Source organism: Symsagittifera roscoffensis, chromosome 9 (assembly GCF_963678635.1).
Source record: "Symsagittifera roscoffensis chromosome 9, txSymRosc1.1, whole genome shotgun sequence".
Classification (NCBI taxonomy): Eukaryota; Metazoa; Xenacoelomorpha; order Acoela; family Convolutidae; genus Symsagittifera; species Symsagittifera roscoffensis.
In genome coordinates this window covers 50,603,342-50,747,520 of record NC_087070.1, presented here as the reverse complement: position 1 = coordinate 50,747,520, position 144,179 = coordinate 50,603,342, and the positions used below count along the sequence as shown (strand labels likewise).

General features: G+C 37.1%; 2 protein-coding genes and 1 long non-coding RNA gene across 5 annotated transcripts; all 3 read left to right on the top strand.

The window, feature by feature from the left end:
- The first annotated feature begins 34,897 nt into the window (after positions 1–34,897).
- Positions 34,898–113,877, top strand: LOC134854459 (coiled-coil and C2 domain-containing protein 2A-like). 2 transcript variants are annotated; one of them, XM_063870715.1, is made up of 33 exons: positions 34,898–35,020; positions 35,099–35,176; positions 35,394–35,634; positions 35,783–36,099; positions 36,712–36,847; positions 37,272–37,412; positions 38,491–38,630; positions 39,240–39,368; positions 40,012–40,227; positions 40,632–40,906; positions 41,329–41,485; positions 41,804–41,959; positions 43,774–43,928; positions 48,090–48,228; positions 49,618–49,768; positions 61,814–61,979; positions 62,556–62,703; positions 63,577–63,795; positions 66,336–66,562; positions 69,178–69,345; positions 71,632–71,650; positions 79,072–79,113; positions 79,599–79,805; positions 82,611–82,742; positions 85,608–85,778; positions 96,081–96,278; positions 96,508–96,597; positions 99,452–99,595; positions 109,437–109,541; positions 110,095–110,223; positions 110,559–110,617; positions 112,907–113,084; positions 113,397–113,877. In XM_063870715.1, the coding sequence occupies exons 1-33, from the start codon at positions 35,000–35,002 to the stop codon at positions 113,601–113,603; spliced, it is 5,061 nt and encodes a 1,686-aa protein (XP_063726785.1). In that variant the 5' UTR covers positions 34,898–34,999; the 3' UTR covers positions 113,604–113,877. The 2 variants fall into 2 exon arrangements, with proteins under 2 accessions (XP_063726785.1, XP_063726786.1); XM_063870716.1 differs by lacking the exon at positions 79,072–79,113.
- Positions 50,003–55,462, top strand: LOC134854460 (uncharacterized). 2 transcript variants are annotated; one of them, XM_063870718.1, is made up of 4 exons: positions 50,003–50,858; positions 53,918–54,225; positions 54,744–54,964; positions 55,223–55,462. In XM_063870718.1, the coding sequence occupies exons 2-4, from the start codon at positions 54,065–54,067 to the stop codon at positions 55,351–55,353; spliced, it is 513 nt and encodes a 170-aa protein (XP_063726788.1). In that variant the 5' UTR covers positions 50,003–50,858; positions 53,918–54,064; the 3' UTR covers positions 55,354–55,462. The 2 variants fall into 2 exon arrangements, with proteins under 2 accessions (XP_063726788.1, XP_063726787.1); XM_063870717.1 differs by having other exon boundaries at positions 53,910–54,225.
- LOC134854461 (uncharacterized) lies at positions 91,658–92,425 on the top strand. Its single transcript, XR_010164406.1, has 3 exons — positions 91,658–91,857; positions 91,938–92,252; positions 92,315–92,425. It is a non-coding gene; the product is annotated as an uncharacterized LOC134854461 (long non-coding RNA).
- Positions 113,878–144,179: the final 30,302 nt, after the last annotated feature.

Below are 144,179 nucleotides of genomic sequence, written 5' to 3'. Positions count from 1 at the left end.
TTGACCATGTTCACTAAAATATTCTTTCTCATTTCTTTTGGATTTGATGGTGTTAACTTCCGTTGCAAAGAGGTTTAATTTTGCTTAAAATTTCTATCCCTCTCCTTTCTGTTAGAGATGTTCTTGTTTTCTTCATGATTTTTATAAACAATTTTCCTTATCTACAATTCTAATATATATACAAATTCCTAATATAAAATCTAATTGGATTTTAACTTTCAAAAAAAATTTCCTCATGTATTAAAAATGAAAACCAGTCGAATTAGTCGAATATATCAGTTTTGAGTCCCGTTGTTCACGTCTTAGGACCCTTCGTTCTAGTCTTGGGATGCTTTAGTATTGTCCGAGGATTTCTAGCTAATCTCCTAAGACCCTTCGCTCAAAAGTTGGGACACTTCGTTACTGTCCCAGGACTTTTATGAACTCTCCTTGGACCTTTTGCTCAAGTGTTGGTACACTCGATGAGGCCCTGGTACATTTTGATACTGTCCTAGTAGACTTATGTACCCTCCTATGACCCTTCGCTCAAAAGTTGGGACACTTCGTTACTGTCCCAGGACTTTTATGAACTCTCCTAGGACCTTTTGCTCAAGTGTTGGTACGCTCGATGACGTCCTGGTACATTTTGGTACTGTCCTAGTACACTTATGTACCCTTCTAGGCCCCTTCACACAAGTGTTTGGACGCTTCGTTACTGTCCCAGGACTTTTTTGAACTCTCCTTTGACCCTTCGCTGAAGAGTTGGGACGTTTCGATGGGGTATTAGTACACTTTGATACTGTCCTAGTAGACTTATGTACCCTCTTATGACCTTTCGCTCGAAAGTTGGGACACTTCGTTACTGTCCCAGGACTTTTATGAACTCTCCTAGGACCATTTGCTCAAGTGATGGTACACTCGATGAGATCCTGGTACACTTTGATACTGTCCTAGTACACTTATGTACCCTCCTAGGCCCATTCACACAAGTGTTTGGACACTTCGTTACTGTCCAAGGACTTTTCTGAACTTTCCTAGGACCCTTCGCTCAGTGTTGGTACACTTCGTTGCTATCCCAGGACTTTTCCGAACTCTTCTAGGACCCTTCGCTCAGGTGTTGGTACACTTCGTTGCTATCCCAGGACTTTTCCGAACTCTTCTAGGACCCTTCGCTCAGGTGTTGGTACACTCAGTTGCTGTCCCAGGACTTTTACGAACTCTCCTAGGACCCTTCGCTGAAGTGTTGGTACACTTCGTTGCTATCCCAAGACCAAGTGTTGGGACACTTAGATCACTATCCCAAGACTGAGTGTTGAGACACTTAGATCACTATCCCGAGACTGCCGGCAAGACTCTTGTACTTCTTCCACCCTTGTAGCTCAAGTGTTTCTTCGCCTGATTGAAGTATTTCCCAGTACCTTATGTCGAGTATTGTCATACCTGATCCACTGTCCCAGTACCAACTCTGGAGCTCTAGTATAAAAAATAATCCCCAAAACCCAACTCTGGTCACCAAAATTTTCTTTACTAAGTCCCCTAAAATTGCCTTCCCTGTTTCAATCCGATGCAAGTCGAAACACGACTTGTTTGTTAGTCTATAACTTTAGCCGATTCGTTAAAATTCTCTGAAATCTGTCCCAAAAAAACAAAAGTTCTGAGAATTCCAAAAACCAGAAAGAAAAGTATACCTAAACTTCATAGGCGACCCAAGCCGTCTTTCGTAAAAAAATGTCTGCTACCTGATTGTCATGCGTTTTTTGTCCCCCCTACTAGCGGTATTATGGAGCATTCTTGTTTTGGATTCCAAAATCTCTCTATTTCCGATCCCCCCGCCCTATCCGACCATGTTACCAACCTTAAATCGATCGTAAATTTGGATCACTTCGCGTTGCAACTCATGTTCTGAGTCTATAGATGGATCTACTAATGTAACTAAATTGACGATATCGATTGTATACATTTTACAATTTTGTACCGCCAACCTCTAACTTAACCAGCCCCCCTTCTAACCTCACCCCTATCTAGTCCCCCCCTCAAGCCGAAAATTACGCTTAAGCGCATTGGGTGCTAAACCTCTCGATAGAAAGTCTGTAAAAGCTGTTTTCACAATGGGCTCAAAACAATGGGTATCCGCGTATCCAATTTTACACTTATTTCCTATAACGTAACGTGGATTTTAACGATACCCGGTTGACTTGTTCTGCTGTGATCTTACTGCTGGCTGGTCACCTGTTGGTTAGTCACACTTTCCCCCTAGTCTGGTCACCTGTTCCAGTCAAGTCTCGCAGTGTTCCGCTGATGTCACAAGCTATCTGAAAGCTTTACAACGCCCCACACTTCGGCACCTGTACAACGTTGCTGATTCGATCGATACGATCGGTCTTATTGGAAAAGAGTGTGGGTATACTATTTTAATTAACAAAAAGGTTTGATCAACCTAATTTGGAAGTCAAAGCCACTGTCTTTTTTGAGGTTTTATCGTTTTTGGCTGCTTTTTCTAATCTTTTTTGGTTTTTTGTTTCGCTTTTCTTCTTTTTACTTGTTTTTTGTCCCCCTAGTTGCTCCCTTTACTCGGTTAGCTAGGCCGCGTTTCGGAAAGCGCACAGGGAAATTTTCTCAATTTTTTTTAAAAAAAGCTAACTCGGTACAACCAGATGGTGGACATGTTCCCGTTGAACCGTACCATCGGTAATCTAGAATGGGCATGTAGCCCGGAGCTGTGTCAAGTGGGTTTCATACCGTAGTCTTGATATCGTAAAAACCCCAGGAGCGCCATAAAAACACTATGTAACACTCGCCTACTCAAGTCACATATATGGTTAAAGAAAACTAGGCCCTATAAACATTCGCTCAAAAATCAGGGACACTATCTCTTGTGTTTTTCTACCTCAAGCGGTCGGAGTCAATTCGGTTCACCTGCGACGTGAAACTAAAACCCGCGTTACAGCTTAAAGGCCACTACTAAAATACCCCCCACACTCTAAAAAATAAGAACGCCCCCATTCTCAGGTCTCAAAATACCCAAAATACGCAAACGCCGTTAAAAACAAGGTCGGAACGTTAGGTATACTTACTCTTTATAAGACAGTGGACCTTTGATCCTTTTCAGATGGATCAACCTAAAAACTAACTCAACATAACAATATGAAACACAATTAGAAAAAATTAAATTTGGTACGCACATATCGACACGACCTCTAGAATTGAGTGACTAAACTATAAAGCAACCCTGGAATTGATTGGGTAATTAAGTTTAACTCGAGAAAAATAAAATAGGCAAGTTTTAACTCAAGAATTTCGAAACTCAAGCATATCATCCCGCATACATACTACAAGTTCTAAAAAAATCAAACGGGTACTTCCAGCTGTAGCTGCGCTAATAGTTAATAGCATGTAAACCCGTTTAGCAGTAATCATGTGGTCGTTTAGGAACCGAAAATACGCTAGCATGATAGTTCAAATGCTTTTGGGACCAGTTTGGAAACACTAAATCTAAATTACAAAAGGGGCCCTTCCGTTTAGTTAAGGTAAGTGCACAAGCTGGATAGGGCCATACCAGCGATATAAAAATGCATATATATCAGCAATGAAGTCATAAATCAGCATTAAATGCATCGTCGTAATGTTAATTTATCTTAGCTGTCCTTCCTCTACAATAGAGCTTATGGAGTTGTCGATAAATTGAAATTTGCGTAGCGATCTGCACCCCCTTATACAAAGTATAGAGCTCCTCAGGAGCGCGAAGCTTATTTTAGTTCTTACGTAGTTTATAGATTCTGGATAGCTTTCTTGTCTTTTTTCACTTAGTTTTTTGGCCAATCGCTGCATTGTCCGCGTGGCTGTTGGAGCAGCGCCACCAGTGCATCCAAAAATTAGCGGAGAGAAGCTACTCTGCTCTACGTTTAAATTTCTTTGCTGATATTTGGAGTTCTTCAGCGTTTCGTGGTTTTTGTATGCATCCTTATGCAGTTTTTGCGATGTTTTGGCATGGGGGTTGAAAATTTTCACATCAAAGAAAGCGCGACTGAATCATGAACCCCAGAGTCCGTTTGCCTTAATGTCAAGTCGTGCCTTATCTTCAGTTGTAGTTGAATTGTTGACAAAGCTTTTGCCTTGCAACGGCTGAAATTTCGGCTCAATCTCGACGTCATGGCAAACCTCGTTCATGAGGTTGGCGAATGTGTCTCTAATTTCATTGTGTCTTATGTGTGTGTAACCACCCTTTGCACAGTGAAGCGCATGTGTCAAGTTAAAATCAGCACCACATGCACATATGAGTGGGATTTTGGTTGGTTCCCATCCGTATCTTAAGTAAATACCATCTCTGAAGTCTGATTTATTCAGGTTGAAGTTGTATCTGCTCAGTGGTAGAGCATTGAGCCAGTTAGAGGCTTCCTTTTCAGAGGACAGGTCGATTGCGTATTTATCTGTTTCATTTAAGGAGTTAGTGAGGTTTGTTTTTTTTTTCGATTCGTTCTATCAGTTTTCAATTTTTTGATTTTCGTACATATTTTTTCTTGCTGTGTTACTGCTGTAATAGGATCTTGAGATTCCAGTACTAGTGATGTTTCCTTAGACCATTCTAGGTAATTTTCATGATCGGATGGCAGCTTGATGTTAAGTCCACCCATTTTAAGGGGTAGGGAAGATATCTCACGGAACTGGGGGTTTAAAGTGTCTTTACCGACTAAGTTAGGTAATAATTGTTCTTTGATAATTTTTTCACATATTTCTAAGTTTTCCATAGTGTTAGGCGTTGTCCTGGCAAGAAATGAAAGCTTTTCTTGAACTCCTTCAGTATAGCAGGCAGAAACGTTTTGAGGGGAGGTTTTGGCGATTTTCGTTAGTTTTTTCAAAATTTTGATTTGCTCATTCTGTTGAAATTCGAGGAACTTTTCACATTCAGATTCTGTTCCTATAACTGAACCAAGCACTCGGGCTCCTGCCTTAATAGTGATTTTTGTATTTGCGAAGATTTTCTGAGCTTCACCGAGTTTTTCATCCTTGACAATGAGTTGGCATTTGGATGCTTTCACGTGGTAGCCAAAAAATTTACCCACTGATACAATTTTATCGAGGACGGTTCGTAGATTGCTTAATTTACCGACTGCGTTTCAGTCGTCTGCGTACCATTTCTGGGTTACATCGTCTACTGATAAAAATTTTATGGGGATATTATGGCTAGACCGTACAGGGCCATTGCTAGTGGATCCCCCTGGGTTGTCCCTTCTTGAGAGTAGATTGTTTTTTTTTTGCTAACGAATAGTTTAGATGGATTGGAGTAGGAGTTCTTAATTGCTGTTAAAAGGGAAGGGCAGGTACTTTTGATTTTTTTTTAATGCCAGCTTTCGGTTTAGCGAGTTGAAAGCGTTTTCGGCATCTATCATTAAAACAGCATCGGCGGAAGTTTTGCTGTATTGATCTCTTAGCGTGTGGATCGCATATTCAATGCCACATTTTTGTCCTAGGCAGAGTTGGTAGTTTGAACCGAGCGACATGAGTTCGTTTTTTTTTTGCATTTAGTTATTGTTCGCCCTATTATCCTACGCATAACTTATCCTATGCCTATGGGTCTTACCCCTGGACTCTTATCTGAAGGTATTAATCTGCATGCGTTTTATGGTTCCAATAGTTCTGGATTTAGTTCTTCTGTGGCCAATTTTTTTGGCAATTTTAGCAATTGTTTTTGAAATTTCAATTAATTGTTGCCCGAAGTGTGTTAAAATACGTCTCCATTCATTTGCATCGAGGCCAGTTGGTCCATGCGATCCGTGCGTTCTCATGGCTGCGTTCTTGATATGTTGACCGTTGATCTGATCAAATATCGATGGATGGAAAGGAATTGTTTCGTTTGAGACTGGTGTAATATAGTTCTCATCAATTGGTTTAGATGGTGGGTGTTTCTCTATGAGAGTCTGTTCTACTGTCTTACCTTTGACAATCTCGTCGAGCGAAAGAACTCCTTTAGATGTGTCTGTTAGTTTTGCAATTGCGCTTGATATTTTTCCAGTATTCATTAGTTTGTTGAACTGTTGTGCTTCAGTTTCAGTTTTTCTTCTACTTCCTTTCAACAAGCGCATTTGCAGCGCATTTCCTTCGTTATATAGTCCATCCAGGTCTCCGTCTTGCCATTGCTTAAGTTGCCTTGCTATTGTTTTTGATAAAGATCCGTCAAATTTGGACTTTGTTTTGCACAGTAATAAGTGTGGAAAATCATTGCTGCGTGCATTGCGAAGGTATTTTCGTTGTTTTCTATTAGGCTGTTCAAAGTTCTATTGAGGATTTTAGTGAAGTTATAACCAACTTTATTTTTTGACAAGATCATAAAGACCGGTTTCCAGTGGACCACTTCGGTGTTTATTTTCCTGGTGGTTTCTATGAGTTCTGGACAGGGGTTTGACCATGGGTCTTGTATTGTTCTAAGTTCTATAGTGGAAGACTCTCCTGAGTTTTGTGAGTATGGGGCAGTGGAAGTGTGCATTTGGGGGAGCGTGGTTGTAGCTAGGGTTGGGGGATTGCATTCATGCTAGTCGTTAGCTGAATGAAATCATGGTGATCACTGCTGCGGGTTAGGCCGCTGCATTTTACATGCATGTAGCCTGGGCATGTGAAGCACCAAACACCTCCGCCTCGCAGGCTGCTTTTACAAATAAGGCAGTGTGTTTGAGTAGCCATTTTAGGAAGGATGGCGGTGTCAAGTTAGCGAGTGAATTTATAGATTAAATTTGCAAGAAAATTTGTAAAGAAAACATTACCGTAGAACGAGAAATGGATGCCATCACGGCAAAACATTTGAGGGGTTAGATTTAGGTTGAGGTTAGGCGAAAAAATAAGTGTATGGGGGTGTACAAATCTATTTATCAAATTAAACAGCACATGATCAGAATATATATTTTGCGGTTTACTTCGGAATTATTACAGTTCTGAATTGTTTTGGGGATGATCAGTGTCTTGGGCTGAAACTTGATAGTGACGACTGTTCTAATTCTTGTGGATGCAGCCTGTTGTCATTGTATCCAGCGACTATTGTTAATGTATTTAGGCGCTTTGGTCTGTATTGTAAAACTGTTTCAAACAGATCATGAAGCGTTGCGCCGCGGTAGGAGTGAATTGTTGATTTTACTAGAGCTGGTTTGATATATTTGGTCCTTGAAGTCCCAATAACTAGTTTCTGTGAGAACTCAGGGATGCTTCTTGCCTGGAATTGCGGCATCAATCTGAAAGACAGACAACTGGGGCGAGAAGGAAGCTCTTTGGGGTGATTTATGAATACTTTCACATAGGGTTAAAAATTGCTGAGGCAAAGGCGATGAAAAAAAAAGAAAAAAAAGGAGTGGTACAACCTGACGTCGACTTGGAGGTCGATTCACCAGCTCACTCCTTCTTGGGTCTAGTATATACGCCAGGGAAACTTCACCCAGATAACCAGAAGAGGAAAACCCAGCGCGCATATAATACGAAAACACACAAGCGGTAAATTTGAACAAAGAACTATTTAATAAGTTTATCACAACAATTGAGCTAATTTTTGTAAATTTCGAAACTCAAGCATATAATCCCGCATACATACTACTGTGACATTCGACCAGAATGGACAAAATGCAATCTCTGCAGATTTCGAATTTTTAGCAGTGAACCTTACGAGTTAATGATTTTGAAGGATAAACGACGTTATTCGGATGATTAGCAGAACGGTGAAGGTCAGGATATTCCCGTATTTTCAAATTTTAAATTTTCGAAGTGATGACGTAATATTTCTGAGAAACGTCAGAAACGGCCATTTTGGCAAGAGAAGCTGAAAAGCAATAGAACAACATTAGTTGCGATAGCAAGAAGAACTAAAATTGTGATAGAAAAACGACAACGAATCACGGAATTGACAGAGAACGTTCCGAGTTGCAACTAATGTGTCGCTACAAAAGTTGCAAGGCCGTTGCGAACAACGGTGAAGGGTGGAAGACAGCCTTCCGGATTACGGAAAAGTCAAGTTTAACGTGCTTGATTCAGTGGATTCAAGAATCCGGAAGGGTTTCGGGACTGAAACTTTTATCCTTTTACATAAACGTTTAGCTTCCTGTCATGTCCTGATTTGAATTTAATTAACAGCTGGATTCATTTTGATAAGGATGAGAAGCTAGGAGTTGGGGGAAAGGGTTGATCTATCTTCGATGGAGATGATGATTTTTATTTACTGAACAAAAACAATAATAATATAATAAATAGTAATAGCCCTGTTTTTCCGGAGTGACCTCGTGGTCTGGGGATACTGAGACCCAGCCATGAGCTCACTATTTCTGCATGTAATCTAGTTAATTTGAGTGTTTTGACCGAAGCCGAAAGCAGTAACGTTTTTGTCGACCCGATGTTAGAAAAGACCACCGAAAAGTACTGGCTTGGCAGAGACGGTGAAAAGCATGTAAAAATCTGTTTAGACGTTAGCCAGTCGTCTTAGGACTTAGTTTTATTTTCCGTCGATATGTATCTTCCGGGTGAATGTTACATATATGTTTTTATGGCGCTCCTGGGTGTTATTCTTTTTTAACATCATGACCGGCAGAACCGTTAACGAGCACTCCGCGCCGAGCGGATGCTCATATTAACGCCCTTAATAGGCCTAAACCGCCGGGGCGGAAGGGTAGTTCGGGACGCGGAAGCCTTCCGGATTACCGTGAATAGCTTTTTAACTTAGTTAAGACCGAAAATTCACGAACCAGGAAGGGTGGGGGGATCGGCCATTCCCTCGTTCCCTGAGAGGTTTGTGACCAAAAACACCTAAACATATATATCAAACCAAACAAAAAAAAGTATAGTACCCAAGAAAAACAAAAAACATAAAAAAATAACCGAAAAAACCAAAAACAGTAAAAAAAGTAAAAAATCAGTAGAAATCATCCCCCCAGACAAGATGTGATCCGACCCCCCCGTTGTTGTTGATAGATATATTGTTGTTACAGGCATTTATATCAGTCAGGATCGTTACAATCAATTTTGTAGCCTGTTTATGAGGCTTGTACTGTAGGGTTATTTGAGCATTTAAGCACGTTAATGATAAATTGCGCTCAATCCGGAAGGGTCAGCTGATTTGCGCTCAATTCGGAAGGGTCTTGGGAGAAGACTGATCCGGCAAGCAGTACAAGGAGCAACAAGAAGGCGCTCAACGACAACAGCAATCGACTGTTGGGTATCGTTAACAAGTTTTGTATCCCTTTTGGTACAAAAAGTAAGATAGTAATCTGTGGGGGGCTCGACAGTGCTGCACTGTAGTGACCCTTCACCGAACTGCGAATATCCGAGTTAAGCACCTTAATTCGGATATTAAACAAACCCGGAGGGGTATAGTATTACTAATATTATTACTAATTTAGTCTATATTAATACTCTTATACCGTTTTTCAGTGAAAAACACAGAAAACAGACCGGTTTTTAGGGTCAAAATAGCGATATTTTGATCCCCCCACAAGTCGCGATTTTTGAGATATCGATAATTTTTGAAGCAAAAAAAAGCGATAAATTAGTGTGTTACATTGTAACTGCACTACTACAATAGATAGAACCGGTTAAGTTTAGTTCGGAAGTGGTTGGAACTAATTTGGAACAAAAAACCAAATTTTCGTGATTTTTGAGAAAACGAAACACTAAAAATTCAGAAAAATTTTTGAAATTTTTGAGTTAGAACAGTAAAAATAGTTGTTCGGACAACGTCCACTAGTGAATCTACAAGTTTTAAAATTCCGCTACCCGAAAGCCTTCCCGGTTGCAGGGAAATCGAACTTAACGTGTTTGATTTGGTGGATTCATCAATCCGGAGGGGTACAGGCAGCATAGTTTTTCGCAAATTTTTTCAACCAAAGCGTTTTAGATCGAGTCTTTTGCATTGAACTAGAAGAGTATAGGCCTTCTGAGCTCGGATCAATAATTTTTAGGTCGAAAGGACCAGATTTGCGGAAAAAGTTAGGCGGAACCTATAAGAGAGAAATTTCTTGACTTTAGAAAAAAGACGTTTTGGCTAATAGCTTTGAAATTACTGGGCATATCCAGTTGATCTTGGTACCAATAGATCCGAAATTAGCTGAGCTTACTGATAGGGACAAAAGTTTTTCGGAAAAATAAGCGTGAAAATTTTTGAGATTGTTTTTAGCAAATTCCTCAATTTGGAAGGGTACACTCTTCACGTTTTATAGATTTCTTTTAGAAAAGCCCTTTTACCCCTACCAAAAGGTAATAGCGGTTGACTAAAGTAACTCTAGGCTGTTCTAGACGAAATGGGAAGGCTAAAGGCACAGAAAAACCTTAATCGAGCCGAAGTTAGGCGAGCGATAAGACCCTTCACCGTTAGCGTGAATTGTCAAATAAGAGGCTTAACTTCAATCCGGAAGGGTCTAGGAAAGCATTACATACCCTTCCCAGTTAATTCAAACAGCATAATAGCATCGCAGAACGTATCCGGAGGGGTATAGGTTGAAAGAAGGAAATCTCCGAAAAGCTACTTTTACAAAACCGGAGGGCTCCCAATCCGGAGGGGTCAAAAGATTTTTTACAAAATCGGAGGGGTCCGAATCCGGAGGGATCTTATAGTTGCTAATTCGGAGGGATCCAAATCCGGAGGAGTCTTATATTAACTAACTCAGAGGGGTCCCAAATCGGAGGGGTCTAGATTTTGTTAGTCCGGAAGGGTCCTATTTGTGCCAATCCGGAGGGGTATTATTTTATTAAAGGACTTAGGTAGACGGAAGAAAGACTAAAGTGAGAGGTATTAGGTTATTAGCGGACAGGCTAGGAATCAGTGACTGCACTGGTAACTTGCCTTTCAATAAGAACCAGACCAAAACAAAGCAGGTCCGAACTCGGATATTCGCGACACTAAGTCTAAACTAAAAAGAGCGTAATTCATTGGTGTGGATTGAAACCCAATACGTTTTTGTGAAAAGTGACTGCCCTGAGTATTTTAGTAGGTCTAGCTCGGGCAGTCCGAAGGCAGATAGGTAACACAGTACTCGGTGGGTGCAATAGGAGCCCACTTGAGAAAATTACTGCCTTCAAAGTTTTGTCTGTTTGTTGCAGCACCAAGCAGGGAAAGCTTTTTCTTTAAAGAAACAAGTTCGACTTTTGTACTGCGACCGACTAAAAGTACAGGACACATACGTTTTTTTTATAGAGATATTCATATTCTGTCATTATATATATTTTTTTGTTTTTGATTTTAAATCAACATAAACTGTGCTTGATTGGGTAGTGAGTACACTATCTTTTAAATTGACTGATAACATCATATTGTGCTAGTTTCCAAATCTTACGACCGATAATCGGTTAGTGTGAATAAATTATATACAAACTGTACTCTGATAACGTACAAGGATTCGTGGTCACTATTTTATAGAAACTTGTGAAATTTATTGTGTTGTGTCATTTTATTGGTAATAAAACTATAAGGTCACTAGCAATCAAATTAAGTGTATAGGCATTAAGAAGTGACAGATAGAGAATGAGTCTAGACAAGTCAAGGATACCTAAACGAGGTAATAGCTCTAGGAAATTCATACCTGAGAAGCAAAGAAAAACGATGACCGATCCTTTTGTGGATTGGATCAAACGAGCCCGGACCGACAAAGGGGAGACGGTTTCAGGCAAAATGGTTGAAACAAGGAGTCAGAAGATCTCAGAAGAGCGAAAAGAACTGTCAGAAGTGGAGGTCAATACGGACCATGCCATGAACGACAACCAGGAAGTACATGGACTGGAAGGGAGGGGCAGAAGGCTGGCGAGTGAATCAACTCCGGTAGAACAAGGCCATGATTTTGCCACTTCCACCGGGACATTGGATCGAGAGGAGATGTCAGAACTGTCCGACATCTCAACTGAAATAGCGACAACTAGAAGATCTCTAACAGACAACACTATGATGGCAGGCGGAACTGAGAAACAAACAACGTCATCATCGTTCTCAGAAAGAATGAGGAACACCTTAGGAAACATCTTTCCATACACCATGGGAGGGGGCGCAGGAAATGAAGGTGAATCCCAGGAGGAGGAGGACGAAGAAGAGCAAGGGGACTTTGGGTCTCAAGTCAGCCTCAATAGTTCGACCCAGGAGAATGAAGCATATGTCGGAAGAGAGACTGGAACCATGGACAAATTTGGTGTGGTGACAACAATAAGCAAAGAGGCAAACACACCGGGCCAGTCGAGAGGCTTCGCGATTATGACAAATTCAGAGCCGCAAACTGGAGAGAGTAGAAACAGAGGGCTAGGCAACGCATTGGCGAATCCTGAGGGGGATAATGAAAAGACGTCGAGGCAGAGAGTCAAGGCCCGGATCTCCACCAGCACGAAGCCACCTGGGACCGACAGGGTTACACCGCCACTAGTGACGCCACTCGTGGATAACGGGGCAGCGTTAGAAGAAGCCTTAAACAACATAGTGGACAGTTTAGGAGAACAAAATGAACAGATGTCCCTAAGAATGAGTGAACTAGAAAGAGCAGTTCACATTGAAAGAGAAAGTCTGCGGGAAGAAATAAACCGCAATAGACAAGAAGTTGGCAGGAGCGAAAAACGCTTGAAAGAAAGAACGGACGAGCATATGGCAAAGAACTTGTCGCGAATGACAAGAGAGGCGGAACAGCGAGAGTTACGCTCAAGAGACGACATGGAGAAGTTAAGAATTCAGCAAGAGCAGTCTCTTGGGACTCTTGACACAAAGATCGACGCGATGATGGAGAGGCGAACTCAGGCTATCATGGATAGGTTGGACGGGCTACTAAGCAGCAAGAGTGGACCAAAAGAAGGAGAACCGAACTCGGGAGGTCCCAGCAGGGAACCGAGGGTGAACTTCAATGAACATCAAAAGAGGAAGACGTATGGATCCACTAGAGGCAGGGGCAGTTCATCAGGCTATGCCACAAGGGGTAATGGAGCATGGGGCCCGAACAGTAGAGCAAGTTCAACGGGGAACAGACAGACCTCCAATGAACGACCAACGCGAGGCACACATGCGACTGGGAGAAGTGATTCCGGTAACAGGGGGCATGCGAGCCCGGGGAGGAGTCATGTGGGCCAAGCGGGAAACACTCGCGGCGATTCGGATTGCAGGGATGCACCGCATACAGAGCCTTTGACGAGGTGTGAGGACACTCAGGCGGGACACTCAAGGGATGCTACGGCAATGGACACAGGATTTGAATCACTAAACAGGTCTTTGGAGACGTTCCTTACAAGGTTATCCAGAACCAATGAACGCAGTGAGAAGTCCAGAAGAGTCTTTAAGAAACCAAGATGCTATAAAGATGAATCTGATGGCTGTAGTGATACCTGGATAGAGGTAATGAAGCTGCATTTCGAGGAAGAGGACTTGTCGGAGAGACAGGAATGCAGTGCGCTCACCGGCAACTTGGAAGGGACAGCCCTGAACTGTGTCATGGCCAAGAAACAGTATCAACGTGACACTGCTGAGAAAATCTTCGAGATCTTGTTAAACCGTTTCGGATCAGGGGTGCAGGGGCACCAAGCGATGATGCGCTTCGAGAAACGGAGGCAACGAGAAGATGAAACGATAGACAAGTTTCTCGATGACTTGGAAATGCTGAGAAGACGCAGCCAACCGGATGAGTCAAACCGAAGGATGAACCTGGCCGTAGCCTCAAAATTCATCGATGGTGTGAAGAATGATGAACTTCGAACGATGCTAGCAACGCATTACACACCACTATCAACAAATGCGCCAACACCAGAGGAGTTGAGGCTCAAGTCAAAAGAGTATCTTTTGTTGAAACCTCCTTCGAGATCTGGATACTACAAGAACAATTATGGCAATTTTAACAACGGACCAGCCAACTAAGGGAACAATTGGTACAAACCGAGGGATGATATGGACAAGAGACGCTCTTGTGCCAATTGCAGTTCGACGGACCATCATGTGTCAGCATGCCCAACTTACAAACAAGGCATGAAAGCAACAGGCTTTAGCCTCGAGGACGAAGATGCGTCAGAATTGGACCATGAGGATTTCATGAGAGGAGTAATTGCAAAATTCGGCCCGAGGTGTTTCTTTTGCAACTTGGAAGGTCATTTCAAATCAGATTGTCCGCAATTCTGGGATGCAGTGGCAGACATCAAGCATCCAAGACATGAAGAAGCTTTGTCAGGAGGGAAAGCCAGCAAGGCTCGCCTTTTGAGTGAAGCGGAGACACGCAGAAAGGATGAACCTCAAGAGCTGGTGGCAAAGAAAATGCAAGCGGTAACAGAGGAGACACGTGAACCGGAACCGGAACCAGCAACTGCGGCTGATGACTTCAAGATTGATTATAGGGCAGCCGCAAGGGATGCTCTAAATAGAGTGCAGCAGGACGAAAGAGATCGAACAAAAAGTGAAACTTGAACTGGAGAATGAGAAACTTCAGGAGCAACTGAATACCTTCGAAGCAACGGAGTTCGAAGAAACTAAAGCACCAAGCAGTTTGAGCATGAAACTTAATGTGATATCCGGTCAGAGGTTCGGCATGGTGCCGCAAGGAAGCAAGATACAGTCGATAATCTCAATGGCTGGACACCAGGTGATCAGAAATCTGAGTGAACCATCCGAGTTCACTTTGATGCATTTGGACACATATGCAGATTATCTGAGGCAGGTGGAGCCACGCACTGAGTCGAGAGCTGTGCGAGCACTACTAACGACGGGTGGCCCTCGCATGAAGAAACTTCATGGACGCTACCTAGAGGTCTATGGGCCGTATCAAGTGATGCTGAACGTGGATGGAATCAGTATCTACACCAGGACTTATGTAACAACAGATGATGACCAAATGGGGCAAATCTATTTGGGTGAAGAGGAACTCAAAATCCGCAGGATAGGCCATGACGCCATGATGGAACAAGACGCAGTACACATTGGGTATGAAGCAAATGTGACCGCACATCTGCTCGACACCAACGGAACAAAAATTGGAGTCACAGGGCTTCTGGACACAGGAGCGGTAGTGAGTGTGATGCCGATAAAAACTTGGGAAAGAATGGTCTTCACGCGGGAAGATCTAATTCCAACGAATCTCCGACTGGCCGCCGCCAATCGAGGAGCTATCTACGTAGCCGGAAGAAAACCAATAACGGTCCTCCACATGGGAGGACGGGATCTTTGGATGAGCTTCCTGGTGGTAGAGAATTTGGACGACGCCGACCAATTCATCTTGGGCAGAGATTTTGTCAGGAATTTTGACGTGATGATTGACTTGAACAACGGTCTGATACGGATTAGAAACCCGGACCGGAAGTATGTTAAGAGACCAATTAATAGGATAATAACAGACGAAAAAAGGTACCAATTTTTTTGGATAGAAAAGTAAAACTACAACCAGGACAAGCTGTGGTGGCAATTTTAGAATGAGAAATTTGAATTCGTTAAGTGATAGTAAGCAGGTTTGCTTAGTACCGAATCCAAATAGTCAGAGTTCGGTGATTTTAGGCCGGAGCTTCTCGGTAACGCGAAACGGACTGTGTGTGAGTGTGTTGTTGAACACACTGGACACCACGGTTTCAATCCAGCGTGGAAAGAAGCTTGGCTACGCTTTGCCGATGAGGACCGACTATGAGGAGACACAAAACTTGAAGGAATATAGTGTGAAAAACGGTCCTTATCATGCCAATAAAGATAAAATTTTAAAGAGGATTAATGAATTAAAATCTATTCATAAATTGTTTTCAATGAAATCCGACACGAACGACGGCTTATCAAGCTGCTCGAATTTCCGGAACGCCCCTCGTCATATGAACTAGAATCTGACAAACCGGTTTTGCCAGAGATAGAACATTTAAAAGGGAAAATAGGTGAGGGAGATTTCAAAAATTGCGGGACCTCCTAAATCGGAACGCTGATGTATTTTCAAAACACAAGGCGGATACCAGTTGCTGCAATTTCGTCGAACACGAAATCGAACTAGAAGAGGGCGCCGTTCCCCATAGGGAAGGCGCAAGGCGAATGACGCCACACAAATCGGAAGCGTGCCGAGCGGAAATAGAAATGTTGCTTGAATACGACATGATAGAACCCTCGAAATCGCCATGGGCTTGCGGGGTAGTAATGGCGAAAAAGAAAGGGGGGCAGCTTAGATTTTGTTGCGACTTTCGTTACTTGAACGCGGTAACGATAAAAGATGCGTACCCGATACCGCGAATAGACGAGAGCCTATCTAAGCTTGGTGATGCCAAGTTCTTCACCACATTGGACTTAGGTTCTGCCTTCTGGCAGGTCCCTCTGCGGAAGAAGGACAGAGAGAAAACCGGATTCGCGTGCGAATTGGGATTGTACCAGTGGAAATGCCCTTCGGCTTGTGCAATGCAGCGGCCACTTTTCAGAGACTGATGGCTCAGGCTTTGACGAGAGTGACCAAGAAGTACGGGAATCTCGTGATGTGTTACGTGGATGACGTAGTCATAGCGACACCGACCCTGGAAGACCACATTGATAGGCTCGATGAGGTCTTTGGATGCATGAAAAGAGCAGGATTGAAGTGCAAACCATCGAAATGTGAAATCCTTAGGGATTCGATTAAGTACCTGGGAGGAATGGTGGATAGGCATGGTGTGAGGCCGGACCCGGAAGCAGTGGAAGCAGTGTTGACATGGAAAGCTCCCAGAACGGACACACAGCTCCTGAGCTTCCTAGGGTTTGCCAATTACTACCGAGAATTCATAAAAGGATATGCGGACAAGGTGTATCCGATGCAGAAGCTGATGCGCAACAAGGGGAATAAGTTCGAATGGAACGATGAGGCACAGGTTGCTTTCGAGAACATAAAGCGGGAACTGTGCGAAGCGCCAGTGCTAGGCATGCCTACAGAAAAGGGCATGTATGTTCTTGACACAGACGCATCGGTAGTGGCCATCTCAGGAATATTGCATCAAGAGCAAGAATGGAACGGAAGAACAGTTCTCCGTCCCATTGCATACGGCAGCAAGGTCTTGAGTGACACAGAGATGAAATATGGCGCACCAAAAGCAGAAATGTTTGCAGTAGTCACCTTCGTGGAAAAGTACCGTGCATACTTGGGGAGCGCTCCATTCAAGTTACGCGTGGACAACAGAGCGTTATCCTGGTTGAAGACCTACTCGATGGATCAGAGTTATATTGGTAGATGGATAGTAAGATTGGATGGCTACCATATGATAATCAAACATAGGATGCGTGATAAACACCAGAATGCTGACAGCCTCAGCAAGAAAACTGAGTTCTATGAAAGATTGGAGCAGAAGCAGGCCAATCAGGCGGAAATAAAGGAGGGATTCTCGTTTCTGGACAAAGAAACTTATGAAGCGCTTCCCTTAACGAGATGGTTGGATAAGTCTGGACATCCAATTCCAGGGCATCCTGAGTTACCTGTAGAGAAAGCAGCCGAGATAAAGATCCTATCCAAGGAGGACCCGGTCCCCTTGGATCTGTTGCTGCGCTCGAATCTGGTCCAGCAAGAACTCTCTCGCATGAACATAAACAACCTCTCATTATTGGATAAAACGGTGCAGGTCACACCGCAAGTGATGCGGATGCTGGGTGGATTGTTAGAAAGAGAAGTGACCAGAGATGACCCCGAGTGGACAGCAGCAGTGGCATCGCTAACAGTCAGTGAGAAGGTGAAGATCATGCCGTCCAGACGACAGCACGCAGAGAACGAGAGGGATTGTAGGACAATAGTTCAGCAACTAGTATCCTCAATACTCCACGAGATTTTAACCAGTACTTCTTAGGGACAGAAGGAACAGGGGAGCAGCAAGCGAAGGAAAACCGTCACCTTTGTAGACCAGGATAAGGAAGGTGAAAACGTAGAACAAAATCTGCTGCAAGACTATTTGTCCGGGGAGACGAATGACGAGAAAAACCAGCGATCACAAGACCAACACCCGGGAATAGAAAGTTTGTCCGGGGAGTCTGAGATAGACGAGAAAATTCCTGATAGAAACAGGACCTAGAGAACAAGGTTTTGTCCGGGGAGTTCAGATGGATGCGGAGAAGGCACTGGAGGAGCGTGCAGTCTCCAGCACAACCTCTTCGACGGATGACGATTCCCGAAACTCGGGAATGGACACCTATTCAGACAGGACCTCGAGCTCGGGATCAGAACTGTCAGAACTAGCGATACACACGCTACTAGTGGAAACTCGGGCAAGGGACCTGGACAGAGAGGTGTACCAGGATCCTGACAGCGATTGCTACCTTATACCAAGCGAAAGAGTCTTTGACAACGCAGCGGATGACTTGGAGACAATAGCGGTATCGAAACGTTCGATAAACCTGTTGCCGCAGAAAGAGGTAGTCAGGACTGATCTTCTGCCGTTCAAACAAGAAACACAGCCGTTGGCGAAGATTGGTTGCGTTAAGATGGAAGAAGACACACACCAGCCCAACGAGCTGAATAGTCAGATGAGGGTCATGAAGAAGTACTTAAAGGCGAGATACATACTCTCGGACCTTATAAGGGCGCAGAGAAATGATCGCATGACAAGCAACCTGAAAAGGTGGATCGAGAATGGTTCTCCGGATAAAGGGGACCTCGAGGAAGATAGTTATCGCATCCTGAGATAATACTTCATGCAGAAGGAAGGGAGGTTATATTTGAACAAGGACGGGATTGTGGCTTGCAAAAGAAGGGAGGAAGACAGAGTCCTATACAAGTATAACGCGATAGTGTTACCGCAACTCTATCAGACAGAACTATTATTCAAGTCACATGATCAGATGGGCCATCAGGGGATCGACAAAGTATATCAGAGGATCCTGAAGCGCTTTGAGTGACCTGGAATGAAAAAGGCATGCGAGAAGTGGGTAACAGCATGTCTGTCATGCCAGCAGGTCAAAGATCCAAGGAAGTTGCGATTTCCTTTACAGTCGATCGAGTCGTCTGAATTCAACGAGGTGGTGCAGATAGATCACCAAAAGATATGCATGACAGACAATGGTTATAATCAGGTGCTGGTCATGATAGATCATTTTACGAAGTATGCAGAGGCCAAGCCCTGCATAACTGCCTCGGAGGAAAAGACATGTGACAACCTGATCAATACGTGGATAGCAAGACATGGTTAAAGTCTAGCAAGACGTGGATGACGTAGTCATAGCGACACCGACCCTGGAAGACCACATTGATAGGCTCGATGAGGTCTTTGGATGCATGAAAAGAGCAGGATTGAAGTGCAAACCATCGAAATGTGAAATCCTTAGGGATTCGATTAAGTACCTGGGAGGAATGGTGGATAGGCATGGTGTGAGGCCGGACCCGGAAGCAGTGGAAGCAGTGTTGACATGGAAAGCTCCCAGAACGGACACACAGCTCCTGAGCTTCCTAGGGTTTGCCAATTACTACCGAGAATTCATAAAAGGATATGCGGACAAGGTGTATCCGATGCAGAAGCTGATGCGCAACAAGGGGAATAAGTTCGAATGGAACGATGAGGCACAGGTTGCTTTCGAGAACATAAAGCGGGAACTGTGCGAAGCGCCAGTGCTAGGCATGCCTACAGAAAAGGGCATGTATGTTCTTGACACAGACGCATCGGTAGTGGCCATCTCAGGAATATTGCATCAAGAGCAAGAATGGAACGGAAGAACAGTTCTCCGTCCCATTGCATACGGCAGCAAGGTCTTGAGTGACACAGAGATGAAATATGGCGCACCAAAAGCAGAAATGTTTGCAGTAGTCGCCTTCGTGGAAAAGTACCGTGCATACTTGGGGAGCGCTCCATTCAAGTTACGCGTGGACAACAGAGCGTTATCCTGGTTGAAGACCTACTCGATGGATCAGAGTTATATTGGTAGATGGATAGTAAGATTGGATGGCTACCATATGATAATCAAACATAGGATGCGTGATAAACACCAGAATGCTGACAGCCTCAGCAAGAAAACTGAGTTCTATGAAAGATTGGAGCAGAAGCAGGCCAATCAGGCGGAAATAAAGGAGGGATTCTCGTTTCTGGACAAAGAAACTTATGAAGCGCTTCCCTTAACGAGATGGTTGGATAAGTCTGGACATCCAATTCCAGGGCATCCTGAGTTACCTGTAGAGAAAGCAGCCGAGATAAAGATCCTATCCAAGGAGGACCCGGTCCCCTTGGATCTGTTGCTGCGCTCGAATCTTTTCCAGCAAGAACTCTCTCGCATGAACAAAAACAACCTCTCATTATTGGATAAAACGGTGCAGGTCACACCGCAAGTGATGCGGATGCTGGGTGGATTGTTAGAAAGAGAAGTGACCAGAGATGACCCCGAGTGGACAGCAGCAGTGGCATCGCTAACAGTCAGTGAGAAGGTGAAGATCATGCCGTCCAGACGACAGCACGCAGAGAACGAGAGGGATTGTAGGACAATAGTTCAGCAACTAGTATCCTCAATACTCCACGAGATTTTAACCAGTACTTCTTAGGGACAGAAGGAACAGGGGAGCAGCAAGCGAAGGAAAACCGTCACCTTTGTAGACCAGGATAAGGAAGGTGAAAACGTAGAACAAAATCTGCTGCAAGACTATTTGTCCGGGGAGACGAATGACGAGAAAAACCAGCGATCACAAGACCAACACCCGGGAATAGAAAGTTTGTCCGGGGAGTCTGAGATAGACGAGAAAATTCCTGATAGAAACAGGACCTAGAGAACAAGGTTTTGTCCGGGGAGTTCAGATGGATGCGGAGAAGGCACTGGAGGAGCGTGCAGTCTCCAGCACAACCTCTTCGACGGATGACGATTCCCGAAACTCGGGAATGGACACCTATTCAGACAGGACCTCGAGCTCGGGATCAGAACTGTCAGAACTAGCGATACACACGCTACTAGTGGAAACTCGGGCAAGGGACCTGGACAGAGAGGTGTACCAGGATCCTGACAGCGATTGCTACCTTATACCAAGCGAAAGAGTCTTTGACAACGCAGCGGATGACTTGGAGACAATAGCGGTATCGAAACGTTCGATAAACCTGTTGCCGCAGAAAGAGGTAGTCAGGACTGATCTTCTGCCGTTCAAACAAGAAACACAGCCGTTGGCGAAGATTGGTTGCGTTAAGATGGAAGAAGACACACACCAGCCCAACGAGCTGAATAGTCAGATGAGGGTCATGAAGAAGTACTTAAAGGCGAGATACATACTCTCGGACCTTATAAGGGCGCAGAGAAATGATCGCATGACAAGCAACCTGAAAAGGTGGATCGAGAATGGTTCTCCGGATAAAGGGGACCTCGAGGAAGATAGTTATCGCATCCTGAGATAATACTTCATGCAGAAGGAAGGGAGGTTATATTTGAACAAGGACGGGATTGTGGCTTGCAAAAGAAGGGAGGAAGACAGAGTCCTATACAAGTATAACGCGATAGTGTTACCGCAACTCTATCAGACAGAACTATTATTCAGGTCACATGATCAGATGGGCCATCAGGGGATCGACAAAGTATATCAGTGGATCCTGAAGCGCTTTGAGTGGCCTGGAATGAAAAAGGCATGCGAGAAGTGGGTAACAGCATGTCTGTCATGCCAGCAGGTCAAAGATCCAAGGAAGTTGCGATTTCCTTTACAGTCGATCGAGTCGTCTGAATTCAACGAGGTGGTGCAGATAGATCACCAAAAGATATGCATGACAGACAATGGTTATAATCAGGTGCTGGTCATGATAGATCATTTTACGAAGTATGCAGAGGCCAAGCCCTGCATAACTGCCTCGGAGGAAAAGACATGTGACAACCTGATCAATACGTGGATAGCAAGACATGGTTTTCCGATGACGTTTCAATCGGATAATGGAACAGCTTTCGTAGGAGAGCTTACGAAAGAGCTTATGAGACGCTCACAGGTCGCTCAGGCTCACTCCACGACATACCACCCTCAGACGAATGGCTTAGTGGAAAGACAGAATAAGACGTTAGTCTCGATGCTGAGAGTATATTGTTCAAGGTACATGACCGATTGGGACAGATACCTTCCACAGGTGATGGGAGCATATAACAGCACGCAACACTCCACCACTGGAGTCAGTCCACACATGATGCTAACTGGACACGAAAAGTCCTTACCCTTAACCTTCTTCTACCCAGAGTATGAGGGAAAGAAAACGTCCCCACAGGTCTACGTGAGGGATGTGATCAGACGCCAACAGGAGTTGAACGATTTGTGTAGACGAAATACTCAGCAAGCACAGGCAAGGCAGAGGAAAAAATTCGACAAGAAAGCAGCTGGTGCAAAGGCTTACTCGGTGGGAGACTACGTATGGGTATTTCAGAACGTTATACCACCGAAAGGGACGAAAAAGCTCCTAAAAAATGGAGGGGACCCTTCATGATTACAGAGGTGCACCAGGAGGGACGCTTTTATAGACTGAGTACTGGCCGAGCCGCCCACTACGAGAACATCAAGCCACGCAATCCATCGACAAAAGACTGGTGTATACCTGCAGACATGGAAGAAGGGGATTATCTAATGATGGATCCTGCTTGTGAGGTAAATGAAAAGGGCACCAGGGAGAAGAACGATGGAAACGAAGTCGTAGAGGAAGGTACGGATACACCGCTGGACCTGGATCCAAACGAGGAGATCGAAGCGGACGATGAAACCTTACCCTACGCAGAGGAAGATTGGCAGGATCCCGAACAGACAGAAGTTCCCAAGAACTTGGAACCGGATCTTCCGTTCACGATACAGACTCGTCAGAAGGACGGGTCGAGACCAAGAAAGAAATACAATCCTTACGGTGACGACTTCGTAGTGGATAGGATAGATCTGAAGAAGATAGTGGAGGAAGTAGTGGGTCTAGAGGAAATAACTGTGTCACAAGACATTGAGATAGTCGATGATCACGACGATGAGTGGGTTGACGACTGGTCGAAACCCGAGGTAGAATTCGACAACGAGCAACAGCAGTCATATGAACAAGACTTGACGAACCTGCGTGTCTTAGAGTGGCTGAATGAAACGACCTCGGATCCTGAGGAGACCAGTGTCACGATTCAAGACGTAGATCGTGAAAGCATGAAATACATCAAGACCGAACGAGAAGATCCTTCCTGGGCTGCCCAGGAAGGACGACTACTCATTCCAGCTTCTAACCTCGACTTGATACCCGGTATGCGATCGATGAATATTTTTGTCCGGGGAGTGGGGGTAGGACTTACCCACACTGAAAACCTGATAATAAAAAAATTGAGAGTAGCAAAAGAAACAGGAGACTTAGAAGCAGAAACAGGCGAAGAACCTAAGAAACCTGACATAGGCAGGGTAGTTGAGTCATATTTTAACTTACCAAATGAATATTCAAGTAACATAATACTAACAGACAGTGATTTTATACTCATAAATAGAACATGCGCGATAGCAGTCACGGCAGACATGAGTTTTAGGACAGCGTTAGCGGCAGATTTTAAGAGAGAATATAAAAACATAGAGTTCCTGTGGAAGCAACGACCAGGAGTAGGGGGCGTAGCAGCCTTACGTCCGGCGGCGTCGCAGATACCGGGAAAATACCTATGCTTCTTGGTAACGAGAGCGACGGAGAAGCAGCACGTGGACCCGGAGAACCTAGTCTTGTCCTTGACGAGGCTGAGGGACTTCCTCGTGGAAATGGACGTGAAGGAGCTCTCGCTTTCAGTGTACGATCCAAACAGAGGAAGACTGCATCCTCGGGAATTGTACGCGCTTGTACACGTGATATTCTCTGATACGAACATACAAGTATATCTACACAAGAAATATTACTTAAGTATAGGCTGAGTGACGTGCGAGAGGGTGTTAGGCCAAAGACTAAGTTGTATGTAATATGTGATATGTCTGTTATATTATGTTATGTTATGTTATGTGTTAAGTTATTAAGATCATGGGTAAGTAGGGGTTAGTGACCATGAACAACTGAATGACAATCTTAGGAATAGATCCAAAGTTTGGACTGTCCAATCTTAGGTCGAATTCCAAAATTTTCGAGACCGATTGATTTTAATAAATTTTAGGATAAAATCTTTTTATCTGGACTGTTTTTAAGTAAATTTTAGCGATATATGTTGAGGTGAGACCGACAAGTGTGATATTTGTGACTTCTTTTCTAGATCCTGATTGATCATTTAATTACTCATTTGAGTCAAAACCTTGGAATCGAATCGAACCAAATCAAACCTGAAGAACAGTATGGACAATTTCAACTTAGATGAATTGATGGACCTGGCAGAGGCACATGTAGGACCGATGATAGATGCGATCTATCGTCGGCTGATCGATCGGGACTTCGCTCTGGAGGACCCAGAGGTAGTCATGTTGCTGACCGTCCTGATCAACATCTTGGGGCATGACAACCGTGGAGACCGCCCCACGGAAGTCCTGTTGATGGCAGCATATGGAGAAAGGGGAGTACTAGACCGCCCGAACATGAGAGTGATGAGGTGGAGAAACGGGGCTCTCTCAGGGAGTGACTTGGCGAATGAGCCTGGACTGGGAAGTTCTAGGAGCTACCAACCAGGTGAGATGCCAATGCCCTCCAAGCCCAAACCTGGGCTGACGAGAATGCATCGGGATATGAACAGCGAGGCGACCTCGTCTGGTTCACCACTGAGAGCAGCTGTGCCACCAAAAAGGGCGAAAGTAGGACAGAATGTTCAGACGAACCAAACCATGCAAGATCTGGATGAGATGAACGATGAACTGAAAAGTACGAAGAAGGAGCTGGACGAGAAAACCAAAAGTATGCTCCAGATGGAGGAAGATCGAGACATGTGGAGAAAGTTGTTTGAAGACTGCAACAAAAAGCAGGGTCAAGAGATTGAGCGCTTGAGGCAGGACTACAAAGAGCGATCGGAACAGATGGCGTTGACAACGGCCGTGGAGAAAGTGATACCTGCAAGGGATATTCCTCGTGGGCAGTCCCCGATGGAGCTCTTGACGCCTCGAGAAATGAGTCAAACAACGGAGACACGGCTCCCAGCAGAGACAAATCGAGTAACAATCCCGGATCCTAGTGACACCTTGGGTGACCCCGTCGTGGAACAGACAGTGAGGAAGCTGATAGAGACAGCTGGACGACTGGTCGCTAACAAGAATGCGCCAGGTTCCGGGGTGACTGCACCCAATGGAACGATTGACGACACGGGCAGAGTACGACTCTCCCAGACCGTGATCAGACAGGGGATAAGTGACGTGACACCACTCATGGGGAGCTCGAGGGCCCCAGAGAGAAGAATACGGAAGATGCCAGCGAAGAAAGTGTCTCGCATAACAGACGTGCAAAAGAATAATCAATTAAAATATAATTTCACGGGAGTTCCGGAGACAGATCCGAGGGCCTGCTTCAATCGAGCGACTTGGAGCCCGGCAGTAAATCTGCAGCAACCACCAATCGGGACATCTCATCTGATACTGGGAGACAGCTTGGTTAGAGTGCTGTCGAATTTGAGAACCTCGTGGGTCACCACGGTGATGGCCTTTGGAGGCGCGACGATAGCCCAGTTATATCGAATGGTGGAGCTGATGAATTCAGGGAGGATCCCCAATGTGATGACCTTAGTTGGGACGAATGACATCTCCAGAGGTTCAGATGAGCAGGAAGCACTATGGGAGTCAATGATGGTGTGTTTGCTTACTACCCTCTGGCAGAAATTCAATTGCGCGGTACTGACCGTTTGCACTGTGCCAATGAATACGAGAAGCCTGACAGCATCGGGAAGAAGGCATAACGAGGCAGTCGTCAGGTGGAATAACATCTTGAGGAACCTCGCAAGTCGTAATGCCGGAAGAATGATCCTCATGGACATCGAACATGAGTTGAGAGCTATGGATCAGGCCAGACTGACCACGGACGGCATCCACTTCGACAGCATCGAAGAACAAGCTTGGTTGAATCGAATCTTCCAAGAGCGGTTGGACGAGCTGGAAGCAGAACTTTTTGACACAGGAGTGCTGAAGGAAGAAGGAACAGTGAGTGACGCGGTGATTACCACTTTTGTGCCTCCTAGCCTGGAAACACGCTTGGGTACGGTCCCGGCCGTCACGAACTACAGGCAACAAATCTCCAGCGAACCAGGTCAAAGGACAGACGTACAGGATCGATTGAGAGAAGCGCCGATGAGGAGGACCATCCATCCTAGGAGAAGGATAGGACCTGTCAACCCAATCGAAGAGACAGCCGGCACGCCTAGATCTGACACTAAATCGGACACTAGATCGGAGACGACAAGTAACAGTGTGGTCAGATATCTCAAACGCGATGAGAGGACTCAAGGACTATGCGCTACACATGTTAGTGTTGGACGAGGTGCTGGGGTTGACAGTGTCCAATTTCAGTCGACAGCTCAAACTGAAACCGGGAATAGACGACGACCATCGAGTGATCGCGGCGATGTCCAATGACTTATGGTTCCGAGCAATGGAAGTGGCAGGTGAAGACACAAGAAGGAAAAATTCACTAACTAGAGACCAGAGCTCACTTGGAGGCGATGGTTCTGAGAACCAAGCCGGAAGCCAACCAGTGGCTACACCTGAACCCTAGAGTAGCGGCATTGGGTGCAGATGCTTTTGAGCAAGGGCCCGTGATGATCACAAAGATACATGTCTACTTGTTGAAGGAGGTGAACCTGGCGGAAAATGCCGGAGAAAAGACCGCTGAATTTGTGAACAGAATGTGTCAGATTACTCTGGAAACCTTCTGGACCCAGGAAGTGAAGGGACAGGAGGGCTTTGAACGGACAGACAGCATGTTGGAAGGGTTGGGAGCCGGATGGACCGCGTCCTTCTTGGCAAAAGTTTACCCGAAAGTCTCGCACTACTTGATAAAAGAATTCCTCCAAGCAGTAGTGGAAGTATCGATAGTGGAACTAATAGCCTTGTTCGTGACATTTGGAGCAGAGAGTTTCGTGAAGGGACCGGCGATACTGCTCACCGATGGAATCCAGAACCTGCGGCTAGACGGACTTCTGACATTGATTGCAATTACCCACGGAAACTTGGGAGGACTGATGAAACTGGCACGTTGTCCAGAGCAGATGAGAAAGAGAGTGAGGAACTTGGATATGAAGAAATCCACGGACTCGTGGAACAAGATAAGAGACCTGAGACACACTCTTATCCAGTATCTCTTACAAAAAAATCGCTTTGGAACGGGAGAAGACGAGACGATTGAAAGAGAGGAAGATGTTAGACGACATGTTGGAGGCATGCCGCTGTTAACCGATCTGAGCTTGGCTATGAGAACCGATCCCTTGGCGCTGATCAGAGGAGTCACGGAGTTCGTGACAGTGATCCATGGACCAGCAGTCACGTTTGCGTTCCCTGACGTTAAAGTGGAAGCATATAGGAGGTCGGTGCTGCACCTGAACCTCATATCGGCAGTGGACGGTAGTACACTGAACTGGTGTGAGCAGCACACATTGCGGGAGCTCATGAGTGAAGACCTGTTATTTGCGAAAATATCGGAGCCAGAGATGACAGTCATCAATTTTGACGATCACTTCCGCGATCGCTTGGGAGAAGTAGAAAGAGGACACATCGAAGTGTTTCCAAAGCTTTGGAATCTGAGACCCTATGATAAAACGAATGGTGAAATAACCAGAGTGCCTCGTCTCACTGCAGCATATCACAAAGTGAGAGAAGAGACGAAGGACTGGGGCGATTACAAGAAGCTGCCGGAGGCAATCCCTGAATTCCCTCTGATAAGAAGGATGTTGCTCGGAGCAGTCTCCGTGGTACAAACTCCTAGATTGAGAGCATTCGAAACCAATGAAAGGAGAATAGGGAATTTCGTGGGAACGATGGATCCATACTTTGTAGGGAGAAATGCCGCCGTGTTACAATACACACGGTTTGCATATACGGATCAAGCAACGAGAAGGCGAATAAGCAACGCCGCGACTCCCAAGCCTGGGAAATTCGACGAGGAATGGACGGGATTATGCTTAGCTCCGATGAGGATGAGAGGCAGGACCGAACTGCCTGAAGCCTCATTAATCCTGAATAGTGTGAAAAAGGAGATGAAAGTGGGAGGAATATTGCAGAGGAGAACCTTCCTAGCACCCTTCGGCTGCGAGGAAATCAAAGTGGTCCATGGAGAAGAAGAAGATAGATCGGCCGGTACATTACTCATTCCGAGATTCCCGGAAGAAGCCGACAATGATGAACAAGGACCCTCGAGCTCGAACAAGGATAAGTCAGAAGGAGGTGACGGACAGGGAGGAAGCCGTCGAACCGAAGAACCCATGCAACAAAATCAAGCTGGTGGGGAAGACGGCAGGGCATCGACAGGAGGAACATCCAGCCTGGATTTCAATATCTTCAGTGATCTTGAGAACAATATATATACGTTGGAAACGACTGAACCAGCGGATGAAGGCATCTCGACACTGGAGCCTCCGTCAGCCTTTATGGAAATGAAACGGAATTTGCCGGAGAGCAGCTCTCCTGGCAATTCAAGAAATAACGACCAAAGAATCCTCATGGAATCACCTAGGAGGAGAAGAATAGAGGCCTCAGCCAGAGAACCTTTCTTGGGGACGCTGCCCGAAGAAGAATGGGAAGTACATCACCGAGACCACGAGAGTAGGACGGGACGCAAATTGGACAGAGTGGCGTTTATGGAAGAAGTCTGGACAGTGGTTCAGAGCTATGGGACCCAGTCCATTCTGAAAACGGGTCTCAACCAACCCTTGATGAGGGAAGTCCTTGACAAGCTTGATGATTGTGAAGGGAGACTGAGTGAGTTGAAGCGAATTCTCCCATCAAGATGACACCGCAGGACGATGAAGGAGAGGTGGTGTATCTGTCAAGAACCAGGAGAGGGACAGTGCGATCAAAATTGGTGATTGAGAAAATCAATGCGATGAAAATGAAGTTAGGCAGCAGAGTGATGCCGAGGAGAGTCGGAAAGACGAAGGTGGATTCAGAGATATCGATGAAAGCTGTTAACTCAGCGAAAAGGAAACGAGTCGAGGAGGTCATGGATTTGGGGCAAGGTGATTATCAACTGCCTGGCACAGATAAAAAGTTAACTGATATAGCGATGGTGCCACCCATTCTCATGGCGGGGATAAAGTCAACAGGTTATAAATCCAAAAGGAGTGACCGCACTCTGACTGGAGCAACCTTAGAAATGGAGATACTCAGCCAATGTGGAGAGAGCAAAATGAAAGACTTTAAGCCATCTCGCATGAATCACGGAAAGGGAAGTGTCAAGGACAACTAATACCAGTGGAATATAACCGACTAACAGTGTCGGAGACTGTGTCGATAGATAAACCCACCGGTGGATACATGGAGATGTTAGAATACCAAAACTCGGCTAGAGGATATATGATGGCCCTGGAAGATGAAAAAGCCATGGAGGGTTATATGAAAACGATGTTGCAAGGCACCGCCCTCAAGCAGAAGGCGTACGGGATTTTAGCGTTGTCTGACATTCAGGCAGAAACGATGGAGCAGTTGGTGAGCCTTCCATGGAAAGCAGTAGTATTACGGTATTTCGAAGAAGAAATGAGGACTACGCCAAAAATACATACTCTCGTGGCAGTACCTTACGTAAGAACAGAGTTACAACTCAGGTTCGCCTGGTGCATGATGGGACTGACTCGCGAAGAATATGATTCAGAAGAAAGTTAGAGGTCAATAGAGGAGAAGGTTTTCCTTATGACGAACCTGAGGGATCTGATAGTCCAAGAGGGAGCAGCAGTAGCGTGTGCGAAGCGGAGAGATGCTCTCTGTTTCATTCGATTTCTGATAGAGCAGATTTCAGTACCTGCATTGAACACTTGTGTTAAGATGTTGAGGGAAGGCGATGAGCGAGCGAAAGCCTTATTCTTGCTAGCACTGCTGGATATGCAGCAAAGTAAACCGATGAGGGTGAACATGAAAGAACCCGAGGAATTAGAACCCATGAGAAAGATAGACGAAATCAGGAGATTCTCAAACAAGGAGCTGAGACTCGCTAAAGAATCTATGGGGGCATTGCCGAAATTCAGTGAATACTGTGGACCGATCAAGAAGAAATCGTATAGCTACGTATCCGGGATCATAGGGATAGCGTACAACCCTTTCCTGAGTGAAGACATACGCGATTGCTTCTTCGATTACGAGCAGGCGGTGTTGCTGAGATTCTGGACGTCCAGAATTGTAACGATTAAGAGCGTTAACAATCCACAGGCCAGATTGGGACTGGTCTTGGAAGAAGAGGTGACTGCACCTTCAGTACCAAAATCCGACAAAAGAGTGGAGTTTGGGTTGGGATTCTCAGATGAATTACTGAGAACGAGTTTGATGGCAGTGTGGGAATTGATGAGGCCATCATGGTGTCCTAGTCCCAACGCTGACTCGATATTGCGAGCGACACAAGACGTGCAGGGGGAACTGAATGCAGAATGTAACCTGCGTGACTTTAACATCATATATAATGTATGATAACGGCCTCTAGGAGCAACGGAGAAGATAAAGTGGAGTTGCCTGGCTGGGGATCAGAAGACTGGGTCAAACCTGGTAGCTGTCTGGCGGAAGTCTGTGGACTGGAGGGTCACGTTTGTGGAGGTCTGGACTGTGTGAAGACCCTGGAGAAACAACACAAGCAATTGACGGTATTGTTTGGAAACGTAGTGATGAAGGCAAGAACAGAAACGGAACTGATAGCAGATTGCCATGGAGGAACCGAGGTGAATCTAGTGACTGCACTAGGATTCTACAGCATGTTTGGTTCTTTAGAGTCACTATTGAATCTAGAACAGAAACATGAGATGGTCACAGCCATCAGTGTAGAGGTATTCCCAGGAGTTCTGCAGACTGAGCAGAAATACATAGGAAAATGGAGGGAAGCAATCGAGACGGAAATGAACATCAGACACAGTGAGACTTATTGTAGACCATCAGGAGCACGATATTTGGTGGGTTCGACATTGGCTCCAATGTGCAAGAGCAGATACCCTGTACATTTCGTGGCTGTGGACGTAAAGAGTACGAGAATCAACTGTCACAGATTACAATGCAGTAGATGAGAATGATGAAGTCCACCGAGTGATGATGGAAGTGGAACCATTACTGGAAGCTTCGGGAAAACGTAATTGGAGGAGCATCATGTTGACACATGACGAGTTTCCTTGCCACTGCTTGCTGCAGACCTGGTGGTATCCCAAGCGTAGTAATCTGATGTTGATCTGCGACTCTGGAGAGCTGCTCTCCTTGGGTTTACCAGATTCATCACGGCCCATAATAATAGTGATAGTGGGAGTTATGATGGCGATACGATGGCTGGAAGCTCATGTGAGAGAAAATAATAGACAGGAGGCACCGACGAGAGAACAGTTGCGGAAATTAGATTGTCTAAAAGATTTAGATCTTTTTGAGACAATGTGCAAAATTCTAAACATTCCGATGGAAGTGAAGAAAATATGGGCAAGAAAACGATTGATGCCATGGTTCAGAGCTAACATGACTGCATGGTTGTACGAATATGCGAAAAAGCATATGTCGAAGCACGGCAGGGTGTACAGTGAATATCAGTTGGACATTGGAGCAGGAGCTTTCAAGCGAGCTCTCGTGACTCATCGGAATGCAGTGACCACCGCTGTGAAAAGAATTTCCCGGACGAGTGAACGTAGTGGAAAGGAGAAGGCAGAGATGTTAAAGGAAGATTTGGAGAGAAACGTGACGTTGTGTCTCCACAACAGCTTCTGCAGGAACAGAGAATCTAACGTGGATCCCCTACCTTGTTGCAAACAGAGGGTAGAAGAGCAGAAGTGTTGGAGGACGGCTTCCAGCAGCGTCAGGATAGCTAACGACGTGTTGCAGGATACGGAGACTGAGAGTGCAGAGTCAGTATCACAGGAGGAAGAAATGGAACATTGACGAATGACCGGAAAACAAGATGCAAAAAGAGATGAAATTAGAAGAATTTAGAAGTTTTAGAACTTCTAAACGACGAAAAAAGAAGAAAACAAAGGAGTGGTGAAGGAAAAATTAAAACTCAGAATTGTTTTATGTGTGTGAAAAAATTCAAGTGAGAAACCAAGCAGCCAAGTTGTAATTGAAAACTGAAACCTTTATTTGAGTTTGATATTGTTGCATTTATAAATTTGCATTTTAATTTTAGTTGAGTGGCTTTAGAGACACTCCCTTACTATTTATTTAGAAAGGCTTGAGTGAAGGAGTGTATTTAAATATTCCAGCCTACATGACTTTTTTTAATCAGCTAGGAGAACTGATCACTTTGTGGTGACATAGAAGGCTTGGGTAATCTCTCGAAGAGGGAGGTTGTGTCATTGTTCTTTCTAACCACAGAGTTCCTTAGTTTTAATATTCAGGACAATAACAAGCAAAATTTCCGAAGGGAAAAAGCATATTAGGATAATTGTAGCTTGTTGGTTGGAATTACACAAACCAACACCTTTTAAATCTAAGAGAAAAAGTTTTAATCGGGACATTGACATTGGAAGTCAGAAAATATGTTTTATCTTAGGTCATATCCTCAATGTGCATATTAATGAAGGAATTTGAAGGCTATAGTGATGTGGTATGATGCCATTTATATTCTGCAGTGAGTCGATGTGACGTGGATAAAAGTAATTTCGTGCATTTTGTAAATTCTGTTCGATGACACTGTATCTATTTTACGAACATTGCGTGATTCAATGAGGACATTGACCGGACTGTCCGGGGAGTATGTGACATTCGACCAGAATGGACAAAATGCAATCTCTGCAGATTTCGAATTTTTAGCAGTGAACCTTCCGAGTTAATGATTTTGAAGGATTAACGACGTTATTCGGATGATTAGCAGAACGGTGAAGGTCAGGATATTCCCGTATTTTAAAATTTTAATTTTTCGAAGTGATGACGTAACATTTCTGAGAAACGTCAGAAACGGCCATTTTGGCAAGAGAAGCTGAAAAGCAACAGAACAACATTAGTTGCGATAGCAAGAAGAACAAAAATTGTGATAGAAAAACGACAACGAATCACGGTATTGATAGAGAACGTTCCGAGTTGCAACTATTGTGTCGCTACAAAAGTTGCAAGGCCGTTGCGAACAACGGTGAAGGGTGGAAGACAGCCTTCCGGATTACGGAAAAGTCAAGTTTAACGAGCTTGATTCAGTGGATTCAGAATCCGGAAGGGTTTCGGCACTGAAACTTTTATCCTTTTACATAAACTTTTAGCTTCCTTTCATGTCCTGATTTGAATTTAATTAACAACTGGATTCATTTTGATAAGGATGAGAAGCTAGGAGTTGGGGGAAAGGGTTGATCCATCTTTGATGGAGATGATGATTTTTATCTACTGAACAAAAACAATAGTAATATAATAAATAGTAATAGCCCTGTTTTTAGGAGTGACCTCGTGGTCTGGGGATACTGAGACCCAGCCATGAGCTCACTATTTCTGCATGTAATCTAGTTAATTTGAGTGTTTTGACCGAAGCCGAAAGCAGTAACGTTTTTGTCGACCCGATGTTAGAAAAGACCACCGAAAAGTACTGGCTTGGCAGAGACGGTGAAAAGCATGTAAAGCTCTGTTTAGACGTTAGCCAGTCGTCTTAGGACTTAGTTTTATTTTCCGTCGATATGTATCTTCCGGGCGAATGTTACATACAAGTTCTAAAAAAAATCAAACGGGTACTTCCAGCTGTAGCTGCGCTAATAGTTAATAGCATGTAAACCCGTTTAGCAGTAATCATGTGGTCGTTTAGGAACCGATAATAGTAGTAGTAGTAGTAGTAGTAAAAGACTTTAATTCCATTGGTGGATACAGGGTTAATATAAATATTGAATGAACTTACGATCGACAATTTTTACAAAAACGTTTGACAAAGAATGTGCATGATCTGTTTATATCAAACAAAGTTGAAGTTTTAAGCAGTAAAAATTTATTCAGTTTTGATTTGAACATTCCCAGGGGCATGTCGAAAGATATAATTTTCAGACGCAGAAGTTCATTGGCAGCACGGGGAGCTCGTACAAAGAAGTTATCGTCAGTTTTCAATTTCCTCGTGTTCGGTATGACGAATAGGCCACTCGTAGCGGAACGCGTAGGAAGCGAGCTGGTTGCACTTTTGCAGTCAACATCAATAACATTGTTATGGAGCTTCCAAAGTAGAAGAATTTCAACTCTAATCAATACATAGCTAATTGGAAGCATATTCAGATTTAGTAGCCCTGAAACATACGATGAACATTTCTTGATCCATCTTAGAACTTTGTACTGGAACAGTTCAAGCTGATGTAATAGTGTCAAAGAAGGGCACCATGCAGGAGCACCGTAAAGTAAGATTGACAGAATGAGAGTATTGTAAAGTAACTTTTTTCGACTGCAGGATACCGAGAAAGGAATATTTCGTTTCAGAAAATAAAACAATCTGGAACATTTTATCAACTTAGTATTCAGATGGGATTTCCAGGAAAGATTGTTGGAGACTATGATACCAAGATCTTTAATTTCATCAACAAATGGTAAGATGTCTGATCCGAGCAAGAATTGGATAGAATCATCATAACCACCAAAGTTCAGAACTTTACATTTGGCAGAATGAAACTGTAAGTGATTGTTAGTTGACCAATTAAAAAGAGAATCGATATCTTTTTGAACTAATGATGGAGCAGATGAGCTATTAATCTTCAGGTCGTCTGCAAATAGATAAAATTCACTATTTAAAATTCAATACGCTAGCATGATAGTTTAAATGCTTTTGGGACCAATTTGGAAGGGGTATTTTGTATTGGCTTTGGTTTGAACGGCTAAAACTGGTAGCTCGAGTATTTCACGATAGTTAGAGATGTACAATTGTTTTCACTGTCCGTCGATTTAAAAACTTTCCGGGCGAAGATTAGGCATCTAATAATCATTAGCTTCTTTCTCTAGCCGTTTGTGGTTACAGTCAAGATTTTTGAATATCCGTTTTTGGACATAGCTCTCCTACTTTTTTTTTAACTTAAGTATCAAATGTGATATTAATTTTGGCACATTCGCAACTCAGTTTCTTACCTTAATTGAAAAATAGTTTAAAGGATATAAATGGAATAGCAGTAGTTCCGTAAAAAAGTTGGTTTTCTTCAGATATAAATATGCCTAGTGACGCGGATCAGGTAAATAGCCCTGTTAGCTTTTAAAATTCTCCGACTTATAGACTGAATATCAATTGGACAATATAAATTTTTTTGCAGGTAACTGACGATGAAATAAGAGATGGAGAAGCTCTGAAAAAGAAATTACAGAAAAAACACTCAAAAACTGTGAAGAAGGCAAGTAAAATTTATACAACAAGTTTTTCTTCTTTCATTCTTGACAATTACGAAGTATATGGCTCTATCGGATTGCTTTAGACTAGTTTTAGTTGAAAGTCTATTGTCTCACTTGAAATTTAAACTGGATTTTTAAGTTAATTTTATTCATTGTCAAGCTTCCGCAAGAGGAATATCGAGATGGCACATGAAAAACTTAACATAAAAAAAATTTCAGCTCGGTACGCTAAAAGACAGCCAGGATTTTGGAGCCTCGACAGAGATTCGGATTAAGCGACCGAAGAAAACAAAGAAAGTGAAAGCAGATGATCTTGCGGAGGAAGGAGGAAAAGATGACACTGAACAAGAAAAAAGTCAAACAGACGTTGCTGGCCATGAATTGGAAGCGGAATCAGCTGGTGATAAAGTGGACGGAGGAAGTGATATTGAAACTAAAACAACCTCCAAAACTTTGGATGGTAAGCGCTTCAGTCATCATCTTTTAGATACTCTTTGGAAGAGTTTTTTTTTTTAGAATTTTCTGGGTAGGGTCCTAGCTGTGGCAGCGACCTCATCATGACGTTCTTCAGCAATGTCGAAATAAAACTCCTGTTTTGTTTGCATTAGTGATCGATGCTACCGAAGAACAAGATGAAGCCACAGAAGGGAAAAGTGATTCAGGTCCGAGACAGTCGAAGCACAAAGCTGCTCTGCAAAAGAAACTGCAATCTAAATTAGATAAGGTGAAAGAAACAAAAAGAATGCAGGAAACAGAGGCGGCCGCTTCAACTACAAATGTGTCTAAAAGGTTAAGGTCACTTCGAGGTCAGACAGTGGTGACCCGATTTGAGACTGAAGAGGAAATTGCAAGAGGAGAGCAACTAGAGAAGACTCTGACCTCAAGAAGGCGCTACAGGGAAGCGGTCACTGAAGCCAAGAAAAAGGTGGGCAGGTTTCTGTTTCTGAGTTTTAATTTTGTCTTATCAATAATATGCATATCTCTCACGGTCTTAAGTACTTAAAATAGGACATAGAGTTTGTTTGTGAGCAATGCTTCGTTTTTAAGAAGCATTAATTAGTTTCTCCGAAATTTTACGTCTGTTTGGGAGGTATTGTGAAGTTGAGCTTTGCGAAATAGTTACCAATAGCTCTTAATTGTGAAATACTTCTTTTTTCGTGTTTTAACTTTTCCGAAATGACATGCATCGTCCATCATTCAATCACCAATCAAACCTGAAGTTTTATTTGTAGTACATGATTCTGAGGGAAAATACGCATTCAAAGTTCCCCGTTGAAAGTATTCGCTTATCCTGATCTCGTGTTAACTGAATTCGAGCTTGTATCGTTATACTAGGACAATTTTTACAAGTCAATATGCCCTGTATTCGTTATACCAGCTTGTGTGCTTACCTAGCCTCCGTACATAGAACTGAATTATCCGTTTGTGATGTCCAGCGAAAGGTCAAGGGATTTTTTCCAGATTATGGCCGATAATTGTTTAATCCAAAATCAACTTCAAATCAGCAGTTTTGGCCTCTAACACTGCGATGTTTCAGTTCGAAATTCCAACAGAGCAGGAATGTTACGAATTCTTCACTAGAACATGGGAAGATCCGGTGGTAGACCAAGAGGAGGAGCAGGACGGGAAGGACCAGCAGACCACAGACACAGCAGGGGAAGGGGCTTCAGAAGGTAATTAGGAGTTCAAAAAAGATGAATTAAGCTTGGGATTAGAAAACTAATCGGAACATTTTTCCAGGCAAACAAAAACAGCAAAGACTTTTTTTCCAGGCAAACAACTTGTCGTACATTTTAAATACCTGTGCTATTTTTTTTAGTTTGTTTGTAAATTTACCAACTGCCATTTGATATAATTTCAATTTTCTTTTCTTTATTCGGCTTACAAATATCGACGTAGTTACCGCGTATTGAATCGGTTCTAAATCAACATCAGACCTTGTTTTTTAAAATTGAATAATTATTGTATGTAAGGGAGGGGAATCTCTGCTTCGCATCTTTTTTTTTAAATGTGGTATCGCCAATAATTTAATATCATCTACCTATCTTTTTAAAAAAAAAGAAATTATTCATCTTTTTTTTCTATTTTTATATAAAGGTGGAGTTAAGAAGACTAACACAGATGCCGCTCTGTTCGATGCGGAGGGATATGTAGTGAAGAGACCTCCAGAGTACATTCCCAACAGGAAGAGACTTGAGGATGAGGAGAATCAATATTTTGTGCCCACCATGCGCCCAGGTGAGAAACTGTTACTTATAAACTGCCTGTAGTAATTCAAATCAGTAGCGGATTTAGGGGGAATGGGAGGCAAATGCTCTCTCTTCAAAGATTCGTCGAATTTGGTAGTATTTTTCATCCAGTTGACCTTACATTAACTTCGACGCCAATGAAAACTCAAGTGAAGATAACAATTAAAAGTTAAAAAACCCCATCATTTCATTTTATCTGAACGCAAAAATACAATAATATTATGAAAGAACAACACCAACATTTTCGTTAAATTTGAGTTTCGAAAGTTGATTTTGATTTTCAGATTTCCCAGTGGAATACAAAAGTTATTAATCCAATTTTCTCAAATTGGGTTAATTTATCAAAACAATGTCGATCATAAATTTTTCGGGAAAAACTTCGAAAGTTCAGGTTTTTTCAGAAAACAAGTCCGGATTTTTTTGTTTCCCGTAAATTTGAACAGAAACATGCAGAAAATTGAAATAAAACAACGTCTTAATAGTGTTTTGGGAATTCTCAGAAAATCAATTTGGCCGACCTAAAACAAAGGTTAACAATTTTTTTTCGAAAATTTTAAAATCGCTCTTGAGCCGCAACTGTAAGAGATACTGATTTGATCATTTATTCCACATCTCTTAGTTATTTTTCCTGTAAATAGTTAGAATAACTTTCATTTCTTGTTCAAGTAAAGCCATTTCATCAGCGTTTTTATTATGTTAGAACGAACAGATACAATGCTTAAACTGTTGCGAAGATATTTCGTCCTGCGACAGATTTTGTCGTTTTTTGATATGCCGGCAGATTTGAGGTGTTAGAGAATTTTTTGAAGTAGGTCGGGTCGGAACCTGTCAATTAAATTTATGGGACGAAAAATGTCGAAGGACAAAATCAAAGCTAACCAGTAAAAGGGTTTGGCAGTTCCGTGTTAGCTTGAAAAAAGTTTGGAGTTATTAGAAATTAAAAGTCAGTTATATGGGGGTATCAAAACTGTGGATAAGTAAGAAAAGAGCATTTGTTTTTGTGTAGTGGGCTATGATGTTTAGGGTTCTTATGTTTTTCAATATCATGCTTATTGTGTGTGTGATAGAGGGTAGAGTGGGCTTCAACATGGAGGGAAGGGAGAGGAGGTTTCTGGAGGAGGAGGGGCTGTATGTGGGGGAGAAGCCTCTGGTGTCCATGAGGAATGTCAACCGAATGGAGCAGCGCATCCTTAGAGAGGAACAAGCAGTACGTGCACCGTTTTTTTGCTGCTGTTGTGTTTGTTGGTTTTGCTTTGACCACCGAATTCTACGCAAAATTATGGGCCACATAAAATTATTAATTCAAGTGATAGATTATATTTGAAGCGTTCCAGACGACTTGATGTGAACTGCAGAAAAATTCTGAACAAATTTCTCGTCGAGTCGAGAATTATTGTACCGACCACTCTCGAGGAGTGGAAAGGAACTATGGGTTAGGGTCCGGGGTTTTTTGGTTTTTTGCCAGCCACTTTTGATTACTTCAAAGAAAGTAGGTAGGGGATCAAGTTTGCTATTATATAAAAGCCCTATTGGCATGATTCGGATTCTGAAAAATGAACTCAGTGTAAAAAAAAATTGATTTGGGTTATTTCGATTTTCATACCAAATTAGACGTAATTATCTGAAAGTCTGGCCTCCCAACCTAAATTATACTAGAACGTTAACGCTATGTTAACGTTTTCTAACTACAGTTACCGCTCTTAGTATTAATTTTTGAATTTTTTCTCGTAGGTTTTTTGGTCTTTGTCTTGCTGGCTTAGCGCCAGTCAAAGTATAATTAATGTGTACTTAATGCTGTGATTGAGTGTGAGTTTAGCCTGACCGTTGGTTTGGGGAGAACGGACACCTGGTGATGTGCAGTGACCCACTGAAACTGTACCCCTCCAAGCCAATCATCTACGCACAGGAGGAACTGGAACCCCAACTGCAGACTCTCTATGTCAAGGTCAGTCAGTATAAGTTATCAGTATACAGGAATTTACAACGCAATTAATTTATTGGTCCTTTTTCCACATGATCGTGTAGTTGGGTTTTGTTATAAAGAGTCGATGAATGTAATTCGGCTTTTATATATGTCGCGATGATTTTTTTGTTCATACTCATATTTTTTTAGGTAGCAAGTCGGTTTTTTCGTTATTTATCTCAAAGATTTGGCGCATATCAGCTAGATAGCTCCTAAACCATTCGAGGCTAAATTCTCGGGTTCCATAAAGCTCCAATTCAGTCAGCAAAATGTTATGACCGAAAGTATCAAATGCATTTCTGAAGCCAACAAAGATACAGTTTTATTAAAAATGAATCTTTTGCAAATCACAGATGCGTGTCATTGGGAGATATATAAGTTTTAGTTAAATTGTCAGAGACCTTAACCAAAAGTTAATTATCAGCTTTTCACGAAGAACCGCTGTTGTAGAATTATCAACAATAAGAGATCGGAGAATTTTTTTCACACAAAGGATTTTTTTTTGGAGATAGTCATGTTGAAAGTTTGCCGTAAACCTCAAAATTTTTTCATCGTTGACGAATTGCTTCTTTTAATCATTTCTGTCTGTCAGAATTTTTCGCCACTCTGTTTTTCATTATTTCAGGCATCGACAGCAGAGAACGACTCTCGGTACATCGATGGAAGGGTCTCGGAGGCCTCGGTTGGCAAGTACCAATTAGCGATCGAGATCCCAGAGATGACTTTCTCGCACCATCCACTTTACAACAGGGAGAACGTACTGGCAGCAAGACTCACTGAGTTATATGATGAGTACTCGCTGAAAATGGATAAGAACTTGTCAGAACATTACAGTGACAAGGTAATTAACAACCTGATTTAATGCAAAAAAGAGGCAGCTTGCACATTACATATCTCAGTATGGCTATTGTCAAAACGTTTTTTCACTACTGATGTCCACCAAGCCATGGTTTTAAATATTTTGAAGGGATCTGCGGGTTTCTTCTGTTATGCGACCCAAAATTACCAAAACGTTGAATGAGCAAATTTGTTTGAAAGTAAGCTTCTGATTTCTTTTCGCATCAATTTCTTTCAGCCCATCAGGTTCAATCAGTATGATCAAATTTTCAAAACATTAAAGCAAAGAATTTCGGGCCGTATAAGAGAAAAGGCCCGGGTTCGGCTGTAAATTTATTATGAACCAGTATATTTAATAACAAGTTACTTTGACCTCTGTTATAAACATCAGTGTTGTTTTTTTTGTAGCTTGTGGCGCTGAGGGAGGCCATTGCGAAGGTGCAGAACTCGCTAGCCGTAACTCACGAAGACCACAATTTACGATCTGAGATACAAACGCAACAGCTGCAGACACGACTCAACGACTACATGCGCGAACTGAAGAAAACGAGGGATCTGAGAGACAAGGAGGATAAACACGTGAAGGAGAAGATGAAATTGATCACGAGGACGTGGAAACAGATCAAAGCTGTGAGACAAAAGAGTGGATACACGTCTACCAATTTGAAACTACTTCTGCAAAAGTAGGTTATCACAGGCTTCATGAAGAAAGGCATCTATTCTCATTTTCCAATTTTCCTGCCTCACCCTAAATTTACCAAATGATATCTGATATCTTTTTTTTTTAAATCAAATTAAGGTGGCAAAAGTGAATCACATCTAGAATCAAATCGGATCACTTGTTCACAAAACAAGTTTCGTCACAAAATATAGCACTAAAAATATTTCTAAATGGCCTTCACAAAAGGAAGACTGGAAAAGAGCCGTTGTGCCTCAGCCGTTTACTCATTATGCCCAAATCATCAGATCTCGAATTATACAAACTAAAGGGTGTTTCACGGTATTTCTCCTTTTCTTATTTGTCATCTGAACTGAAGAACTGAAATTCTGGCGGAACAAACTGAAATGCTCTTTAATTACAATGTGCTGCTTTTTGTTTGTGTAGAAAAGATACGGATCGTGAGTTGGATCTGCAGAGGTGGAAGCGAGACATAGAGGAGGAGATGGAGGAGGCGAGGATGTTGTTCCATACAGAGTACCAGGCAGCCATGGCCAAGTACAGAGTGGAACACGAACAGTGGACCAAACACGAAGCCAAAATGGTACAAGTTGTCACTTTGTTGCTCTAAATCAAAAGTGTTCTAAAAATAATTGAAACCATGTTACGAAAATTGGCAATTAGTTAGATCAGAAAATAAGAGCTGAAAGTCTTTGAAAAAATCCGACAAGTTAAATGCTAAAATAATATGACTCTTGCAAAAGCCATTTAAACAGACAACAGTTGGTGTAGTCAGTAACACAAATTGATTACGAGTGATCCCAGTAAATGCGGAGATGTTTTAGCGGTTACATATTATTGTAGTCAAAAGCCAATTCATTATCCTAAATACAGTATCCTGAATTTTTTTTATCGGTTTCAGAAAAAGATCAGAATGCGGAAAAAGGCGCGCAAAAGTAACAAAATTGAAGACGAAGAAGCAATGCTCGGAGACCCTAGTCCAAGCACTGCAGATGACGCTGAAGATTCTCCCACAACTCCAGAACCCGCTGCACCGGCATCATTTGATGAGGACCAGGTGATTCTTATTGTAGATATTGCATTTGGATCTAGCCAACTTCTTCAGTGTTCCAAAAGATATTTTGATACTTAGAAAGTTAGCAGTTAAGTTCACGCGAAAATTGAATATTGAATATGTTACTTGATTTAAAAACCTCAATTCAAGTAACATAAGAAGTGATTAGTTTCCATAAAATGATTCTCGGAATTTTTGATTTGCTTATCGTTTTTTGGACATTTCTTGATAACTATCCTGCAAATCTGATAACATAGGTTTAAGTTTGCTACGCTCAGTCAAAGTTTTGAAACTAGGACCGTTTTTCGGAAACTTTTTGACGAGAAACACGGTTTTAAATCAAGAAACACTGTTAAATTAAGAAATACAGTTTTGAGAGTCTTCGCTACTTCAGTGGCCACGACCTAGTTCTTGCATGATTTTCGGAAAATTTTTGATCTTTTGACCGTTCCAAGCAACTGTTTGAATTTTCTTAAAAACTACCCAACAAATCTGAGATGAAAACTTCAATTGAAAGAACCGGTTGCGAAATTTTCTCCTGAAAAAGCAGCGAATCCTTAATTTTTTGTATGAGAAATGTTTTTTCCTTGGGAAAATTCGAAAATTCCAATCTTCTGCTTTATTTTAGCAGAGAAACAATTAAGGCAAAGTCCAATTATTGAAATAACGTATTTCGTCTCGCATCAGTATTTAGTATAACAAATTCAAAATAATCGAGCAAGGACTTCCAGTTCTCTGTTATCGAGCCCCTAGTTCTCTGTTATCGAGACGAAAATTTTGATTCGCCTTTTTCAACGTTTTTCATTATTTTCCGACTTCTATTTTTAAAATCTTTGTTGTATCGCCTCTGTTGTATCTTTATATTCAATCGCCTTCGCTTCGTCTCTGTGTCATAAGTTGTATATTAGAAGCCAAATTGAAATTGCTTATATTTTGAATGTATGTTACGAATCGACATTTTTGATCCCTTTGGTGGCATTTTTGCTCAGCTTGGTGGCATTTTTGCTGCATAGTTTGCCAATTTACTAGCATGTGGCTAGTGTGCAGTTTAAAAGTGCATTTGGCGGAGATGTGAGTGACTCTTTATCTCCAGGTCGGCGGTTTGGTTCTGGCGAAAGGAAAGTTTTTCTTCCAAGATTTTTTTGCCTTTTTATTGCTTTTGTTCGCCAAGTGCAGATTCGCTTTTGTTTTTGTCACTATTTTCATTTGTTAACAATTGCGAGTATAGTGTTATAGTACGAATATTCTTTGTATACACATTAAGTAGCAAGTATTGGTGCCTTTTTTGGGTCAACTTTGCGGTGTTTGGTAGCATGGGCATTGGATAAATAATAATTGGACATTCGATAAATAATAAGTTAACCGAGGTGATGTCTTTCTAAATTAAATGAACCGAAAAAAGCTATTTGTTTCAAACAACAGTGCAATAATAGAAATTTCTTTGAGAAAGTTTCCTTCTCAATATATCAGGCATTTTTTTTGAAATGCATAATTTATTCATAATCTGGCTTCATTATTTCCTGTTTATTTCATTCAAAGTTATTGTGGACGCCTTTGGTTCAGTATATTCCAAATTATTGCATGCAAAATTTCCTGGTCGAAGGATCGAAACCGCCATAGCAGATTATTTCATTTCCAAGGCTTATTTTACCTTTTTTATATTTCACCTTACAGAGTTGCTTTTTTGTCATTTTCTCGCTAGTGTTTGTGAAGCGCAGCTTCGCCTCTGTGTAACAAGTTTGTTGAGCGGTATTTCAGTTCACTAAAACTGTAAATTAAGAGTGAACATGTCAAGAAAATAATCGATTGCTTTTCAGGAGCGCCAAGAGATAACTGACAAGTACCTGAAGATCAGAAGGAAACCGGGAGAGCCCATTATCACTCCCCTAATGACTAAGGCAGCAACAATCACGCCACTCACGCAATGCCCTCCCGAGGAAAAAAGTAGAAGAAACGCCATACGAAGCGCCAGGTATATATCACTGTATATTTTTTTCATATTTTTTTACAAGAAAAATATTATATTAGGAAAGCAGCCTGAAAAACGACCATACTCCTTCAAACCACTCGAGCCGCAAACTAATTTTATAAACTTGAAAATTTAGCAAAAATGAGAAAAAAAAAACATTTCAATTTAACCAAAAATTTCAGTTCCTTAAATTTTCGGACTTTCTTTAATCTACAACTTCTATCGATAAGAAAATGCTCATTTTTGCTTGCGTCTAAATACGTTTCGGTGAATTTTGCATCAACTTTACTGCCTGTTATAGGTTGTGTTTTCAAATTTCCATCGGAAATGAAGAAAGCCAGCTCTGTAGAGTTTTTCTTTCATAGTTTCTTTTAGTTGAATAGTTTTCTGAAGTTTTTATCAGCCTGCTTGCCTATTTTTGCTCCGACCATTTCACGAAGAAGGAAGAAAATTTCACGTAGCTTGTGTTCTTTTACTCTCAGTTTTGCCTACCTCAAAGAAAATTTGTTGGGGATCAAGTATGGTTTACAATTGCACTTATGCATACAGTGCTGACTTAGATTATCCGGTAAAAACGCATGGAACTTGAAATTTATAACGCGTTTTTCTCTAATTGGTTTGACTTTAAACAAAAAATAACAAAGCTTGCGTAGAATTTTAGCAGAAATAATTCGGGTCCAAACTTTTACCCAAGAATTGGATAATTTTTGTCTTTTTTGTCAACCAAAAATTACGCCAAAACTACTTGAATGATCTGTGACACAATTATATTAACGTAAGCCTCTTACGTAGCTCGACCAATTTTAAGCAGGGCATAACGTTCGGTATAAAAAATAATTTATTTAAGTTTGATAGACATAAAAGTCCTTTTACTATATAAAACACCAGTGTTTTTATATATAAAAACACTTGTAAACGTTTCGCGTAATTTTTTGGCGAGTAATACTACTCTCAATAAAGGTGGTCGAGCTACGTAAGAGGCTCCTTTTGATTTGATTATAGTAGTTTGGTGTAAATTTTGATTGATCAAAAAAAAGCAAAAATGATCCATTTTTGGGTTAGTATTCTGATTAGTAAACAAGTTGCACAATATTAATTCTGCTGAAATTCTAAGCAAGCTATGTCATCGGCTTTTTTTTCTATTGTTTAATTTAAATCAGGACTGTATATGCACTCGTTGAGTTGAATTCAAATTCGTTTTAATGCGAAGTAATAAAAGGAAATTTTCTGTTTAGGTCGTGGCAATTTTTTGTCTTTTTTTAAGGAAAAGCCGTGAAATTTTCTCGCGCTCAATTTAGTTTTTCGCGGTTTGATTTTGATTTTTTAGCTCAATTTTTTATGCTTGAGGAAGGGTTTCGATTTTCAGATTTAATTCTGGTTTTCTCTTTTTAGATTCTCCAATGAAAATGAACTTTTACCATTCATTCATGTGTCTCAAAATGAAGCATTTCTTTAAAAATTGCCTATCTTAATTTGTTCTTGAATTTCAAAAACATCAAGGCCATGTGTGTTTTGATTTTTGAGAGCTGAAGTTTTTCTTTAAATTAATGCAAGGAAGTTGGATTAATGCTATGAGTTGGATCAGACAATAAGAGTTGAAAGTCGTGAAAAATCCGACGTGAAGAAATGCTAAAATGATATGACTACAAAAGCCATTTGGTTTAGACAGCAACACTTTAGACAGTAAGAGTTGTTTTTCAGATCCAGTGTCAAGAAAAAATAGCCGAATTATACAAATTTTAAAAAGGAAACGAGACGATCAATTTAATTTATTGTTTTTAGAAGAGTCGATGAACGGTAGGAAAACTTCTTTTTAGGCCGTGGCAATTTTTCTTATAAGAAAAGCGGTGAAATTTTTTCATACTCATTTGATTTTTCGCAATTTGATTTTGATTTTTTAGTTCTTTTTTTTATGTTAGAGGAAGGCAAAATCTTAAGGATTTCGATTTTCAGATTTAATTGTGGATTTCACTTTTTAGATTTCCAACATAATGGAAAGTTTTCTCATTCATTCAACTCTTTCAAAAATTGCCTAGCATAATTTGTTCTTGAATTTCAAAAAGCTTCAAGTCAATATGTTTTTTGAAGTTTGAGAGCTGAAGTGTTTCTTTCAATTAACGCAAGGGTTAACGCATTTAGATGAACCAGTTAATAAGAGTTGAATGTCTTGAAAAGTCAGACATGAAAAAATGCTAAAATGATATGACTACAAAAGCCATTTGGTGTAGACAGTAACACAAATGCGGAGATGTTTTAGCGTTTGCATAGTATTGTAGTCAAGACCGTTTCTGTATCCTAAACTGTTTTTGCAATGGTTTATGCCAATTTGAGAGTAGATGGGAAGGAACTATTTCGCAATTTTTCTTTCCCGATTTTCAGTTCCTAAAAGCAAGTTCCTAGATGGTCGAGCACCTTTTTTCGAAACCATCTAATAAGTAATTTTGATCCAGTGTCAAGAAAAAATGAGGCGAGTTATACAAATTTTACAAATGAAACGAGACGATCAATCTAATTACTGTAAGGAAATTTTCAGTTTAGGTCGTGGCAATTTTTTCTTTTTTTTTAGGAAAATCTGTGAAAATTGCTGACGCTCGATTTATTTTTTCGTGGTTTGACTTTTTTAAAGTCGCTTTTTAACGTTAGAGGAAGGTGAACTCTTAAGGGTTTTGATTTTCAGATTTTAATGTGGGTTTCAGTTTTTAGATTCGTATTCACTCAACTCTCAAAATGAATTATTTCGATGAAAGTTGTCTATCATAATTTTTTATCGAATTTCAGAAAGCTTCATGGCCGTCCCAAATATATTTTTGAATTTCGACAGCTGGAGTTTTTTAAAATTGACGCAAAGCAACAGAAAAAATGGCCTAATTTTTGAAAAAACGTGAATTATCGAGTTTCAAAGTAAAAAATATATGGCCGTACAGTTTTTTGATTTTCAAGAACAGTTTATGATTTATTTTTTTGATAAAATTAATTCTTTTTGCGAAAGCTGGATCAATGGGTAATTTTTTTGCGCTAGTTAATCTTAAAATGAAAATCTTTTTTCGAAACTACAAGTCGATCACGTATTTTGCGGCATTAACACCTTCCAAATTCAACAAAAAATGGCCTGAAAGCTCGAAATTTCAAAAACAATTGCGGCGGACATTTGGAAAATAATCATTGAACGGGTGGAAACAGAAAAAAGACTTACTTTTTGAAAAAAAAAATTGTCGATTTTCAAGGAAAAGAATATAAAGTCCTAAAGCTTCTTAATTTTCATGAAAAAATTGCTGACAAACGTTTTCAGTTATGTGGATCAATAGATAAGCTCTCAGTTCCGATGGGAAAACTAAAACTTGAAATATTTTCCTAAAAAAGGAAAAGAACTGAACTTGGAAAGAAATTAGTCGAACCGCGAAAGATCAAGTTTGAGCTTGAACAAGTTTTGAGGCTTTTCGTTAAAAACAAAAAAATTGTCACGAATTATATAATGAGATAGCTAGAAAATTCTTAACATAGCTATCGCATTCGTGAATTCAGTGAAGTAATTCAATTTCTTCTTCCGAAAAACGATTGGAAATAAGGATAAGAAGGTTTTCAAAAAATTGAAATATTTTTAAGAGTTGGTGAACATATTTCAGACTCTTATATAGGTCGCGATGGTTTTTTTCAGAAGTCTTAAAATTTGTTCAAGCTCAATTTTAATTTTAAGCATTTTGACATTTGATTTCTTTTCAAGTTTAGTTTTTTTCGTTTGTTAAAAGGAAGGCAATTTCCACCATCGAACAGCAAAAGTGGGAAGTTCTGGAAAAATGTGGTCGACTTCTAGTTTCGAAAAGGGAATTGAATTATCAGATTTCCCAGCGAAATAAGTATTTCACTTATTGATCCAGTTTTCTCAAATTGGGTTAATTTTCATCAAAAAAATGCAAATCAGTAACTGTTCTAGAAATTCAAAGAGCTTTAAGGGTATATTTTTCTTTGAAGTTCGAAATTTGAGTTTTTTTAAAAAAACAAGTCAGTATTTTTCTTTCACATGCGTTCGTTGACTTTTCTCCGTCTTTTTGTTGGCTGTTTTTCTTGGGATTTCTCTTTTTCATTTATTGTGGTCAGAGTTTGTTCTGCTGGTGCAAAGCAGTCGGTTATGATTGTTTGTTTTTGAAAGAAGTTCGCCGATTGCAGGTATTCAGTGCGGGTGTTGTACAATGGGAAGGAGGTGTCCCACAGTGTGGCTAAAGCGATGAGTGATAACTTCTCAGTCCAGTTCAGCCAGAGTATCAATGTCGTCATAGTTCAGTGGCCGGAGTCTGTTATCATACAGGTGAGTGGCCAGATAAACCTTAGTGAGGCTCTTTTTATTTTCTTCCCACCTCACATGAGCATCAGTTTTAAGGTGTAACGAGCTGTTTCACAAGGTTGACTATGAAGACCAAATTTGTTTGTCTTGGCCCAATAGCGTGCCAATGTTTTTTTATGAATCGGACAACGCGAGCAAAAATTAAACTAGTGAGGGAATGAAAAAGAACCCGTTGTCGCGATTTGATAGTAGTGATGTTGCGCAGCAATTATATGATTGCGTTTTCAAACTGCACATGCGCTGACATTTGCGATGTGAGCTCTTGTAAGATAGCGATATTTGTTAAGCTAGCCTTAAAAAATTAACCCTCGTGTCAGGCCTCAGACTGGTCAACTGTAGTGCATTCAATGAAATCAACTACTTGAAATTGTTAGTACTCTTGGTCCCTTGCTGAGATTATCTCCATGGTAACACTACTACGCTTACGTCTTACGACATCAGAACAATACAAGCCGTAGCAACAAAATTGGCATGGTTTTCCAAGTGAAAGCAGCTGTACCCACGCATAGCGTAATGAACCTAAAACTATCCACTTTTTTAAATATGACTTAGACTTGATATTTTTCTAAAATGTCTTTTTGGATACATTTTGTGACACATTCTGAAATATTAATTGGTTGAAAAAGGTTTGAAAAAATTGGTTCATGTAACTGGTTAAAAGCAACTTAGCATAGTGGCAAGGCGTTCACTTTAAGATCGTCAGATCGTGTATTTGATCCCTTGCCACGACAATGATAGCGTGATCTCGCTAGACTTCTATCTTCATGTCTACCACAACAATTTTGGCTGCCATAAGAGTACCGAGTGAAACTTACAGACGCAAAAAACTGCGTCCAGTCGGAAAAAAGGAGCTTCGCTCAGCAAAATAACTCAGTCTGGAATGTGGGGAAATAATAGGAACGGACTATGACTAGACAGGCTGGGTAGTCTTTCTTAGATCCTCTGCAAACTTACAGACGCAAAAAACTGCGTCCAGTCGGAAAAAAGGAGCTTCGCTCAGCAAAATAACTCAGTCTGGAATGTGGGGAAATAATAGGAACGGACTATGACTAGACAGGCTGGGTAGTCTTTCTTAGATCCTCTGCAAACTTACAGACGCAAAAAACTGCGTCCAGTCGGAAAAAAGGAGCTTCGCTCAGCAAAATAACTCAGTCTGGAATGTGGGGAAATAATAGGAACGGACTATGACTAGACAGGCTGGGTAGTCTTTCTTAGATCCTCTGCGAATCACAGAAACCTCATTTATTTAACCAAGATAAATAAAGGGTTATATTTGACACCGGGGGCTTCAATTTGCCCTTTGACTGCTTTGCACGTCTATTCATTTACATGCCAAGCAATACTGGTGTTTAGGTAGTTGAAAGTGGATTATCTAAGTCAGTAGTTGCGGAAGTTGACCTGGTGGTGCCTGATGGAGCTGTGAACACAGCAAACGTGTCACTTGACTCTAAACACTTCATCTCACAGCAGGTCGTCTCAACAAACAACTCTGGGGTGGGAAGCGGTGAGTGAAGTTTCCCTGTTTTCCTCTATATTCTTATTAATATAGATCAGTGTGATCTTTAATTTTTCAGCAATTTTGTCAAGTTATAGCTCTCTCTTGCGTGAACCGGTGTCAAAAAGATCTCAAGTATCTTTTCTAGCTAGTAATGGTTTTCCTCGTAAAAGTATTCTCTATGCCTTCAAAACTTGGAGTGCAGAAGTTGGAACTATTTCTTGCTTCACTGATCCGCGACAACGGCATGTGTGACAATTTGATGTGAACTACATTTTCAGTTATTGAGCTCCCGTATGTCATTTTCAAAATGTAACAATAAATTAAACATATTATGTATAAAAAAATTCAATGGCGCATTATGCTTTTTGGAACTGAAATACCAGTCATTACACCATGAAAACCTTCTGGTTTGTATGCCCTGAATGATCTTCAACTATCGCACTTATAATCGGGCGGATTTTACATGCGAGGTCAATAGTGATTTTTTCAAATGAAGTGCTTTTCAATAATTTATTTGGACGAACTGTTTTTGTTTTCACTATGAAAAATGTAGTCTGAACTCTTTTTTTTTCAACGAAGTTGAGTGTTGCACAATTGGAAAATTATTTCAGCCTTGCTACATAAGTTTGCGACCTTATTTGATTCGGAAGGAGTTGAGAATTGAGTTTATTCCAGCGAACTGGTTCGTTCTCCACAAAATCTTGTGAACTGGTTATTTTTCATCTTCAGTTAATTAATTCAATTGATTCTAAAATTGATGATACTTTATTTTACGAGTCTTACGCGTTACTCGCCGGTTTTTCATCGCTCTGCTGAATTTTTTTATCTTCGAAGAATAATCTTTGGAAACTGATTCATTCGGATCAGCTTTTTGATCAATTGTCTTGGCTATCCACAGTAAAACCTAAGTATCATGTTAAATTTTTTACCATTGAACGCGTGAACTACAGTTTCTGAATTTCAATTGAACAAGAAAGCAATGTCATCTCTGCACGAAGACGAAAGGCACGCTCGAAAATTCCATGAGACGTCAATTCTGGGAGGCGATTTATTGTGCATAGCTTGAAGTTGTCGAGCTTAGAAAATTTGTTTGACAGTAAATTTGGGAAAAAAGGAACAAAATCGATAGACTCGTGCGTTTTTTATAATATTACTCAAAATACTATTTTATTTTTTTTGAAAACGTAGAATTGTGAGGTCTAGGTTTATTTAAGTGAATTGCAGACGTAAGACCGTAGTGGGAAGACAGTGTCCTTCACCCGACTGAAAGCTTGCGACGATAAATTAAGTAAATCGCTTGCGACCCGGCTGGACCACACGTACGCTCCACGATCTAAATCCACTTAGCCTCTTGCTCGAGGCAATGATCGTAGATATGGACACGCAGCGTTTCGGCCAAAACGTGGAGATCGGACTCGAGGATTGCGCGCTCGACGATACTCTGACGGGGATCGAACAGAGGGTAGAAAGGTGACTGGTAGCGGGCAAGCTGCTTCTGTCGCTATTCCGCGAGCAGCTCTTGGAGTCTTGTGGACCTATCGTTAGTCCCGGCGAGAAGGCAGAGAATGCAGTCCAGCAAGCAAGCAATTGGAACTGGAACGAGGGCACTCTAATATCACGGCTCCTATAGGAAGGGGTAGATTTTGACGCAGTTTTTGTGAAAACGGGTTCTTTCCTGACTTCAGCCCCAGTATTTGACAAATCTAGACACGTATTTCCGGCAATTGGTGTAAATTTGGACTATCGTTAACTACCGTCCTGCGGCTTTCTAGACAGCCTTCGCTGTTAATGCAGAGAGCCCGTCAATGTTGACGCAGCTTTTCTACGTAATAATTGGAACGAATTTCTTGTTCCTTTCGGTAAAAGCCTCTTCGACGGCTTAAAGTTATGCCTTTCACCTTGCCGTCCCGGTAAAATATTTCTCGCCCTTATGCAAATTTCGAAGCTTTCCGACGCAAAGCGTCCCGGTGGGCCTCAATCATGTTAGGTGGAAGGACTTCTCAACCTCGCGGGCTACCATTGGCTATGCGAAAATTGCGTTGTAGGCGTGATAGTCCATATTAGTGAATGTGACTAAAGGGTACGTGTTTGTTAAATTAATGCTGGGCTTGTACTATTAAGGTTTAGTCAGCAAAATAAGTTAAAAGGTAAACAGACGGTCTAGTCAAGTGATTTGTTTCTTTAAAGAATTAGTCCACACGTGGCAAATGGGAACCAAGTGGAAGCTCCAAATCGGAACCAACGAAGCCAACTATTTAAATCTTTGAACGGATTGTAGAGATGACTTGGCCCAGGCATGCAAAAATCCGGACCCCACTGGCCTAAGTGATTACGGTTCCCGGAGGTGCAAATCGTTCCAATATTGCTCAGCAATTCGCGGTTTGAGTGGAACCAAAATTGGGTATGTTTGAGACCTAGTTGAGGGAGGCATTAGTTTGGAACCCGTGAACTCCAACTTCCGGTGTGCTGCTCCAATTAAATAGCCCTCACCTGATTTACGGAAGTCGGTTCTCGGATCTGAATGATCGCAGTGAGCTAAAACTTCGGGACAAGATCTTGTATGTTAATTTTAACAGAAGGCGGCGGTGGCCGCAGCTCTTAGCTCTGAAGAAAACTTCTTCATAAGACCGTAAATAATTCGTTTTTTACGCAAAATTTTTCGTTAATGCCCAAGGTCGCATTGAAAACCCCAGTGTTTACACTGGGGTTTAGCCTACTCCCATAGCTGACCCTTGGAAATGAGAATCGATCACCATACTTCTTATTGGGAGGAAACGCATTCCTCGGAGAAGAGATCAAAAGGTAAAAAGCACATAGTTTTCAGTTACCATGTTGAAAGTAGTGGATTAAATAAGGTGAAACTAGGCAAATTTTGGATTGAGTTTAGCTATGACACTTGAACTTTTTATAGCGACTTAGTTTGACCAAAAAAAAGAAGTCTCAGAGGAAACTGGCAGTAATGGGAGTACGCTTCGGTAATTAAGTCTCTTAATTGATATGAATAGACGGAATATTAGCTTACTTCCCTGGGGATGGTTTGTTGGCTCATTAGGGGCCCTATCTAACGAACTGCGTTCACCTGATAGCTAGAAGGTCGGAATTGAAATAGTGTTTATGGAAATTTTAGAGGCTTAGAACGAAGTAGCTACTTTTAGTAGGGACCTCTCCCCCCCCCCCCCCCCCAGCACCGGGAGGCCGGAATGCTGACGGTTTAATAATAAAAAAAGTCATTGGAAAATGGTTAATTGGGCATAATCTTGCTTTGAGGTGAAATCGGACTTGATAGTTGCTCAACTAAGCTACACTAGTTATGTTGAACTCAGCATTTGGAACCAGTAACATCAGTGGAATCATTCAGTTACGATCTTGTAGAAGGTTACCAAAGTTAATGCCGGGACTAGTTGGGACGAATTGAACGGAACTATTATTGAAACTGGAACTCAAATAAAAAGTTTAACAAAAAATATTGGGGATAATAATGTGCCCTGGCATGCACCGTAATAGTACGGTATAAAGAGGATATTATCTGCGGTGACTGTTGGTTGCGATAAGTCAAATAAAGAAAACCCAGAAAGAAATCTAGCGAAAATAAAAAGTAAGAGGGGCAGCCTGGGAGCATTCGTGACATTGCTCACTCATACGGGCACTCTGCTTAATATTATTGAAAGAATTGATTTTCTTTTCATTTGGTTTATGGTTTTTTTAATGGACGTGAAAGAAATTTTCATTAATCGTTGTTCACACTCGTATATTTTGTGCGTCGTGAAAGAAAAATTGATGGAGTTTTAGGTTATCGCTTCAAAATTTCCCCCTTCCCAGTTGTCATTAGTCGAGTGGATGATGTGCAATTTGCGATCAAGTTTTCAATAAAAGTGCAAATAGCTCGAAGAATGCGAATGGCTCTAAGAGAATGGATTTCAATTTTTGCGGTCAATTTTTGCGGTTTTGATCCAGTTTTCTCAAATTGGGGTAGTTTTATTTAATAATTATCTCTTAGAAGAAGGTTCATGTTGTTTATAACGCTCCAAGCTGATGCTTTTTCGTAGAAACTCATCTACAGAAATTAAAATTTTTAAAATAGGTAAGAGGGCATTAAAGATCTTGAACAATATTCAGAAAAATCAATATTTTTTCCCATTTCCTGTAGTTCATTAGAACTTTTCCAACTCTCTATTGACTCTGATTCCAAGTGATCGCTATTGCCGCTTGGATCGAGTTGTCGCCTTGCCGTAGTATTGCGCGAGTGGTCTGGACTCTGTTAACAACAACTCCAACATATCAGCTACAACAACTGATTTAAAGATGGTGGTGGATCTTGCCATTTGCCTAGCGGCGATCGGCTTCTCCTCGGCCAGTTTGGCCTCTCTCGTCCTGGACCAGTGGTATCTGAGAAGGAACGAGGAGAGACTGGAAGGCAGATTGGACGAGAGATTACTCGTGGTCGGAGGAGACGAGGACGACAGGCATGACATATGACATTACATGCAGATATATTTCGGGTCTTTCATTCAACCCCCCTCCCCACAATAAACTTAGCATTGATATATAACTTAGTCTACCCAGTAAAACGCCTCCCTGAGTTTTATAGGGGGGTTTAATGGCAAAGAAACGAATTTATTTATATTGCTTTTCCACAGAAAAAAAATAGCCAATCAGATGTTTTTTTTTGTTATGGAGAACTATAGAAAAAATTTCAAATTTTGGCCGAAACTGAATTCATTCGAGTGAAAAATTAATGCCAGGAAAATTATCAAATGAATTTTAATCCAATTTTTCTGCAACCAATTCTAGCGTATAAATGATTGAACGAGATAACGATAGTTGACATATCGATATTAAAAGATTACATAGGCACGATTCAAGTAGCACAAGCAAATACTTGATCAAACAGAGCTTCAAAGTAGCTTTTCAGGACTAAAATGGTTTGAACAATAGTTTGCGTTAGTTGTCTTTTGTATATCTGTGTGTGATGTCGTGTTAGTCTCTCCACGTGGATCATGATCAAATGGGATGCACTCACCACTCATTCGGCATTCGTTACAGACCACAACTTCACATCCACTGCTATTTCATCCAGCTCCTCGTCCTCCAATTTGGAAGACGATGTTTTTGTAATTGAATCAACCCCCTATATACGCCACCCAATAACCCAGTTGAATATTGTGCAATCAGTTGAAGGGGAAAATGAAGATGATTTTTCAGGTGATGAGCAGTCTCGTTAAGTTTTGTAACATTTTGTTCCAATTAAACTGAGTTGTCTCTAAATGTTAGAGCTATCATTTTCTTCTGAAAAAAAAAACAATGTTTGTTTGAAATTTACTAATATAATTTTAGCGAATTAAGTCTGTGTCTCCGCCCTCCAAGTTTCTAACAGTGTGACTCTCCGAACAAATTCATTTTCTAAATAAGTAATTGCCACTAAAGTTTTTTTGTTTGCTCATCACTTCAATGCATGCGAAGTTACAATTGGAGATTTGTCTGACGAAGACTTTGAAGAGGAAGAATTGGACGATAGTGACAGTACGAATACTGAAATAAAAAATGGAAAATCACAAACAGAACCAAAATCCGAATCGCCCATTTCTCTCTAATTGACTTTTTGATGTTCTTTATTTGAAAATGTTGATAAATCATAAATAGTTCATGTGTTTAGTTTACACTTTAATTCAGTAGAATAAAGCGTGTCTGCAAGTTCCGTGAAATAGGATAATGTAAAGTTATGTATAATACAAATTAATTTTTTTTCTCGTGTAAACATCCAGGCATTTCTAGGCCGTGTGCTTTCTAAGAGTTACTGAATGTAGTGAAGACACTTTTTTAGGTTGTGTTGTTTTTTTTGTAATTTTTTTGATGTTAGAATTTGATCACTCCAAATTACGCAAGTTAAATAGCACAAAAAATGTGAGCGACTTCGAGTTTCGAAAACGAGAATTGGTTTTTAAGAGTCAATGAACGTAGTCGATTTTTTCAGGAAAAGTCCTAAATTTTGTCCAGGCTCATATTTACCTTTTTGCGGTTTGACTTTTGATTTCTCTTGAAATTCAGATCATTTCCTTTGCTAAAAGGAAGGCAAACTCCACTATCGAAAAGTGAAAGTGCAAAGGTCACAAAAAGGGATCGGCTTATAGTTTCGAAAGTGGAATTCAGTGTTCAGATTTTCCAGCGAACTAAATTTTATACTGATCCAGTTTTCTCAAATTGGGTTAATTTTTAAAAAGTAACATTCATAAATTGTTTTAGAAATTCAAAGAGCTTCAAGGGCATCTAATTGTTTCTTTAAAGTTCGAAAAAACAAGTCAGTATTTTTCTGTGGTCTTGCCTTCATTGACTCTTTTCCAACTGTCTGTTGGCTATGTTTCAAGTTTTCAGCTGAAACAGTTTAACAATTGATCCAGTTTTCAAATCGGGTCAAAAAAAGCTACAATTCAGACCAAAGAGCTTCCTTCTGACTATATTTTTTTCTGAAACTTCTTTTTTTTTGGTTTTCGGCTTAAGCAAAAGGGAGATAGTTTTTTTCACCAGATGAGCAAGTGAAGGAAAAAGTCATGAAAGTTGCTTATGCGGTTTGAAATTTGTTTTTTTTTTTACCATGATTTAAATTCGGTTTGACTCTGATTTCAATTCAAATTCATTTGCAAAAAGGTGTACAAACTACGCTACATGTAATGGAAATGCAAATGGGGTAAAAACATGATTGATTTAAATTTGTAGTCAGTTTTCAAGGTAAAAGCTTTCCCAGTGGAATGGAAAAATTTCTTGATGGATCCAGTTTTCTCAGATTGGAATAGTTTTATCAAAATTAGTGTCAATGATTAGAGATTCTTTTTTTCTAAGTTTTCAGGTGATAATATGTTCCTATAATTTACGAATTTGGTGTTTTTTTTTAAAAAAAAATCAGTTGTTTCTGAGCTTTCTCGATCATTTTTTGTTTTGTCAAATTGGGTTAGTTTTACTGCAATGAATTGGCAATTTAATATCATGTATTCGATAAACTTTACTGGTGGCTTGTGTTGACCTATTTATAGTGCACATTGCTAGATTGAAGGACGGTAGACTTGTCATCTCCAGGTTGCAGTCTGATGTCGGTACTGGTGTTATTTTGTTGTTTTTAAAAGCTTGTTTTTGACTTTGCTTTCTGTATTGCCTTCTCTTTCGTTTGCTTTTTTGGAGCTAGTATTCGCGAAGTGAATTTTTTCAATGGTATGTCATTTCTGTAGTATGGGGAGTTGAAAAATAAACAAACCCTTTTTTATCATCAATACGCAATAAAGACTTTTTTTCCGAGTTAACAATTTGTTTAATAGAATCATGTGGTATCTTGGCTCATAATGAATTCAAATTTCTAAGCGTCCCCGAACACTTGACTTCCTGCGTTCCCTGGGACGGCGAAGCTCATGGGCGCGAATCTGACCAGGACCTGTTTTTTTTTCAAATGTGAAATATTTTGTTTCTAAAAAATAGTCGGTTTAATATTTCTCTGCTTTTTTGTCGGCTTAGTTGAGTTTTTTTATATGCAGCTTTCATTGTAGTTGCTTTTTTTGTTTTCATTTATTACTGCAGTTTGTAATTCTAATTATCGTCGTATGTTTCCTCTTTAATTCGTATGTTTCCTTTTTATTTTATTTTTCGCTTAAATGTTTTTTCGGCCTAAATGGTTGCGGCTTTTGTTTTATCGGCTTACTAACCTAATTTTGGGTCGTTCGAGGAAACCAGAATTATTATGCTTTACTCTGGATCGGATCGCACAAGACGTTAGAATTTATACTTCAAAGTTTTTCATGACAACTATTTTTTTTGCTCGATAATTGTTTTTGAATTTTGATTAAACGCGGTCGAATGTGTTTCTGGGGGTGTTTTCCGCAACTAGAACATCATTCCAGATCATTTTTGAAGTTTTTGTTGTGTTTTTTTTAAAGAGTTTCCCTTTTCTTTCAATTAAGTGGCTCTCCTTCCATTTCTTGTCTGCTAGCTTGTAATTCAATTTTTGTAAAGCCGGTTACTGTGCAAGCAGCACCAGGTTCCGACCAAAATCTTAAAAAATACAAAAAAACGGTCTTCAAGTGTTTTTTTTTTCAGCGTGATTAAATGAAAAGGGCTTAACTAAAACTAAAATATAGGCATATTCGACAGTAATTGTAAAAAAGGAGCAAATTCGACATTTGTTTTTGCAGAAAAATGACAAATTTAAAAAAAAAATTCAATTTTTGTTGCAGAAATTTTTTGAATTTTTGATTCCCAAGAGCTAAAAACTTCCAAAAACAATTTTCACTCAAGTAAACTTACGTTTTCTCGGCTTAGATTAGGAAACCAACTATTGTGAGCCTGCTCGTTTGATTTATTTGCTCGAAATTAGACTAAATCTCAAAAATTTCAAACCGTTTTTTTTTCGAGACGGACATTTTTTTTTGCAAACTTTTTAATGTCCGAATCAAAACTGAAAGGGCTTTAAAATGATATATCACTCGACCCATTCCGATCATTAGTTTTTGTACCTGAGTTAGTGTGAAAAAACACACCCGATCACAAAGTTCGTCTTCATTTTCAATGGTCGGAAAATAACTATTTAGTAGTTCTCAAGTGAATGAAGTGGATTTCACTCAGTATGCTTGTCTCCTTTTTTGTTTTTACCTGGAGTCTTAGAATTTGTTCTCGCTGATTTCAATTTTTGGTAATATGACCTTTGTTTTGTTTTTCAGTTCACTTTTAAGTTAGTTTGGGAAATGGAAGAAAGCTTATTAAAAAACTGAAGATGGCGCGAAATCAGCCTTTAATTTCTCGCTTCAAAAAGGGTTTTTTAAAAAGATTTCTCTGCTTTAAAAAAAATATTCCTGATTTGGTTTGTTAATATTCGATTAATGTAGGTCGTATGTTTTGCAGTGGTGTTAAGTCTTGTTTCCGCTCAATTTTTTGTACTCACATACACTTCCTGTTCAGATTAAAAACAGCTGAGAAAACGGTGCAACAGACGGTTGATTTAGTTAGAGTTCATTAGAATGAAAAAGTTGGGTCCAGGTCATTTAAAAATTAAAAGTTTATCATCATTAAAGTTTATCATTTATTAAAGGTTTTTGGAATTGAGAAGTTTTAAGGAGGGCTATGTCGTTTTAAACAGTATTAAAAGAACATTCGATAACGTGCGATAATGAGAGTCAATGAACATAGTGAAGACTTTTTTTTAGGTCTTGATGATTTTCTGTTTCTTTTTTTTTCAGGAAAAGATCTGAAAATTTTCATGCTTTAAATTACTTTTTCGCGGTTTGACTTATGATTTCTTTTCAACTTCAGTTCATTTATTTTTTTTTTAAAGGAAGGTAAACTCCACTATTGAGCAATTCAAGTTCAAAGGTCACAAAAAATAGGACTTTAATTTTCAGATTTTCCAGATTGAAGATTTTAGCTATTGTTCCAATTTCTCAAATTGGTTAAATTTTATCAAAAAAGTTTCAATCATAAGTTGTTCTAGGAATTCAAAGAGCTTAAAAACCCATCTTTTGTTTTTTATCATTGCGATAAGCAAGGGTATTGCAATCGGGTACTAGACTTTTTCCCGTAGATAACTTAGTTAACTGGACTCTTTTCATCTGCATTCATTTACTGGAAGCTTCTAATAGCAACATTTTTGCGCTCTAGATATTTGTTGTATGTGTTAGCTTTTTAAGTATCTGTCCACTTCGATTTTTTCTGTTGGTTGTAATTTTACCAACTTGACCCTGGAGTCTTTTCACCTGGATTCATTTACTAGAAGCCTCTAGTAGCAACATTTTTGCCTTCTACATATTTGTTGTGCGTGTTGGCTTTTTAAATATCTGTCCAGTTCGAATTTTTTTATGTTGGTTGTAATTTAACCAAGTTGACTCTGAAATCTTTTCATCTGGACTCATCTATGGAAGCCTCTAGTAGCAACTTTTTTGCGCTCTAGATATTTGTTGTACGTGTTGGTTTTTTAAATATCTGTCCAATTCGATTTTTTTAATGTTGATTGTAATTTTACCAACTTGACCCTGGAGTCTTTTCACCTGGACTCATTTACTGGAAGCCTCTAGTAGCAACATTTTTGCCTTCTAGATATTTGTTGTGAGTGTTGGCTTTTTAAATATCTGTCTAGTTCCAATTTTTTTTAATGTTTGTTGTAATTTTACCAAGTTGACTCTGAACTCTTTTCATCTGGACGCATCTATAGAAGCCTCTAGTAGCAACTTTTTTGCACTCTAGATATTTGTTGTGCGTGTTGGCTTTTTAAATATCTGTCCACTTCGATTTTTTATGTTGATTGTAATTTTATAAACTTGACCCTGGAGTCTTTTCACCCGGGCTCATTTACTGGAAGCCTCTAGTAGCAACATTTTTGCCTTCTAGATATTTGTTGTGCGTGTTGGCTTTTTAAATATCTGTCAAGTTCCAATTTTTTTAATGTTTGTTGTAATTTTACCAAGTTGACTCTGAACTCTTTTCATCTGGACTCATCTATAGAAGCCTCTAGTAGCAACTTTTTTGCGCTCTAGATATTTGTTGTGCGTGTTGGCTTTTTAAATATCTGTCCACTTCGATTTTTTTTATGTTGATTGTAATTTTATCAACTTGATCCTGGAGTCTTTTCACCTGGGCTCATTTACTGGAAGCCTCTAGTAGCAACATTTTTGCCTTCTAGATATTTGTTGTGCGTGTTGGCTTTTTAAATATCTGCCCAGTTCGATTTTTTTTATGTTGGTTGTAATTTTACCAACTTGACTCTGAACTATCTTCATCTGGACTCATCTATGGAAACCTCTAGTAGCAACTTTTTTTGCGCTCTAGATATTTTGTGCGTGTTGGTTTTTTAAATATCTGTCCACTCGAATTTTTTTTTATGTTGGTTGTAATTTTATTAACTCGAATTGTAAAGTTTTTTTCCGCTTAATAAGTTTTGGCCCATATAATATTGATTTAGTCGCCTTATATTGCTTCGTTCGACAAGCGAAAAAAATGTGCGTGTCTGTGTCTTTTGAGGGTCTGGGGGGACTAAATAACTTTGTTTAGTCTGAAATCTCAATTTTTTTTTGAATTTTTCTTCGGTTTTTATGTTGTTTTTTCCTAGTTTTTCGGCTTAATAGGTTTCGGTCTATTTTATATCGGCGCAGTTGCTTCATATTGTTTGACTTGACTAGCGAATAAATTTTTGTGTATACGTGTTTTCAAGGTGAGGGGGATCTAATACATTTTCATAAGCTTTGTTGAGTTTTTTTTCGGCCTAAAGTGTTTCTGCTGAGGTGTTTTCGTCGTTTTTACCGCTTGGTATTGTTTAGATGCTTATTTTACATTCTATTATCTTGGTACGTTTTTGTTTCAAAACTAGCTTTTCTCTTTTTGATATATCTAATTTTTTTTGACAATTTCGAATTTTGTTTCACTTAAGGGCTTTTTTGTTTTTTATGGCAAGTGGTGCGAAGCTCAGCTTCGTCTGTGTTGAAATTTGAAAGTTGAGATTTTTTCAAAAAACATTTTTTGTTCAATTACGTTTATTGATTCTTTTCCAAATGTCGGTTGGCTCTATCTGTTTTCTTTGAAGCTCAAAGCTTGTAAGAAAAAAATATTCATGTTTTCTGCGTTGTAGTCGATTAAAGCTTTTCCAACTGTATTAAGCTATTTTTTCTCTAGCTTTCCATCTTTATGTTTGATTCGATATGGTTACTGTTTTCGGAAATGCTTGTGTGCCATAAAGCAGCAACAAGCTAAGATGATTTTTTCGTTTATGTGGCAGAGTTTGTTGCTCTTGTTATTTCCTCCAGCCTTTGAAAAGAGTCAGACAGGTTTGAACTGCAGTTCGGCGAATTTAGGAAGAAATTTTTTGGTTTGTAATCAAGTTATGCTTTCTTATCGTATTGTTTCACAGCTTACTGAATCTATTACATGTTGGAAGCAGTTAAAATTGAAAAACCTATCAATTGAAAAAAAAATAATGCAAAAGTTGAAGATAACGTAATCATTGTTTGTTGTGGTTGTTTCGCTTGCCTACTAAGGGCATATACATTGAAGTACTGAGTTTTGTTGAGCTTGAAATTTTTGTCGTGTTAGGCAAAGAAGTGTTGTTGGCGGATGAAGAGACAGTGATGTTGAAGACGAAGGGAGTGATCATTTGTAGTCTTGCATGGGCTCTGGGGGCAGATGGGACTCCTCTGGTACCACCAACAACATCACAGAGCACGGCAAAGAGACTACACGCAACAACAATTGCACAAGAGTTAGAACTGTTACCTGTAGGGTTTCCCATGCTATACAGTATTGTGTGGGTCTCTTTATTTTGCTAAAGTGATAGGGGATGTTCGTGACTACGTAGAAAATTCATATATGTTCTACCGTTGAATTAGTTTTCCATGGGGGTGGAAATATTTTACTCCGTCGAAAAGCAGTTGAGTCTATACTCACCATGATCTATGTGCGTTGCTTAAGTGTATGGCCATGAAGATAAGCCAATAAGTTACATGTTCGTCCCAAATATATGAGCAGCAGCAGGTCTCCGTATACAGATGATTAGCTCTTGATGAATCTGCTTAACAATCGCCCTCCCTTTGGTATCTACTTAAGAATTGCCACCCCTTTTAATATAAGGAGTAAATAGCACTAGAGCTTTTTATTTAAAATTCGATTTACTGCAATCTGATTGGTCGAAAATGTGTTATTTTAATCTACATAACAATTGCCTCCCTTTCTTAAAAAGGGGGGGGGGGGAATTGTTATGTTGATACCTCTTGATTTTTTTCCTACGCCTGGTTGATAATTAGTCTTAATAACATGATGTTTGTTTTTGTGTCACCAGTGGAGGGATGATGCAGATGCCAGCTGACCCTATTTCGGCCATTGGCTCCACTGGACATCTGGACATGCCTGCTCTGGTCGAGTGGGTGAGACAGAACAGACTGGACCCTAACGACCCCCAGTACTCCACCATTCTTTACCACGTTAAGGTGAGTTAGTGAGTGAGTAGTCGGTCTTGTTAGACACTACAACAGATTATTTCTCTTGTAGTCAATTTGGTTTTATTCAATGTGAACAAGTGTAAATTTGTAAATTAATGCAAACTAAACTGCTCGTAAATCAGGGCAAAGCCCTAAGTAGTTCGACTGTCCCTTAATTCATATCGAATAGTTTTTGGGAAAAGAAAATTTTGAAAACCTATACACTTTGCACAAAATCAAATTGGAAAATTTTGAGTCGTACGAAATTACTACGACCAATTAGCTAGCCTCAATTCAATTTGGAATGATTTTGTTGGACGGGATAATTCGCCACGCATAAATAATTTGCGTTACGCTCTCAGCATTATGGATAAACTCTTCAAAGCGCGCATAATTTAGTCCAGAATATGGCCAATCAAACCTCCAGAACTTAACAAAAAATGAGGTGAAATATCTTTATACATTTGAACTCAGGAAGTCGATATCTTCAATGGGGTATAAAAAAATTTCGTTCAACTTTTATTTCGATCGGCGAAAATTGAATGAACAAAAAAAACCACACCGATTATAAATATTCCGTTTTCTTCGAAAGTCAGAATAATTAAAGGAGCCGAAATTGAAAGATTACTTAAGCAAATCAATTAAAATTGAATCGTTTTTATTCTTAAGCAGGTCATATCGGAAGCGACAGTTTGAATTTAGTGGTTATTGGAGCAAATTTTTCATAATTGAGATCATTTATTGAGGGATATTGTCCTAACAAAAGAGTACGCTGTATGACAACAACAAGTTATTGCATTGCGTCTGTCAAGTTCAAAATATGCTCTCGAAATGTTAGAAAATTTAGCCAGATTTACTTTGACCATATGATGCGTGTTTTAGATGTATACAGATGGAGCTGTGGGTGAGAGCGAGAGAGGCCCGGCCGAGTACTTCCGGCTGGAACAGCTGCAAGAGGAGTTCGACTTCTGCTCGGACGAGGAGCTGCACTCTAACAGGCGATTCCGACTACTCGAATACAGATCACAGGAGGTCCCCGAGTTCAGACACTACAGGATGGTACCGGCGTTCGAAAAAGAAATCAGCGCCAACGTTTTTGATGTAAGGAAACGTGCGATAGTCGCAAAGGAAGATTTTTCTTAGAAAAGAGGATCTACTTAACAATTTCCACCCTTTCAAGAAAGGGGGGGGGGGGATTGTTAAGTAGATCAAAATGGTCCATTTTTCGACCAATCAGAATGCAGCAAATTAGATTTCTCAATAGAAAGCTCAGTGCTAATTTACTGCATTTAATAATAGGGGTGGAGGATTCTTAAGTAGGTACCATAGGGGGGGGGGGGGGGGAGGTTGTTGTTAAGTAGATCCAGAAAAGATTTTGAAACAAGTTTTTAGGCGCTTCGAATATTAATATTGCATAATGATTATTTATATGGGGATATAGTCCTACGAAGTCGGTAGTTCGAATTTCTTAGTATTCGGTTATTTTTCCAAGAGGTTTTTTGTCATGTTTTTAAGTTTGTTGTCAATGAGCCAAGTGAAGACTCTTATTTCGGTCTTGTCTTGTCTTGCACAATATCAAAACTGCTGAATGATTATTTATATGTAGATATAGTCCTACGAAGTCGGTGGTTCGAATTTCATAGTAATAGGTAATTTTTCCAGGAGGTTTGTTGCCGTGTTTTTGTTCCGACCATTGAAAATGGGGAGAAACTTTGTATTCGGGTGTTTTAGTTTTTTTTGCCTTTTGTTTTCCACAACTTGAAGAATTAGAAGTAATAATATATAAAATAACATCGATGTTGTCGAGGAATTGGCTGCAACCGAACTCAATTCCGCCAGAACTTCATTGTTATTTAAGTCATTATAACTTCGACATCTCAATTTTGTAGACCTGTTTTAGCTTGTAGCGCATGTTATCGCCGCCAAAAAGTTTGGATCGAATCTGACTAGAATATCTACTTTAGGCACTCTAAAAGTCTTTTTCTGCTCAAAAAAATTAAGAATCTGACGCAAATGCTACACTACTGACTTTTTAAACTGATGATTTTAGAAGTTTTTTTGTCTTCAGAGTCATTTTGAAATCTTCCAATAGTTGCAGGTTTTTGAGTTCCAACAAATCCTGATCGTTATTTCGGGATTTTTAAAATTTTACTCTTATCTTTAATTAACTGAATTAAATTTTTTTCTGATAACAAAGAGTAACGAGGATGTCCGGCTGCTCTGCAAGATGCGCAATTTGTTTCGAGTGCAATTATTCAAGAAAAAAAATGAAGAGAAGAGAGAAAATTTCATTTTTTGTTTTTCACTTTAAAATTTTTCATTTTTTAACTTTGTTCAAGGTATTTTGTTTTATTCAAATTAGAATGAATTAGGTAGACGAAAAAGTTGAGACTTAGAAAAAATGATAACTACAAAACCTTGAGGTTAGCGGAATTGTGAATTGGGTTGGGTTGAAGCCAAATTTGTCCAAATTAGTCTGAAAACCGAAAATATTTTTTATTTTTTTCTTGAAAATTCAGTATCTCGTTTCTACAAGTTTTAATAGGATACCAATTTTGAGATCATTACGAGGTTTGTTTTTGATATTTAAAGTTAGCTGAAAAAAATGCCGAGAATCAAACTGATTCCTTCTCTTGAATGAAGTTTTGAAATGAGCTTAATTTTTTTGTGTGCTAGAAATTGGATAGATATTTGCCTGCTCTAAATGTTAATTGTTTTAAAATTATTAAAATATGTAGCATGTCTTTTATATTTGAATTTTTGAGAGTAATTAACGTAGTGAGGACTCTTATTTAGGTTTTGTTGATTTTCTTTTTTTTTTTTTTTTCAGGAAAACGTCTTAAAATTTGTTCACGCTGAATTTTGATTTTTCGCGGTTTGACTTGTGATTTCTTTTTAAGTTCAGTGCATTTCCATTGTTTAAAGGAAGGCAAAATCCACTATCGAACAGCAAAAATGTAAAGGTCACGATAAACGTGATCGACTTCTGATTTCGAAAATGGAAATAAATAATCAGATATCCCAATGAAATATAAGTTCTACCTATTGATCCAGTTTTCTCATATTGGGTTAGTTTTAACAAAAAAACGTCCATCATAAATTGTTCTACAACTTCGAAGAGCTTCAAGGTCATCTATTTTTTTTCTTCGAAATTCAAAAGTTGAAGAATTTAAAAAAAAGTCCGTTTTTGTTTCAGTTTCATTGCGTTCATTGCTCTTTTCCAACTGTCAGTTGGCTATGTTTTTTTTACATTTTGAACCGGAATATGTTGTATAGAAAAAGGTGCACAGCTCCGATTAGATTCTGTGCTAACTTAACATTCCACTCTAAATCAGGTGCTACAAATTAAGTTCGGATTGCGCGGAGGGAGTGTGCTTTATCGCATTGAATTCCATCAGTAGTGAAGCCCTTATGTATAGTGTTGTTTCTCAGTTTTCACTCTTGAAGTTCGTCAAAACTATTCATTGCATGTGAAGATTGCTAACAATTTATTATAAAACGTTAATTAAGCCTTTGGAAGTTCATTCTAAGCTAGTTTTCGGTCCTCCCACATCGGTCGGAACATTCTCTGCTATTTGCCCAGCAACTGGCTGTTCTTGTTAATTATAGTGCATGTAATGTGTTATTTTTGCATATTGCAGGAGTACGAGAATAAAATGTCTGAAGAAGTGGACGACCGAAGTGGGAAGTCGAGAATGGCGGGGACATCAAAGGGAATAGGTGTGGAGGAAGATATGGACGAGCATAGAGTGCTTGTGAACAAGATCAGAAAGAGAGTTTATGAGAATGTGCTGGTCAGGTTCATCCAAGCCAGACACCAGTTCGCTATTTCAGACATAGTAGACGAACCAACCATACCAAACACGGAGTAAGTACAATATCTGGCTCTTTTCCAGTTTTAAGCCTTCTGAATAAAACAAGCCAGCATAAATGAGTGAACAGAATTTTGGCGTTTTTATTTCTACATGCAAATTTCTACAAATAAACAGAACTTTGCGAATTTCTACAAAATTATTAAGGGGTTGGGAAACTGTAAAATAGTCCAATATCCATACGCCAATTCATATACGCTCGAATAGTCCACACAGGTACACTTGCTATGATTTAACTAGTTTGTTAAACGATGAAATCAGTTTTGGTTTTATGTCACACCGTAGCCACTGTTAATAAAATGGATTAAAAACTGGTTTCTCCTAGAAAATCTGTTTCTTCGTTTAAATACAGTTCGATTTTTTTTAAAATGTAGTTCGATTGAACTTACAAGACAGAAAGACTCGAAATCTTTTGTGATCTTCTTCGGTGCAATAGATTTCGCGTGTTTTATAAGATTCAAATAATGACTTCAAGGTTTACAATAGTCCTAACTCAAATTATGGTTCATTTTAGAAGCGATGGGTAAGGTTGAAGCATGTAGTGCGAGAATGTTTTTGATCATCCCACGAAAATCATCATACAGATAAACCGCTTTTAAACAAATTTCATATTTCATTCACAAAAAATTTAAATTGGTCAAAAGCCTTTAGATACACCAGGGGCGGAATGATTTTCTGAGCTCTCTCAAATCACTAAAAATCCGCCCCCCCCCCCACTCGAGAAAATCCTAGATCCGCCCCTGATAAAGACCCTATGTAGACACAATTTTTCCGCTGCTGGCCAGTTTGAAAATAAAACAGACCACAAACAGACGTTTTGAGGCTTTTTTTTGGATGGTTCCGACCTCAAAAATAACGTTTTTTTTTGCGCGCTCCTCCCTCAAAATTAGTATATATTGGCGCCTTTAGATGAATTTTAGGATCTGTCGGCCAAAAATTGATGTCCTAAACTATAACCCAAGGGGGATCTTTTGGGTGGCGAGGAGTCGAATTTCTGAAGATGGTGTCAGCCCCCACCTTCCCTGAATCTGCTACTGATATGCACAAAGTTGATAGACTTTCGAATAAGATCAGTTGAGGAGCTTTTTGTAAATTAATTTGCTTTTAATCCACAAATTAGATTAACAGAGCCCTGCCAAGGCAAGTTTTTGAAATAGCTGGCCACAAATATAAGGTGTATTTTGGCGCCCAGAAAAATTTACGAGTTGGTCGACTGAAAATGATTGAAAAATAGTTTCAAAAGTAACCATTTGGGCGGTAAATGAAAGGTCTTGAGGAATCCTTCTCGACCCTGGAAGGTTTTATTCGTCGAGCAATCCTATCAAACTTTTCAAATGGGTGAACCGAATGCTCTCAAATGTTTGTGAAGTTGTTTGAGTTCTGTATTGGTTAATAGTTTGAATCTTTTAAGCACCAACAAAAAACGGAGGTTTGTATTAATGTGAAGGTTCCTCTCCGAACTTGGATTTTGAAGCACTAAATGTTCAGTATGGTAACTTCAGGGTGTGTCTACGGGTGTGTCAGGAATATATAATATAAAATAATCCAAAAAAAATCAGCTACGAATGTTTAATATGTTCACACTAGCTAAATTTGCGTTGTTTTAAGTTAACCGTCAAATAAATTAAAGAAGAAAAAATACAATTATTTCACCAGAGAGCAGCTAACGAGTCCAGAGAGATTATATGCTTTACTATCCTTTTTTTATTAGCCCCCGGTCCTACTGACTGTCCTCATCTTGAATTCACAAAACGGAAAAGTTTTTAAGAGTCGATGGACGCAGTGAAGAGTCTTGTATAGGTCATGATGATTTTTTTCAGGAAAAACCTCAAAATTTGATCAGGTTAAAGTTACTTTTTGCGGTTTGACTTCTGATTTCTTTTTTAAATTCAGCATAGTTTCTTTGGTAAAAGGAAGGCAAACTCCAGTATCGAACAGCAAAAGTGAAACGTCACGAAAAACGTGATCGACTCTAGTTTCGAATTTGGATTTAAGTTTTCAGATTTCCCAGTGGAATAAAAGTTTTGCCTATTAATCCAATCAGGGGCGGATTTAAGGTGGGGAGGGGTGCGAAAGCCACCCTCCCTCAGGGATTCGACCCCCTGCCGACGCAAAGCTTCCCCCCGTTGTACTATTTTGAGATATCCATTTTTGGCTGACGGATTGTTTTTTTTTTAAATTTTCCTGCGGCCCAGAACATTTTGTCAAAACAGGGTCTTTTTAGTTCTTTGGGAGAGCTCGAAAAATCTTTTTTTGTCGAGCTAAACAACGGTTGACAAAGTTTTTGAAATTTTTTTTGAAAATCCGCCTCCCCCTCGAGTAATATTTTTTACTTTGAATTTCGAAAGTTGAAGTTTTTCCAAAATAAGTCAGCTTTTTTGTCTGTTTCCTTGCGTTCATAGACTCTTTTCCAACTGTCTGTTGGCTATGTTTATTAAGTGCGGTTGGCTTGTTGTTTAGCACGAAATTAGATAAATATTTTTCTCATAAGCTTCTAATGGAGATTTTGTTAATTTGAACCAATCAGATTTAATTTAGCGCTAAATTCTAATTTTTTTTCGAGATAGCGATAGCCTCAAAATTGGTCAATGAAAAACTTACCTTTGTATAGGTTATTGGGCGAAGCTGTGAAGAAGTTCTTTGAACCGAGACGACCTCTGCGTCCCCCGAGGAAAGAGAGGAAGGCAGTGACTGCGCCCAATCTTAGTGGAGCGGATGTGAGGATCCTTGTGAATGTCACTTCAGCCACTCACCTGCCAGTCAGGAAAGACACCAAGGCGTAAGTTTACTGGTGTTTTCAAATTCGAGTTTATTTGTTCATTTCGTGTAAGTTAACTTACCCTCCCCTAGAATTAGAGTTTGGGAAAATGTGACATTATTGGTCTGCATCTGTTGATTGTATCTCTCAGGCTAGCAATATGCTCGAAATCTGAATAGCTTTTTGATTGAAAATACTAAAAATATGTTTAATTATTGCAGTATTTTTGTTGTCTTAATACAAAGTCCTCTGTTTTCTTCAACCTAAGTCGCAAATATTGGTGATACTTTTGGTGGAACCATTAATTTTACGAAAGTTATTGAAAGACTGGCTGTATATTCCGCTAGCCTTTTAGAATCTTTCAGTATAGATTTTTTCGACCCATTTTTTTTCTTTTTCGCAAAAATTACCTCATCAAATCTGCGATTAAGACTTGAATTGAAAAAATTTATTAAGCTATGCCCTTGTTTTGGTATAAAATAATTATGGTCTTAACAAATGCCCAAATTTTGAACTGATCGTTTCTTCGATTTTTTTTTCTTCTCGAAAACTACCCTGCCGAAAATCTGAGATCAATAAATCAATCCGTCGAATTAGTGTTAGGACTGCTCTCACATATATGAAAACCGCTACCTCCGTATTTTTGTGGACAAAAATTCTAGAACATAGTTTGTCAATTTTTGAAGTTAGACCATTTTTTGCAAACTTTTGACTATTCTCTGATCCTACCCTGTCTAATCTGGGATTAAATGTTAATCGAAAGCAGCGTTACCAGCAATTTCGTCTGTGTAAGCAGCTACGCACTTATACAGATAAAATTCAGCAATTTTACACTGGCGAAGCGAGTGTATTAGTACGAACCTTCTTTTTTTCCAATCATTTGAATAGTAGTAAGTTAACGCAGTTGATGGATTTTAATTTATCAAATGAACCGCAAAAAAATTATTTGTTTCAAAAACATTAATAATGAAAAACTCGATTTCAGAAAATTTCTAATTCAATACGTCTCCCAATTTTTTGATATGCGTAATTTAAACATAATGTGGCTTTATGCTGTGCGATTTGTGACATGCAAAGTTAGTGTGGATGCCTTCAGGTTGTATTCCAATTTATTTCTTGCAAAATTGAGTCTTTTTGAGTTTGGTGTCACTTTTGCTGAATGGCATTGGCAATTTATTTGCATGTTTAGCTGCTTAATTCGTGGCTAGTGTTTGTCGCTTGGTAAAACTTGCGTGGCTGAGTGGATAGTGCGAGGGATTCAAAATCTCTTGATTGCAGTAGGTCGCAGATTCGAATCCTACACGTAGCCGAGTTCTTGCTAATTCCAGGCTTATTTATCTTTTTTCTTATTTCAATTGATAGAGCTGGATTTTGGTTTGCGAAGCGCTGCTTCGCCTCTGTGTTAGAAAAATGGTTTAGAAAAAGTCCACATTTGAAGTTTTGACCGTTTGTCGGATTTTTTTTTCGTTTTTTTTTTGAAAACTACTGCCAAATCTGAGATTAAGGGTGCAATCGAAGAACAAGTTGTAGGGATCTCACCTGCATTAAAGATTCTATCAATTGTGGTAAGCAATCAACTATGCAGTTAAGACATCGATAATTTTGACCTGTTTTTCAGTTTGTGTCCGAGGAAATTGTTCATTTTTTTGACGTTTTCCACGTTGTTTCCAAACGTTTTCTCAAAAAACCCTGCCAAATCATTTATCAAGAGTTTAATCGAAAGAAGAGGTTTTCTTATTTTTTTTTATATAGCTGCGAGAAAAATTTTTTACCTTATAAAATGTAATATTTTTGAAGTTCTGCTTGTTTGGAAACTTCTCGAAAGCCACGCTGCCAAATCTGAGATTAACGATTCTATTATAAGAACAGAATCTGCGCATTTTCTCTGCACAAGCAGTTGTGTCCTTACTTATGAAGGAAAATGCTTGTGGCCTTAGAAAATGTCCAAATTTTGAAGTTTGTTTGTTTTTCTTTTTGAAATTTTACAAATCCGCTATGGACCGGTTAAACATACAATAAGTGACGTTTTGGCCCATTTTGTAGATTTTGCTCAATTTTCTCAAAACCACCATGCTACTAGTTCTGAGGTTGAGAAATCAATCAAATGGAGATGTTTTACTGATGTCCCTTGCAAAAACGTTCTCTCAGTACACTTGATAAAAAATCAGCCAAGAACTTTTCCCAAGTGACCATGGAGCAGAAGGTAGGACGGGTAATTTTAAGGTGATGTTATGTTTTCTTCATGTCAGCAAGAAGTGTTTCTGAAAAAATAAAAATAAATTTTGGCATACGCGTGTTTTGTTTCAGGAATCACGAAGAGGGCTATGTGAGTAGTTTACAATGAAATGTTCATTATAACCCGTGGCTGACTGAGGATTTTGTACTGCATGTACTGTCATTACTTATTAACACACTAAATTGACAAACGAGGATTTTAAATTTGATTTGCAGAACGGAAACGGTTTTGGCAGAGTCAACCAGGTACATTGTTTTTCTATGCTTAAAGATTGCTTTATTGTCCATTGCTAGCTGATGCTTTCTTTAATTTTTGTTTTTGCTTTGTGAGGTTTGAAAACTCCAAGGAATGCAAAATCAAAGTGAGTCAACAAATATTTGATGGGATTTAATAAGTTTCATCTCAAAAATTCATAAAATGAAAAATTCACCAAGTCAGCATAATTAAAGAAGCAGGGTAAATTTAATTTCAAGCACCACGACGTGAACTCTTGAACTGCTCAAGTGAGAAACAATTTTAGAAAATGGTTTTTCTGTTTTTAGTTATTAACGAATGAAGTGAGTTGTTCTCTTGTACGTCGTATATTTGTATGTTTTCTACGAGACTTAGATCTTGTTCAAGCTCCATTTTTTGTTTTAACGGTTTAACTTTAGATACTCATACATTTCATGTTTCAGGCTCTGCTCAGAGTAAAAATAGAACATGAAAGGGTTCGAACAATTGCTGTTCGCTTTTAGGTTCAAAAATGATTCAATTTTTAGAGTACCGTGGAATGAAAAAGAACTACCTTTTGACCGTGTATTATTTTGACCCAGTTGTTTAAGAGTCGATGAACGTAGTTCAAACTCTTATTTAGGTCGCGATGAATTTTTTTTGAGGCTTAAATTTAGTTTTTCGGGGTTTGACTTTTGATTTCTTTTTAAGCTTAAGTCAATTCCTATGTTTAAAGGAAGTCAAACTCGAACAGCAAAAGTGTAAAGGCTACGAAAAACGTGATCAACTTCTAATTGCGAAAAGGAACTTTATTTATCAGTTTTCCCGGTGAAATAGAAGTTTTACCTTTTGATCCAGTTTTCTCAAATCGGGTTCATTTTTATCAAAAAAGCGCCAATCATAAATTGTTCTAGAAATTCAGAGAGCTTTATGAAATCTATTTTTGCTTGGAATTTCGAAAGTCAGTATTTTCAAAAGTAATGAACGTAGTGAGTACTCTAATATAGGTCTTGGTGATTAAGAGTTATGAATGTAATCAGTACTCATGAATTTTGTTTTCAGGAAATTTCTTCACTCTCAATTTTTATTTTTCATTAGCTTGTGTTCGTCATCAAGTCCATACAAAACCAACTCTGTTACTTTTTTGAGCCCAGTGAAGACGCTTAGTGCTCCGCATTCAAAAAATGTGACGGAAGGTCTCTAGTGTTTTCCGAAGATAAATTTAGTTTTTTCGTTTTTCAGATACGCCTTTCAATCAGGGGGTAATTACACTTTCCAATAATAGCAAAGAAAAGGGCGAAAATTTTCAGCTTGGTTTGCGTGAATAAAAAACTGCGTCAGTAATTTCATTTGCATTTTACGGTGGTATAAACGGGCTATAGTGAGTAAATAAAAAAAGTAATCTGAATTTTATTAATGAAAATCTCTGTGAGCTGGAGACTAAATTGAAACTACCTAATAATTAACTAATTAAGTTAATTGACGAGAAAGGGTCATCAAAATATGCCTCTTCTTTAAAGGAAAGCAAACTGCTCTGTCAAAAGAAAATGTGTTAAGGCCTCGAAGAACCTGATTGACTTAAATTTCGAAAACGGATTTAATTGTACAGATTTTCCAGCGGAATTGAAAATATACTTATTGATCTAGTTTTCTCAAATTGGGCTAATTTAATCAAAAAGGCACCATTCATTAAATGTTCTTGAAATTCAAAGAGTTTATAGGGCATATATTTGTTCTCTAAAATGTGAAAATTGTAGTTTTTCAAAAAATAAGTCAGTGTTTTTTCTGTTTCCTTGCAATCATTGATTCTTTTCCAACTGTCTGTTGGCTCTCTTTTACTTATCACTAGAATTGAAAATTTATAGGTATATCCAAGTTGTTTTTTTTTTTGGTAATTTGCGTTTTTTACAGTCGATGAACGTAGTTTAGACTTATATAGGTCGCGATTTTTTTAAAGAAGAAAAAAGCTTAAAATTTTGATCACACTAGTAAGTTTTTTCGCGGTACGAATTTTCGTTTGTTTTTAGTTAAGCTCTTTTTCTTTGTTAAAAATAAGGGAAACTCCGTTATCGAAAAGCTGTTTTGTAAAAATCACGAAAATGTGATCGACTTCTTGTTTCGAAAATTGAATTTACTTTTCAGATTTACCTGCGAAATAAAAAAATTTACTTTGATCTAGTTTTTTTTTCAAATTAAGTCAATTTGGTTTTAAAAAGTGTTAATTATAAATTGTTTTTGAATTTCAAAGAGCCTCAAGGGCATTTATTTTCTTGAAAATTCGAAGGTCAGTATTTTTCTGTTTACTTCATTGACCCTTTTCCAACTGTCTGATGGCTATATTCTGTTTGACTTGCGTTCATTTGCTCGTTTCTAGCTGTATGTTGACTATTTTTAAAGCTCATTAACGCTTAACCAACTGTGCATTGGTACCTTGTTGACTTTAAAAAGTTTTTTTTTCATTGAAGCAATGGAATTAGTAAAAACTATTATATATGTCGTGATGACTTTTCGTTTGTTTCAGGAAATGTCTCAAAATTTAATCACCATTATACTCGATTGTTCGTGCTTTGCCTTTTGATTTGTTTTTAAGCTCACTTTTTTTGTTAAAAGAAAGTGAGCAGAAAGAAATTATCGAGCATCAAAAGTGTGAACGTCACGAAAAGCGTGATTGACTTCTAATTTCGAAAATGGATTTTAATTTTCAGCTTTCCCAGTGAAATAAAAAATTCCAATTGATCCAGTTTTCTTCATTTAGAATATTTTTATCAGTATAGTGTCGATAATCAATTCAAAGGTCTTTAACGCTATCCATTTTTTTCTTTGAAACTCGGTATTTTATTTCTGTTTTCTTGCTATCATTAATTCTTTTCCAACTGTCTGTTGGCTATGTTTAAAAATTTTAGAACTGATTTTATTACGTGAAGTTTTTTAAATGCATAACTTTTCACATAGTTTTGCTGCATAGTTTGCAGACTATTTTATGCAAAATTATTGTCTTTCAAAATTTGTCTTTGTGATTGTCTTTCAAAATTTTACTTGAAAAATTGTGGTTTTATGCAGTTTGAATCCACATTTCGACGCTTTCTCGCTTTTCTTTGATTTCTATAGTCGTCAGTGGAACCATGCGAACGAAAAGAAGTCAGCTGGAAAATTTGTTTTCGCGAGGAAAACGTTCAATTCCCGCATTGGTCCTATTTTTTTTCAATTTTCTTTTTTTTTTCAAATTTTTCTGTTTGTCTTAATTGACTCTTTTTAGGAAATTTTCGCCTTCTGATTTTTGGTTTTTTGTAGCTACCTTGTACGTGTGGGTTTTGTTTCAGAGAAGATGAACGTAGCTGAGACTCTTATTAAGGTCGCGATTTTTTCCAGCTCAAGTTTACTTGCGTGGGTTCGAATTCTGATTTTTGTCAAGTTCAGTTCATTTCGGTTGTTAAAAGGAAGGCAAACTCTAGTATCAAAAAGCAAAAGTGTAAATTCATGAAAAGGTGATCGACTTCTATTCACAAAAATTGAATTTGATTTCAGTTTTCCTGGCGAATTATTATTTTTTAATTAAGAGTAATGAACGTAGTGAAGACGCTTATATAGGTCTTGCTGATTTTTTTGTTTTTCAGGAAAAAGTCTTAAAATATTGATGCACTTAGGTATAATCCTCTTTTTGAGTTCAGTTGAAATTCATCTGCTGAATGTGACGTAAATAGCACTCTACAAATACGAACGTGGAAATGGCGCAAAGAAACGATTTCTACTTTCGAAAGTGGAATTATTTATAAGATTTTCCAGCTGAATAAAAACTTTAACTACTGATCCAGTTTTCTGAAGTGAAAAGGCGCCTAGCGTAAATTGTTCTAGAAATTCAAAGAGCCTAAAGGGCATCCTTTTTTTCTTTGATTGGCTGTGTTCCAGTTTTCTCAAATTAGTTAAATGTTATCATAAAATTATCAATAATAAATTCAAAGAGCTACTAGGCCATATATTTTTCGAAACGTTTGAAAAATTGACATTTTAAAATTTATTCAGTGTTTTTGTTCTGTTTACTTGCGTTCATTGACTCTTTTCTCTCTGCCTATTGGCGATGTTTTTGTTTTCTTTTTCAGTTACAGTTTTCTGTTGACTGTGTATAAGGTGAAATAAAAGCGGATCTGCTTAATGATCTTCCTCTTTTGACTTGCTCTGGAATTGAACTAGAAATGATAAGCTACATATTTTTAGATAAATTGTTTCATTATGAGAGTGAAACTTTTCAGATTTAGTAAAATAATAGTCCGAGAAAAATAATAAAAAATATTACTTTGATCTAGTTTTTTCAAATTAAGTCAATTTGATTTTAAAAAAAGTTAATTATAAATTGTTTTTGAATTTCAAAGAGACTCTAGGGCATTTATTTTCTTGTAAATTCGAAATCCAGTATTTTTCTGTTTACTTCATTGACCCTTTTCCAACTGTCTGATGGCTATATTCTGTTTGACTTGCGTTCATTTGCTCGTTTCCAGCTGTCTGTTGCCTATTTTTAAAGCTCATGAACGCTTAACCAACTGTACATTGGTACCTTGTTGACTTTAAAAAGTTTTTTTTTTCATTCAAGCAATGAACTTATTAAAAACTTTTATATATGAACTATTATATATGTCGTGATGATTTTTCGTTTGTTTCAGGAAATGTGTCAAAATTTAATCACCATTATATTCGATTGTTCGTGCTTTGACTTTTGATTTGTTTTTAAGCTTACTTTCTTTATTAAATAAAAGTGAGCAAAAGAAATTATCGAGCATCAAAAGTGTGAACGTCGCGAAAAGCGTGATTGACTTCTAATTTCGAAAATGGATTTTCATTTTCAGCTCTCCCAGTGAAATAAAAAATACCAATTGATCCAGTTTTCGTCATTTAGAATAATTTTATCAGTATAGTGTCGATAATCAATTCAAAGGTCTTTAAGGCTATCTATTTTTTTCTTTGAAACTCGAAAGTTGAATTTTCAAAAAACGAGTCGGTATTTTATTTCTGTTTTGTTGCGTTCATGGATTCTTTTCCAACTGTCTGTTGGCTATGTTTAGAAATTTTAGAACTGATTTTATTACGTGATGTTTTTTAAATGCATAACTTTTCACATAGTTTTGCTGCATAGTTTGCAGACTATATTATGCAAAATTATTGTGTGATTGTCTTTCAAAATTTTCCTTGAAAAATTGTGGTTTTATGCAGTTTGAATCCACATTTCGACGCTTTCTCGCTTTTTGATTTCTATAGTCGTCAGTGGAACCATGCGAACGAAAAGAAGTCAGCTGGAAAATTTGTTTTCGCGAGGAAAACGTTCAATTCCCGCATTGGTCCTATTTTTTTTTCAATTTTCTTTTTTTTTCAAATTTTTCTGTTTGTCTTAATTGACTCTTTTTAGGAAATTTTCGCCTTCTGATTTTTGGTTTTTTGTAGCTACCTTGTAAGTTAACTTTTAATTTTTTTTTTCGAGAAAGGCTTTATTTTTTCTGTGTTTTTGACTCTTTTCCAACTGTTTGTTGGCTCTGTTTTGTATCATTGTATTCTTAGATTTTTTCTAACTGTCGGTAGGCTAAGTTTGTGAAGTTCAGCTCCGCCGGTAGATTTCCCAGCGTAATGAAAAATGTTACCGATTGATCCCGTTTTCTCAAATTAGCCTAGTTTTATCAAAAAGTTTCTTTAATAAAAGATTTTTAATAGTGAGAGAGCTCTAAGGTTACAACTTTTGTTTCTCATGATCTTAAAATTTAAAAAATGTTTACTATTTTTTGTTTCTGTTCATTGACATTTAGTAACATAGATATGTGTCTGTTGTTTCTGTTCATAGTCATTTAGATATGTTTGCTGTTATTTTGTTTTCAAGAGTGAAAATTTTCATTGAATATCTAACAAATGTCGCACCAAAATTGAAATTTCAATTGCTGTTCCCACAATTTCAAGCTAACTACAGTAAGTATATACTGTCTTTTTTCGCCCACCGTCTATTGTCTGTTATTAGTTTTAAAAATGATTTTTATTTTTTGAAACTTTTGTAAAATTGTAGAAATTGATAGATCTAAGAAACACTTTCCAATTCCTAGAGCTTTCGAGTAATTAATGCTATTCTAAAACTTGCGAAAACTCAATTTAAACGTTGTGTTTTGTTTTTCCAGAGTCTATAAACACTTTTACAATTGTCTGATGACTATGAATTATCAATGAGTTAAGACACTTCTTTTGGTCGTGTGGGTTTTGTTTCAGAGAAGGTGAACGTAGCTGAGACTCTTATAAAGGTCGTGATTTTTTTCCAGCTCAAATATACTTGCGTGGGTTCGATATCTGATGTTTGTCAAGTTCAGTTCATTTCGGTTGTTAAAAGGAAGGCAAACTCTAGTATCAAAAAGCAAAAGTGTAATTTCATGAAAAGGTGATCGACTTCTAGTCACGAAAATTGAATTTGATTTCAGTTTTCCTTGCGAATTATTATTTTTTAATTAAGAGTAATGAACGTAGTGAAGACGCTTATATAGGTCTTGCTGATTTTTTTGTTTTTCAGGAAAAAGTCTTAAAATATTGATGCACTTAGGTATAATCATCTTTTTGAGTTCAGTTGAAATTCATCTGCTGAATGTGACGTAAATAGCACTCTCCAAATACGAACTTGGAAATGGCGCAAAAAAACGATTTCTACTTTCGAAAGTGGAATTTATTTATAAGATTTCCCAGCGGAATAAAAACTTTAACTACTGATCCAGTTTTCTGAAGTTAAAAGGCGCCTCTCATAAATTGTTCTAGAAATTCAAAGAGCTTAAAGGGCATCTTTTTTTTGATTGGCTTTGTTCCAGTTTTCTCAAATTAGTTTAATGTTATCATAAAATTATCAATAATAAATTCAAAGAGCTACAAGGCCATATATTTTTCGAAACGTTTGAATAATTGAAATTTTAATAACACTTCAGTGTTTTTTTTCTGTTTACTTGCGTTCATTGACTCTTTTCTCTCTGCCTATTGGCGATGTTTATGTTTTCTTTTTCATTTACAGTTTTCTGTTGACTGTGTATAAGGTGAAATAAAAGCGGATCTGCTTAACGATCTTCCTCTTTTGACTTGTTCTGGAATTGAACTAGAAATGATAAGCTACATATTTTAGATAAATTTTTTCATTATGAGAGTGACATTTTTCAGATTTAGTAAAATAGTAGTCCGAGAAATATGATTTTCCTTGACTATTTAGACACCTAAGACTGCTTGTTATTTTAATTGTTGTAAGTGTTGTAACTAAGTTTAAGCTATTTAACTGACTAAATGTTTGTGATCCTTTTTAGCTGAATCGTTTGACTTGGATCGAAAAAGCCAAGATGGTTGAGGTATTTTTTACCGATTCTGCCATTCATCTTAACATCATTCTTCCCTATTTGCTGTTGAATATCCACTTCATTCTAGACTTTTTTTGTTCATTCTATGTAATTTGATCACAATGAAAATTCAAGGTCGTATGAAGCTAGAATATATAGCTTTAGGTTATGCTGCGCATTTCAGGTAAAATTTGTAAAAGAAATCAGCTTCGTTGTTCTGAAAATCAGCTTCTTTTAAAGAGGAAGTCATTATATCTTATAGAGGAAATCAGCTTCAGTAAATTTTTCTAATCTAATTTGAAAATCACGCTGAAGCCATTTTTCAGATACAGTTTTGAAATCCGATTCAGTTTGTATTGATGTTATCCAAGTCACTCTAAACTTCTTTTTTTTTGTAATATTGACTTGTAAGCTTTATGGCTTGGTAAGCCTATATGACACACGCATGTTATTATAGTATCTGTAAGAATTTACATGGTCATACATATGTCTTTCAGACGTACCTGCGTCCATTCGTCGAAGTCTCCTTCCGCGACCAGCGACTCTCCACTACAGCAGCCGCCTCCTACTCGCCCACTTGGAACGAGGAGATCTCCATTCCCTTCTCAGCTCCGAACAATGACTACTCGCCCTCTAACTTGCAGACCATTGACGATATTTTGTACTTCAATGTGTTCGACGAGATACATGTTGATTTAGTTCAGGTGGGGTTTTCAACTGGTAATAAAATAAAATAAATAACAATAGTAATAAGGATTGCCCGTTGCTGTGCAAGCAGCACATAATGCTCCGACCATATTTTCGAAAAAAAAACTACAGAATTTTTTTTTAAAATTGCGTTGTTTTTGTTTTCGGGTGAGAGAGGCGTAACCAAAGCGTAAAACTTTGACTGTTAAAAAATAAGATGGATTTTTCTTGGTTCGTTCTTAAAATTTCTAATCAAAAAAGCGCTAAAAGAATTTTCGATAACTAAGTTCACTTGAGTTAAATTAACTATTTGTTATTTTTACAATTGAGGTTTAAAACCAACTATTGTAAGTATATTACAAGCCTGATTGTTTGCTTTATTCGCTCGAAGTTAGATGAAAAATCAATTATTTCAAACCGGTTTTTCTCGACACAGAAATTTCAATGTCGGCCGAATCACGACTGAAAGAGCTTCAATATGATATATCACTCGACCCACATCGATGATTGTTTGTGGTACCTGATTTTGTGTGGAAAATAAAAAAAAACTTAAACACACCCGAATAGAAAGTTCCGGTTTTCAATGGTCCGAAAAAGAACAAATTTGAAATAAATTGTAATAATAATAAAAAATAGTCTCCAGGTCTGTGAATTTTTGTCAGTTTCACTTTTCTCGCAACTTGACGCCATGAAAGTGACTGAAGATTTCACTCGAGCTTTTTGTTTGGGCTCGCCCTTTTTGATTATTCCAGCTTTGCTGAAAGCCTATAATTACTAAGCATTTTGAGCAGAATTTTCACTGCACTCTTCCAATTCTGGAGGAAATTAGCGTTGGAGGTAAAATCAAACTAAACAGGGATTAGGGAAATTTTAACATTCAATTTTTAGGCCTTTTATTTTTGCAAAATTTTTGATTTCGTGACAAATTCTTGTTTGGTAGAAAGTTCCTGTTTGATAAAACAAGGTATTATATAAAAAAATATTGTGACCGGGGATTTTTTTGACGTTTTGCAAATTTTTTTAACTTTTCTAAAAAAAATAGTTTTCCTAGAAACTACTGAGCCGATTTTCAAAGAAGTGGTATCAATAGAAAGTCCTCTCACTCCCCTGTGTGCCTGCATAATCACCTGGTGTCTTTTTATCTTACCCCACTTTCTACGGCGTTCAAAATAGTTTATATGGGGATTATTTATGGAATTTTTTTTTCGCAAAAAATAGACTTCCAAATTTGAGATTTTTGGTTAAATGGATATCACGGGTTATGAAAAGCTCCCCTAGATAAGTGGATTCTTCATTTTTCCACACAAATTTTATGGACGTCGGAAATGTTAATTTTTCGATTTTTTTGACCGTTTTAAATATATTTTGACTGCTCTCGAAAACTACACTCCCACATTTGAAATTTTGATTTAAATCAAAAGGATAGGCAGTGAGAAGCTCCCTGAGCGGCTGCGCCTAAAATTTTTTCACGTAAACTAATGGACCTCGGAAAGCTGGGGTCAAGTTTTGGTTTTTTGAAACTAGACTTTTTTCAAAAACTTCTCTACCAAATCGGAAAGTTTGATTTCAATCGAAAGAACGGGTTGTAGAAAGGTCTTGTACTTCAGCAGCTACGCTTAATTTTTTTTAGACGAAAAATTAAGACACTCGGAAAAGTCAAAGCTTTGATTTTTGACCGTTTTTTCAAACTTTTTAACTTTCTCAAAAATTACCCCTCCCAAATCCAAGATTTTGGATTTATATGAGAGAAAATGTCATGGGATGCTCCCTGCATGAGCGGCTACACCCAATGTTTTATCAAAAATTTGCGCCCTCTGAAAAGTCGATTTTGTGACACTTTTTGACTTTTATCAAAAACTACCCTCCAAAATCAGATTTTGGGTTCAATCGGATGAACAGGTAATGTGAAGCTTCCGTATTATAATTGCTTTGCTCATTGTTTTACACAAAAAAATATGGCACTCCAAAATTATTTGTTGTGTTTTGAAAATTTTTGTTTTGTCTCGAAAACTACCATCCCAAATCTGAGATTGTGGGTTCAATCAAAAGAATTGTTTGAGAGAAGCTCCGATTTTGATTTTTTGAGATTACCCAGTTCATCCCGCATCAGTGTAACAAATTCAGAAATTATAACAGATACCTCCAGGTTTAGCTGGGCCCTTAGTTGAATGATCTCCAATGAGTATCATAAGCATGACGTTTTTCGTGGGGCATTTCCATTCTTTGGCAGTACAAGAAGTTGTTGTTCCGACCATGTGAAAATTGGGCAGGAACTTCGGGGTGTTGTTTAGTTTTTTCTTTGTTTTCCACGCAAAATCAGGTATCAAAAACAAACATCGGAATGGGTCGAGTGATTTATCATATTAAAGCCCTTTGAGTCGTGATTCGAACATCTTGAAATTTTCAAAAAATTGTCCCAGTGTCGAGAAAAACTGGTTTAAATTCTTTTTTCGAGCAAATATAGCGAGCGAGTAGGTTTGCAATTTTTCTACTCATTTTTCTGCAAAAATTGTTGTCAAATTTGCTGATTTCAGTATGAATGACGATGATGCCTAGTTTTCCAGATTCTTTTATCATACCACGCAGGAAAAACGACACTAATTTGAAAAAAGTTTTTTTTTTGTATTTTTCTAAGACTGGTCTGAAAATTTTGTGCTACTTTCACAGTAACCGGTTATCCTTGTAAATCTACAGATATCTTTCTTGCGACGAGAAGCCTCTCGGTAATTACACATCCTAATGATCATTTCTGACTATCTAATCAAAAATTCAAACTAAAAACTGTTAATAAGTGTTGAGTCAATGTGCTGTGTTGCGTGTAGGATGAGCGAGACAGGATGACGACAGTGCACCATCGGCTGGAGAGGAGGTGGCTGGGGTCCATCAAAGTCCCTTTTGGTACTATCTATCTCAACAGCAAAATAGAGGGCACTTTCAGACTCAACACGCCGCCGGTTCGAAAGAAGAAATCTTACTACTTTGACCAAATAATAAGCACAATTCTTGATAATTCTTTATAGTTTCACTACAAAATTCTAAACAAAGTTTCGTGACCAGGGGTGGATCTAGGATTTTCTCCAGAGGAAGGGGCGGATTTTCAAAAATTTTGCCGGCCTTTTAGGTCGACCATTTTGATTTTTAGCGCTCTATAAATCACTGTAAAGACCCTTATTTGACCAAATTTTCTGTGCAGCTAGCGAAATTTTGAAAAAAGAGGCGTTTAAGGCAATTTTTGGAAAAATTTGACTGAAAAATCGCATTTTTGGGCGCGCGCTTTTCCCTCAAATTTAGAATGCAATGGGGCAATTGAAAAAAATCGCATTTTTGGGCGCGCGCTTTTCCCTCAAATTTAGAATGCAATGGGGCAATTGAAAAAAATTGATATCTTAAAATAGTACAAAGGGGGACCCTTGGGGTCGGAAGGGGGTTGAATCCTTAAAGGAGGGGGCGTCCCCCCTCCTAAATCCCCTAGTATTCATGACAGTTCTTTTGTGGGAAATATCGAAAAGAGGCTATAGAATGACGATTTGTTTTTTTTTGAATCCATCCGGATTTTCTTTGAAAAACAATTCAACTATTTTTACCTGGCTTTTGAGTTATTAAGAGAAATGAACGTAGTGAGTATTCTAATATAGGTCTTGTTCATTTTTTGTTTGTTTTGTTTTCAGGTAAAAGTCTTTAAATGTGTTCACATTCATTTTTTTTTGATTTTTGTGCGGCTTGATTTGTGATTACTTTTTTAAGTTCAGTGCATTTCCATTGTTAAGAGCAAGGCAGACTCCACTATTGAGCAGCAAAAGTGTAAAGCTCCCGAAAAACTTGATCGACTTCTAACTTTGAAAATGGAAAATAATTATCAGATTATCAGCAAAATAAAAGTTTTACCTATTGATACTGTTATCTCACATTGGGTTAGTTTTAACAAAAAAACGTCCATGATATATTGTTATACTAATTCAAAGAGCTCTAAAGCAATCTATTTGTTTCTTCGAAATTCAAAAGTAGAAGATTTTTTAAAGAACAAGTCGCTTTTTTTCAGTTTCCTTGTGTTCGTTAATCTTTTCCAACTGTCAGTTGGCTATGTTACTATATAAAACACCAGTTTTTAAATGTTTTGCGCAATTTTTTGGAGACTATACCCTTTTTAAATGTAATCGAATTACGTAAGAGGCTCACTTTGATGGTCGAACACCGACAAAATTACATCAAAGTGAGCCTCTTACGTAGCTCGACCACATTTAATAAGGGTGTAGTCTCTAAAAAATTGCGCAAAACCTTTAAAAACTGGTGTTTTATACAGTAAATATAGCCAACTGACATTAAGAAAAGATTAATGATAGCAAGGAAACTGAAAAAAAGCCGACTTATTTTTTCAAATATCTTTCAATTTTGAATTTCGAAAAAATATATATATGGCCTTAGAGCTCTTTGAATTTAGAGGACGCTTTTTTTTAAAAAACTAAATCAATTTGATAAATTATCAATAAGTAAAATTTTCATTTTGTTGATGATCTGATATTATTTTCCATTTTCGAAATAAGAAGTCGATCAAATTTTTCGGGACCTTTATAATTTTGCATTAAAATTGAAATTTAAAACGTGTTTTCTGTAATTGTTTTGACTTTAGACAAAAAATGAAGACAAAACTTGCTCAGAATTTCAGCAGAACTAATGTGTGATTATTTGTTTAGAAAAAATTGGGCTCAAAATTTTACCTCATAATCGGATCATTTTTGCCTTTTTAGTCAGCCAAAATTTACGCCAAAACTACTCGGTCGATCACTGACAAAATTGCGAGTAGTTTTGGCGTAAATTTTGGTTGAGGCAAAAATGATCTGATTATAAGGTAAAATTTTGAGCCCAACTTTTTCTAAACAAATTACACCACATTAGATCTGCTGAAATTCTGAGGAAGTTTTGTCATCATTTTTTTGTCTAAAGTCAAAACAATTAGAAAGTAAAGTCAAAATTGTTTTTGATGAAAAGCGAACTGTTCTCAGCAGTAACGAAAAGGGAAAAGAAAAAATTTCTTGGACGTCTTCTAGTTTTTTAAATTTTAAAGTTTTGATTTTAAAAATACCATAGAATTACACATTTAACCTTTCAATTTTGGGTAATTTAATCAAAAAAGTGCCATTCATAAGTGATTCTTGAAGTTCAAAGACCGTTAAAACTATATTTTTTCTTTTAAGCTCTTAAATTCGTTGACACCGAGTAAATGTTGGCTATGCAGCCATAATAAAAACTCTTTTTACTGAAAAAGGGAGGAGTTTGAAAATAAAATGAAAAAAGAAATTTGATTTTTTTCTGTTTTTTTTTGGGTCTCAGTTTATTTACTTGTGTCGTTCTGGTTGTATTCTTTGTGTTACCTCCTCAGCGACTGTTATCATTGTTCTGATTTGAATTTTTAAAATTTAATTAGTAAGTAATTCTAACCATAAGTTGAACCAATCAGATTACATCAACCGCCAAAATTGAACAAGCAAGTTTGAACCAATCAGATCACATCAACCGCCAAAATTGAACAAGCAATTCTGAGCATGTTGAACCAATCCGAACACATCAACCGCCAAAATTGAACAAGCATTTCTGAGCACATGTTGTACCAATCAGAACACATCAAGCGCCAAAAATTAACAAGCAATTCTAAGCATAAGTTGAACCAATCAGAACACAACCGCCAAAATTGAACAAGCAATTCTAAGCATTTGTTGAACCAAGTGACCTATGATTTCAGAGAAACCAGGAAAAGCTCCAAATGAATTTTTAGCTACTATTGAAATAGCATAAGGAAAGGCCAATTTTTTTTTCTTATATAGGTGTTGTTGGGCTACAAAGACAGTCGTGAGTTGGAAGTGAGAACGACGGGACTGCCAGAGGTTCTATCGGATGGAGAGGAGGAGAGTAGTCGTGGGAAACAGGGCTCCTTCATCTCTCTTTTCGCCACAATTGAGCCTCCTCTGGCACCGGCCGAACCAGTTAAGGAACAAGTAAGTGAGAAATGTCAGGTCTTTTGAGAAGCGATGGTGCAATGGTTAAGCGTTCCGACTTTCAATCAAATTACCGGTAGTTCGAGGCCCATCATGATCAGCGCTCTTTGTTCCAGGGTGAGGCAACAATTTTCAGCCAGAAAACTTGCCCAATAATGCATGTAGACCTTGAGCATGGCGTACAACTGTTTTCCGTAAAGAACTGTACAGCTCGTGTGTTGGTCTCTTTCCCTCGTGGATATATAGTCTTAAGTTTTTAAAAGCACCTATGATATAGATAAGAAAGTGTTCCGTCTGGTATGAACGCTGTTAAAGTTTTTGCGATGATAAACTAATAAACTAACAACTGATTTACAGCTCAGGATAAACTTGGAGTAGTTATAGTTACAATCAGGGATATCTTAAGATTTTCTCGTAATGGGGAGGGGATTTCCGATCTTTCCTACTAAAACACTTTAAAGACTATAATGTCGTCAAAAAATCTCCAATGCCAATTTAGAGCACTTTCGAAGGTTACGACGAAGCAAATCGCGCGAGCTCACAGTATCTATTGGAGCCATTCGAAGTTTAGGGGTTCTTTGGCCAAAATTGGAGGTTGTAAAGTAGTACCTAAGGTGGAACCTTTGGTTAGTGAGAATATCGAACTACTCAAGATGTCGAATCCCCCAACCCCGCCCTGGCAACAACTTCACATAATCATCCATTTAGATTTCATGTTGAGAATGAACGAATTACTTGATAGCGCCTGTCAGAGGATTAAATTTAGTGTTGTAGAAATAATTCAGGGCGGGGAAAGCCAAAGAATATTAACAGGATGAGATTAAAATGTGTTAAAATGTGGACCAAGTGAAAAATCTCCCACTAAATCAATTTAGCGAGGAGATCGTTCACTTGCTTAAAAGTAATATTTTTCAGCCAATCTGATTTGAGCATAGTACATGCAGGAATTACTGCTTGAATTTGCCATTTAACTTTAGGGGGGAGATTTTTCACTTGGTATACTTAGGGGGAGATTTTTCACTTGGTATACTTAGAAGGAGATTTTTCACGTGGTATACCTAGCGGAAGATTGTTCGCGTCGGCCTAAAATGAAATTATCTGTGTTTTTACGTGGATCATCATGTCAAGTGTTTGTTTGTTATTTCAAGACTCGGAAGAAACTCAATTTTGACCTTGTAAACAGAGTACGTATGTTCTATGCACCATCTAGGCTATCATTATAGATCAATTAGCTCTTCGTTAGATTATTAAATGCTATATTAAAGGTAGATTATCTAATATTTTAGCACTTGCAAATTTTTAGTGTTAAGTTCTTAAAACAAATGTAAAGTAATTTGTATTTGCAATTATTAAGAGTCGATGAACGTACTGAAGACTTTTTTATAGGTCTTTTTGATTTTTTCTTCAGGCAGTTTTTTTTTTTTTTTCTTCAGGAAAATATTTTTGAATGCTCAAAAAATATAGGTGTGCATTCACTCAAATTAATGCATTTATGAATGCACTTGGGTATATATCCACTTTTTGAGTTCAATTCAAGTTCATCTGCTGAAAGTTAGGTAACGTGGAAACGATTTTAGGTCCAAAAGTAGAATTTGATTTTTCACTTGGTATACTCAGAGGGAGATTTTTCACTTGGTATACCTATAGGAAGATTGTTCGCGTCGGCCTAAATGTTATTATCTGTGTTTTTACGTGGATCATCATGTCAAGTGTTTGTTTGTTATTTCAAGACTCGGAAGAAACTCAAATTGCAATTAAAAAAATTCGGAATAAAAATTCTAAAGTAGAAATTTTTTCAAAATAGGTCCGTTTTTCTGTTTACTTGCGTCCATTGACTCTTTCCCAACTGTCTGTTGACTATGTTGTAAATAAGTTCTTCATTATTTTTTATTACCTTAAGTATTTATTATTCGTTACCAGAATTGAAGTAATTAGATGTTAAATAGATAATGTACGTGGGAGCTCCTCATGTTAGATTGGAACCGCATGCATGGGCGGATCTGAGTTTTCACCAGGGGACGATGTATTTTAACATGAAGTTCTAGGGCATTTTTGGACGGTTGCCGCTTTTTCCTCAAATTATGTGAATATTGGTACCCGAGGCGCATTGAGACGAATTTTTAGGCTCGTTGGAGGAAAATGGATGTAAAATAATGGATCTACTAATCAATCGCACCCATAACCCAATTTCAAGATGGGGATTGTTTCGACCAATTAGAATGCAGCATAATTATAATTTCTTGTTATTTATAGGGGTGGAGATTCTTTTCTAAGTACCATGGTGGCAGTGATGGTTCCCCCCTTTTTAACTCTAAACAACTTAACACCCTACAATTTCACTCCCTACTTTTTGTTGCCTTAGCAATATAACCTCGCTACATTTTAAAACAATTTCTATGACTTAAATTGTTTTGAATTAGCACAAGCAGCTTTTTTAGTAATCATAAATGTTTAGCGAAAAGTCTAATTGAAAATAAATTACAAACCTGTAGATAAGAGTCTTAAGTAAATTGGGAAGACTCCTTTTAGCATGTATAACTAAAATAAACCAAGTTTTTCATTATGGTGCGTGTGTATATTGGTACACGAGGCGTATTGAGACGAATTTTTAGGCTTAGGCTCGTTGGAGGAAAATGGATGTAAAATAATGGATCTACTAATCAATCGCACCCATAACCCAATTTCAAGATGGGGATTGTTTCGACCAATTAGAATGCAGCATAATTATAATTTCTTGTTATTTATAGGGGTGGAGATTCTTTTCTAAGTACCATGGTGGCAGTGATGGTTCCCCCCTTTTAACTCTAAACAACTTAACACCCTACAATTTCACTCCCTACTTTTTGTTGCCTTAGCAATATAACATCGCTACATTTTAAAACAATTTCTATGACTTAACACCGTTTTAATCCAAAATGAAAAGAAAACTTACTTCAAAGGGGATTTCGGTAACCATCAAAGAATTAAACGAGAGAAACTTTTGCCATTTAAAGCCAGACAAATTTGCGCTACTTAATTCGCGTAAGTTTTGAATAGAAATGACCTTGCAAATGATTTCAATGAAACGTTTCAAACCAAAATGAAATGGCCTTGCCAATATTTTCAATGAATCATTCCAAAATGAACCAGAAACAAGCAATAGTTCAATGAACTTCAAAAGTCCGCAAATAATTAGACGTCCTTTGACTAATATGGCCTGATTTTCTAGACATTTTCAGCCGGTATAGAAATTTAAAAAAGGTTTAACTAATGCCAAAAGCCTTAAAATCATTATTTTTAGAATCATTCTCGAACTTAAACTTATGACCTGATCGCTTTGTCAGCTTTTTTTGAACTGTTGGCACATAAACGCAAAGCTAAAGGGTTTGCCAGCCCGTAGTCCCAACCTAGCATCCCGAAAATAAGGGCGATTGTCCTGGGAATAAATTGCTAAGGCACGAGTCATGTTCTTGCGTTTAGTTACGTTTCCGGGAGTCTGCAAGGAAACGTCTTTTTACACCAAAGACTTTAGTCAAGGTGTTATGGTATCGTGTAACGGGTTTTTTTTTGTTGTCTGTTGTCAAGTGTCGACAAATAACGTCCACAGTTATCAATTATCATGTGGGCTGGACTATATCGCGCTATGTCACGTGATTGCGTATGTTTGTTTCTTTATTTGTTCATCTTTATTTATTTAATTATCTGTTCTTCTATTTATTTAATTATGTTTAGTTTGCTTATATTTATTTATAATTTATGTATGTACATATTTATTTTTGTTTATTTTTATCACGTGTTTTGTTTATTTATTTAATTATTCTTTCTTTCATTTAGTTTTGCTTTTATTATTTCTGCGTGTGTATTGATTTAATTTATTTATTTTCATTTATTTATATTATGGGTCTGTTTGTTTGGTTATTTGTTCATATATATTTTTTCATGTCTATTTAATTATTTGTACATTTCACTTTTGCTTTTATTTATTTATTTATTTATTTATTTATTTATGTATTTATTTATTTATTTATGTATTGATTTATTTTTTTATTGCTTATTTATTTATCAGGTGTGTTTTGTTTATTTGTTGATATTTATTTCTATATTTATTTAATTATTCTTTCTTTCATTTAGTTTTGCTTTTATTATTTATGTATGTGTATTTATTTCATTTATTTATTTTCATTTATTCATATTATGGGTCTGTTTGTTTGGTTATTTGTTCATATATATTTTTTCATGTCGATTTAATTATTTGTACATTTCACTTTTGCTTTTTTTATTTATATATTTATTTATTTATGTATTCATATATGTATTTATTTATTTATTTATGTATTGATTTATTTTTTTATTGCTTATTTATTTATCCGGTGTGTTTTGTTTATTTGTTGATATTTATTTCTATATTTATTTAATTATTCTTTCTTTCATTTAGTTTTGCTTTTATTATTTATGTATGTGTATTTATTTAATTCATTTACTTTCATTTATTTATGTTATGGGTCTGTTTGTTTGGTTATTTGTTCATGAGATATATATTTTTTCATGTTAATTTAATTATTTGTACATTTCAGTTTTGCGTTTATTTATTTATTTATTTATTTATTTATGTATGTATTTATTTATTTATGTATTGATTTATTTTTTTATTGTTTATTTATTTATCAGGTGTGTTTTGTTTATTCGTTGATATTTATTGCTATATTTATTTAATTATTTTCTTTCATTTAGTTTTGCTTTTATTTATTATTCATGTATGTATTTATTTATTCATTTATTGATTTATGTTTATTTATTTTTGGTTTGTTCGTTCATTTGTTGGTTTGTTCGTTCATTTATTTATTTATTTAGTTAGCGTCTTTGTTGTTTGATTGTGAAATTTGATGTTTTACTTCTTAGCTATGTAGTTAAAAGCAAAAAATGATTTTCAATTTATTGTTCTGTTTAGGATATTTTCAGAAAGATCTGTATATCACCAATTAGCGTACAACGATTTACAGGGAACGCTGCCAACGAGATTTGTCCACTTGCTTTTGGGTTGCAGCTACATCAAAAATGATTTTAAATTTTTTATTTTAAAGATTTATCTATAGTTATATCTGTCCGGTAATTAATTTTCAAATTTGCTTTTGTATTTCTCAAAAAAGAATTTGTTGGAGCGTGGACTCAAGCCAAGTACGTGTTAAGCGCCCTTTTTTATTAATTTTTAACAAGACTGATTATTTTATAAACGCTGACAAATTTTTAATTACTGTAATATTGTTGCATTTATTTCTGAGCGAATGTTCGTTATCATAGCCCACGTCTGAGCAGAGCGATGTTATTATTTATATTGGTTTTCACAAATATATTTTTGCAATGTACTTTTTTCCGTAGTTCAAATTTATTGTAATGGTTTCTATAACACAATGATGGTGATATAATTTTTTTTTCAGAAATGACGTCCACTGTTTTGTTTGGCGATTCTATGTTAAAAGGATTTAACGAATACCTTATCAGACTTTCCGATACGTCGGTAATAGTGAAATCTGGACTGAAAGTCAGTACCATCAATGACACTCATGTCAAGGAGATAAAAGCCTTGAAACCAGCTCGCGTTATTCTTGCTGTTGGTGCAAACGACATGTGTCCCCGCCAACAAGATATTGTGTTACAACCAAGCATTGCCCATACCGATGCTTCTCTCGCGAGCTTGGCAAAGGCCACACTTGCTATGTTGATTATGTCACTTGCTTCTCCTCTTCGCGATGCTGGCTTTGAAGTCCTGCTCCTTTGGTAACATTTTCATAAAATGACTAATTCAGTAATAATAATAATGTACATTGTTCATCAGGTATCGGTTTTGCTGTTTTTTTAATGAAGTTTAGAGAAAAAATAACTACATTGTATTTTTAGTCCAATTGTTCGCAAGGACTTTTACCGTGAAATCCGCGCGTTGGATACAGCCATCAAGTCTTCAGATTGGTCATTTATTCCCGTTGGACTATTGCGCTACACACATTTATCTACCGATGGTGTTCATTTGTCGCAAATGGGCTGCCTGAATTTGGCGAAATTAATTTGTGAGAGAGTATCCTTAACTCTTTTGACATCTGCCGTGGTAAATACTTTTTGTCTATTCTATTTTTTTTTCTGTTGTATTCCACTGAGCACTTAAATGTCATATTTTTATTTTTGCAGCCGTTTACTATCAGCTCATCTTCAGTGTTTGGCGTCTCTCAAATTTCCCTTGACGTTTGCAATAAATCTGTTTTGAGCATAGCTGATTCCCTCTTTGCAGAGCTTTACAAATCATACAAACAGGAATCTTGGACACATGTCAACGGGCGCTCTGTCAAGTGGATTTCAGAGGTTCCATACTCATATGGAAGCGTTCGCCACCCGCCCAACAACTCTTGGTCACCACAGTTGTTGTTGTTAAAGACCTTGTTGGAGAAAGAACTCAAAGTTTCCTTCAACAGTGTCCTCATCAACATTTATTGTTCCCTCGAAGAGGTAATATCACAAAATACCGTCATAACAATTAGATAACATAGAAAATGTACTTTGCCTATCAGTATTTTTAGGGAGTTGGATTTCACGCTGACAACGAACGTGGTATTCCTGATTATCCAACCATTGCCAGCGTATCCCTTGGAGCCACCCGACGCTTTGCAATGAAAAGAAACGGAACCACGCGCTCTGAAGTTTCTGTTTTGTTGCCACATGGTAGCGTTTTTACCATGCTCGGAGCTTGCCAGAAAGACTGGAAGCACAGCATCTTGAGAGGATCCACTGCACCCGATGGATCGTTTGAGAAATGGAATGGCGTCCGTTTAAATTTGACGTTCCGTAATCAGTTTGACGCTGAACGTTGAAGTTTTATGTCATTTTTATTACTTGCCGGTTTTTGAAGGTTGAATTTGAACTTGATTTCGTGGAATACTTAACTGATATCTTTACCTGATTGAAGTTTTGTTCATGAATACCAACATTGGTACATTTTTCAGATCTGTGTCATGTCTTTGCAAGTATTTTTTTTTGTTTTTTGGATTTGTTTTTCGGATTTTTTTACTGCTACATACTGTCAATTCTGAGACTGCTTCACAATTTCTCAATATAATAAGACTAATAGTTTTTTTTCATTTTAGCTCTTTCTTGTAAGTATATGTGTAAGTACGATTTTTAGTTATTCCGGAGACCCATATGAGTCTACATGCCAATTTATACGATTGGCCGATTGAAACGACAGGAGGCGTTTTGCTACACATACAAACACAATCTTTTGTATTTTATTATAGCTATAGAAAATGATCTACAATGCGTAAGTACGACATTTAGTTCTACGATTGTTATTTCAGGTCCTTTGTCAATATTTCAGGCTCTTTGTCAATATAGCAAAATTTTGGTGTATACATGTATTAGTAAGATTTTTTGTTCTAGAACTGTTATTCTTCAATTATTAGTTGTTCAAGTTGTTTGGTTTTTGCTTCAGTTTCTATGCCTTCGGTGTATTGCGCGTAGCGCCTATGTTCAAAAAAAGCTGACATAAATTTCAGTAGCTTTTAAAATTTGAATTTCAATAATACGAAAGAATAAACAAAAATGAAATGAAATTTACAATGGTTTAGCACAAACTAGATAACGCTCTGAAAAAGTACAGATCAGTTTTGTCTTCGTAAACGGACATTATGTTTTGTACTCTTTCATTTAATACTCGATACTTTTTCTTTTTTGTGAACTTATGGCCACTCGATGCATCAAAAAAGTTGAGTTTTTGTACGGAAGCGTCTTTTTGCAGGCTACCCACTACTTTCCACATATTTGGGTGGGCTCCACTGAAATATGATTGAATCCCGAAATGCCATCCCTCGACAGCATTTGTTGTTCGAGCAATCCCCATCACGGCCGCATCTCGCTGGTTCCAAAGGGAGGGTGGGAATGAAACTTCACGGTTTGGCACCAAGCTTTTTATATAAGTAGAGCCGAAGTACAGACACAACTCGTCAATTTTCTCTATTTTCTCGGGTTCTAAGCAATTTCTGTCGCATACATTTTGAATTTCTTGAACAATCATGTCATAGGAATCGCCGATCTTTTCTTTTTTTTCAAATGCAAGGGATGGCAGCATTTTTAATTCGTTTCGTAGGTCACTTTCAGACCCAATTCATTAATTTTTCTCATGTAACTCTGGGAGAGATGAAAAAACAACCCGATAAATGTGCTTCGGGGAATGTTTTTTGGAAGGACTGAAGAGCAGCTTGCTCAAAATCTAACAAAATTTTTTCAGGCCGGCAGTTGGGTGCTAAATCAATTAACGCCTGCAGGAAGCGATTGTAGGTTTTTTCGGTTTTGTTAGGGAGGAAAGCGTAAATGCAAGCTGGCGCAATGTCAGATACACTAACATGAATTGAATAAAGCTGATAGAACATTTTTGGAGTAATTTTGAAAGTTCCATCGGCTAACCAGAAAGATGACTTCTCCAGAACTCTCAGCATTTCGGGGTCGCCGCACATATTGATTAGCTCATGATCATTTGATCCACTGTCATACCGGATAAAATTTTCAAAAATTTCAGGGATCTCGAAATTTCGCGCAACGGGGATGGGCGGCATATTTACATCTAGCTGCTTACGAGTGCGAGCAGCCGTTCGGATCAGTTTGTCTTTACTTGGGAGAGCAAACTGAGTAGCCAAATCCTTGGTAATTGGCAAAACCGCACTGGCAACTGCAACAGTCGGGGTAAATCTCTCGCTGAGATCTTTTATATGCTTTGACATTTCGGGCCTCCGATTTTCCCGCTGAAATGTCGTGGTTATGCTCTCCACGCGTCTCGATTAATTCGTTATTTTCAGTAATGGCAGTTGCTTGACAATTATGTGTTTGATATTTTGAGCGAATCCAGTTTTCTGTAAACTTATTTTTTCGCTTGAAATAAAATTCATGGCCGGACGCTATAAGAATTGGCTTGTTTTTAGATGAAACTGTGAACTCGAAAGAAGACTCAATCATAATGTGTTTATTGTGTTTGCGTTTGTTTATCACTTGAGTAAAGTATAAAGTGACTGTCAGAATTTAATTTTTGTCAGAATTTTTACGGCAAATTGTTTTGAATTAGCACAAGCAGCTTTTTTAGTAATCATAAAGGTTTAGCGAAAAGTCTAATTGAAAATAAATTACAAACCTGTAGATAAGAGTCTTAAGTAAATTGGGAAGACTCCTTTTAGCATGTATAACTAAGATAAACCAAGTTTTTCATTATGGTGCGTGTGTTAATTGCAAGATTAACTTTGGTGTGATAAGAGTTAAGATAAGAAATTCATAAAGCATTAATTTTAATAGTGAAATGACTAGGTGTTAAAATGTACTGTGTTAAACTGGAAAATAGGAGTTATATTGTTGTCGATTTAAATTGTTTAGTAGTGAAATGACTAAGTTTTAAAATGTACGGTGTTAAATTGTAGGACACCGGCAGTGATGTCCATTAAAAAAAAATTGAAATTAAAATTGTTTAAGAAAATTAAAACAATTGTTGGCATCAATTTAAATTTTTACGAAGCTATTTTAAGTTTTCTTTTGAATTTAAATTTTTCTTTAGTCTGTTTTTTAGCAGTTTTTCTGTCAATTTCGAGGACTTTTCGCAATTTTGTGGAAAGAATTCCAAAGCAATTTTTTTGAGCATATCTATTTGCTACAAAACTTCATCAAATTTGTGAAAATTTAGATTGTTTGTTTTTTCCGCGGAACTGTGAAATGTGAAATTAATTATCGTGAGTGTACTCTGGCGTCGGATCGAATATCACCGGAGCAATTTATTTTTTTTTTTCAATTTAAGTTGCTCGATTTAAATCAAAATTTTTCATTTAATTTGAGTGGGCTCATAATTTCAGATTTAAATAAATTGAAATTGAAATGAAAATTTAAATTGGTTTAAATTGGTTTTTAAATGGACAACACTGCATGGGGGGATTGTCAAGTAGATCCAAAATGGATTCAAAACTTTGAATCCCTGAGGAGGAAAAAGATTTAAACCACCCGACCGAAAAGCCTATCAGAATGCAGTTTCCGCACTTTCCTATAAAACTCTAAAGACTATATTGTCAAAAAATATTGTCAGAACGCATGTTAGCCAATCAGAATGCAGTTTTTGAAAATCTGAATGAAAAAATTAAACGTGGAAACCAGTTATTGTTGTACTATTGATTGGTTTAGGTTTTCGCGCATCGCATTCTTTCTTTCTGCCATAAAAATAGTCGGAATCATGACTTATAGAATATCTGATTTCTCTGCGCGCTTAGAATTTAAAAGCAAGTTGACATAATGTTTAATGATGACTCTTTTCAGTTCGAATCAAGAGAAGATCGGGAGTTGATCCGCTACGCACAAGAATGGCAGAGTGCTCTCTCGAAGGCGTTCCCCAAGAGGTCTTTTGTATGTATAGTTGTCGACATTCAAGGGCAGTCGGTGTTTGCCTCCAGATATGTGAATAAACTGGCTCCCCCTGAAGATGTGGCAAAGCCAATGGGCGATTTGGACGAAACAGTAAGGGAACAATTTTTTTCAGCTAAAAATAGTTGTAGGTGGCAAGGAATGCTAAATCAGAGCATCAAAACGTGTTGTAGAGGTTGTTATATAAGGTTCTTATGCCTTTTATAAAAGATTCTAATTAGATTTTTAATTAGATTCTAATTTAAATCTTCGAGAAATAGTTCGTTTAGAAGTTTATATATCGTTGTCAAATTATTGATTCCTTTCAAATCCCGTGTTTCAGGAGCGCGTGGCGCGGTTCGTGGCCAACATCCCCTTCGTTTCGGACAACCTTGCCTTCCCAGGAGTGTGTGACATCTGGAGTACTTGTGATGTAAGAAGCAATCTCTCATTATCATAGTATCTTCAAGTTTACACAGGAGGAGCTTGTGTGATACAATGAGTCTACTTTTTCTCATCTCAATTAGCACATTTCCATGTTCAATTTATTTTTCGCCCTTTTGAAACAGCCTTCATTACGTTATTAATGAAAATGCATTGTTGCCTGAATTGAAATTGAAGGTTGTGTACTTAGCTTGGCTTTATTGTGAAATGATTTGATAATTTTTCAAGAATCTATTGCTATCAGGGAGTTGGTCGAGAGATCTACTCCGGTCGCCCAGTTGTTTTTTATTTAAGAGAATCTTTACACTTACATTTAGCAAGTGTTGTTTACACTATTGGTATTCTTTTTTTCTAACCTAACTCGCAAATAGAAATGCTCATTTGGCGGCATTTTTGCTATAATCACGATCTGTAGCGTTGAAAATTTCATTGCATCTGTTTTCTGCTTAATTGTGGCTAGTTTTTGTGAAATGTTAATCGTACGTGGTTGAGTGGTTAGTGCGTGAGACTCATAATCTCTAGGTCGCAGGATCGAATTCGACACGTAGCTGTATTTTACTGATTCGAGACTTATTTCGAATTTTTTTATTTCATTTTAAAGAGCTGCTTTTTGTCGAGTTCTCGCTAGTGTTCGCGAAGCGCAGCTTCGCCTCTGTGTTGAACTAGTTTATGCAAAGTTTTAAAGAGTTCTGAACGTAGTGAATACTCTTATATAGGACTTGGTGATTTATTGTTCCGACCATCGAAAATGGGGAGGAACTTTGGATCCGGGTGTTTTAGATTGTTTCTTTATCTTCCACGCAAAAGCAACTACCACAAATAACCATTGGAATGGGTTGAGTGGTGTATCATATTAAAGCCTTTTCATGCGTGATTCGAACGACATTAAAAAAATTTCAAACGGTTTTCCCAGTGTTGAGAAAAAACCTGTTCATTATCAGAAAATTTTAAGCTAGGAAAACTTTATTTTACTGAAACGAAAACTCTTTAGCGCTTCCTAGGCAAAATTTTAGCTTCATTTAGCGCTACCTAGGCATAAAAATTTTCTAACTATATCTCAAAATTATTGTGAAAAACAGAATTCGAAAAGTTTTTTTTCCATTTTTTTATTTGCTTTTCATTTTTTGGGACCAGTGATGTCGATTCTGCTTAATTCACTTTTTCAGGCGTTTTTACAGTTTTATCATCACACCGCGTACCGCGCTTTGTAGATTATTTATGAATTTGGCTGGACCATTCTGTGCTTTCGGTTCTGTGCACAGCACAGAACCCGTCATCTTTGTTTTTGATTTTTTTAATCAGGAAAAAGTATTGGAACTTGTTCACGCTAAATTTTGATTTTTCGCAATTTGTTTTTTTTTTGCTTCTTTGTAAAGTAACTTCATTTGCTTTGTTGGAAGGAAGACAAATTCTACAGCCGTAATTTTAGAACAAAGTGTCAATCATAAATCATTTTTGAAAGTCAAAGAGCTTTAAGGCCATATATTCTTTGAAACTCGAAGTTGAGATTGTTTCTTAAAAAACAAGACAGTATTTTTTGTTTCCTTGTTTTCATGACTGTTTTCCAATTGTCTGTTGGCTGTGTTTTGAGAGTTTAGTTCTCATGCTGATGTATATGAGGTATAACTTTGCTATTTCGTCTAGTCTTCTTTCCACTTTCATTTCGCTGAAAATTTTCAACTTCCCATTGACAGTTGGTTGTCATCATCTTGGAAATCATTGTTCCGATTATTTTAACTTTGGCATACTAGTCAGAACAAAATGTTTTGAAAATTTTTTGTAGAGGATCTTTTTCTTCAGGTTTGTTTTCTTTTCCACGCAAAATCAGATATAGATTAACTAGAAGAAGGCTAGGCCGTAAAACTTTTATTCAAGTCCTGAAAATTTAATTTCATCACATTATTTTTCAAATTTTTTAGCGCCATGGTTGCATAAAACAATTTTTTTTTGGAATTTTGCGTTAAATTTATTTGAAAAACATCAATCACAAGTTTTTTTTTGGAAATTCGAAGGTTGAATATATATCACATTAAAGCCCTTTCAGTCGTGATTCGAACGACACAAAATTTAAAAAAAAATTTCAGGGTCAAGAAAATTTTGGTTAGTAGGCAGTTAGTAATTGCAAGAGCTTATTTAAGCCGTGAAAACTTAGTTTTACTCAAGTAAAGGTCGTTTTTGGAGTTTTTTAGCGCAGTAAAGGTAGTTTTTTAGCGCAGTTTTGGGAGCAAAAAGATTGAATCCCTTTATTCAAAAAGTGTTTTCCAATTGACCTATTTTACTATGACTCTCAAATATGCCTAAGTTCTATGATTTCGTTCAGATTTTTTTTATCACAACATATAGAAAAAACGACACCAATTTGAGAAAAAAATTGTGTATTTTTCTAAGACGGTGGTCGGAACATTCTGTGCTACTTGCACAGTAACCGGATGTCCTTGTTTTATTTGCAATCCTTGTTTTATTTGTTTTATGTGCATTGCAATGTGTATGTAAAGCTCGAGACAGTTCTCTAAAGTTCCTTAAGAGACGGAATCCAGGTCCGCTCAACAAAATATTCTAATTGGATAGTAAATTACTTAGTCGTGTGACTTTCAATGAATTAGATTATTGTTGGTTGAGTTTGCAAAATTTTCATGAGCTTGTTGTGCCTTGTTCACTGTTCATTACACCAATTAGTTTTTTTACACACGCGAATTGATTCCGGTAGATGTCAGATGTTTTTGTTTGAAAATCTGCCGTCAAAATGTTTTTGTGATTGATTAGTGATTTTCTCTCCTGTAAAGCGATGTACATTATGCTTCTGTGTTTAATCTGATTCAGTTTGCAATTTTTTGACTGTTTAGCAATTTATGGCGATGATGGCTGGCGATGAGGAGGAGCACGCGGTGTTGTTGTGCAACTACTTCCTGCATATGGGACTACAAGCATACCTTCTGATGGGCAATGCCATTCCAGAGGGAGTCACTGCATACGTCCTCTCATTTCACGTTAGTTTCATTTCAATCTGAATTACAAAAGTCAGAGATGACATGTATAATTTCAACGGATGACTTCATTAAAGTTTTGCCTCTTTGGAAGAAATAGTAGGTGGCTTGGCTTCATGCTCTTTCTGTTTTCATCGTCAAATGCCGTATTTTCTAACCTAATAACGTTCTGTTTGCTGCAAGTTGAATCACTAATCTGTCCTACAGCTACAGTGTATATATTTGCTCCGTAATATAGTGGTGATGTTTTTCATCCAATCAGGGCTTTTTCAGGGTCTTTTACATATAAAAGAGTTTTTGAGGAGTTTTAACAAAAGTAACCTCAGGTTCCTGATACTCGGCGACTTTTGAGAAAACTAAAACTTTCATTCTTCGGACTTGAACTGAAACCTGTGTCCGCTAGGATATGGGGGCGAGCCCTGAGCATTTTTCCTGGGGTAGATTTTTTTGTGATATTTTTAGTTTTTCGTGCTTGTTTTCCTGGTGTGAGTAAAAAGGTTTCTCGCGTGGATCGAACCCTATTCTTTGGTGAGTAGGACAAAATTCTCGGCCATGAGGGAAGTACAGATCTAGATAACAGTTGAATGCGAGTATTTCATTTTGAGAAATTTTATAATTTTGTTAATGGTTTCGTTATTTGTATGCTTGCATGTCTCGAGGTCAAGCTGGACGCAAACTCTAGCGACCTATAGTGCGACCAGAAAATATTCATCTGATCATTGATAATCCCGTGAGGTTCTCTATCTATTGTATCCCTGATTGTTTGGCCAACTTCAGTCAATCAATTCTTAGTCAAGTACTTTGATTTATGTGCCCTTTTTTGTTGTTATTGTTTAGGCAAAGTAATTTACATTATGCGTAAGGATGCGGTATAATTTTGTGAATGCGTTCTAACATACAAATCCGTTTGAGTTCCATGGTTGCTATCATAATCTATCTGTGAATCTCAGGTTGACCTCCAATACGTGGAAGCTTTGATAAATTTCAATAACGCAAATAATAAGAAAGTACACTTTTGGTTAATTCTCAATCAAGTATAAGAGATATGGGCGTTTGTTCTGACTAGTATGCCAAAATTAAAAAACTTATATGGGTTAAATTTAATCGAGCGTGGAGTTGGTGATGGAGCACGAAGGTTAACGTTCTGCTTGTAAATACTTGTATTTTTCGGTTGGTGGTTCCAATGGGCTGTTGTGAAAGATTTTTTTCTTGTTCCAGAGTGTCCTGCGCAACAGGCGGTCTGCAAGTAGAGATAAAAAAGTTCCATGCCGAGTTCTTCGAAAAGTTGCGCTTGCTGATTGTAGTAAAATAAAGGAAGTGAATTATGTCGTCGGTCAGTGAGTAAAGGATTGCTTTGAGGGTAAGGTTGCTAAGTGAGAGGCGAGATGAGTTTGTTCGTGAAAAAAGATAGCCTATTCGGGGAAACGGATAGTCTCAGGTTTTGATCAAGTTAAACAGCGTGCCGAGTGCCAACAAGGCTTTGCGGTTTGTAAATGCGTTGCCCAAACACTTGGAAAGGGCAGAATTTACCAGGAAGTTTCTCCGCACTGTGAGTTACAAGGAACATCGCGGGTTTGGACGCTTAATCTTCATGAATTTTTGAAGGGTGAGCTCCACAAGGGGGGTTGTTGAAATGCTGCAATGGAGGCTTGGTGGACGCAGACTCTTTCGTCGAAGTAGATGGAGGCGATAGTGTTCTCAAGACGCCATTAGGAGAGAAACGTTTTGAAACTCTTTTGTCGGGAAGGTCCGAGAAACTTTTGCTGGGAAGGCCTTGAAGCGTTTACTACATTAGATTACTTGTCCTCGCTTATTCTTGGATCTAGTTAGGCAATGACCTCCTGAACGTCTCGAGGATTACATCCCTTTTTCATCCAATCGGCGACTACTTTGCATGCCAACCTGCCCTTTGTGGCCAGGTTGTGTTACTTGTTTCAGCTAGAGCTCCTGCTTTAGGTACTGGCTGGGAGTCTTGTCAATTACAAGATAGGAGTTAACAAGGGTTGATAAAACGATGGCTGTTAAATACTCAATTGACTGTATTCTAAATAAAGAATAGCAACTAGGATGATTGACAACTGAACATATTGTAGCCCCTGATATTTTCGTATGGATGTAAAATTTAAATACATAGTAATTTAAATTTAATATGATAACTAAACCTTCAACCTGCCGCCTCAACTAAAACGATACAACAAACTTGAGTTTTAGGCTTATGGCCATCCCTCTCCCTGGGTAATGAGTTTTTGACTGAGTTTTAAAGTAAGGTTCATTTTCCTTCTCCCCCTGGATGTTTTCCTTTTTGTTCCGCCCCCTGGATATTTTCAATCCTGACTCCTCCCATTTTATCTACTGGCTTTCTTCTTCTAGTACTCCTTCTGGTTCCCGAGCTTTCACTTTGACTGCCAGATTCAACGTCTTCTTCTTGGCTACTATTCACAAGGCACTCTCTCGCAACTAACGCCGGACGTTCCTGGCTCCCCTTTACTTGTTTTTCTTGACCCCCTTTTCCCCGCTTCGCTCTCATCACTCTTGATTTTGCTTTTGCTCCCGTTCCACGTTCTGCTACTGCTGTACTGCCGCTTGGGCCTTGTCCCGCCGCAATCGCTTCGTGTCTCGCTAACACTTCTATCGGTAATCTTGCAGGGATAATATTTAATGGCTGGTAATCTTGACTATCCGAACTGTCGGACTCGAAGGTGGCTAATGGTACGTTCTGCATGGCCTTTGCTCTCTTTGATTTCGGGCTCCCGACTGCCCCTTTCTTTGCGCTCGATAACATCTCCTTGAGCGTAGCCGGCTTCCGTTTCTTGGGAAGGTTGGGTTTTGGTTTTACTGCCACTGCACTTTTCCTAAGAACAGATCCGTTTTTTAGCTTGATAGTATGTTCGGATTCAGAGATTACATTGGATTTTAATAATTTATACCGATTTAGGGTCTTGCTGGTGGTACGCTGATATAGGTCGCGTGCGCCTCCACTCCCCTGGATGTTAGGGCCAGTGTCTCCACTCCCTTGGATTTTCGGGGCAACTCCCGATACCTCTCCTGGACATGTGTCCATTTGCTGATCGCTATCAAGCGTGATAGGGGGCCTTCGTAAAGCTGGAGCGTATGTCAAATCGGACCTCTCCTCCCAATTCGAGTGCTGAGGGAATGCAATTTTACTCATCTCAGGATCATTTTCGTCTGAACACAAACATTTTTGTTTTAAGACGTTCTTCCAATTCAAATTTTTCAAACTTGGTTTTTTCGTAAGATTTCGTAAAACGGTGTTGGCCTCCCGGCCGTGGTGAGCTTCAAAAGGTGTTAATTTAGTAGTTGCATTTTTGGAAAATCGTAGGGCGCCTAGCGCTTTATCGACCATAGATTCTAGAGACTTATGCTCTTTTTCAGTCGCATATTTTAGGACAAAATTCTTCAAACTTCCTATTGTCCGTTCAACGGACCCCGTGCCTCGATGATCATTCACTGGGGAGTACATTAGCTCGATGCCTTCGTTGTTACAGAAGCTTTTAAATTTATTAGATGTAAAACATGATCCTTGATCAACGTGGATTTTCCGAGGTACTCAATGATGAGTTATGTATTTATCGAGGAATTTTAAGACTTTATCTGACTTGTTAGTGGTAGTAACCATTGCTGATGGCCACCTTGAGAAGCGGTTCGTAGCAACCAAAACATATTTCTTACTCTCATTTAAGTAATTTATTGGCCCCCAGAAATCCAACTGTATACATTCATTGGGTTCCCTTGGTTCAGGGACCTTCCCCATGTCTCCCTTGGGTAATAACGATTTTAGGTTCTTACCCGCTTCCGTGCATTGCTGACAGTACGTGGCCTTTGCTGCCAAACTGCGGTACATGTAGGGATACCAGACGTCACGCGCTGCTTCGTACATGTTTCTTTTACCGTGATGGTAATAATGTATCCGCGACTCAATTGGGACTTGTAATGGCAAAGGAATGACCAGCCGTCCATCCAACCACACACAATCGTCCCGTAATGACAAATCGTTTGCGTATTGGGCCCAGTACTTCCCAATCTTCAGGAGTTCTTCTTTCAAGTTAATCTTCTTCTCCAATGCTTCTTTTACTCGTACTAAGTTCACATCCGCCGGTATGTTTGAGGCAACAAATTCTAAATTAAATAGTTCTGGTAACGCTTGGGATTTCTTGATAACCTTGCAATCACGGGGAATGATAGACATAATTTGCTGATTCGGATTAACGGTAGGAAAAAGCTCGCCTGGAAATATCGAAGGTATAGAAAGTACTGTATTAATTTTTGAATCCCGTGTATTTTTAGTAATTGCAACAATTTCAGGGTTAATGACAGTTATTTCATCGCTACTCAATAGATTTTCATTTAATCTAAGCGGAGAGTTGATCTGAGGTTGTAGTATATTCGGAGAGTTAGTTTGGGAATCAATTCTAACATTTTCAATTTCAAATACTGGGAAAGAACAATTAGAGTCGCTATCCATTTTGTGTGAATTATTTGATGTAGGCCAATTTAACCGTCTTCCAAGGGAACAATATATAGAGCACACTGAATGTCCCTTGGATTTCTTTGATTTACGCGTTATGCAAATTGATCGTTTCCTATTGGTCGTTGTCTTCACGCATGACTTTCCGCCCTCAACCGTCGCTGTTTGTAGGCATGTTATCCGTTCTCGCTTTTGATTGGATGAAAACCGTCTAGACTGTTTAGAACCAGTTTTTTTTAATATCCTGATAATTTCGTTCACCAAGGGATTTTAAATCATTTGTGAAACCAAGGGATTTTCTAATTGAAGCGATTTTTGCCACGGTGAACAAATTATCATATTGACTTATCGGTTTAGGGGGTTCGCTAGGATGCCTTGACAAGTAATCTGCTAATCCGTTCTTGGCGCCCGGTTTGTGTTCTATTACAAAGTCAAAAGGAATCAGTCTGTCTAGCCAACGTGTCAGTCTTGAAAAGAGTGTTTTGTTTTTCTTGTTATTCCCGTTAAGTAATGAAATTAGAGCCTTATGGTCCGTGATAACTGTAAAGGATCTTCCTAAAATGTAGTTCCTGAAATACTCGGCCCTCCATACCACCGCCAGCATTTCAAGCTCGTTAGTGGAATATTTTTTCTCGGCTGCGTTTAAGAATCGTGATGCAAAAGATATAGGGCGCCACCCTTCTGTACCCAATTGCTCTAAAACCGCTCCAAGGCCATTATGACTTGCATCGCAAACAACTCTAATGTCTTTATGAATATCAAAATGTTTTAATTCAACTATGTTTGCTACCCCCAATTTAATGTTTTGGAAAGCATTTTCACATTCCGCGGTCCAGTTATATTCGTTTTTCTTGCTGAGAAGTGGCCTTAATGGAGCTGACATCTCCGCTATCGCTGGTAAATATTTATGCAAGCTGTGGATTGAGCCCATAAATGTTTTCAATTGAGTGACTGTTTTAGGAGCCTTTAATGCGTCTATCGGCGATGTTTTGCGTTTAAGCGGCGTAACCCTCGTTTCGGTTATACAATGACCAAGCCACTCGCATTCTCGTTTCGCAAACTCGCATTTTGGTAATTTCAGCGATATGTTTTCGTGGTTTAGTTTCCTGAGGATCTTTTCAACCAAGGAGATATGTTCTACTTCCGTTCCCTTGGTTGTAACCAAAATATCATCGATAAACGCGTTCGCTTGTGGGAATTCGTTCAAAATTGAGTCCATTACTCGTTGGAACTCTGCCGGCATGGACGTTAGCCCGTAAAACCCTGTTCGGAATCGGTATGTTCCTGTCGACCGTCCGCCCACCAAAGAAAAGTTACAGTGCACGCTTGTTTCTTCACTAAGCGGTAGTTGCCCATACGCGTACGTTAGATCCATCGTAGTAAAGTACACCTCTCCTTGTTTTTTCTCGGAAATAAGTTGTCCTATTGTATCTACAAGTTCTTCTATATTTGGCATTTGGTATTTGTTTTTATGAACTTGTTTATTAAGCTCTCGAGATTCCAATGCTAACTTTCCGGACCCGTCTTTTTTTACGGCGATGACGATCGGAGAAACAAAATATCGATCCAAACACTCTTTCAACTTTTCTATATGTCCCTGGGTTAATAGCTTATCAATTTCCTTGTCCACCTTTTCTTGGAGCGTTACCGGCACTCTCCGTCCCTTCTGCTGCACTGGTACAAGATTTTTGAAAAATTCTGCTTGAACCTTGTAGTTCCTAATTTTTCCAACTCTAGTAAAAAGTTTTGGGAATAGCTTACTGAAGTATAATTGCCATTGATCCATCTGCTCATCCTCCGGTTCGTCGTGCCCCTCATTGCATGAATTGTCTTCCGTCCCCTGGATATTCATTACTTCCCCCCTTGGATCTGCTTGCATCAACTGGAGTCCGAGTTTCCCCATCAAATCACGTCCCACGATGGATGGTCTGGTCCCCCCAATGACTCGGACTTCTGCTTTCGTCTTCCAGCCGTTTGATGCTAACTCGAGTTCCATTCTGCCCAACATCTTGATCCGATTGTTACTGTAATCCCGGAATTCGTCATCGTCAGTGTCATCCTGTTTTAAATTAATTCCCGCTCTTCCCACTGTTCTCCTCAAATCTTCCAATGTTAAAAATGGATATCGGCGATCCACTGTCGATCCAAATGTTCATCGGGTGCCCATTAATGTATATTTTGAGTTTAGGTCCGGCAACTTTCAATACTGTTTCCTTCTTCCGTCTAATTGCCATAACCATGTAGTCGTCTGAACTTTCTGATGACCAGCTGTGGTGTTCTCGTTTAACGAAACCTACTGAATTTGCCGCAGCTTGGGGCCCCACGTCATCCGAGGGGGTATCTTCTTCCTCGAATAGCTCATCCCCTTGGATTAATCCAACCGGTTGTCCCCCCTGGATGGTCGTTTTCCCCGGCAAGTCCTCTCAAAGTGCCCAATCTTTTTGCAAAAATTGCATGTGACGGCTCTTGCTGGGCATTGTTGTCGGTGTTCTGGGGTGAAGTTCGGTTGCTCGCAATTGTAACATCTTCGCTCTTGCATTCGATCTTGTGTTCGACCTCCTCCACGATTTGGATATTGGCCCCGTCCCCTTGGCATTCCTCGTCCCCTGGATCCACGAATATTGCTGATTGGTTCCGTTTTGATCTGCAGGGAACCCCCTGGCGATGGATACGCCATTTCGTGGAACCGGATGCGACGCCCTTGTAACTCTTTGCGTACTTGTCTCCTCTTTCATATGACATTGCGATTCTCAATGCTTCCTCCGGGGTTTTAGTTTCCCTACACAGCTCGTTCTGCGCGTCCCTGTTCCTCATGTTGAAAATAAATATGTCTCTCACAATTTTCCGCTTCTGGGTGCCCAAATTGCATCTTGCCGCCATTCCACTAAGTTCTGCATAGAACGATTCTAAGCTTTCACCCTCCTTTTGTTTCCTCGACAACATCTGGTACATCTCGTACGTTTCGTTTCGCTCTTTCTAAAAAAGAGCTACACAGGTATCCAAAAAACGTGGGTATCGTATTGTTTCCATATTTAAATGTGGATGCTGGTTATGCAAAGCTCTCTGTCCCTCATGTCCCAGGCATAAGTACAGATTCGATATCAGTGTACGTTCACCTTCTGCCCGTGGTTTTCCACCAATGTCACCCAGGTCAGTAATCTGTGCTTCAGTTAATGTCGATGCAAAGTAATACTCCGACGAGACTAGTCCAAGTTTCGCCACCATCGCCCAATGAAATCTTTGTTTCCAGTGTTCCCATAAGCGTTGTGGTTCCGCCTGATTCGGAGGCCAGAAGGCCACAATTCCAAGGGGGTTTTTCCCCCCACCATCCACTGGCTGCGCCATAACAAGGGTTGATAAAACGATGGCTGTTAAATACTCAATTGACTGTATTCTAGTTCGCATAAATAAGAGAGTGAACTAGAGGTCAACACATAACAGCTAGACAGTTCTAAGTTGATTGACAGGCAGGTACCAGACTCACACTTAATTATAGTATGAGAACTCTCAGAGATAAGTAAATAAAGAATAGCAACTAGGATGATTGACAACTGAACATATTGTAGCCCCTGACAGAGTTTGGGCACGGAGTTGTCGAAGAAGCTCGCGTTCGGTGCGCGCCGTAGCGAAGCCCTGGAGTTTTTTTGAGAGCAATGATTTACGCGTTCGCAAAGTTGGTGAGGTTTGAGAAAGAGAGGGGATCATCTGATGCGGTCGATTACGTGAGAACATTGGCAGTGCGCGAGTCACATGTATGTTTCAAGCATTTTCACAAAAGCAACACAACCAAAGCTCTTACTATATCACGACACTCACATCGTGAGCAAAACAAGGAAGAACACAAAAAATTGCGCGAAGTACCGAGCTGCTCCCGGCTAGAGAAACAATGAAAATTTGATACTGACCTGACCAATTAACTTTTGGGGACAGGAAGCTCAGCAACTTCAAATACTCGCGCGCGAACGACGATTTCTTATAACAGCAGCAGCACGAAGCGAATTGCTTGGTCGCGCTTGCCGAAGCTGAGTATTTGACGATGCTACGCTTCCTGCCCTCAAAATTTTATTAGGCAGATTAGTATCAAAGTTCAAGTGTTTCTTTAGCCATGCGCAGACCGTTATTTCGAGCAATTTTTTTAACGTTTCTTTTTTCTCTATCGCTCACAAAGTAAGAATTTCAATTCTGTTGCTTCTATGAAAATTCACGCTGGTAGTTGGGTCAGTTACTTTTTATTAGTAGAAGTCAATTGCGCAATGCGCAAGCCGCATTGAGTCGTCTGTCCAGCTGGTCTAAATGTGAGTCTTTGCTCAATTTTGAATGAAAATTTAGTTTGTTCGTATCTTGTGTTAGTGTAGAGTGTGACGAATCGAGGTTAATCAGTACTGATCAGGTATTTATTTCGTCGGTATCAATTGTTTTTTTTTTCTGATGGCTTTTTCGATTTTTTTGTTTTCGTAGAAAAAATTGGCAGTCTGAATGAGCGTCTTGGTTCAAAAAATAATCTGTTTTGGTTTTTTTCTAGTTGATGGGTCGTTGCGCGACTAGGTCATATTTTTAATAATGGATTAGGGATTTTATCGTTGGGCTGGGGTTGTTGACGTGCTGATGATTTTTGGTATGCTATGCTAAGCTTGTTGTTAGGAATTATCTTCTTATTTATCTCAGTCTTTTCTCGGTTCTTCCATAACGTTCTGTTTTCTGCAAGTTGAAATAATAATCAGTTCTACAGCTACATCGTTTATATTCGTTCGCTACGATATATGATGTAATGAATTTCAAGCACTTACAGTTTTTTCGGGAGCTTTTATTTATTTAGAACTTTTAAATGAATTTTCACAAAAAGAAACCCTATGTTTCTGATAATGTTTCGATTTCATTTCAAGTTCAATTCAAATTCTCCCGCTTCCTTCTGTTAATTGACTGTTTATTGGCTATGTTTGAAATTGGAAGAGCTAAGAGATGCCGTGCCAATTTCAGTGAAGTAGCACACTGAAGCGTATTCAATCGTGATTCAAAACTGCAATGAAAATTCTAAGAAAATTCTTTTAGTTTCGAGAAATCCAGTTACATGTACATGTAGCAGGACCAAACGAAGCAGGCAGACCAGAAGTGGCGCTGTCCAAAACGTTGATTAACTTTTGATTTCCTGGTGAAGAAATAGCTTGTATTTGTTAGTGGTAAAGCAAGATCGCTTTTGTTTTAATGCGGTGTTTTTTGCATGGTTGTTTCTGCACTTGTGGTCTTTTTAAGGAACCGGTTCGTCAGAGTCAATTTTGGTCCCTTTTTTTGCAAGGTCTTTTTTCTGACGAATTTTATCTCTTTTCTGATTTACTTTTCGAAGTCTTCCTTTGTTTTCAGGGTGATCGTCCTAAGATCTGGAACCCCTCGACAGGAAGTAGTTATGCCACCTCTGACCCCTTCTGTCCTCTGCTTAGTGTTGGAACTCTCATCAGCAATTCAAATGTAAGACCACTACATACTACTACCCTTGACTCTAAACAAACTATTTGAATAGCATCTAAATCCGTGTCGCCCATGCATGCCAAGCAGCACAGCTAATCATCTGTGTTACGCAACTGACTATACACCAATGGACCATATTTGGTGGTTAATCTGTACCAATTCGCCCATCTTTTTTTAAATGAATGTTTTGAGTTCTCTTTTGTATTTATAATGCGGAGTAGATTGCGTTGTAGTGAGCCTCCCCTCTATCCAACTTGTTCCGAAAACGTCCTGCTTTTTGAACACTGACAATTAGCATCTTGATTCCAAGGAATCGCTTTAATTTTTAGGAAGATCAAATTTATGATGATTAAGTACTAAAACATTGTGGTAACGTGGTCATAAAATTTGAAGTTGATAGCCCCACAAACAGTGGTTTTTGTTTATGGGTCTCTAAGTTGCTGGGGTTTTAAGGCAAAAGAACAGGACATAGTAATCTATAGTGATAATCACATTAGCGGGTGAGCACAATTTTATCCTATGCCTTGCAGGTTCTACTGTGTTCGTATTGTAGGTGTATGCGAATGTGCAGGCGTTCGATGAGCCCTACAGAGTGGACTTCAATGTGGCTGATGAGAAGAAGTGGCGGCCATTCTTCGGGGCGAAATTCAAACCTGAAAACCTCCCACTAGCATCTGTACAGGTAGATGATTCTACTTTTCTAAAAAACTCAATTTCGTTGCTTATAGTCTCTTAAAAAAACGAATTTCAAAGTAAATAAAATTAACAAATTGTCGAAACTGGTGACTAAATTCTCCACGCCTAGAGAAGACTGAAATAGATGTCTTCAATGTTAGCTGTAAATTTGTTAGATGCTTTGTGTTGACCATCATAATGCTACTATTCGTGATGAATTAAGGTTCATGATTTTATTAAACAGTTTGACTGCAGCGGTTGCAATTATTGAAATAAATGTTCAGATAAATTTATTTAAGATCATAAAAGTACATTTTAGCCCATTCTTGTTCCTTTTTTCAGCCGGAGAATTTGGTCTACGAAATAACAGAAGAGGAAAAACGACTCGAGATCCAAGACAGGTGCGTAGTAACAATCTATTGAATTGATTTTGTCAACGTGAAAAATATTTAGCTTGAAATTTATATGCGATTTTTTTTGCTTCATTTTGCCACTACCTTGTAGTCAGGTTAGAAATGGGCTTATACAGATACATGAAAGCATATGAGAAGTAGTAGGTCAGTAAACCGGAAACAGGCAGCCCAAGTTAGCAAAACGAAAATTAATTAACCTGATCAGTAAACCGAAACTTTTCAAAATGTGCTCAGTAAACCGAAACTTTTTCAGAATGTGCTCAGTAAACCGAAAAACGATTTTTATCATAAATCAACAACAAATTGGGCTTATACTACCTAAACTGAATTAATGCACTCAAATAGTTGATTTTAGTTTTCAGATTTCCCAGCGGAATAAAGCATTTACTTTTTGATCCAGTTTTCTCCAAATGGGTTTAATTTATCAAAAAAAAAGTCAATTATAGTTTGTTCTTTTAATTTAAAGAGCTTTAAGACCATAGATATATTCGAAAAATGGAAAATGTCGTTTCCTTGCGTTCATTGACTTTTTTCTAACTATCTGTTGACTATCTTTTACGTCATCGTTATGTTCACATTGACAGTTCGGCTAGTGTTACCTGACTTTTGAGCTTTCAGATTGTGTTTAGTTTATTCTAAAAGAGGACAAACTCCTCTATCGAACAGCAAAAGTGTAAAGGTCACAAAAATGTGAATGACTTCTAGTTTAAAAATAGGACTTTATTTTTTAAGATTAATGAACGTAGTGAAGTCTGATATAGATAGGTCTTGCTGATTTTTTTCATTTTTTTTTTCAGGAAAAATCTTAGAAGAGTATGTTTTCGCTCTTTCACACACGTTTTTTCACGACAAGGCATGAATGAAAAGTGAAATATTAGAACGCTTGAATGAAACAAGAAATCATTTGCATAGTTTCGCGCACTTTTCCTTTTCCGGGCGCTTTTACAATTTTCCGGGCTCTTTCACAATTTTCCGGCATCTTTTCCTTAGAAAGAGCAAAAACATACCCTTCAACAGTTAGAACATAGTTGAAGATGGCCTCGGGCAAAAGAGCCGCCATCGGGCACTTCGTGCCCTAAGGACGGGCTCTTTTTCCCTCGGGCATCTTTCAACTATGTTCTAACTACTACAAAGTCGCTAATAACTATAACTACAGATGTGCATTCATACATATTGATGCATTTATGGATGCATTTATGTAACTATGCTCTTTTTGAGTTCAATTGAAATTCATCTGCTGAAATTGACGTAAATAGCATTCTCCAAAAACGAACGTGGAAACGGCGCGAAAAAACCTGAACGATTTCTATTTCGAAAGTGGAATTTAATTTTGAGGTTTCCAGCGGAATAAAAACTGTACCTATTGATCCAGTTTTCTCTAGTTGGGTTCACGTTATCGAAAAAGCGCCAATCATAAATTGTTCTCGAAATTGAAAGAGCTTAAAGAGCATCTATTTTTTCTTTGAAATTCGAAAGTTGAGTGTTTTTAATGTTTACTTGCGTTCATTTCTCTTTTGCAATCTTCGATTGGCAATGTTCTGGATTCCCAGCGGAGTAAACATTAGCTTTTGACCCAGTTTCCTCGTAATGAGATAAATCTCCAGCCAGGAATTATTCTTGAGCTTTTGAGAGTGATGTATTTTCTTTGAACTTCGAAAGTAAATTTGATAAGTATCGTTTCTCATTGGCAATTTTTTAAGGTATCCGTGGTCCAATGAACTGGCTCAGTGTTTCACTATAACCCAGTGACTTGTGTGTTCATTACCCAGCTTTTGCGAGGTTTTTAAAGACTTATTTTTTGTATTTCGTTGAATTTTAGAGCCCTTTCTTGCCGTTTTTAATTGTAAATGAGCGTGGTGTTAAGTAGGCCTAGTAATTTTTTTTGCGGTTTGACTTCTAAATTTTTAAAGGTCAATTTCATTTGGTAAAATGGAAGTTACGCTCTCCGATTACGAAATAAAAATGTCAAAACGTGAACGACAAAACCTGATCGATTCAAATTACCAAATCAGAATTACCAGCAGAGTAAAAAAGTTATCTTTTGATTCATTTTCCTATTGAACCCAATTTCGTTAATTTGATGAAAAAAGTTAATAAAAATTCTTGTAAATTCGAAGCTCTTCAACGTGATATATTTTCGGTATTTTTTTCGAAAGTTTTTTTTCGACTGTTTCCTGAGTTCTGTGACACTTTTCCAACATGTCTGTTGACTTTGTATGTTGCTCGTGTTTGCAAAATGGAGCTGCGTAACTGTGTTTGTTCTCCCTGTGTTTGTAGGATTGAGAAGAATGTGCGTGACAAACTGATGGAGTGGAGGGCTAGATTTGTGACTAGATGGAACAGACACTGTCAAGTCAAGTTCAGAGATCTGCTGCCCAAACTGGAGACCAGCAGGTCATCCCAGAACAACCAGAAACACCAGGAGTACCTGAAGACTCTACTAGACCAACACCAGGTATTACACCAATCCATTTGGATTATCGGCTAAGCTAATAAACTATAATACTACTGGTTGTTTGTCACTAGGGTTACTACTTGTTCGGTCCAAAACGGGCGCTAAAGTAGAAAAAAGCGTTCTTTTATTAGCGGTGGTTTTTTGAAACCTTGGTCGCTTTACTCTTTTAAGCTGTGCCGAAACACTAGAATGACCAATTTAGGCAAATTTTATCGGTGAAGGGGGAGGGGACCAGCAAAAGAGCTACATTCTTTTAATGGATATGCGCGTTATGATGCGCGAATTCCTCTGTGATTGTGTGTATATTTGCAGGTGAGTGGCTTCCCCCTGAACATGCCGCTGACCACAATGCAGGCCATACTGGATGAAGTGCACAGCACTGGGGTCCATTTGGCACCCGGCAGTGACGTTGAGTTCGCACTGGCCGTCTATCTCCACCCATACCCCAACAACATATTCTCAGTGTGGGTCTACGTTGCTTGTCTCAATAGAAAATCAACAGGCACACAACAGTCATGAAATCATCTGAAAGAAAAGGAAATCACGTGGAAATAATTTCTTTCATGTCACTAAATATATATCACAATGATCAAAACTCTCCTTCTGTTGTTAGATCGGCAGCTTCAATGCTTGATTATTTGAATTGAAAACCTTAGAATAAGAAAGTTTGAGCTTGAAAAAGAATATTGAATGTAAATTTGAAATATAATTTGAGGCTCAATCTCATTTATGTAAAAATTTGTTTGTAATATATATTTCTGTAAATATCCTATAGATTTAAAATTTGAAAATTCCTCGCAATTTTAAAAGTTGTCTAATTGTAAATAAATGTATATAGTTAAAAAACTTTGAAAAGCCAGGTGATAAACTCGTCGAGTTGCTTTTGTGTAAGAAGTGATAGGAACGTAACAGAAAAATGAAAACGGTAGAGTGTTAACCAGATAAATGATGAATGAACCTAATGCATTGACTCATCTTATTTAAGAAACTTTATTTGTTTTCTCAACCCAGAAAATTGCTTTAAAATGTTCGTTAGCCAGTGCCTGTCATTAAGTCTTCGCAAAACTAACTGTGAAACTTTTTGAGCATGTGTAGAAATTCAGTGTTCCACTTTTGAACAAGCGTTGAAATTTGAGTTTTCTGACTTTATTTCTGATTTTTGATTTTTTTTTTGCGTTTCAACCAGAGACTAGTACGTTTTCCAAAATTGGCAAAGAAAGAGGAGGAAAAATTCAGCTTGACCTGCGTGAAACTCTTCAAACTCGTTTTTCCAAAATTGATGTGAGTTAGATCAAAACGTGAGGAGAACAGAAGTTGCTTTGAACTTAACAAAAGTTATTATGGTGAAATCTTTTTTGCAAAATTCGGACCCAAATTTACCCCAAAAATGGCTTAATCTGTTTTTTAAGGCTATCGATAATTACGCTAAAATATCCAGTAAATTGATAAAAAAAATTAGATCAACAACGCTTGAAAAAATAAAACTTCCAAAACCTTGCGCAAATTTTTGATTTTGGTTTTTCAGCAAAAATTTTGAGTTTCGCACTTCAAAAATGTTTTTTTTTCTGGCTATCTCGCAAAAATCAATTCTCCCTTACTGTTTTTTGGTGAATTTTGTTTTTGCAAAATTTGGACCCAAGTCTACCCCAAAAATGGGTTACTCTGTTTTTTAAGTCTATCGATGAGTACGCTGAAATATCGAGTAAATTGGTTTAAAAATAAGATCAACAACGCTTGAAAAAATAAAACTTCCAAAAACTTGCGCAATTTTTTGATCTCGCAAAAACCAATTCTCCCTTATTGTTTATTTGAAATTTTTCAAATCCGAATTCCCTTCAGCTGTAAAAAAAAAAAAAGGCTTCTCAGATAAAATTATTTCATCAAGGACGTAGTTCAGACTCGTATACAAATCTTGATGATCTTCTTGTTTTTTTTTTTGTAGGAAAAACTTGTTCATGCTCAATTTTTTTCGTGGTGTGACTTTGAGTTAATGAAGCGTGGTTTCCCCTGAGTTTGAATAAAAATAACCTCGGCTCTGGCAAGTTCGAAACACAAATCGGCCCGACTGCCTTGTCTACAGGTTTTGGATCGATCAAAGGGTCGGCAAACGTACAGTGATGATTTAGTCCAGACCGAGATTGACACTTCAAACTCGTTTTTTCAAAATTGATTTGAGGTAGACAAAAAGAGAAGAGAACAGAAAATGAATTGAACTTGACAATTTAGACCGAAGTCTCCCCAAAAATGGGTTACTCTGTTTTTTTAAGGCTATCGATGTGTACGCTGAAATATCGGGTAAATTTGTTTAAAAATTAGATCAACAACACTTGAAAAAAAAATTTCCGAAAACTTGCGCAATTTTTTGATATCGCAAAAACCAATTCTCCCTCATTGTTTATTTGAAATTTTTTACATCCAAATTTTGTTAAGCTGTAAAAAAGGCTTCTTTAGATAAAATTATTTCATCAAGGACGTAGTTCAGACTCTCATACAGATCTTGTTGATCTTTTTGTTTTTTTAGGTAGGAAAAAATTGTTCCGGCTCAATTTTTTTCGGGGTGTGACTTTTGAGTGAATGAAGCATGGTTTCCCACTGAGTTTGAATAAAGATAATTTCGGCTCTGGCAAGTTCAAAACACGCATCAATCCGACTGCCTTGTCTACAGAATTTGGATCGATCAATTTTAAGAGTCGACAAACGTACAGTGATGATGTAATCCAGACCAAGATTGACACTTCAAACTCATTTTTCCAGAATTGATGTGAGTTAGACAAAAAGTGAAGAGAACAAAAAGTGCAATGAACTTAATAAAATTTATTATGGTGAAGTTTGTTTCGCAAAATTCGGTCCCAAGTTTACCCCAAAAATGGCTTATTCTGTCTTTTTAAAGTTTTCGATAATTACGCTGAAATATCGAGTAAATTGATACAAACATTAGATCAACAACGCTTGCAAAAAAGTTTCTAAAAGCTTGTGCAAATTTTTGATTTTGGTTTCTAAGCAGAAAGTTTGTGTTTCGCACTTCGAAAGTGTTTTTTTTTTGCTATCTCGCAAAAATCAATCCTCCCTTACTGTTTTTTGGAAGTTTTCAACTCCGAGTTTTGTTCAGCTGTAAAAAAAAGGCTTCTTCAGATAAAATTTGTTAATCAAGGACGTAGTTCAGATTCTTATACAGATCTTGATGATCTTTTTGTTTTTTTTGTAGGAAAAAATTGTTTCGTCTCAATTTTTTTTTCGGGGGTAACTTTTGAGTGAGTGGTGAGTGGTTTCCCCGGCACCCGGCAGCTTCCATTCTTCATTATTCGATTTGAAAAATTTAGAATTGAAAAGTTTGAGCTTGAAACAGAAAATTGAAAGAAAACTTGAAATAAAATTTGAAAATCAATCTCATTTAAATAAACTTTTTTTGTAAAATATACTTCTGCAAATATCATTTAGATTGAAAGTATCTCGCAATTTTGAAAAATCTTTTTTGTAAATAAAACAAATAACTTTAAAGAATTTTCAAAATTCAAGGATTACATTCATCAAAGTCTTTTTGTATAGGAATTAATAGGAACCTAGAAGACAAAATAAAAACGGTAGAGCGTCAACCAGATAAATGTTAGTTGAACCTAATTTTGACTCATTTTAATTGAGAACCTTATAGATTCTCAACTCAGAAATGTGCTCTAAAATGTTTATTAGCCAGTGCCTGTCATTAAGTCTATGCAAAACCAACCGTGACACCTTTTTGAGCCAAGTGTAGACATTTAAAGTTCCACCATCAAACAAGCGATGAAATTTGAGTTCTTGGGTTTTTTCTGATTTAAATTTTTTTTTTGCTTTTCAACGAGGGACTAGTACATTAACGTGAATAAAAACTGCGTCTAAGAGTTCATATACGTTTTACGGCGGTATGAACGGGCTATTGTGGGAAACGGGAAAAAAATAATCTAATTTTGAATAATTACAATCTCGGCTCTGGGAAGTTCGAAACTGGCACCCGTCTGCCGTATCTACAGATTTTGATCGATCAATTTTAAGAGTCGAGAAACTTATAGTGATGATTTAATCCAGACCAAGATTCCTCGCAATTTTAAAAGTTGTCTAATTGTAAAAAAAGGTATTTAATTCAAAAAGTTTGAAAAGTCAGTTGTTATACTGATCGAGTTGCTTTTTTCATAAGCAGTGATACATAAGAAGTAATAAGAAGTGAAGAATGTAACAGAAAACTTGGTCTTGGGCGCTGTGGACGCTAGAAATGGCGGGATCGTATATTTCCCAACTAATAATAGACTCGGTAGGAAAAACAAGTCAGCAATCGAATTTGGAGCACCGGAAAAATTTATCTTTGTCAATGCACCCGAGTTTGATAGCGTTGATTTCGAAGACAAGTGCAAATCTCAGTGAATACACAGAACGCCAAACGATTCTCACGAGCAAATGCAAGCAGAGATATATATGACGTTTATTATTTGGTTCATCTTTTTTGTGGGTGAGGGTATGTGACTAAAGATTTTTGTTTAAAAATTGATGCTGAGGGTATTTTGGGGTGGTTGCAAGTGTTGCTAATTGTAGTTTCAAGGTGGGCTTCAAATTTTTTTTACAATTTTTTTGTATCTTGGTTCATAATGATTACAAACTTCTATGCGCGTACTGCACTTAGCCTGGAGGTGAAGAATACGCCTGAGACGGTAAAGTTATTGGGTTCAAATCTGAGCAGCAACTGTTTACTTCTTTAACTGGAAATATTTCTTTCCGAAAAATGTCGATCTATTGTGTATCTGCTCATGTTTCGTCGGCTTAGTTGACACATGGTAGAATTAATTTTTCTGTACGCATTTTTGGATATAGTCGCTTTAAGTCTTTTGAATTATACCAGCAATTTTAAGTTTTACCAGCCTTGATTTCGTATATTTTGCTGTCAAGTAAAATAACCAACCTAAGAGGGAGGGAAGACATTTTATGGACACATCATATAGATATACACTACACATATAAACATATCAGTTGCTGCAATCTAATCTGAATGATAGGGACTACTAAAGAGAAAAGAGAGAGCTATGTTCGTTACAAATTGATTCAGGTTGTAACAAAAAGAACTATGCCAAGTAATAAAGCTATGGCAAACTTATTTAATTTTCAGACTGAACTTTACAATTTCCCTCAATAAAGATTAAAATGGGTGAATATGTGGGTTGTAAGAAAAAGAAAGGATATCCGGAACCAAAAAGCAATCAATACATGCATTTGAAAAGTGACTTCTAAAGAGCAGCTGGTATACGAGTACTGAAAAAATAGTGTATCACGGTTAAGCAAAGTTATGTTTCTTGGTTGCTAAAAAGAACCTAATTACTAAAACAAAATAAACTTGTAGTTCTGATTTGGTCATTGGGTTCTGCGCCTTAAATTGTCAAGCAGCTAGTGAACACATATGTTAAAAAATTTACAAATGTAAAACCAATTTATCTTTTTACACGTTTAGTGCTTATGTAATATCTCGCTGCAATGGAATCATGAAACAAGTGTTGAGTTGATTTGAGAATTGCATTGCGTTTTCTCGTCTCCTATTGGCTCCCAGTTGTTACAGACTATCATTGCTGGAGTATGGTTGGACTTAGCATCCAGCAGTAGACCTTTTTCAGTGAAGAAAGCAACATCTTCATTAAAAGGTTTGTTGGGTTCACCTGTAATTTTTACAAAACTATTTTTGAGTTTTTGAATACATTTACTTCAAAAAAAGTCAATAAAACATCCGATCTACGCAATCTATATCATCTTTGTTTTCTCACACCTTTTATCAATTGCTCCTATTTTTTGCGAAGAAAACTTTTTGTATGAAAACATGAAAAGCATAAAGGTGGGCCTCGACTGCCTCATGTTGTTTTCATTTCAACCGCCCTGTTTATCTAACCTTTGCTCTCCTTGTCTGTGATGAATGCCCTAAGCATATGTTATGGTCGCTAGTGAGCACTTTTGCGACCAAAAACCCGTTCAAAAAGCCAAAGCTGATTCCCTGGTCGAGAAGCTCACTTTCGTTCAGAAGAAAAGAATAGTCGACACAGGGGGTTGGATCAAACGCAAATTCGAAACATACTTCGAGCACGGTCAAGAACGGTCGAAACATGATTCGAGTACGGTCGAAACATACCTGGAGCAAGGTCGAGAATGGTCGAGCACGATCGAAACATACTTAAAGCACAATCGAAAGATAACCCGAGAATGGTAAAACAAAACCGATTGTCCGGCGTTAATTCAAAAGATTTTTTTTTTCAATTATCATCATATTTTTTAAACATTTTCTACTTAATTGCAAACCAGTATTCCAAAAGATAAAAACATTTAGATTGCAAATAACATCTAAATTGCAAATCAATTGATTCTGATAAAAAAAACATCATTAGATCATAAGATGTTAAAACTTTTTTTAACCTGAAAAGCATAAAATATAACGTTTGAAATTGGATAACTCAACTCATGTTGTTCAAAAAGGAAACATACCCAAAACTGGTCGAGCATGGTCGAAACATATATTTGGTCGTTAGGCTAGAGCACATTTTTTTTTGATCGAGCTTGGTTGAAACATGCCAAACTTTGGTCGAGCATGGTCGAAACATACCAAAATTTGATCGGGATGGTCAAAACTTACTAGTTTTTTTCAAAGATGGTCGAAATATAAAGTAAGCACCTCGACCCCAGTCTTTCAAATGCATTTTATATTTCTAACTCCAATTTTTGTAACGATCCATTAACCTTCTTGATTAAGAGTCCACTCTGAGATGCAGAGATCGTACTCCATCATTAGGATCAGTTAGGATTGAAAAATTCCCTAGTAGGGATTCTACCGACTTACTTGAACAAAAAACTGAAAATCATAAAGGTGGGCCTCGACTGCCTCGTATTAATTTCAATTCAACTGCACTGTTTAGCTCAACATTGCTCTCCTTGTCTGTGATGAAAGACCAAAGCTTAAGCTATGGTCGCTGGTGAGCTCTTTTGCACCAAAAACGCTTTCAAAAAGCCAAAGTTGATCCCCGGGTCGATATCCTTCTTTTTTTTGAATTTCAAAGTCGAGCACATGTCAGCGCTCGACCGAAGGAATAGTAAAAACAGAGGATTGGATTGAACGCAAATTCGAAAAGTAATTCGAGCACCGTCAAGCACGACCGAAAAATAATTCGAGCACGGTAGACACATACCTCGAGTACGGCTGAGCACAGTCGAAACATACCTCGAGCACGGTCGAAATATACATCGAGCACGGTCGAATCATACCTCGAGCACGGTCAAAAAAAGTCAATTGTCCCGTGGTAATTCAGAGTCAATTTGTTTTTTCAGAATATCAACATTTTTTTGAAAATTTTCTACTCAAATTGCAAACCAGTATTCTTGAAGATGAAAAAATATTTCAATTGCAAATAGCCTTTAAATTGCGATTAACTTCATCCTGATGAAAAAGAATCACCAGCTGTTACCCGAATAGCATAAAATATAACGTTTAAAACTAGATAACTCAAGTTGTGTCAAAGTGGATACATACCCGAATTCGGTCGCGCACAATCGATACATATATTGTTTGGGTCGAGTAGGTTCTACCACATTTTTTTCGGTCAAGCACGGTCGAAACATATCTTGCTTGAGTCGAGCATATTTGTTTCCGTCTAGCACGGTCGGACAGTCGGAACATGCCGAATTTGGGTCGAGTACGGTCGAAACATACCAGAATGAGGTCGGGGTGATCAAACTTACCAATTTTTGGTCAAGAGGGTCGAAATATAAAGTGAGCACCTCGACCCGGGTCTTCCACATGCAAATTAAATTTCTGGTTTTAATTTTTGTTACGGTCCATTAATTGTCTTGATTGAAGGTCCACACTGAGATGCAGAGAATGTACTCCATCATTAGGGTTAATTAGGATTGAAAAATCTCCTAAGAGGAATTCTTCCACCGACTTACCTGGAGACCAAGGCAAAGTACAATTGTAAATATTCACGAATTCATTGGTTTCATTGCTGATCAGCTGTTTTGTATCCCAGTTCAGTTTAAAACCAGTCCAAAACCAGGAAGGATCTACAGGCTACATAAAAGCAAGGATAATCAATTTGACAGTTATTTTTTTACGAACGCGCATTTTCAAATTTTTTTTTTGCTCTATGAGAAATTTGATTTGGTTTAGTTTTACAAAAAACTCTAGGGCGGAATAAAAACTCTTGACGAGTGGAGATAAAATTTAGATAGCGCATCATTTTTTGTTCTGTTCAACAGAACAGTCACAATAAGTCGCATATGTTTTGATGTTTTGATGTTTAAAAAATGACCAAACTTTAAATTAAAATCAACTATTCGACAAATTTTCAGTTACTCCCTTATCTGCGTCCTTCCATTTTTATTTGAAGGGGAGCGGCGGGGGGAGGGGTAAAATCCCCTTCTGTTCCGTAATTCCTTTCTGTTCCTATTTCAAAGCGGAACAATTTGGATTAAACTTTAATCGGTAAAATTATTATTGCAAAATGAGTTTTTGCTCCAAATTTTTGATAAAAAGTAGTTTGTGGTTAGATTGACATAAAAAATTGAAAAAGTATTGAGGTATTCGAATTATATTTTTTCTTTGCTTTTTTACTTTTTTTTCATGTGAGCTCTTTTTCTCATATTGTGCTACAAAACGAAAAGTCTTTGTGCTTACAAAGGACGGAATTTGTTCTTCCCAATCTCCAGTGGCGTTGTAGTAACCAGTGAAAAGGGTCGAGTTGACAGCTTGGCAAGCAGTTTGCGCCTCCAATCAACTGTTTATTATCTTTTGCAATAGATCAGCTCTTTTTTGGTATGATCTCACGACTGAACATTCGCAATCGGATGTCACCTCGTTATTGGTAACGAACTGTAAGCGCTCGTCGTCATTACTGCAAGCTCGTTTTTGTTGTCGGCTTATGACTACTCGCGAAATGGGTTCAACATCAGCTTTAATACAAGTATTGGCTGTTGTTTCTTCCCATGCCGACCATTCGTAGATTGGATTGGTGCTAATTTTACTGTCCAGGGCGCAATTTTCAGAGTCAAGTGGTGATACTCCGTTGACAAAACATTGGAAGCCTGAAGAAGCCGCGTTATAGATATGATCAACTCTGAAAACAAGAAAAAACATTTTAAAAGATTATCTTAAGGAGATTTTTTAATGAAAGAAATATATTCAACATTTCAAAAACCTTCACTAAATTTAAGCAAAGAAATGCTATTTTAAAGCTTCTAGAAACGTATAACTTATGGTACGTCGAGACTTGTTAAAATTCAGAGTACAAAAATCCACAAAATTAATGAAAATTTAGCATAAAACCAGCAAAACATTTGAGCAAAAAATATGATTTTTTAAAAATTTGTTTGGTCTTATATCAAACAAGACTGCTCGTATCAGGGCGAAGCCCTGAATGATCCGACTGCCTTTAATGTTTATGGAGCAGCAATAACCTAAACAATATAAAAAAATTAAATGAAAAAGAACAAAATGAACATTTTTATTTTCTAAAATTTGAAATTTTTTCTATGAAACTCATCCCCCCACACGCCATATAAAGAACAAAACAATAAATTTCGCTTCTCGTAACAATTCAATTAAGGCAAATAAGCTTCCTTCAACCAGTTTGGAACGATTTCTAAGACGGATTAAATCTCCGCTTACGCGTTAGTAGCACGAAATATATCGCGCGTTAATTGTCCCAAATTGGCCAAAATGGCAATCTTTAAACCCCCATAACTTTAGGAAAAATGATCACAGGTGAAATAACTTTTCGAATTTAAGCTCAGGACAACAATACCATTTGAATGATATTTAAAAAATCCGTCAAAAATGGCTAGTTAAAAAGTCGAAATTTGTCTGAAGAAAAAAAAACCCACCCCGAGCACAAATATTCCGTCACTTTTGTATCGAAAGTCGGAACAAAAAGGACAAAAAGTGATTTGGAAGAATTTAGGATTCATTGCGTAACACTAGAATTTTCCAGAAGAAACGCAATACATACGAATATGTAAAATTTTCATGAACAAATTAGTTTTTTAAAGATAGCCGGCATGGCCAGGACTCGGTCAAAATTGAATTTGGATAAAAAAGCGCTGGTCCTTACTGTCACGGGACATAGTAGTTACAAATTTTAGTTTGTAAGCCATAAAACAAAACATTTTAACAATTCTGCTGTTTTCTCGAAAACTATTAATGATTCACGTTTGAACTTTGCCAGTTGATAGATGAAACCTTATATGAGAAAATCAACGGATAAAAATACCAAAAATTCCATAAAAACAGGGCAAAAGGGACCCCATAACCGGCGGTAGACGATTCAAACCTTGGGCTTAAAAATTCGTTCGAAACTAAATATCTAAAATAGGTCCTCAAGTAGGTTCTTTTAAATTCAAGGAGCTACAAAATGAAAATTATTCGATTTTTTTGCTTTTTGTTCCGACTTTCTTTACGAAAGTAATGCAATAGTTGTGCTCTGGGTGGGTTCTTTTTTTCTTCAGACAATATCATTCAAAACGTATTGTTGTCCTGAGCCTAAATTGGAGAAGTTGTTTCATCTGTGATCATTTTTCGTAAGATTATGGGTGTTTAAGGTTTAAAGATTGCCATTTTGGCCAATTTGGGACAATTAACGCAGTCTTGTTACTAAATAAATTGCTGAATTCTTAGACATTTTCTGCAAAACTTAAATCAACAGGGAATCTTATACGAGGGCTTCATTAGCTTTCCAATTAATAAGTTGAAGTCAACGTTTGAAAAATTTTCCGCTGTTTACGGAGATTTTGGCACTGAGAACACCTCTCTGACGCTCTCTACTTAAATCGCCAAGCGACGCCTGAAAAACAATTTTTTTGACAATGTTATCCGGAATTTTGTTCGCAATTAGTTTCATATACCATCTGTCAATAATTGACTCAACAATCTTGTAACTGAATAATTGTAGAGGAAACGGCAGAAAAGTGAAAGAGAAAACCATAAGCTGCAGCTTCAATGACCTGTTAATGTAGAAGCAGCATAATTGTTGCTAAAAACAACAATTTACACTTTTATGGCTTCGGCGAAACTAAAATAAAATTTCATTTGAGATAACTGAGTAAAATGACAGAAGCTGTCGTATTAAATGGAAATCTTTAAATCAGTCTTCGCTGTTGGAGCTTATGAAAAATTTTGAAGACTACTGATTGCTAGATAGCTCCGTCATCAAAATTTGTCTGAACTATCTATTCAAATGATTTCAATTACCTGTGATGCACTGATTCAGCTGTGCGTTCAGTGTTGCCTCCATGGTCAATTCGAAGACATCTTTGATTGTAGATACCTTTTCATTGCAGAAACAAAGACATTATTAAAGAAAAAATGAGATCATTAGCGATTAGATTGAAGGTTTTCTCGAATCCTCTTCTACTTAAAGTATTTAAATAAAGAATTAAAATGATTATTCGAAATGATTATTATGCTTTTGCACTCTTGGATAATCATACCAAGGCCGATGTTGCGGTTTTATGGTCATACTACTGCGGCCAAACTTCAACTTTTCTGGGTCAATCTGTTGAAAAGACAAAATTCTAGTCAAAAAACTTCTGATATTGAACTTTTGAAAAATACTAATTTTATGATTTCAGCCAATGAAAACAGCATAAAAAGCAATTTTTTCAAAAAGCCTCTTTCGTACATTTTTTCAACTTTTAAACTTGAACAGAAGGACATTCATGGCTGCTATACAACATCTAAGGGTCTTAGAACTAAAATTGGAGACACTAATTGCATAAACATTTTAATGTTTTTCGCAAATTCTGCTAATCATACTATTTCTTTATCAGAAAATTAAAATTAAAATTGAAAAAATTGGGGAAAATTTTTTTTGTTTTTAAGGCGCCAAATCATCTCTTTTCTGAAATATGTTTTTATGTCAAGACACAGTCGTGTGAGACAAAAAATCGAATGATAAGTTTTTTGTGAAGCTTAATTTCTTTTTTTGTTTTCATATGATAAAATCAAGCTATAGTCTAATAAAAAGCAGGCCGGGATACCGAAATATTCGAAACCGTAACAAAGTTTCGTTGAACTAATTTGGGGAATTCCAAAAAAGATGTAAGTGGTAGCGGTTTAGGCACCTCACAAAAGAAAGATTGAGCGAGGGGGTTGAACAAACAAGAGCAAAAATTTTCTAGATTGTCCATGACCGTATACGTATATAAAAATTAAAGCTACAAAAACCTAAGTGTTTTAGATATAGTCAGTAAATTTTAATAAATTAATAAATTATACTATAGTTTGGTGCTATTTATATATAAATAGCACCAAACTTAAGTATAATTTACTAAAAACTACTGACTATGTCTCAACTACTTACATTTTATGCAGAGTTTTTGATATGCAGAGTTTTTGATACAAAAACCTAAGTGTTTTAGATATAGTCAGTAAATTTTAATAAATTAATAAATTATACTATAGTTTGGTGCTATTTATATATAAATAGCACCAAACTTAAGTATAATTTACTAAAAACTACTGACTATGTCTCAACTACTTACATTTTATGCAGAGTTTTTGATCTTTCAAGGCTTTGGTCAAAGTCAGACAAGTAATAAATCCATATATACCAAAAAATTAGACTGACAAAATACATGTAATTTAAACTGGATAGCTTGACACTTTGAGACTAAAATCTCTCTTCGAATACTAATTTTTCGACCAAAGCCTTGAAAGCATCAAAAACTCTGCATGAAATGTATACCTTGTCGGGGTTTTGCCTCATCTTAAAATTATGACTCATCAAGGTCAACTAAAATTATCTTATATCTCATTAACGGTTAGTTTTATGACTATAGGTATGAAGAAAAAATGCTCAGCATCGAAAACAATGTCCAAAAATATGAGCATGGCTGAAGTTTTGCATCATCATATGTAGTATGAATGATCAGGGTCATGTGACATGCTCTTATATCTCAACATTTCATGAAATTTTTTAACACGTGCACGAACACGAAAATTGCTCGCCATTGAAAACTAAGTTTGAAAAAATGCACTGTTTGGATTCAACCTCATCAAATGTGGCATGAATCACCAAAATTATAACACGTTTTTATGTCTTTATAGCTTCTTTTTTTAAATTATGCCTGTGGTTGCTGAATAATTTTAGCGAGGTAAATTCATAAAAAAACGAGGTAAATACAAAAACTATACAGAGCTAATATCTTCATGAATATGCAGACGAAAACAAAACGCAATGGCTTAGCAGTCTGACTGTTTAATAAAAACAACTCTAGGCAAAACTCGAACAAAGTATACATTTCCTGCAGAGTTTTTGATGCTTTCAAGGCTTTGGTCAAAGTCAGACAAGTAATAAATCCATATATACCAAAGAAAATAGACTGACAAAATACATGTAATTTGAAATGGATAGCTTGACACTTTGAGACAAAAATCTCTCTTCGAATACTAATTTTTTGACCAAAGCCTTGAAAGCATCAAAAAAAACTCTGCATGAAATGTTTACCTTGTTCGAGTTTTGCCTCATCATAAAATTATGACTCATCAAGGTCGCCTAACATTATCTTATATCTCATTAACGGTTAATTTTATGACTATAGGTATGAACGAAAAATGCTCAACATCGAAAACAATGTCCAAAAATATGAGCATGGCTAAAGTTTAGCATCATCATATGTAGTATGAATGATCAGGGTCATGTGACATGCTCTTATATCTCAACATTTCATGAAATTTTTTAACACGTGCACGAACACGAAAATTGCTCGCCATTGAAAACTAAGTTTGAAAAAATGCACTGTTTGGATTCAACCTCATCAAATGTGGCATGAATCACCAAAATTATAACACGTTTTTATGTCTTTATAGCTTCTTTTTTTAAATTATGCCTGTGGTTGCTGAATAATTTTAGCGAGGTAAATTCATAAAAAAACGAGGTAAATACAAAAACTATACAGAGCTAATATCTTCATGAATATGCAGACGAAAACAAAACGCAATGGCTTAGCAGTCTGACTGTTTAATAAAAACAACTCTAGGCAAAACTCGAACAAAGTATACATTTCCTGCAGAGTTTTTGATGCTTTCAAGGCTTTGGTCAAAGTCAGACAAGTAATAAATCCATATATACCAAAGAAAATAGACTGACAAAATACATGTAATTTGAAATGGATAGCTTGACACTTTGAGACAAAAATCTCTCTTCGAATACTAATTTTTTGACCAAAGCCTTGAAAGCATCAAAAAAAACTCTGCATGAAATGTTTACCTTGTTCGAGTTTTGCCTCATCATAAAATTATGACTCATCAAGGTCGCCTAACATTATCTTATATCTCATTAACGGTTAATTTTATGACTATAGGTATGAACGAAAAATGCTCAACATCGAAAACAATGTCCAAAAATATGAGCATGGCTAAAGTTTAGCATCATCATATGTAGTATGAATGATCAGGGTCATGTGACATGCTCTTATATCTCAACATTTCATGAAATTTTTTAACACGTGCACGAACACGAAAATTGCTCGCCATTGAAAACTAAGTTTGAAAAAATGCACTGTTTGGATTCAACCTCATCAAATGTGGCACGAATCACCAAATTCTTAACATATTTTTAATTCTTTATAGCTTCCTTTTTTAAATTATGCCTGTGGTTGCTGAATATTTTTAACGAGGTAAATTCATAAACGAGGTAAATACAAAAACTCTCCTGAGCTAATATCTTCATGAATATGCAGACGAAAAAAAACGCAATGGCTTAGCTGTCTGATTGCTTAATATAAACAACTCTAGGCAAAACACGAACAAAGTATACATTTCATGCAGAGTTTTTGATGCTTTCAAGGCTTTGGTCAAAGTCAGACAAGTAATAAATCCATATATACCAAAAAATTAGACTGACAAAATACATGTAATTTAAACTGGATAGCTTGACACTTTGAGACTAAAATCTCTCTTCGAATACTAATTTTTCGACCAAAGCCTTGAAAGCATCAAAAACTCTGCATGAAATGTATACCTTGTCGGGGTTTTGCCTCATCTTAAAATTATGACTCATCAAGGTCAACTAAAATTATCTTATATCTCATTAACGGTTAGTTTTATGACTATAGGTATGAAGAAAAAATGCTCAGCATCGAAAACAATGTCCAAAAATATGAGCATGGCTGAAGTTTTGCATCATCATATGTAGTATGAATGATCAGGGTCATGTGACATGCTCTTATATCTCAACATTTCATGAAATTTTTTAACACGTGCACGAACACGAAAATTGCTCGCCATTGAAAACTAAGTTTGAAAAAATGCACTGTTTGGATTCAACCTCATCAAATGTGGCATGAATCACCAAAATTATAACACGTTTTTATGTCTTTATAGCTTCTTTTTTTAAATTATGCCTGTGGTTGCTGAATAATTTTAGCGAGGTAAATTCATAAAAAAACGAGGTAAATACAAAAACTATACAGAGCTAATATCTTCATGAATATGCAGACGAAAACAAAACGCAATGGCTTAGCAGTCTGACTGTTTAATAAAAACAACTCTAGGCAAAACTCGAACAAAGTATACATTTCCTGCAGAGTTTTTGATGCTTTCAAGGCTTTGGTCAAAGTCAGACAAGTAATAAATCCATATATACCAAAGAAAATAGACTGACAAAATACATGTAATTTGAAATGGATAGCTTGACACTTTGAGACAAAATCTCTCTTCGAATACTAATTTTTTGACCAAAGCCTTGAAAGCATCAAAAAAAACTCTGCATGAAATGTTTACCTTGTTCGAGTTTTGCCTCATCATAAAATTATGACTCATCAAGGTCGCCTAACATTATCTTATATCTCATTAACGGTTAATTTTATGACTATAGGTATGAACGAAAAATGCTCAACATCGAAAACAATGTCCAAAAATATGAGCATGGCTAAAGTTTAGCATCATCATATGTAGTATGAATGATCAGGGTCATGTGACATGCTCTTATATCTCAACATTTCATGAAATTTTTTAACACGTGCACGAACACGAAAATTGCTCGCCATTGAAAACTAAGTTTGAAAAAATGCACTGTTTGGATTCAACCTCATCAAATGTGGCACGAATCACCCAATTCTTAACATATTTTTAAGTCTTTATAGCTTCCTTTTTTAAATTATGCCTGTGGTTGCTGAATATTTTTAACGAGGTAAATTCATAAACGAGGTAAATACAAAAACTCTCCTGAGCTAATATCTTCATGAATATGCAGACGAAAAAAAACGCAATGGCTTAGCTGTCTGATTGCTTAATATAAACAACTCTAGGCAAAACACGAACAAAGTATACATTTCATGCAGAGTTTTTGATGCTTTCAAGGCTTTGGTCAAAGTCAGACAAGTAATAAATCCATATATATCAAAAAATTAGACTGACATAGTTTATGTAACTTAAACTGGATAGCTTGACAATTTGAGAAAAAAATATTTCTTCGAATACTAATTTTTCGACCGAAGCCTTGAAAGCATCAAAAACTCTGCATGAAATGTATACCTTGTTCGAGTTAATTTTATGACTAAAGTCAAGAACAAAAATGCTCAGCATCGAAAACAATGTCCAAAAATACGAGCATGGCTTAAGTTTTGCATCATCATATGTAGTATGAATGATCAGGGTCATATGACATGCTCTTATATCTCAACATTTCATGGAGTTTTTCAACACGTGCACAAACACGAAAATTGCTCGCCATTGAAAACTAAGTTTGAAAAAAATGCACTGTTTCGATTCAACCTCATCAAATGTGGCATGAATCACCAAATTCATAACACATCAATTTATATCTCACCAAAGGTTTATTTTTCGAGTATACTTATAATCATGAAAACAATTCAGTATCGAAAACGATGTTTAAAAAATTATGCTTTGTGCAATCTTTACCTAATCGTATTTAGTATGAACCATCAAAATCATGTTGCGTCTGCAAATTTCTCAAAAACTTTAAATTTTTTAACACAGGTTTGAACATCAAAAATGCTCGCCATCGAAAACTAAGTTGGAAAAAGTTGCACTGTTCGAGTTTTGCCTCATCATTTGTTTTATGACTCATCTATGTCATCTTACATTAATTTATAACTCATTAGCTGTTCACTCAACCGCAGGTATGGACATAAGAGAGCGCAGCCTCGAAAACTATGTCTAAAAAACTTAGCATGGTTCAAGTTTTGCCTCATCTCATATGCCGTATGAATCATCGAGGTCATATTTGATCAACTGAGATTTTAATTAGTTTTAAATGTTCAATTACGGCGAAAAACACAGAAATTATCCATCATCAAAAATTGTGTTTGAAATATTATGCGGACTGTTTGAGTTTTGCTTCATCATATAGAAAATGGCTCAACAAGGTTATGTTACATCATCCTATAGCTGTTTGCTATCACTTTTTTGACCGTTGGTTGAAAATAAAAATGCTCAGCATCAAAAATTAAGTCTAAACTTATGCATTGTTTAAGTTTCAACTCATCCTCTGAAGCATGAGCTATCAAGATCATGTTACGTCACCAAATTTCTAAAAAACTTTTAATTTTTCGAATGCAGGCTTGAACACAAACTTGAAACCGTTTTTAAAACAATAAATTGTTCAATTTTTTTCATATATAGTATGACTCATCAACTCAAATAAAATCATCTGCTAAATAATAATTTTTTAGACCAGAAAAATGAAAAAAAAAAATCTCTGTAAGAAAATCTTTGCACAAAAAAATTAGCTCGTTTTACAGTATCTACTGTCTTGTTTTTAAGGGAATTTGTGCATAAAAACATTAACAAAAAACTTGTTCAATATTTTAAACTTTGAATAAAAGTTAAAAATTGGTCATTTTTGCGTCAACTTATTTGATTCTTTGACTCAATTCGGACACTTCGCACATTTTACTATCTCAATTTATATTGTTTCTTCTTCATAAAATTTTGTTTAAATTATGACTCATCAAGTTCATGTTACATCAATTAACAGCTCAGTCTTTTTAACTTTTGAGCGAGCTATTGAAATCAAAACTGCTCAGCCTCAAAGAAAAAGGTAAAAACAGTGCACAATACTCTTTTTGTATGATAATACAAATTATGACTCATCAAGATCAAGCAAAGTTATTCGCTATTGTCTATTGAGTTTTCAAGCATAAGAAAATTAACATTTTTTTCCATGTTATCAAATATCGATTTTGGGAACCAAAACGTAAAAAAAGGTCTGATCAGCATTGAGAATGAACCTTTAGAGATTTGGAAAGTAATTTTCAGCTCGTTAATTCGTGAACTTTTTTTTATTGTTATGAAAAAAAAACTCAGACTTAAAAATTGAGTCTGAAAAAAAAAGTTTTTTTTCCTAAACTTGAAATAAAATTATGTCTAAGAAAAACATAAACTGTCCACATGAATTTAAATAGAAGCTGCTTTTCATTTTTGCTGTGTTATTTTTTTAGATGTTCGCTGTAAGCAAGTGTTGTTTTTAATGTAATTGAAGTACTCTTAACAATTAATACACAAACTAAAAGTGAATGCAAGGCGCACATAAGAAAAAACTGTTTTCTTGTATTCAAATTTGGTTGTGAATGCTCAACAGATGTTGAAGAAAAAAATTGTTTGCTCTCTTAAGTTTTTCACAAAAAAACATGAGCGACAAATGAAGCAAAACTTTTATTGGAGGCAGTTTGAGCTGTTTTTGTCTGTAATCATTATCATGTACAATCAATAAAAATCAAGCGTTCACTTGAAAACTGTTTTACCACTAATATACAACCGTTTCATAGAGATAATATAGATTTCTCAAATGAATAATTTTGAGAAAATATTTGCAAAATTTAAAGAAAAATTTTCAGTAATACAGGGAAGCTGGAGATACAACTGAAAGTTATAACTCTCAAAGATTCTGATTTTGTTTGAACTGAAAACTGCATATTTGATACTACTTTCAAAATTGAAATTGCCATGGCTCATACTTCTTACTTCCGTTTTCATTTAATCTCAAAATGGTTTCTCTCATTTTTCTTCATTAGTAGTAGATGTTGGAGCTGAAGTGGGGGGGGGGCATGGCAGACCCCATGTATTAAGATACGTTATAGATTTCCGGTCTGCCATGCTATGTATTAAGATTGGGTATAGAGTCTACAATGTATTAAGATAGGGAATACCGATGGTAAGGTTTTATGGTTTGTGTGATGGTAAGATAATGGTAAGAAAAACGTAATTTTGTTGGTTTTTGTGTGGAAATGATTTTTTTTTTCGCAAAATTTTTGGCGCGTGTTATCTAATTGGGATTAATTAATTGTTAATTACGTGTAGATTGTAGAATTAAGATTGTGTATTTAGTTTTTTGGTGCATGGTAAGTCAATGGTAAAAATTTTTGTGCAAAAACTTGGAATTTTTATCAAAAAAATTGAAAATTTTTTCAAAAAAACTTCAAAACACGATAAGATTAGCTATAATTCCACCTAATTTATTAGATAATCTACTTTCTATCTACTTGAAGCAAAGCTGAAACCTACTGAAACTTCAAAAAAGTCAAATTTTTGAGAAAAAAAATAACAAAAATTTCAAGTATTTGGAAAAAATTACAAAAATTTCAAGTATTTGGAAAAAATTGCAAAAACTTCAAGTATTTGGAAAAAATTGCAAAACTTTTAAGTTTTGGAAAAAAATTGCAGAAATCTCATAATTTTGGTTAATGTATTGTTGCTTCTGATCTAGTTTTGAACATACTTTGACGTCTAGATTTTAAAATTGAGTTCAGACTGTATTTTAATTGGCATCATGTTGAGACAAAGATACAAAATTTTGAATAAAAAAATGAATTTTTCCACAATTTTTTCCAAAATACTGAAATACGACGAAGTTTACCTTAATTTGAGCCAACTAATGGGTTCTATAAAGCTCTAAACACTAAAAAAAAGCTCATAATAGCAGAATCAAAATCGAAACTTTCGGAAAATAGTGAAAATAATCGTAATTTTTGAGAAGTTAAAGTGAAAATTAAACAAATTTAGCCAAAATTTTCCATTTTGAACCTTTTATTTTAGTATTAAACTGGTTGTATGTCCAGTTCAGTGAGCATTTTAAAAGGAACTTTTTGAGATCAATAACTATCACTTTTCTTGCAAAATATTTTCTAACAAATGTTTTTTATTCTTAATTTATAACGGAACTTTTCTTAAAAATACCCAAGTGAGAAAAAATTGGTGCTAGTTAAAGCATTCAAAAACAAATGTAAATAATGAGAATAAAAAGTTGTATTTTTACGATTTAAGAACAAATTAGGATTAGCTCTATTAGTTATACTCTAAAAATCTCCGGAAATAAGCAAAGGAACCTAGTTCCTAACATCTACATTATAAAAACTTCTAAAAGAGCGCATCTCAAAAAATAATTAAGAAAAAAATCAAGGTGCAAACTGGAACAATGGTGTCATTTTCCGATTTTTATTAACAAAAAAAACTCTATATAGTAAAAATGTAGTAATGTATTGTAAATAGTGTTGTATATTGTATGTAGTATTGTGTATGTATGTAGTATTGTGTATTGTATATTGCAAGGAAATGTAGAGCTCCTGAAAGCAAGTTTTTGATTTATGTTCCATGTATCTACTTCCAAAAGATGTTGGATTGGGTTTACTTTACAAAAACTGTCCTCAAACATCTGAGTTTTCATATAAAATTACCTATTATATCAAATGATAACAAATTTCTCTAATGAATTACACATAAATACAAATCTTTGACACTTTTTATGTGGGATTTTTTTCTCAAAATATACTTTAAAAGCTAAATTTTAGTAAAATTATCCCAAAACTCAAAATGAGTTAAATTGAGTTTCTATCTCAAATCAGCATTTTCTCAGTTTCTGCTCCATCTACAATCTACCAAATTAATCCAATTTAAACAAAATTTTTCTTGAAAATTGAACTTTAGACGGAAAAATGTATCGATTCAACGAACGTTCAATACTCTGAAGCTGAATTAAAACCATAAATCCTATGCTAAAAGCCTTTAAATGATTTTCTCAACCTCATAACTGTATAATGCTGTTTTAAATCTGAATTTCCATTTTAGACTAAACTTTTAGTTGAGAATGATGTTTTTCATTTTCTTGAAATTTTCAAAATTTAGCAAAAACATACAAATTTTCCAGGTCATTTATCAATTTCTTTTCTCAAACCATCAAAAGAAAATAGAAAACCATAATTCCTAATAAGTCAAACCCCATTGTCTGCTTAAAAAGGCTCTACTCTGTGAACACTTTTACAAGCACTCAACAAGGAAAACTTTGAAAGAGTAACTACAAAAAACCTTTCAATTAGTCGACATTTTACAAATATCCAAGTTTTGCAAGTTTTAAGCCAGTACTTAACTACTCATTAGCATATTTTACGCACTTTTACTACATATTTATTGCGACAAAGTCTCCGCAAGCTTGCAATCAAGAAGTTTTTATTGTTGATTAAAGGTTTTCGGATCGAGTTCCATGGAAAGTTTCACGACAATTTGATTTCAATTTTTGCTGTCTTTATCATCAATCAAAACCTTTGAATAAAAAACAAATGACAGTTCAGGTTTTGTGATGAAAACACTGTATAATTTTTGACTAAATTTATGACAATTGTTTACACTTTTCAGATTCAGTAAAAAATAATACTCATAGTATTTTCTATGTTTTTAATAAAATTTATTAATTTTACCTTCTCTTGATGTGTGTTTGGAGACTGCAGAGCACATAATTTAACATTATGTTGACAATGCTTCTTCTTGAAATGATTAGTGAGTTCCTCGCTGCTATAAGTATAAAAGTTACAGTTAGAACATTTCAAAACACCACAGGTTCTACGATGTCTTGATGCGTCTTTACGTGTGTATTCTCTGCCACATTCAAGACATGCAACTCTTTCGTTTCTATTCAGTGACGGCATCTCAATAGTAAAGAAAAATTAAATGGGAGATTTAAAATGTACCAAATTTTTAGATAAGAAGAGTTGAATAGTCTCAGAAAAAGAATAAAAGTGAATAAAAAAAGCAAACTTATTAACCAATTATTTTTAACGTGAAAGAAAACAAAAATAGATATGCTTTTTAGCCTAGCTGAAATAAAAATCATCCAATCTAACCATGGAGTTTTCAAAAGTATCAACCAATCAGAATCGAGCATTAATTACAAGGAAATTTTTATCTTTTCTGATATCAACCAATCAGAATCGAGCTTCAATAGTCATGTAATTTTAAACAAATTTAATGTCAACCAATCAGAACTAAGCAGTTTGTAGTCATAACTTTGGATCCAAAATATTCATTTTTGAAAAATGTCAATTAAAAACATTTAAACTTCCTTGAATTACTCTACAAGAAAAAAGAAAATATTCCCTGTGTATTCCTTATTGATGAAATAGACGTAGATTCATACTTTTTTCATAATTTTTTGGACGTTTATGCTGTCCAAAATAGAGTTCTTTGACTAAGTAAAGGTCTCTTTAGGGAAACTTACTCAACCAAAGAGTTTATTTTTGATCCACATATTGCGTATCAAAGTTATAAACTTACTGCTGAGTTACACCTAACTAGAAAAGAAATTTTATTTATTTTAGAAAAACTTGAGTTTAATAAAAAAGTCGTACGATAATATTTCAAAGACTCTTTTTATTCCCTACCCAACTCCCAAATTTGTCAAAACTCCCCAGCAAAGTTCTTTGTTTTTCCATTTGTTTTAAAAAAAATTCCGAAGTTCAAAATCTTGCATGATCAGGTTTGGAATCAGATTTCCAGAGATTTGCTTTCGAAAAATGTCAATTAAAAAACATTTAAACTCCCTTGAATTACTCTATAAGAAAAAAGAAAATATTCCCTGTGATTTCTTTATTGATGAAATAGATGTAGATTCATACTTTTTTCATAATTTTTTGGACGTTATGTTGTCCAAAATAGAGTTCTTCGACTAAGTAAAGGTCTCTTTATGGAAACTTACTCAACCAAAGAGTTTATTTTTGATCCACATATCGCGTATCCAACTTATAAACTTAGTGCTGAGTTACACCTGACTAGAAAAGAAATTTTATTTATTTTAGAAAACTTGAAGTTAATAAAAAAAGTCGTACGATAATATTTCAAAGACACTTTTTATTCCCTACCCAACTCCCAAATTTGTCAAAACTCCCCAGCAAAATTCTTTATTCCTCCATTGTTTTTAAAAAAAAATTTCGAAGTTCAAAATCTTGCATGATCAGGTTTGGAATCAGATTTCCAGAGATTTGCTTTGAAAAATTCATCAACTTTGAAATATCATCTCAAATCTACATCAAAATCAAAGAACTTGACTATCTACTCAAAAATCAGCAATTTCTTATCGATTATATACAAAAAATTCAATTAACTTGATGAGAAGACTTGCAGAGATGCTACTTTTATTAATTTTCCTCTTTTGTTACTTATATTGGCAATATTTCTTATTTTTACAGCAAACAAATTTTGGTCATTTATTTTTGCGATTGCTTTTGTATATATTTTTATTTATTTGGAAGATGTAAGTCCTTAAACATTTCTCTGATTGGATACGACAACTTGAACAAAAATGAACATTTTTGTGATTGGAAACGACAAGTGTAAAATGGAGCTTTGTTTCCGATTGGACCCGAGTTTTTTATAAAAAATCCATAAAGGAAACTGAAATGTGATTGGACACAGCTACAACCCAAATTAGGAAAATCCATTCTGATAGGTTGAACCTACACATTCCAGTTGAAGATACCCCTCACTCCTAACTAAAAATCATTTCATTTTCAACTTAACTACCGTCAACTTCCTCCTTTCTCAGCTCTAAATACATTAATTTCAACTTAAACACCGTCAGCTTTCTCCCTCTCAACTGTAAATCTTGTTTTTACTCATTAACTCAACTTATTGCTCAAAATGATCTTCTCAGTACAAAACAACAACCTTATGTTCTCGGTGGAATTTTCGGCTGATTCAGTACAAATCCAAGTGCGAGAAACAGTTTGTGGAGTTTTTCTGGCACGAATGGACATCCCAATCCAAGTCTGGCATATGGTGGAGGTGATGCGCAGGGATTTCAACGAACATCATATAACGCAAGTACCCCCTACAGAGAATCAACTTGGAGAAATGCAAATGATGGAGGAAGTGGCCGAGCATAGGGAAACGAACTATCCCGAAAATCCCGACTCTGGATATGCGGCTCAACCATTCGACGATTTCCTCTTTCCTTGGGAAGAGGGATTTGTGGACAACCCAATTACCATCGAAGAGGATGAGGGGTTCTCTGAGCCAAGAACTCCAGTCAGCGAACCACCAAGACAACCACCAGTGATGGAGGCAAGACCAGCTTTGCGCTCCATTGAGAACTTGCAAAATTCTTCAGCTGCTCGACAGCTCTTTGATTTGTAAATAAATTGGTTACTGTCTTGTGCTTTGTAATTTAATTTCTTTGCATCTAGTAAATTTATTTTCAAGAGATAGGAACAAAGAGATCATAGAAAAGTGTATTAAGAAATTTCAATGGTAAAACTTTGTTAAAAACGAAACTAATTATGCATCTGGTAAATACTTTTATAGAATTTTGTTAGAAAGACGGCAAAAAAATTAAACCAATTTTTGCAAGCATGTTAAAAATTTTACATTAATTTTTGCACCAACAATTTCATTAAAAATTTTCGCAATTTAAAGAAAACTGAAAGAGGATTTTCTTGCACTGTTAATAATTAAAGTAAATGAAAATCTTTGTTTTAAATTTGATCATAAAAAAATCTCTTTTTTGCATGTATTTTGATCAAAAATTTTGGAAAAACAGTGTATTAAGATAGGGAATAGCACTCAAAGTCAGCAATTATGAAAACTTTTAAGCATTATTTTAACAAGTTTTTTACAATGAAATTTAGCAATTTTTGCATATGGATAAGAAAAAAGAAGTTGGATTTTTGCATATGTTTTCAAAAAAATCACGAAAAAACTTACATCTAACACAAAATTTGTTGAAAAATTTTGCACACTTGTTGAAAAAACCAAAACAGTTTTTGCATCTTGTAAAAAAGTTTAATTAAATTTTTGCAAACGTGTTGAAAAAATCAAACCAAATTTTGCATCTTGCGAAAAAACTCTGAGTTAATTTTTGCACAGGTGTTGAAAATTAAAAATTTATTCGTTGAGAAAATTTTTGATTTTAAATAAAAACAATTTTGACCAGATTTTCATAAGCAAATATTCGATTTTCAAAAGAAAAATTGATACGCTCACTTTTTACGGCACCATAACCATCAACAAAACAATCAACAATTTTCAACAAGTCAGTCTCATACTTTGAGTTTTGAACTTTTCGAATCCTTTCCAAAAAAGCTGATCCAAGAGTCTGAGTGGACGCAAGCTCCTGATCAGAAATGAAAAAATTGCAGAGATGCTACTTTTATTAATTTTCCTTCTTTTTTTACTTATATTGGCAATATTTCTTATTTTTACAGCAAACAAATTTTGGTCATTTATTTTTGCGATTGCTTTTGTGTATATTTTTATTTATTTGGAAGATTTAAGTCCTTAAACATTTCTCTGATTGGAATCGACAAGTGTAAAATGGAGCTTTGTTTCCGATTGGACCCAAGTTTTCTATAAGAAATCCATAAAAGGAAACTGAAATGTGATTGGACACAGCTACAACCCAAATTAGGAAAATCCATTCTGATAGGTTGAACCTACACATTCCAGTTGAAGATAACCCTCACTCCTAACTAAAAATCATTTCATTTTCAACTAAACCACCTTCCACTACCTCCTCTTTCAGCTCTAAACACCCTAATTTCAACTTATTTTTTTGTAAGGTTCCCACTTCTCTCAGTTCTTTCTTGTTTTTGCTCTTTTAGTCGTCTTATTGCTCAAAATGATCTTCTCAGTGCAAAACAGCAACCTTAAGTACTCTGTAGAATTTTCACCTGATCTAGTACAAATCCAAGTGAGAGAAACAGTCTCTGGAGTTTTCTGGCTCGAATGGACATCCCAATCCAAGTCTGGCACATGGTGGAAGTGATGCAAAGGGATTTCAGCGAGCATCATATGATGCAAGTTCCCATCACAGAGAACCAACTTGGAACCATGCAAATGATGGAGGAAGTGTCTGAGCATGTGGGAATGAACTACCCCGAGATTCCTGACTCAAAGTTTGTGGTTCAACCAGTCAACGACTTCCTCTTTCATTGGGAAGAGGAATCTGTGGACAACCCAATTACCATCGAAGAGGATGAGGGGTTCTCTGAGCCAAGAACTCCAGTCAGCGAACCACCAGTGATAGAGGCAAGACCAGCTTTGCGCTTCATTCAGAACTTGCAAAATTCTTCAGCTGCTCGACAGCTCTTTGATTTGTAAATAAATTGGTTATTATCTTGTGTTTTGTAATTTAATGTTTTTTTGCATCTAGTAATTTTTGGTTAAAGAGATAGAAACAAAGAAATCAGATCATTGAACAATTTGCTAAAAAAAATTGCATAGGCAAAGTTTCGTTTAAAAATTTGTAAAATTTATTTTCAAAAATCAAACTAATTTTTACAATTAGTAAATATTTTCAAAAAAAGTTTTATCGTAAGATGATAAAAAAGTTGAATCAATTTCGATTTTTGTGAAAAACTTCACAACATTTTCGCACACAAGATAAGAAATCACTACAATTTTTGCTCATGCTAAAAACTTTAAAATAATTTTGCACCATGCAAAAACTTTCATAAAATTTTTTGCATACTTGTTTAAAAAAATCAAAGAAAATCTCGCAACTTAAAAAATTTTTCATTGTATTTTTTCGCATTTTAAAGAAAACCATAACAAAACTTTCTTGCAATGCTAAAAATTAATGTTTAAGAATTTCTTTGTCTTAAGTTTGATCAAAAAAAAAATCTACTTTTGCACGTATCTAAATCAAAAACATCAGAGAAACAGTGAATTAAGAAAAGGAAAAGCATTCAAAGTCATCAATACTGATAGTTTCTAAAGAATAAAAAAAAAGATGTTAGGTTTTGCAAATGTACATATTTTTAACTTTCTATAAAATAAATATGCATACTTGTTATAAAATGATTGATTTTTTTTTGCATCTTGTAAAAAAAATAACAAACATTTATTCGTTGAAAAGCAGTTGAATTGAAATTTAATTAACCTTGACTAGATTTTTATGAACAAATAATCAAAAAGTAATAGAAAAATTGACACGCTCACTAATTACAGAACCATAACCATCAATAAAATAATCAATTATTTTAAACAAATCAGATTCATTGTTTGAGTTTTGCAATTTTCGATTTCTGTCTAAAAATGCTGAGCTAAGAGTTTGCATAGATGCAAGTTTTTGATTAGAGCTTAGATAATGTTTTTTGAACTTGATACGCTTGGTGTTTTTTCTGCTCCTTTCCATCGTAAATTATGCTGAACCCCACAACTAAGCTGATTGAAGACTTCCTCAGTTGATGTGACAATACTCGAAAAGAATCTGTGCTTGCACAAAGTGTAAAGACAATCAAATTCTTGATATATGTATTGATATTTGTCTGATCTCTGAAGAATTTGGCTAAGAGATGTTCCAATTAAAATTATATGATATTTGCAATTTCCCAGCGAACAGAAAGAATCGTGAGTAGAGACGCAATAATCTTGGGTTACTATGTACTTTTCCTAAAATTCGTTGGAAACAGAAATAAACAATGATTTACTATTATAATCTGAATAAAAGCTGGGAAGAGCTTGACACATAGCAGCTGCCATTGGAAAAAATGATTTTTGCAGAAAATGGAGGATTTATATAGTAGTAGTAACGCCTACTCAGCTTCCATATAAGGAAATCCTTCCATATTTGGTACTACTTCCATATATGGAAATGGCGATGACTCATACTGCTTACTTCCGTTTTCATTTAATCTCAAAATCATTTCTCTCATTTCTCCTCATCTGATCAGTTTGTTCTTCAAAATGTACTCGAGAAAAGTTGATAGTCCCAACTATATTGAATTTTCAAGAAATCAAAAAAAACTTGGGAGATTTGTTTGGTTCCAAAAATCTTACAAGGGGAAAATATACTTGGAACCGTGCTTTCAACTATTAAAAATAAATGATTTGGGACAATTTGAAAAGTTTCAGCAAATCTATCTTAGTGAAAAAGAAGGAGAAGCAATATCGGCAATTCGGAACAGTGTTATTCACGATGCTGAAAATCTTGTCTCGTTCCTATATATGAAGCAAAATCTGGTAAAGAATCAACTATGGATCAGGAGCTCGACATCTGTAATAGAGTATATGAAATAGCAACATACAACATGAGGAGGGTGTGTGTCACAATCAAGAAGTACCATGTGAACAAGCCTCCCTACATTCAGATTCGACTCTTCACTGCAAAAGAGATTGAAGCAATGAAACAAGTTGCCTATGTCAACTATACGATGAACGAATTCAAAGAATTGTCCCAAATTTTGGGATAATTTATGTTTGTTGATAATTTTAAACCTCAGTAATGCTTTGTGGTATGTTGCATCTTGATAATTGAAATATTATTGGTTCAAAACTGTTTTTTTTTCTCACTGAAGTGCATATTTAGAGCTATAATATCTGAGGAAAACCAGACGAAACATACAATTTAATCGAAACTGACATAAAACACTCACCAATTATCAAATGATTTTCCCGTAGTTATTTACTAAATTACAGATAAATTTTTTTAATTACTGTTTTCATCAAATTTTAGGTAAATTTTCTCTCATTTTAACAAAATTACAAACAAGAATAGAATTGAGAACATTATCATTAGTTATCGTTTTTCCAAACTTCATTGGTTGTTTCTTTTTTTTTGTCTTAATTTGAGGTTTTGATTGGCTACGTTAATTTTCTTAAAACTAATTAGACTCTAAATAAGGAAAAATTATTTATGGTTTTACAAAATGATAAAACAATTCGAGTTTTTTAAAGTTCTTCGTTTATTTTAGTCAGAAGAATGTTTCTATCAAACGCGTTTTCAATGTCTGAAATGGAAATTTATCAATTTTTAATATTGAACTATTACAAAAACGTAAAAGAGTGGTGGACAGATGACGTTGATGGAGATTGTATTAATTTTAACTCGTATAGAAACACAGAAAGCTCAATAGTTTTGTTAAAAAGATGGCGAGGAGATTTCAGAAAAGAAGAGTACCGCCAGATTTATCAACAATGTTTTTATCTAGAAGAGTTAAGTCAGATTCAATGGTCTATCAGTAAAAAACAAAACAATGGAAGAGCCTATGAAACAAAAATTGGAGATAAAGAACATCCTTTCGATTACTGTTTTGAATTTGATACAAATAAAAAATCTAGATTTGTCAGAATATCTTTTAATCGGTTATCCAAATTTAAAAGACTTCCGGTTGTTAATATTACAATATACCAAAAAGAAAAAGATAAAAATGTATATTTTGGTAATTTCTTTTTTCACTGGTTAGAAATAGAACAAATCGAAAAAATTTTGATCCAAATTTCAAAATTTGAATTGAGTATCGAAAAAACAAAATGAACCAGACAAGAATACTCATTTATCTCACTAAGGTATCAAATTTAATATCTTAGTTATATTAGAAAAAGTCAATAAATATGATCGATTAGGAGTTTTCATAAACAAAATTTGGTTCTGATCTAAAAAAATTTTTAAAAATTGTGAATACTTCATTCTGATCGTTTATTACCACAAATACCACCTGTGAAGGTATCCTCAATAACTACAAACGATATCAAACTTATTGAAAAATTCATGAGAAGTAGAGATCTTTTTTGATTGACTGACAATTAATTTGTTGAACATTCCTCGACTATTGAAGCTCGATTCTGATTGGTTGATATCAGAAAAGATAAAAGTTTCCTTATAATTAATGCTCGATTCTGATTGGTTGATACTTTTGATAACTCACTGGTTAGATTGGATGATTTTTATTTCAGCTAGGCTAAATAGATTATCCATTCTGATTTTATTTCACGTTAAAAACAATTGGTTAATAAGTTTGCTTTTTTATTCACTTTTATTCATTTTTTGAGACTATTCAACTCTTCTTATCCAAAAATTTGGTACATTTTAAATCTCCCATTTAATTTTTCTTTACTATTGAGATGCCGTCACTGAATAGAAACGAAAGAGTTGCACGTCTTGAATGTGGCAGAGAATACACGCGTAAAGACGCATCAAGACATCGTAGAACCTGTGGTGTTTTGAAATGTCTAACTGTAACTTTTATACTTATAGCAGCGAGGAACTCATTTATCGTTTCAAGGAGAAGCATTGTCAACATAATGTGAAATTATGTGCTCAGCATTCTCCAAAGACACTTCAAGAGAAGGTAAAATTATTAATTTTTGTTAAAAACATAGAAATTCCTATGAATATTAGTTTTTACTGTATCTGAAAATTCTAAACTGTTTTGATAAACTTAGTTAGAAATTATACAGTGTTTTCATCTCCATACCTGAATTTTCATTTGTTTTATTATTCAAAGGTTTTGATTGATGATAAAGACAGCAAAAATCGAGTTCAAATTGTCGTGAAACTTTCCATGGAACTCGATCCGAAAACCTTTAATCAACAGTAAAAATTTCCTTGGTTGCAAGCTTGCGGAGATTTTGTCGCAATAAATTGTTTGTAAAACTGCGTAAAATATGCTAATGAGTAGTTAAGTACTGGCTTAAAAGTTGCAAAACTTGGATATTTGTAAAATATCGACTAATTGAAAGGTTTTTTGTAGTTACTCTTTCGAAGTTTTCCTTGTTTAGGGCTTGTAAAAGTGTTCATTGAGTAGAGCCTTTTTAAGCAGACAACGGGTTTTGACTTATTAAATTATGGTTTTCTATTTTTTTTGATGGCTTCAGAAAAGAAATTGATAAATGACCTGGAAAAATTGTATGTTTTTGCTAAACTTCGAAAATTTCAAGAATGTGATAAACATCATTCTCAACTAAAAATTTAGTCTAAAAAAAAATTCAGATTTAAAACAGCATTATACAGTTATGAGGTTGAGAAAATCATGTAAAGGCTTTTAGCAAAGGTTTTATGGTATTAATTCAGCTTCGGAGTATTCAACGTTCGTTGAAACGATACA

Excerpts from the sequence above, each read along its gene's own strand:
- LOC134854459 (XM_063870715.1), top strand. The coding sequence starts at position 35,000 with ATGCCTAGTGACGCGGATCAG. Across the intron at positions 40,907-41,328 it reads TTGAAACTACTTCTGCAAAA|AAAAGATACGGATCGTGAGT; the intron begins GTAGGTTATCAC and ends TTGTTTGTGTAG. Across the intron at positions 82,743-85,607 it reads TCAGACTCAACACGCCGCCG|GTGTTGTTGGGCTACAAAGA; the intron begins GTTCGAAAGAAG and ends TTTCTTATATAG.
- LOC134854460 (XM_063870718.1), top strand. The coding sequence starts at position 54,065 with ATGGTGGTGGATCTTGCCATTTGCCTAGCGGCGATCGGCTTCTCCTCG. Across the intron at positions 54,226-54,743 it reads GGAGGAGACGAGGACGACAG|TCTCTCCACGTGGATCATGA; the intron begins GCATGACATATG and ends ATGTCGTGTTAG. Across the intron at positions 54,965-55,222 it reads AAATGAAGATGATTTTTCAG|TTACAATTGGAGATTTGTCT; the intron begins GTGATGAGCAGT and ends ATGCATGCGAAG.